This window comes from Sciurus carolinensis, chromosome 12, assembly GCF_902686445.1.
Source record: "Sciurus carolinensis chromosome 12, mSciCar1.2, whole genome shotgun sequence".
NCBI lineage: Eukaryota > Metazoa > Chordata > Mammalia > Rodentia > Sciuridae > Sciurus > Sciurus carolinensis.
In genome coordinates, this window is record NC_062224.1 from 12,976,063 (window position 1) to 13,098,865 (window position 122,803).

General features: G+C 40.4%; 3 protein-coding genes, 1 non-coding gene and 1 pseudogene across 8 annotated transcripts; 1 reads left to right on the forward strand and 4 right to left on the reverse strand.

The window, feature by feature from the left end:
- Positions 1-9,757: 9,757 nt before the first annotated feature.
- Positions 9,758-52,942, reverse strand: Il2ra (interleukin 2 receptor subunit alpha). 4 transcript variants are annotated; one of them, XR_007104372.1, is made up of 9 exons: positions 52,691-52,942; positions 22,058-22,240; positions 20,525-20,635; positions 18,178-18,393; positions 16,949-17,020; positions 16,578-16,649; positions 15,734-15,800; positions 12,294-12,386; positions 9,758-9,952 (listed from the first exon to the last, which is right to left on the reverse strand). XR_007104372.1 is itself a non-coding variant. In XM_047520974.1 (8 exons), the coding sequence occupies exons 1-8, from the start codon at positions 52,752-52,754 to the stop codon at positions 12,362-12,364; spliced, it is 810 nt and encodes a 269-aa protein (XP_047376930.1). In that variant the 5' UTR covers positions 52,755-52,942; the 3' UTR covers positions 9,758-12,361. The 4 variants fall into 4 exon arrangements, 2 of the variants coding, with proteins under 2 accessions (XP_047376930.1, XP_047376931.1); XR_007104371.1 differs by having other exon boundaries at positions 11,972-12,386; XM_047520974.1 differs by having other exon boundaries at positions 9,758-12,386.
- A 4,634-nt stretch (positions 52,943-57,576) lies between these two features.
- On the reverse strand, positions 57,577-57,650 carry Trnav-cac (transfer RNA valine (anticodon CAC)). Its single transcript has one exon. It is a non-coding gene; the product is annotated as a tRNA-Val (tRNA).
- Positions 57,651-60,268: 2,618 nt separating this feature from the next.
- On the reverse strand, positions 60,269-60,661 carry LOC124962367 (40S ribosomal protein S15a-like; annotated as a pseudogene).
- Positions 60,662-85,398: 24,737 nt separating this feature from the next.
- Positions 85,399-86,596, reverse strand: LOC124962053 (glutaredoxin-3-like). The gene has a single exon (XM_047521157.1). It carries the CDS (start codon positions 86,594-86,596, stop codon positions 85,592-85,594), a length of 1,005 nt encoding a protein of 334 aa, XP_047377113.1. The 3' UTR covers positions 85,399-85,591.
- A 2,874-nt stretch (positions 86,597-89,470) lies between these two features.
- Positions 89,471-113,282, forward strand: Rbm17 (RNA binding motif protein 17). Of its 2 annotated transcripts, none has more exons than XM_047521071.1 (12): positions 89,471-89,637; positions 95,218-95,355; positions 97,382-97,498; positions 101,721-101,887; positions 102,993-103,090; positions 106,171-106,227; positions 107,338-107,479; positions 110,159-110,322; positions 111,291-111,364; positions 111,831-111,929; positions 112,766-112,838; positions 112,991-113,282. In XM_047521071.1, exons 2-12 carry the CDS (start codon positions 95,233-95,235, stop codon positions 113,092-113,094), a joined length of 1,218 nt encoding a protein of 405 aa, XP_047377027.1. In that variant the 5' UTR covers positions 89,471-89,637; positions 95,218-95,232; the 3' UTR covers positions 113,095-113,282. The 2 variants fall into 2 exon arrangements, with proteins under 2 accessions (XP_047377027.1, XP_047377029.1); XM_047521073.1 differs by lacking the exon at positions 89,471-89,637 and adding an exon at positions 93,666-94,357.
- The last annotated feature ends 9,521 nt before the right edge of the window (positions 113,283-122,803 follow it).

Here is a 122,803-nt window from a genome sequence, read left to right on the forward strand (position 1 = left end):
GATTTTTTAAGGAGGAAGTGAGTATATGTTTATGTTTAATATCAGTAGGGATATGATTGTTAATTTTTTCCTAACAAGGGCAAAAAAATCACAGTGACCTCTGTAAGGAATCCCACGAAAACCACGCCAGACATGGGAAATCACATAAGGGAGTTTATTAAGCAAACAGAGTGTCTCCCTGCAGGGTAAGAGAGAAAATGAGAGGAAAAGAAAGGGAAAGAGAAAGGGCGTGCACTAGAGAGAGTGGAAAGCAAGGAGGAGAAAGAAAGTGAGTCAGAGGAGAGAAAAGCAAAAGAGAAAAGATGGCAGTGAAGCTATCTTTAAGAATCACCCCACCCCCCCAACAGGGGACCAATAATGGAGAAGGATACTTGCAAGCTGACTGATGAACCAATAGCTATAGTTGGGAGGCGGAGAAAATGGCTGCACCAGAAAGGGTGGGGAGAGCAGCTTTCAGACTGACAAGCTAGCAATGGAAAGGGCAGGGGAGCAGCTTTGTATTACAACCTCAATGGGAATGGGTGTGTATTTCTGGCATGGGTACAGTCCAGGTGTCCTCAGTCACAGCTTAGCACTTCCATGAAAACAGATGTCTGGGTTCCTTTGATTTTTTTTGTCCTTGTTGAATTTGGCAGGTGGCTTCTATGCTATGAGATATGGAAAATGACAAACCCCAGAAATAGACCTAGGAAAAGGGGAGTGAGAAAGAAAGCCCTATATTGAGAGTATTGATCCTTTCCCAGTACATTCTTTCCCAGTGATAAAACAAACCCTGGGGAGGAGGTGTCTATCAAACTTAGAAAGGCAGTCTGTCGGGAGAGACCAAAGCATTAATCCTTTCCTAAGCAAATCCCTTCCGGATACCAACCACTGGCCCCAGACTCTCCATGCAGTCCAGTAAGATTAATCCCAGAGATGAATTGCTGATCCCAAACTCCCTCCCATTTCTCCCAGTAAAATAGACCCCAAATTCCTGAGTGCCCAAGCTGACATGCTCATTAATTAAGTCACCTCTTAGTATAGCCTACATAAGCCCAGTCCCCTCCTCTGTTCAGTGACTCATTTTCCACCAGGAAAGTGGGTCCACCAGCATCATTCCATTCCTACATGAAACTTCATTCCTGAATAAACAACTGAGGTGATCCATGAAGTTTGCTTGTGGCCCCGTCTTTTTGTGCTAACATATGCCACTGGTGGTTCTACCAAGACCAAGGGCTTGACAGCGAGAAGAGATGACAAGGGGAAGGGCCTGCCTGTCCTCTTCCAGGGCACACCTGGACATTCCTTTTGTTCACCGTTCCTTGTCCAGAGCTTAGTCACACAGTCACACTTAGCTGCAAAGGAGCCAGCAGATGTTACTGGCAGCTGGGAGAGGGTTGGGTTCTCTAAATCGTAGGACTTTTATTAACAATGGAAGAAGGAAAGAATGGATTCAGGGAACCATAGCAATCTCTGTCACAATGATTTCTGTGCCACAGTTATTTAAATTCCTAATCGGATTGCACATCACCTCAGTTGTACCTGGGTCTAGTGGTGACACTTGCTTTGTCTCTTCGAACAGCGTTTCATCTTTTAGTATGCCTTGTAATTGTTCGTCGAAAGTTTTTCATGAGGTACTGGGTGAGAGGAACTGAGTTAAGCAAGCCATTGGTGTGAGGCTTTATGTTTGGCTGTCTAATAGTGTCTGCTGTTTGCTGCAGCCATAGAAGTTGGAAGCTAAAGCTTCCTCTAGTGTCCTTGTTTTTGTCTCCCGTTATTTCCCTGAGGCTACTTCTATTACCATACAAGAGTCCTATGGAGGATCTTGTGCTAAGGGGCGTGGTAAGGGGCGTGGCAAGGTGATGAGACAAGAGGGCGTGACAAGGGGTGTGGCAAGGGGCATAGCAAGGGGTGTGGCAAGGGGTGTGAACTCTTTTTTCTGGTGGGGAACTCTTTCTTTTCTGGTGGGGAACTCTTTCTTTTCTGGTGGGGAACTCTTTCTTTTCTGGTGGGGAACTCTTTTCTGGTGTCTGTTAGGTGGCAGTCTCTTAGTAACCCCCTGCCCCAGGTCTGTCCCCAGGAGCTTCTCTGCACCTCCTTCCTTAGGTGAGAAGAGAGGAGAGGGGCGGGAGTTGCATATTTTTCTTTTCCCACAGTTTAGTGTTGGATATTTCCCTTCCCCAGGTTTGAGAAGCTCTGGTAAAATCCATGGTGGGCAGAAAAATACTTATCCTCAAGGGCAGGACTTGTTAAGAGAATGGAGTGCCTAATCGCATACAAAAACACATTAAAAAGATAGTGCTCCACGATCAAGTGGGGTTTATCCCAGGGAAGCAAGGTTGGTTCACCTAACAGAAATCAATAAACGTAATTCATCACATCAATAGACTTAAAGACGAGAATCGCATGATTATCTCAATAGATGTAGAAAAAAAGCATTTGACAAAATACAGCATCTGTTCATGTTCAAAACACTAGAAAAACTGGGGATCATAGGAACATATCTCAACACCGTAAAGGCTATCTAAGTCCATGGTCAACATCATTCTAAATGTAGAAAAATTGAAAGCATTCCCTCTAAAAACTGGAACAAGACAGGGGTGCCCTCTTTCACCACTCTGTTCAACATAGTCCTTGAAACTCTAGCCAGAGCAATTAGAAGAAAGAAATTAAAAGTGTAAAAATAGGAAAAGAAGAATTCAAACTATCCCTATTTTCTGGCAACATAATTCGATATTTAGAAGACCCCAAAACTCCACCAGAAAACTTCTAGAACTCATAAATTAATTCAACAAAGTAGCAGGATATAAAATTAACACCCATAAAAATTGCATTCTTATAAATCACTGATGAATCAACTGAAAGAGAAATTAGAAAAACTATCCCATTCACAATAGCTTCAAAGAAAAGAAAATATTTGGGAATCAATCTCACAAAAGAGGTGAAAGACCTCTACAATGAGAACTATAGAACACTAAAGAAAGAAATTAAAGAAAACCTTAGAAGATAGAAAGATCTCCCATGTTCTTGGATAGGAAGAATTAATATTGTCAAAATGGCCATACTACCAAAAGCGCTATACAGATTCAATGCAATTCCAATTAAAATCCCAGTGACATACCTTACAGAAATAGAGCAAGCAATTATGAAATTCATCTGGAAGAATACAAAACCCAGAATAGCTAAAGCAATCCTTAGCAGAAAGAGTGAAGCAGGGGGTATCGCAATACCAGATCTTCAACTCTACTACAAAGCAATAGTAACAAAAACAGCATGGTATTGGTACCAAAATAGAAAGGTAGATCAATGGTACAGAATAGAGGACACGGACACAAACCCAAATAAATACAATTTTCTCAATTTTTCTTAGACAAAGGGGCCAAAAATATGCAATGGAGAAAAGATAGCCTCTTCAACAAATGGTGCTGGGAGAATTGGAAATCCATATGCAACAGAATCAAACTAAACCCATATCTCTCACCATGCACGAAACTAAACTCAAAATGGATTAAGGACCTCGGAATCAGACCAGAGACCCTGCAGATTATAGAAAAAAAAGTAGGTCCAGATCTTCAACATGTCGGCTTAGGACCAGACTTCCTCAACAGGACTCCCATAGCACAAGAAATAAAAACAAGAATCAATAACTGGGATAGATTCAAACTAAAAAGCTTTCTCTCAGCAAAGGAAACTATCAGCAATGCCTACAGAGTGGGAGAAAATCTTTGCCAATCATACTTCAGATAGAGCACTAATCTCCTGAATCTATAAAGAACTCAAAAAACTCTACACCAAGAATGCAAATAATCCAACCGACAAATGGGCTAAGGAAATGAATAGACACTTCACAAAAGAAGATCTACAAGCAATCAACAAACATATGGAAAAATGTTCAACATCTCTAGTAATAAGAGAAATGCAAATCAAAACCACCCTAAGATTCCATCTCACCCCAATTAGAATGGCGATTATCAAGAATACAAGCAACAACAGGTGTTGGCAAGGATGTGGGGAAAAAGGTACACTCATACATTGCTGGTGGGGCTGCAAATTAGTGCAGCCACTCTGGAAAGCAGTGTGGAGATTCCTTAGAAAACTTGGAATGGAACCACCATTTGACCCAGCTATCCCACTCCTTGGCCTATACCCAAAGGACTTAAAATCAGCATACTACAGAGATACAGCCACATCAATGTTCATAGCTGCTCAATTCACAATAGCCAGACTGTGGAACCAACCTAGATGTCCTTCAAATGATGAATGGATAAAGAAACTGTGGTATATATATGTACAATGGAATATTACTCCACCATAAAGAATGATAAAATTATGGCATTTGCAGTCAAATGGATGAAATTGGAGAATATCATGCTAAGTGAGATAAGCCAATCTCAAAAAACCAAAGGACGAATGATATCGCTGATAAGTGGATGATGACACATAATGGGGGGTGGGAGGGGTTAGTGTTAGGGTTAGAGTTAGGTTTAGGGAGGGGGGCAAGAATGGAGGAAGGAAGGACTGTATAGAGGGAAAAGAGGGGTGGGAGGGATGGGGGGAAGGGAAAAATAACAGAATGAATCAAACAACATTACCCTATGTAAATTTATGATTACACAAATGGTATGCTTTTACGCCATGTACAAACAGAGAAACAACATAAGCAACATGTATCCCATTTGTTTACAATAAAAAATAAATAAAAGCTATTTGACTAAGATGACTTGATATATTTTATAACTAAAAAATAAAAAAATAAAAAAATAAAATTAACACCCATAAAAATTGCATTCTTATAAATCACTGATGAATCAACTGAAAGAGAAATTAGAAAAACTATCCCATTCACAATAGCTTCAAAGAAAATAAAATATTTGGGAATCAATCTAATAAAAGAGGTAAAAGATCTCTACAATGAAAACTACAGAACACTAAGGAAAGAAATTGAAGAAGACCTCAGAAGATGGAAAGGTCTCCCATGTTCTTGGATAGGCAGAATTAGTATTGTCAAAATGGTCATACTTCCAAAGATGCTATCCAGACTTAATGCAATTACTATTAAGGTTCTGATGATGTTCTTCATAGAAATAGAAAAAGCAGTCATAAAATTCATTGGAAAAATAAGAGACCCAGAATAGCCAAAGTAATCCTCATCAAGAAAAGTGAAGCAGAATGCATCACAATACCAGACCTTAAATTATACTACAGAGCTATAGTAACAAAACCAGCATTGTATTGGCACCAAAACAGACATGAAGACCAATGGTACAGAATAGAAGACATAGGGACAAACCCCCATAAATACAGAACCTTTGTCATGCTAGACAAAGGTTCATAAACATACATTGGAGAAAAGATAGCTTCTTCAACAAATGGTGCTAGAAAAATGGGAAATCCATATATAATGGATTGAAATTAGACCTCTATCTCTCACTCTGCACAAAACTCAACTCTAAGGGGATCAAGAACCTTGGCATTAGACCAGATACCCTGCACCTACTAGAAGAAAAAGTAGGCCCAAATCTCCTACTAGAAGAAAAAGTAGGCCCAAATCTCCATCAAGTCATCTCAGGAGCTGAATTCCTCAACAAGACTCCTGAAGCACAAGAAGTAAAATCAAGAATCAACAAATGGGATAGATTCAAACTAAGAAGCTTCTTCTCAGATAAAAAAAAAAATTCAATAAGAGAGAGCCTACAGAATGGGAGAAAATCTTTGCCACCTGCACTTCAGATAGAGCATTAATCTCCAGGATATATAAAGAACTCAAAAAACTTAACACCAAAAATACAAATAACCCAATCAACAAATGGGTTAAGGAACTGGACAGACACTTCACAGAAGAAATATGAATGGTCAACAAATATATGAAAAATGTTCAACATCACTAGCAATTAGATAAATGCAAAGTAAAACTACACTGAGATTTCTCTCACTTCATTCAGAATGACAATTATCAAGATTACAAGTAACAATAACAGCAGGTAAGGATGTGGGGAAAAAGGTACACTCATACATTGCTGGTGGGACTGCAAACTGCTGCAACCACTCTGGAAAGCAGTATGGAGAACTATCATAAAACTTGGAATGGAACCACCATTTGACCCAGTTAGCCCACTCCTCGGCATATACCCAAAGGACTTAAAATCAGCATACTACAGTAATGTGACCACATCAATTTTCATAGCAACTCAATTCACAATAGTTAAGGTATGGAACCAACCTAGGTGCCCTTCAATAGATGAATGGATAAAGAAAATGTGGTACTTATACACAATGGAATATTACTCAGTCATAAAGAAGAATGAAATTGTGACATTTGTGGGTAAATGAATGGAACTGGAGGCTATCATGCTAAGTGAAATAAGCCAATCCCCAAGAACCAAAGTCTGAATGTTCTCTTTGATATGCAGATGCTGACTCACAACAGGGGTGGGGGAAGAGTGAAGTTTCACCAACTGGATAGGTGGGATGGAGATAATGGAGGGAGGACAGAAATGGGAAAGACAGTAGAATTAATGATATGTGAATGCTAACACACAATAAGGCAGGTGAGGGAAGAAAAGAAGTTCATTGGATTAGACAAAGGGGAATAAGAAAGACAGACAAATGAATCAGACATCACTTTCCTATGTTCATATGTGAATACATAACCAGTGAAACTCCACATCATGTACAACCATGAGAATGGGAAATTGTACTCCATGTATGTATGATATGTCAAAATATATCCCACTGTCATATATAAATAAATAGAGCAAATGAAAAAGAACTTAAAAGAAATGCAAAACCATTAAAAAAAAAGTTCATCGTGTATATATACCAGAGTTTCTTTATCCATTCATCTGTTGAAGGGCATCTAGGTTGGTTCCACAATCTGGCTATTGTGAATTGAGCAGCTATGAACATTGATGTGGCTGCATCTCTGTTGTATGCTAATTTTAAGTCCTTTAGGTATAAACCAAGGAGTGGAATAACTGGGTCAAAATGTGGGTCCATTCCAAGTTTTCTGAGGATTCTCCACACTGCTTTCCAGAGTGGCTGTACCAATTTGCAACTCCACCAGCAAAGTAAAACTGTGCCTTTTTCCCCATATCTACACTAACATCTATCATTGTTTGTGTTTTTGATAATAGCCATTCTAATTGGAGTAAGATGAAATCTTAGAGTTGTTTTAATTTGCATTTCTCTAATTACTAGAGATGTTGAACACTTTTTCATATATTTATTAATTGCCTGTATGTCTTCTGTAAAGTGTCTGTCCAGTTCCTTGGCCCATTTATTGATTGGGTTCCTTGTATTTTTGGTGTAAAGTTTTGTAAGTTCTTTATAAATTTTGGAGATAAGGGCTGTCTCTGAAGATATTATTCAGCCATAAAGAAGAATAATATTATAACATTTGCAAATAAATGGATGGAATTGGAGAATATCATGCTAAGTGAAATAAGCCAATCCCCCAAAACCAAAGGCCAATTGTTTTCCCTGATAAGTAGAGAATGATATATAATGGGGATGGGGGTGTAGGGAGTGAGAGAAGAATGGGGGAACTTTAGATTATGTAGAAGGAAATGAGGGGAGTATGAAAAAATGGTGGAATGAGACAGACATCATGACCCTATATACATTCATGATTACATGAATGGTATGAATCTACATCGGGCACAACCATAGAAACGAAAAGATGCACCCCATTTGTGTACAATGAATCAAAATGCAGTCTGTAAAAAATTAAAAGATAAATAAATAATTTAAAAAGATTTTAAAAAGTTCATTGAATGGCAAAATAAATAAATAAATAAATATAAAAATGAAAAGAGAGAGAGAGAGAGAGAGAGAGAGAGAGAGAGAGAGAGAGAGAGAGAGAGAGAGAGAGAATGGAGTGCCTATTTCAAAATGGTTCCTTCCTTCCTCCCCCTGTGGATTCCTCTGATCTTCATAGTGAGGAGCTCAAGTGCCTTGCAGTCAAAACTCATAAGAGACTGGGGTCCAGCGACCAAATTCCCCTGGGGCTCTCTTTGCAGAGGTGGCCATGCCCAGCCTCCAACAGTAACTTCTTAAATTACCATTTCCTAACACAGAAGGAGTTTGGGCCCGGGTTTGCTCTGAAAAGAGGTGACTCTCTCTAGCAGCCTGTCTGTCTCCAATCAGGGACGTGATTTGCCCTCGCTTCACATAGGGATCTAAGAAAATTTATTGATTTTCAGTTTATACAGTTTTCCAACTCATTGCAAATTCAGTTGTCTACGGGGAGTACATGTTGGGGCACCAATAATCACAGCCCCTATCTGAACGGGCTGACGGCATTTTATAATATAGCTGAGAGAACTCGAGCAATCAATAACCTAACTCAACATAGGTCTGGTAATGTATCAATAACTGCATGCTTCCGGGGAGCTATGCAAGTTTTATGTTCTCAGTGGAATAATGAATGAAGTCTTCAGTAAACTTTAGTGATCTATTTTAAAACTTTAGTAATAATTTTAGTTTTCAAAAACAAAACTTCAGGGTCTCCTAGTAACTCATCTAATAGAACATAAATGGGTCTCCATTAAAACTTCAGGAGGACCTTCCTGGTCCTGTACCATAGACTGAGGACCTTTCTTTGAGAATCATGAATGAGATCAGCATGATTCAAGTATTTTGGTCTCAGGGCCTCTTTTTCATTTTATTAAATGAGATGGAATTCACAAAGATAAATGAACTATTATAAAGTATGTAATCCAGTGACTTTCAGTGTGTTCACAAAGTTACATAATTTCTCTTTAGTTTCAAAACTTATTTTTATCATCCAATACTTTTTATCTCTCTATACCCGTCAAGTAACCCCCACCCCATCCACTGTCTTTACCCACTTGTCCATTATGGATATTTCATGTAGAGGGAATCATATGTGACTTTTGGTGTCTGGTTTCTTTCACGTAGCATAATGTTTTTGAGGATCATCCACACAGTAGCACATATCAATATTTCATTCCTTCCGATGGTTGATTAATATTCCATTGTACAGATATACCATGCAAAAAACATGCTCACCAGTTCAGAGCTAAAGAATGGTCTAAGAGACACAAAATACAGCAAAAACCGAGCCTTTAATGACAATCTTGTGAGATCAGGTGTCTTGGAGGATTGGATGTCTGAGGGGCAAGCACATCCGACAGGGTACAGTCAGTATTTTATCCCCTAGAGCACGAGGTCCTGTCCCCAGTTCCCCATTGTCTGAGTACTGTAGGGTGGACAGTCTTCAAAGGTCTCCTAGGATTTACTTCTCTTGTTGGGTTCTTTAAAGAAATATACCTTTAGTTGTCCCCACCCCTGTTCTTGTGTGGCTGGAAAGTTCCCTTGGATTGAGTGCCTTTTGGCAGGCACACAATATAAATAGTTGTGTACATGTTTTGCTTGGACATGTCTCTTTTGGGAACATGAGTAAGAGTGGAATTGAAGGGTCAGGGAAATTCTACATCTAGTGGTGTGAGGAACCCCCAGCCTGTTTTCCACAGCGGCTGGGCCATTTACTCTCTCCCAATCCTGAATGAGGGCTCTTCTGCTCTTTCTTTTGTTTACAGTCTCCTTGATGGTCGTGAAGGGATATCTCCTTGCAGTTTGAATTTACCTTTCCAAAATGCCTGTGTGATTGATGTGCTTGCTAGTCCTTTGTCAGGCCCTCTCTTTGTTATTAAAAAATGTTAAAGCTATTACAAACTAGGGAGGATCTCAAAGAGAACTTTTGTTTGTGTAGATTCATATCTGTTGATATTCACCATACTTAGAAACTAAAAACAAGAAAAATTTAAAACACTGTTTATTAATTCTTTCATAAACAACAGAAATGAACTCATGATAGGAACTCATCACATGGCATGTAGCTTCTGGAAAGTTCCACTACTTCTGAGCGTGAGCTGAAGAGTCCTCAAAGAGGCCATGTTTGTATTTAAGAGCTTCCAGATGGTTTAAATTTCACTCACTGGAGTGTTGTGACCTTGTGGAGAGATGAAATGTCGTAAATTAAGAGGCTTAAGCTGTATCGGACGATTTAATTGGGCTCCTTTTCCAGCTATTCGTCACTGGCCTCTGTACCCAACCTAGCATTTTTGTGACCACCAGATAAATGTCTGCTAAGCTTCATGGACCTCTGTTAAATTTTCAGACTGAGGATGAGATGGTACTTGGCTCCTATAGGAAATTCCCATGCTTTACTGAAAACTGGAAGATTTCCCTACCGTTTTATAGCTTGCCTGAGGGCCCCACCTACTTTATAGGCACTATAAAATACTTGTGTGATCTCTTTCCACGGGAGGGCCATGTCCTTGGTGAACCATATGCTTTGGGAACTCGCATCGTTAACATGAGTTTGTGTTCCCAGGGCTCGTGTTGGCTCAGGATAAACCATTTTCTTATTTCAAATTTGTTATTTCTATTGTCATGAGCGAGGGAGAGAAAAATAGGTAAATAACATCTTAGACGGATAAGAAAGAAACATTGATATCATAGCTCCCTCTTTCCCAAAACGAGTAAAGATAATACAAGTCAATTTTACTTGAGGAAGAATTTTAAAAAAAATTTTTTTTTAAAAAATTCTGGTCTGAGAGATGCCTCTCAAATTTAGTTTACCCAGAAAACACAAATTTGGGAAAGAAGGGAGGATGGACAAGAAAGTCTACTTTGTACTTGGCATGAATGAAGGAATGAATGAAGGAATGTACAGAAAGAATAGAAAGTAGTTCTTTAATCTGAATCTAGATCCTGCTGAAATCTGTCCATTCTTATTTTGTTATTGATTTATTTTTTGGTACTATGGATTGAACCCAGGGGTGCTTCACCACTGAACTCAGTTTATTTTTTATTTTTTATTTTGAGACAGGGCCTCACTAAGTTGCTGGGACTGGCCTCGAGCTTTCGATCCTCCTGCCTCAGCCTTCCCAGTTGCTGGGATTACCAACATGCACCACCATGTCCTGCCAAACCATATCATTCTTCTGCCTTCCAGAAATGAAAACTGGTTGATAGTTCAAACTTTTTGCAAATCCCATAAAGTCACATGGTGTTCAAACCAGCCAACTGGTTTGAAGACGTATCTCACATGAGGCTGAACAGGAACTTTCACTGAGGCCTTAGCACCTGAAGCTGATGTTTTCAGTAGCAGCTGAGGGTGGGGGTGGGGCACAGGGAGTACACAGTGGTTCTCAGAGTGTAGTCCTTGGACCAGCACCATTAGAATCACCTGGGAACTTGATAGAAATGTAAATCCCAGATCTACTGACAGCAACTCCAGAAGTCAACCCAGCAATCTATTTTAAGAGGGCCTCCAAGCCTTGTGATTTGCTGAGCTTTTTGGTAACATTTGAGGACCAGAGGGACACCTTATCCATAGTAAAATTTTATCAGTATCATCTCCCCCCTTCATTCCTTCTTCTTTCTTTCCTTCCTTCCATGAACATTGAATGTGCTGATCCTTTTCAGTGTTTTTATAATATGTATTAGGAAATATACACATTTGTACATTGTGTGTCTACCAGTAAACTTCAAATTAGTGTAGGCCAAGTTCTGAGTATAATTTATAGCAATCCCAAAGGAACTGACTCTTAAGCCCATTAGAAGGGTACAAGTGAAGCATTTTGGTAATTATAATCCATTATCTGGGACATAGTTTACCCTTCTGTTCCTGACACTGACATTCAATTTTTGAAATTCTCTCAAATCCTCTCCAATATTGAAGCTTCACAATTCCAAGGGTTTAGCTGCCCTGTTTTGTTATTATCCAAAAATTATTCTGCCATAGCTTTTGTTCTTTAGAGATTCAAATCCAAAGCCTCAGGAGAAGGGGTTCACCTTATAGGATTGAGCTAGGCTCATACAGTGTGCTAGTCAGCAGCCTAGAGTTCTTAAAGGCTGTTTAGTAAGCAAAGTGAACATAATGGGCTAGCCGACCCGAGGCTGGGAAAGGATCCACATGTTAAGATCCAGGCACACGGGGTGGCACAGGAGGGAGACTACTCACATTAGTGCTAAGGCTTCACCTGGGATTTCAAACTGGGAAGTTGGGATGAAGTTGACACAAAGTTACTTTGTATCATATGTGTATGGAGAACATTCCATACTGTTCTAGCTTTAATCAACCCATGTCCGGGAAAATAAGCCAGAGAGTTCCTTTTCCCTTTAAAGACTTTGGAAATTCTGGATAGAAGTGGGCAGGTCTCCCCCTTTGATGGTGTAGATTGGCTTGGTGATGCGACGGCAGCTGCCTGATGTTCTGTGATGTGAACCCAGAGCTTCCCAAAAGCCAAGGGGTGCGAGAGATGCCTGCCGAGTGAGCATTTAACCTCTCTGACTTTGCTTCTGCCTCATGACTTCCGTTGGCTGTTCTTGGCTTCTCGCCACTGAGGGTTTTCTAGATGGTTCTTCTACTCTTCTTCCTGTAATGATATAACCCAGTCACAGCCATGTGTAATACAGTGCCAAGGAAAATGTGGTCCTACCTTATACCGACGTGCAGAATATTCTACCTGAGTCCCAACTAAAAGTTAGACCTGCTAACTTTTGATTCTACACCAGGATACCATTACCTTCCTACTCGGTGGAACCTGACCTTGCCACCTTGTCACCCCTCTGGAGACCCAAACTGGCTGCCCAATCTTAGCCTCTGCTCCATGGTTCACTGTTCAATTCAGTGTTCAGCCGGGAGGTCCGAGGCAGAGTCCTGAAGCCCTCCCGTTTCCCCGTTACTCCAGAGGCAGAGGCTGAGTGGGTCTGAGGGAGTGAAGAACAGGAGGGGCTCTGCTTTGTGGCTAACCTCCAAGGGACATATTACCCAAGATCTTCACTTTACATTTCCTTCTAGGACACAGTGGCCTCAGGGTCCCACTATCACACACAACTGCAACCTGAGGGTCCTCTCTGACTCATTCCTGACTTCCCCCCAGCCAACAAATCCTCTAGCTGGTCCTCCTTTGTGCATTTATGGATAATCCCCCTTCCACCCTCACCCCCATCCCCATCTTTTAACATGGAGCCACTGACCTAGTCAAGCTTTTATCACCTCCCATGTGGATTTGTTCCCCTGGATTCTAATCAAGCTGCCACCTGAATTGCCCACTGTAAATGTGTCCTCTGCAGGGTGGTAGTGCCATTTAAAAGGCCAGGGTTACCACTCACCCCTGAAGTAAGGCATTGTGGGGGTCTCTTGCTCTCAGCCTAGCTCCATCTTCTGTGACCTGGTTGGCCCATCCCTTCTGCATGGCCCCCTTCTTGTCCCTGCCTCTTTCACTTGACACCAGTTGCTCAAGACCATGGCTTCTTCCAAAGCCATGATCCGTTATCAACCGTCTCATACCCCACGACCTTTCCTCCCACTCCCTCTGCCCACTCCCGCCTTTCTTTGCCCAGCTGTTGACATCTCAGGCACCCTCGGCACTAAAGGTGTCCCTTCCCTTTGCTCCTGCCACATCTCTGCCTTAGACTTAAAAATTTTATTTCAAGTTGGGTGTTTTCTTGTGTGTTTTGTTTTTTCCTCTCTTCCTGTCTCCACTGCTCCTAGGAGCAGGGCTGTGTTGTATTCATCTTTGGGTCCCTGGCACAGTGCCCAAAACCCAGGAGTAGTTCTCTAAAGGTTTTTGTATCTACCTGGAGGACAATGGTTGCCAAATATGATTAATAATACTAACCAACTGTGCTGAGTGATTTGCATGAATCTAAACTCCCAGTTTCTGATCAGCATTGTCCTACGGGATTTGCCGCAGTGTTGGAAATATTTTTCTTCTGTGTTGTCCAGTAAGGTAGCCATATGTGGCTAGTGAAGACTGGAAGGGTGGTTAATGTGACCAAGGAACTGACTTTATTTATTTATTTATTTTCTTAGTAGTAGAGTTGGAACCCAGGGCCTTATGTGAGGCACATGTACTACCACCGAGCTATATCCCTAACCTTTTTATTTTAATTTGAGGCCAAATCTCACTAAATTGCCCAGACTGGACTCAAACTTAAGATCTCCCTGCCTGAGCCTCTAAAGTAACTGGGATTACAGGCATGTGCCACCATGCCTGGCCCAAGGAATTGACTTTTTAATGGTATTTAAATTATTTAAGCTTAAACTTAAATATCTGTAGGTGTCTAGAGGCTGCCATATTGGACCGTACGGTTTTTTACTTTTCCCAGTCCTTACTGAGCTCACAAGAACATCTGGTTACTCCCTACCTTGCTTAGGGTTTCACAGGGCAAAGCTTTGAGCAGAGGTATGCTAGGAATGTCTAACGACAACCCTCTGAAAAACTTTGCCTGTTTCCATTGTATGGTATTCCCATCATGCTTAGCATCCAGCTGCCCATGTGACATCCCTGGACACAGAGGTAGGGACAGATGCACATAGCACACCATCCTGTGGTATTTCCATGATGCAGGTACAGTAGATGGGAACTGCCCTGAGAGCAAAAGATCACAGTGAAATGTAGTAAAATAATTAGGAAGTGATCAGTTTTATTTATTGCCCTTGTTTTTAATATAATTTATTTAATTGTTACCTTATACTCTTTCATGTTCAAGAACAGCTGTGCTTAAAAACTAGTTCATAGGGCTGGGGGTGTATGTAGCTCAGTGGTAATGAGCTTGCCTAGCGTGTTCAACGCCCTGGGTTTGGTCCCTATCACTGCTAAACAACAACAACAAAACAAACTGTCCAAAAAGAAAAATCTCTGAAAATTTAACCAGTGTGAGCCTGCTGTAACACATTGCTGGTTCCTGGTAATTTCTTTAAAACAATCAGAAATGAGCCTCAGCAACTTAATAAGATGCTGTCTTAAAATAAAAAAAAATAAAGGACTGGGGTCGTAGCTCAGCAGTAAAGTGCCCCTGGTCTCAATCTCTAGTACCACAAAAATAAATAAATAAAATTTCTGGCTGAGATGCCATGATCTTTCAGTAAATTAAATGTAGAATATCTTTTTAACCACAAGGGGGCACCATCAGATGAGCTTTAGATTCTAGGTAGTAGGATTTGGCGACAAGCTCTCTTGAGCTGGGGGGTCATTTTGAGATTTATGTTTGAATCTTTCCAGATACTGTAATCCTGGGAGGTCTTGTGGGAACTCAATTTCACGCAGTCCTTTACTTCACTACATAAACTCTGCACTGAGGGCTTTTGGTTTTTCAGTTACCAAATGGAAAGTTCCTTGCCAAGTACTCAGCTTGAGGAGGGAGAAGACCTAACAATATCTCAGACACTTGACATACTTCACCTCCTATAATCCTGAAATAATATCTTAGGGAAACAGGGTGGCTGCCAGGTCTGTGGATAATTCCTTATACGATAACCCTGAAGGGCTTCTCATTTGCATTGGGATAATTCATACTTTTTTAGTTCACATGAGGAGAGTTAAGAGTGTTTTGGGGGCAAATGACCTCTAAAAATTGGAGGGAACCTGCTTCAGTTAGGTGGGATAAGTAAAGAATCTAAGGGCTTTGGGTTTTGAGGGGTGGATCCATGTCTTCCCAGGTCTTACTTGGGAGTTTATGTCAGGGTGGGCCAGAGTGGACTCTGGCAGGTGGGGATGCCCTGGACCCTCGGAGAGCGACACAGTGGGTCTTACAGTCTAGTCTCTAAAGGGAGAGGGGTAGATAGACTTTTCTCAAAATGGTTTCTTCTTAATTCTTAACACTCTTGGTCTAGTCCACAGCCCTGGTCAGTGCTTATGCTGCTGTTCCAGGGACCAAACTTTGGGACGCTTTCCCTGCTCTAGGTGACAGCTTTCCTTAACAATGTTGGACTCACCATCTCCGCTGCCAGGTGAGTCCACTCAGAAAGAGGATGCTGATCAACAGGAAAACACAGCCGGCCACTGTCAACAGAGAGGGCATTCAGCAGGGTTGTGCTGGGGCAGGGTGTTGGGCCAGCAGAAGCTGGGTCCCCAAAACTGGGGAGAAGGTGCCCCAGTTGAGCAAGAGCCTCCTGAAGGCTGGGCACTGCAGTTTCTGCCCTCCCTTCTCAGAACACAGGTTCCACTCCTGCAGATTTCTTAGGAGGCTCAAGGTGGACAAGGGCCAGGTGGGCCTGGAAGGAGCGCCTCTAGGGAAAGGAACTGAGACTTCTCCTCTGGGGCAAACTGACAGACCAGCACTCAGAAGGGCTGAGATCAGGCCTCACCTAAGGAGGCTGCGAGTGAAGTCTGTGTCTGGTGAAAGAATCATTGAAACAGAAGATAAAGGAGAGGTTCATGGGTCACTCTTGAACCTGTTCATATTTTCCAGCTGCTGGTTTATGGAGGTTCTGGAGTTAGCCGTATTCAGTTGTCGAGGCAGAGGTAAACTCCAAAGCCTGTTTTTGCCTTCTACCAGGAACAACTGCAGTGTGTATGCAGCTGTTTTCTCTCCCTGGCCTCTCGCTGGCTCCTGGCATGGGGTTTTGCCCTTTCAGACCCCCTAAAGAGGAACAGGGTGGGCCTGGCTTGAGAATTAACTCACAGCCTACTATCCCTGATTCTTGGGTAATGTTAGTATCTGGATTTGCCTTTAACCTTATTAACATTACGTAGTGTGAGGAGAGGGTCATTTAAACCAGCCAATCAACCTGTCCATGTCTGGTGCATTTTGTCCACAAAGAAAATGACATGACCCACCTACTATCTGGTACTCCATTGTAAATATGAACGTCTCCATGGTTGTCGCTACTTCTGAGTGTTGTTGGAAATCTGTGAAAAAAGGGGTGGGGGAGACATTTGGTTGGTGGCAAGTAGAGCACTTCACCAGGCTGGGGAGCAGGGGGCGGATGCTTGGTCCCTCTGCCTGGAGACCTCGGCCCTGTGGTTCCTCTTTCTGACACCTGCTTTGGGGGTGTGCAGGTTGCTGAGGCGTGCCCCTGCTCTGGAGGAGAGGGGAGGAAGCCAGGGTTGGCTTCTCCTGACCCTGCCCATCTGCCAGAGAGGCTTGCATCAGGTGGACTGTCTGCCCTTTCCTGATCGGGCTTTAATGGCCAAGCGTCTCTGCATACCTGTTGTGGTGATGGTGTGGGAAGCCTCACTCTCAGGAAGAGCATCTGTGCTTGCTTGAGTGTCCACTTCACCTGAGAGAGAGAGAAAGTGTTGCCTGCAGGGCCCCAGGTGGGGAGGTGGGAGTTGCCGCTCCTGCACCTGCGCCCCACAGCTGACCCCAGATGTGCCTGCTGAGGCATGACTCCTGGTGTGGCCACATCTCTGGGGATGGCACACCACACAGTTTCACATCAGGGTCACTGGGAAGCAGGTAAGTGGCTGCAGCAGAGCAGGTGATGGACAGCAGATCCTGGCTATCCGTGGAACTGCGAGCAGCGACTTCTCCCCAGTCTCCCGGTTCAGCCTTGGCTTCCACCTTTGACTCGGAAATGGGTGATAATAACACAAGCACTGTGAACCATCGAATGGAGGGGAAATGCACACAGTGATAGCTTTCCTCTTTGACAGGTCCTCCTTTCCTTCCCAGTGTCATTGTTCCAGGTTGGGGTCAGTTATTCAGACCCTGCTGCAGGAAATAATGGGCATGCTCTGGCCGTCAGGGTGGCTCAAGGGAAGCAGGCCGTGGGAAAGAAAGAGCAACCCCAGAAAACCCCGGAGGAAGTCATGGGGCACGAGAAACCGTGGTGAGCAAAGAAACCAGGAACTCTCATGGGTGAATGTGGAAGGAGTCAGATTTCAGAACACATAGCTGAAGACCTCAGGTTAGGCAGGTGGAACGTGTGCAAGAGCGTGCATGCACATGCTCTCGCTTGAGCGCACCCCTTCTCTGCACATTTGCACTTTTATCAAAGCTCAGGTGGGGACTTACACAGGAAGGAGCCTGGTAACATGGAGCACTTGCCAAATGACAGATTTACATCATAAATCAGTGAAAGGAAAACGCACGTGGGCGGCAGGTTGAGGTTTGGGTAGCTTGGGGAAGTAGTGGACTTTCAGGATCAGCTAGACAAAGGGCAGCATTATTGCCCTGAGCCGCATCCCCCTGCTTCGGGACGCTTGAGAGAACTTCTTCTTCCATCTCTGACTGTTCATCCCCACCCTGGGCACAGGGCCACCCGAGGCAAAGGGGCCTTCAAGATCTCATTCTCTTTTTTAGAATGAGTAGAAACTGAGGCCCAGGGCTTCAAGGGGTTTACCCAAGGTCACGTGGCAGGTCAAGTCAGGAATCCCACCCTGGTCAGCCAGAGGGAGAGAGCAAGGGAGTGGACCCAAGAGAGGAGCCACCTACCTGAAAACGGATGGGGCTCGTTTTCATCCAGGCACGTGAGATGGGGTTGGGTCCACCTCGTCTTTCCACCGATCATTTTGCAGACGCTTTTGAAAGGGCCACTCCGTAGGGCCTTGTACCCCTGGATGCACTGGTAGTAAAGTGCCTGCCCCACCATGAAATGATAAGTTCTCTTTGTGTCTTCATGTTCCCACGCAGGGGGCTCTCTGCATTGACCTGGAAGAGAGACGGTTGGTTCTCAAGGCAAGTTGGGGAAAGCATTGCAAATACATCCAGGTGGCCTCTTGCTAGAGACTGGGACTTGGTGCTTTTTCTTTTGTTTGTTTGTTTCAATCAACCAGCAGGGATTGAAAATGTCCCTATGTCGGGAACCTTGCTAGGCACTGTGGGGTGGCCCAGAGACCCAGTCACTCCTGCAAGGGTTGGACAGTCCATAGGGTAAGAACTATGAAGGCAGAGGGTGGTAAGGACCGTAGACATGCAGCAGACTCTTGTTGGGGACACAGGGGAATGAGTCATTTATTCTGACTGATGCGAACCCAGATGAGGAAGTGTCTGAACCGGTTCCTGGAAGGTAGCGAGGACTTTGAGAAGTAGAAGGGATGGAAAGGACACACTTAGCTCAGAGGTCAGGGCAGGCTGAACCCAAGGTAGAGACACCTTGGATTTCTGCTGAAGAAGTAAGGAAATACATCCCTGAATGCCAGCTGGTGACCAGGGAAAAAGCCAAAGGCCAGGAGGAACGGAGAGAATCTCAAAAAAATGGAGCATAAACCCTGATCAAACCATGCTTGCAGCTTGACCCACATGAATCCTATTGAGACTTCTAAGATCCCCTACGCCCACTTTATATACACTGCTACAACCCAGGACTGGTTGGCCTTTGACCTCAGAGATCACATTCTGTTCTGATTTAATCTCAGAATTCCACATCCACTGTCCTCAGACTGATCATAAAGAACTGTGTGTACCTTCTAACCCAAGACTATGAAACTTCACATGTCATGAACTTCCAGATGCTCCATAAGCCTCAGTACCCCAAGTACCCTAGATAAGTCCTCCGATACTGCAAGAAGCCGAATGACCCTGTCCCCAGCTGACTTCTGACCTTGCAAATCTTGACTAAACTTGAGTTTTAATCTCAGAATAAAATGTTCCTTAAAGGACAATAAAATCCATCACTGTCTGAGCCTGTTTGAATTGTGTTTGCTTCTTTCAAATGAAAACATGCGAACTATGACATTCATGAAGCATCCCTCTGCCAGAGCCAGCTGGTTGTCTCTTGCGTAAGGACAACCCACACTGACTTCTGAAACCATTCAATAATTGTGCGGGCAACATGGGGGAAGTAGAACAAAGCACACATTCGATGTGTTTGGAAACCGCAGTGCAGCCCAAAGTCAGAGAGCAAAGGGAAAAACCACCATGGTGCATCAGTGTCCCTAGACTGGCCTCCCTTCCCCCATAATGGAAGCAATAAACAAATTCAGTCATTTAAAATAAGTAGTCAGTAGAAAGACCCCTCATCTAATCCAGGAGACCTGGGATCTTACTCCAGTCCTATTATGTGAGCACTTTTCACTTCTTGTTGCCTCCATTTCTTTAGTAAATTGAAGAAATACTTTCTGCTCTCTGACTCACCAGGCTGTGAGGCTCAGATGAGATTATACACAATATGGGAAGGTTCTTTGTAGGGCTATAAAATGAGCAGAGGACAAATGGGTCTTTGTGTGGCAAAGCTCAGGTGTTCCTAGTGGGCTCCATTTCCAGGCATCATGCCTTCATGGAAGCATATTCACTTGGCAGGCTGAGCTCACTCATCTCCTGCTCATTAGCGAGGAGAGGCTCCTCTGGAGCCTGTAAGCATCATCAGGATAGCACAGCACATTCTATAACTCCATCCTGTAAGAAACACCTGGACAAAAATTGTTTTGTTTGTAATTCATCATCTTGTACTTAAGAGAAAACCAGAGGATTTCCTGGAGGGCAGGAACTGTTGTCTCACTCATGTTTGGGCCTTCTGTTGGCAGTGCCTGGCACACAGTTAGTCCCAACACGTGCTTTTGAATTGGATTGAATTGAACCTAGTACAGTTCTATTTGGCCAGTTCCCAAATCACAGCCCAGGTTGGCTGCTGTAAGGGCGGCCTGAGATGCTGAGCACACAGCCTGCCAATGTTAAGTGAAGGTTCTTGTCCAAATGATGTCCTGAGAAGAGAAAGACATGCACACACTTATGGACAGTGGGTGGGACTTAATTCCCTCCTTTCGGGAAACATGTCATTCCCAGGCAAGAGAAGGTCAGCTCCCAAGAGTCGGCTAGACAGTTGCTCAGATGCATCGCTTACCTGGAAGGTTCACTTGGTCCACAGGCTGAAATTGGCTTTGCATTTCTGTGTTTTTCCCTTCTTTCTGTTCTTCAGGTTGAGGAGTAACTTGTTTCCCTGTGTTCCCAGGGTCTAGAAGATATGAGATGAGTACAGCAAACAGCTTCACAAATACTTAAAATAGAACCCACAGGCACCTCTCGGTGCCTGTGATGCGTTCAGCAATATCTTGGTGCTGGTGTTGCATAGATGAGCCAGGGCAAGCCCTCCCTTGGGTAGGCCGGGCTGTAGCTGGCCCTGCGGGAGCCTCTACATATTCATGTACGTAATGACAAGGCCTACAACATGTTCCTGGAACAAATCAAGGGTTTTCTGGTGGATAATCCTTTTTGTTCATGTGTGTCTCACTAAAAGGGATCCTTTCTTGCTATTGGGTCTGTCAACGTTGTACATAGGTGTTATGGTTTGGATGTGAGGTGTCCCCCAAAAGCTCATGTGTGAGACAACGTAAGAAGGTTCAGAGAAGAAATGATTGTGTTTTGAGAGTCTTAACCTAATCGGTGAATTAATCCCAGATGTGATCAATTGAAGTGGTAGGGTGTGGCTGGAGGAGGTGGGAATTGGGGTGTAGCTTTGGGGTAGATATTTTGTATCTGGAGAGTGGAGTCTCTCTCTGCTTCCTGATGATGTGAGCTCCTTCCCTCTGCCACACTCTTCCACCATGATGTTCTGCCTCACCTCGAACCCCAAGGAATGGAGCTGGCCTTCTATGGACTAAGACCTCTGAAACTGTGAGCCCTCAAATAAACTTGTTCTCCTTTAAAATTGTTCTGGTCTTGCATGGGAATGGCCACTCCGACATGCCATTGTGCATACCCTTGTAGTCACAGCAGTGAAATGGCTAAGACATTGGGTATGCGTGATGGTATGTGGGAGTGGCCTGACTCCACCACCCAGTGAACCCTTCATTCCCCTAGCGCAATTCAAATCCTTACGATTGGACAGGTGCAATCTTAAAGCAATGGCAAGAAGACTCCTCCTATAACACCCCTCCCTGTCGTGAAGAGTTTGGCAAAGGAGTTGCACAGGAGCACCCCAATGAGGTGGGGGTCAGGACTCCAGCTTAGAATGAGGCAGACATCTGCTGGGAAACCAGGAGGTGCTTCAACAGAGCAGCGATCTTCCGACTTCACAGTCGTTTCACTGACCCCCACAATCGCCGAACAAATCCACTACTTTCAGCACATTCTAATATCACAGGGTGGCTGTGAGGCCTAGTGCAAAATAGGGCTTTGTGAGAGAGCTTTTGGGATTCAAGGAGAAGGGCAACAGCAGAATGACAGATCGATCTAGGCTTAGAAAGCCCAGAAGAGTTCTTAGAACTGGTAGACACTTACTAAGCATTTGTTTAATGAGTGATCATTTCATAAACCTCTAGCGTGAGTGATCCCATAGATCAGGCTGGCCACTTCTTGTCAGCAAGACAAAAGCTGGATTCTGTCTCATTCTATCCTGCAGTTGTCTTTCCCTTGGTTTACAAAAGGAACTACTTACAAGAGCTTACACACTGGCACTTGTTTTCCCAGGAAGAGTTTCCTGTACAAAGCATGTAGGGAGACCCGTTTTGTATTCTGCGGAATCCTCTCTTGCATTCACAGGTTAACATGGTGCCATTCACGTAGGCCAAGGCTTTGAAGGTGGCAAAACGGATCTCTAGTGGTTCATTATCGCAAAACTCTGCAAAGAGAGAGAAGTGGGTCGTGACTTCAGGAGGCCCTGGCCAGACCTCACGTATTTGATCACGCAATGACTTAATCTCATATTCCTTCACTGCTTAAAGGATTTATATACACTCCACTTTTTCCTAGAAAGGAAGCAAGTCTGCCACAGCTGTTTAGAAATCTTTGTATGAGACATGGTTTAGGAGTTTTCACTCAAGTTACTCTCCAAAGTAAAATCAGTAAATACTAAAAGAGTAAAAAATTAATGAGGTTTTATTTTGAATTTGCCTCCTGTTTAGCAAATACACACAGGGAGAGGACTGTCAAGGAATGTGAGGAAAGGAGAGGAAAAAGACAAATTAGTTTAACTGAGGAACTAAATGTGTTAATGCAAGATGCTTTCCAGGAACTGAGAAACATCAGGTTTTGTATAGTTAATGATTCTGCACCATTTTTGGAAGAAATCAACATAAATGCTCCACTTAATGTCTGGCATGTGGGAGATGTAATTCTCACTTACCTGCCCACCATTGACTTACTGACTATCTTTTGGGTTAAGGCTCTCATAACCCAATCATTTCACCTCTAAACCTTCTTGCATTGTCTGACACATGAGCTTTTGGGGGATACCACCCACACCTGTCAATCTTCTCTGGAAATACCTCATAGACACCCAAAAGAGTGCTTCCATCAGTCCATTCCAGTTGATATCCAAAAATAACCCTCTTTTCATACCATGAAGACCTTATCCCTCAGTTCAAAAAATGGATACTGATGTCCCAGTAAGGACATGAGGAACAGTGGCCCAACACCCAACTACTGAGGGGGAATCTGGTCCTTGCCTAATCAGAAAAAATGATTCCCTTGCATACTTTGCAACAAGTTCTTCTGATTCAAGAGATTGGGTTATTATTAACATGCCACAGATTGAATAAAGGAAGCTGATGGAGGGATGGCAGGGACGTGAAGAGGCAGGGAAGCAGCAGTCTCTAGCATAGCAGGGTCTGTCCATTCGTGGGAACATTCGTGTTGGTGATCAGGCCTGGCTGCTCTAGTCCTGGCTGTTGGTTGGCCCATTGCTTAGTGTGAGGGTTATTTTTGGATATCAACTGGAATGGACTGATGGAAGCACTCTTTTGGGTGTCTATGAGGTGTTTCCAGAGAAGATTGGCAGGTGTGGGTGGTATCCCCCAAAAGCTCATGTGTCAGACAATGCAAGAAGGTTTAGAGGTGAAATGATTGGGTTATGAGAGCCTTAACCCAATCCATGAATTAATCCCCTGATAAGGGTTAACTTGGTGTAACTATAGGCAGGTAAGATGTGGCTGGAGGAAGTGGGTCACCGGGAATGTGCCTTTGGGATATATATTTTATCCCTGGTTAGCAGAGTCTCTCTATGCTTCCTGTATGATGTTTTGAACCTCTTGCTTCCACCACCTACTTCTGCCATGATGTTCAGTCTCACCTCCAGCCTAGAGGAATGGAGCTGGTTGTCTACGGACGGAGACCCCTGGAACTGTGAGCCACAAATAAACTCTTCCTTCTTCAGTTGCTCTTGTCTGGTCTTTTGGTTGCAGCAATGAAAAAGCTGATTAGAACAGTGGGTCAGAAGAGTGAGAGGGGACGAGTCACCCTTCCTGGGGCCAGCACTATGCCATTAGCTGGAACTCCAGATGGCACAGGAAGCAGAAGGGGGAAAGAGTTCCCTCTCCCTCTCCCTCTCCTCCTCTCCCTCTCTCTCTCTCTCTTTCTGGCACAGTGAACACATTTTCTGCTGTTGCTGCTCTTGAATATCAGACTCCAGGTTCTTTAGCCTTTGAACTCTGGGATCCGCACCAGAGGTCCTTCAGAGGTTTGTGGACCTTCAGCCTGAGAGTGGAGGCTGTGCTGTTGGTCTCCCTGATTCTAAGGCTCCTGCTTCTTGGACTGCTCCGTAGTGTGCAGATGGCCATCTTGCAACTATTCACCCTCTGTGATCCATATGAGCTAATTTCCTGATGCATTCACACACGTGTGCACACGCACACATACACACTTTTCTGTTGGTTCTGTTTCTTTAGCGAGTCCTCACTAATACCCTTTTTAATCACTCAGGCTAAAGTGAAGTTTTTCTGCCCTTATGATGTCCAGTATGTTGTCATTCGGAAGATCACACCATACAGTGGCGCAGGCCTCCTCTGATTCCCCTGAGAACTGAAGCTGGGGAGAACTTGGACAGGTTGGCCTATCTCTAACGAAGAATGTACTAAACAAAAGCAATTTAAATAGGCTCACAGGGCCAGCAATAATAGTGGAATAAATACGACAAACACTCAATAAATTCTGATCATCTTCATAACAAAGCAAGAAAAGTAGCGTAGTAGAAAGGGGAGAAAATTGGGTTTGTAAATTCAGGCAAATTGACCTCTTACCAGGTAATGAAGTAAGTCTCAAAAAATGTCAAAAAATAAGTATCATAGAGATTCATTTTCTAACCACAACGCAATGAAATCAGAAGTCAAGAACAAAAACCCACACATTTTAAAAAGAAAATTGAAAGTTTCTAAATTCTAGCTCTGCCAGCTTACTAGATTCATAGATTCATTGTTTTTACTTCTCTAAGACTCTGTTTCCTGTTCTGCGATTGGTGTGATGATAATTATTTTATTGACATAAAAATTACATGGATAACACACCAGGGTAACGGTTACTCTAAACAGTCAATAGAGACAGACCCTAAAAATTAAACTGTGAAGTTTAACTCCTGCGAAAAGGTATCTCTACTGTCTGTATAGTTGGTACTACTTGCTGGCACTTATCAAAATACAATCCAACATTTCAAAGTGCCAGAAGGCAAATCTTTTGCTAAGACAAGACATAGGTGATATCAGAAAAACCAGTAAGGATTGGCTCCCAGCCATGGCAGTGTAACTAGGACCAAACTTACCTTTCTGCTAAAAACACCTATACACCAAATGTGTGCAGCAGGGGTTTCAGGTATCAAGTGACAGGCAGTTCAGGGCTACATTATTTCAGAGAAGGCTAACACATGATGTGAACCCACAAGTGCATGAATTTCTTCCTGGGGCATTTTCCTCTCATGCAGCAGCAAAATGGAGTCCAGGCACTGTGGTGGCTTCTCTGACTTGGTATGACTGGGATCTGTGGGGTGGACCCTTGGAGAGGAAGACACTGAACAAAGGGGACCCAGAATGATGGGGGACAGGTTCTTAGCCAAGATCTGGTTTGCACATGAACAGGAAAGGATGCCTGAGACCACGCGCTGACTGTCTATTGGGAGATCTGAGAGAAAAGTAGTTACACCAAATTTTATTTATAAAAAAAAAAAATCTGACCTATGGGCTATAGTTTTCTGATCCTTCTCTAGAAGAAAAGAATTTCCTAGAATAAATTTCAAAGACCCACCTTTACAAAGACAAAACCAAGCCTGCCAGACAGGAGGACACACTATCCCTCTGACCAAAATTCAACACCTGTTAGAGTATTAATACCTGTTAGAGGGCAACATCGTCATCCACACTGTCTATGGTCTGACTCATAATACCTAGTAACCTAAAAAAAATATAGATATGCGAAGAAACAGAAAATGTGGCCCACTTTAAAAAAATAGAAACAAATCCTAAAATGATCCAGATTTTGGAATTTTAACAGATGAGGAGTTTAGAACAACTATTTAAAATATTTTCCATCAGTGAGCACATTTACTATAACTAAAGAAAAAGCAACCCTCATAGCTTCATAGCTATGACCTGAGTATTGGCTACCATTTATTTTCATAGAGTTTCAATGAACAAAGTCATGCTCACTTATTTACATCTTATCTATGGCTGCTTTACAACTGCAGTGGAAGAACCAAATAGTAGCAATAAGGATTGTATGACCAGTTGGCCTATTTATATTTTTACCCTTTAAAAAAATCATGAATTTGGAAAATGGTTAAATGATAAATGGTAAATGATATCTTAGCAGATAAATGAAAACTATATATATTAAAAAAATGAACTGAAAAGCAGAAATGAACTCAACCATAGATTGAGGGCAAATTAATAGAAATTTTCTGAACTGATGGGCACAAAATAAAAAATAGAGATGGGAATTGAACAGACCTTCAGTGGCCTTTGGAACAATATCAAATTGTCTTACATCCATTTAACTGAAGTCCCAAAGGGAGATAAAAGAAAGAATGGAGCACAAAAATTATTTGAGGAAATAATGGCCAGATATTTCTGAATTTGATGACAAACATTGATTTAAAAATCCAAGATGTTCATTACACCAAGCAGGATATACATAAAGATAAGCACATTTATGCACATCATAGCAAAACTGCTAAAAACCAAAGAAAATGAGAAAATATTAAAAGTGGTTTGAGAAAGAGGACACATGCATAGATGGGAAAGTAATGAGTAATGACTGACTTTTCAGAGAAACAATGGAAATAAGAAGAGAATAGGACAACATATTCAAAGTTTTAAAAGAAAAAAAGGCCTGTCGGCCTATAATTCTACTTAGAGAAAAAATTCTTCAAAAATGAGAGTGGGGGCTTAGTCGGTAGAGTGCTTGCCTCTCATGCACAAGGCCCTGGGTTCAATCCCCAGGACCAAAAAAAAAAAGAGAGAGAGAGTGAAGCTAATATATTTTCAGGTAAGAGAAAGTTTAGGGAATTGTTACAGCACCTCACAGTATTTTAAAAAGAAAGTGCTAAGGCAATTTTTTAAGCTACAGAGAAATTATCTAGAAATGTAAATTTACTGTAAATAATATTGAGCACTAGTAAATGTTTAGGTATATGAAAATACCATCTTTTTATTGAAAGACAAAGACAACTTTTAAAATAAAATAATAGACTGGGCTTCGTGGCTCACACCTGTAATTCCAGCAACTCAAGAGGTTGAAGCCAACCTCAGCACCTTAGTAAGACTCCCAGCAACTTAGTAAATATCTCTATCAAGATGAAAAATTTTAAAAAGAGGTAGGAAATTGACTCTTAATTCTGATATCATGCATGAAATGGTATAAGTAAATTATGATAATGAGAATAAATTCTGAATAGCCTGGAGAACCACCAAATAATAAAATAATACAAATAGTGTATCTTTAAAGGTAATAGAAGACATAGAGTAATTCTTATATATATATATGTATGCATATATATACACTCACAGTGTACATGTATATATGTATATTCACATTGTGTATGTATACACATATATGTATATACACAGATTTTTTTTAGGCAAAATAAGGAGAGAAAAGGAAGACTAGAGTAAAAAGACTACAAAAAGACTACAACTATGAAATAGTAATAAGACAGACTTAAAGTCAACTACATCAGTAATTGCATTAAATATAAATGAACAAAAATTAAAGGATAGAAACTAGAAAAAACAGCAGGACCCAACTATATGCTGTTTATAGGCGAACACACTTTGAATACAAGACAAAAATAAATTAATAAACAAAATAAACAAATAAAAATACTAAAATAAATAAATAAATAAATGGGCAAAGACTTGAACAGTTACTCCTCCAAAGAAGATATATGATTATCAGCAACCATTTGAAAGGGTGCTTGAGCACACAACAGATAACAAGAAAATGCAAATTGAAAACCATCATGAAATGCACCCATTATAATGGGAAGAATGGGCAAAAAGACTGGCAGCACCAAATGTTAAAGAGGAAGCAGAGCCACTGGGATATAAAGTACAATATTACTTTGGAAAACTGAAATTAAAAAAAATGAAGTTAAACATATGATCCAGCAATTAAGAGGAGTGAAAGAATATGTCTACAAAAACACTTTTACAAAATACTTATGGTGGCCTAATTAATAACCAACTTAGCAACTTACATATCCATCATTGGGTGAACAGACAAATGGCGTATGACATATTCATACAACCACTCAAACATCCGAAGAATGAACTGATATACACAACATTGACAAATCTCAAAAACATTATGTCGAACGAGAGAAGTTATGGACGACAAAATACATTCAGTTTGATCCCATTTATTTGAAGTTCAAGAGAAGACAGAACTTAAGTAGATAGAAATCAGAGCAGTCATTTCTTGTGGTAGGTGGGTCAACCAGAAGGAATTAGCAGTAGGGCGACCCACCTTTGTCAAAAATCATCAAATCGTGTGCTTCGAATCTGTGTATTTCTCTGCAAATAATTTCACCGCCACAAAAATCAATGAAAAGTACACTTAGCAACTCTTATAAATTATTCATTAGCACAAATAATCAAAGATCAACCTCAGATGTATTTAGAATCTGGCATCTCAACCACAAGCCAAGAAAGTTTCTAAACACGTAAATTTGAAAAGGGTCAGACCCATTATCTTTGAGGCCCTTAGAAGCTTTCATATGTAATGGTATCTTTTTCTAGATAAGGCCATCTGGAAACTTCCAGAGTCATCATAAATTAGCCTGAGTATCTGAGGAGGTCATGTGGGGACAAGAGAAAGTTCCAAAATTTCCTACTCTCACCACCCTTCTTTCATAAAATAATCTTTTCAGGAATTGAACACAAGAACTTCCAGATCTGTAGCAACCAGTAAAGAGTTGTCTGCAATAACCTGAATAACCTGCAATAACCTGCAATAACCTGAAAAGTCAGGTTAATCAGCTTTGGACACTGTGACCAAAATATCCCACAAGGACAACTTACAGGAGGAAGTTTGTTTTGGTTCACAGTCTCAGAGGTTTAGTCCGTGGTGGGCTAACTCTACAGCTCTGGGTCCAAGGTAAGGCACAGCATCATGGCCGAAAAGGTGTGGTGGAGGGAAGCTGCTCACCTCAAGGCAGCCAAGAAGCAGGTAGGGGAGGGGCTGCAGGGAAGGAGCACCCTTCCAGGAACATGCCAGGTGATCCACCTCCTCCTGCTGCACCCGACCTGCCTACAGTTACCACCAGTCCATTTAAACTAGAGAGAGACTAGACTGAGAAGGTCACAGTTCTCATTCTCCAATCATTGCATCTCTGAATATCCCTGCATCAACACAGGGACTTTGGGGACTCCCATATCCACTCCACAACAAAGGCCTTTCCAAGGGTCTTCCAGAGATCACGTGAAGCAAGTGGAATCTAGATGAATGTTGGGGAAGACAGCCCTGGAGGTTTGGTTTTTTAAAATTTAATTGGAATAAAACAGGTTATTTTTTTTTTAACCTCTTCTCAGTCTGGTGTCATTCAAGAAATAGCATGATAACATCCAAAAATGAATAAAAAATAACATGTAGCTGTCTTTCAGAAAGATAATGAAGGAGAATTCCACTTACTATGACTCAACAAAGGGTTTTTAAATATTCTTTATACTGATCATTATTTTCATAACACAGCCCTAATTCTCCAGAGTCACTAAAGACTCTGATAATTCCTTCTCCAAATTTGAACAGGGCTTTTCTTCACCGCAGCTTTGCTCTTATCTTCCCAGACCTGCTCCTTGCTTCTCCCAGAGGCTCTGAGTTGTTCACATAAATCATTCTATCCTCCCGACGCTTCCAGTTCTCTGCTCTCCCCATCTCCAGCTCCAACCACAATGGTCCTGGAAGCTCGTGAGACAAACAGAATTTTCTTGAGAAGGTGGGAAGGAGAATATTTTCCTCCCTTGACTTTTCAGTATTGGTACCACTTTGGATTTAGATGCCATTTTCTCTTCTGAGAGTAAAGCATTCAGTGCCTCAGGAGTGGAGGAGAACTTGAGATTACTAACTTGGGGGTAGGAGGTGGGGTGCTATGAGGTCTCCGAGCGTGGATTATGGGGCTCCTGGGAGGAGACCCTTGCCACAGGTTCCCAGGCACGTTGATGTGGCCTTGCCTCTAAGTTCTTACGCATTTCATGTGGCAGAGGGAAAAAGAGACAGCCAGCAGTTATTAACGCTGAGACTCCCAAGGGCCTCTGCTTGGGACATCCATTGAGAGCGCTAAACCTAACTCTTCTGATGTTGGACACGACACATCCTGCGTCAGGTGCTTGCTGTGGAAGATGGTTTGAAAGCCATAGGCAGCATCCTTCCCTGCCACACCTGCCTCCATCACATCCCTGAAATACCATCATGGATGTAACTGTCCTGGGGTATCTGTGGATTTGTGGCCTCTGGGAATTCCCTGCATAATTGCAAGGTAACACCTCATAGGAACTTCAGCTAACACTTTGGCAAAAACTAGCGATGGTGACAGAGCCACCTTCCTCTGGACTGTAGTGCAGAGCAGGTGGGGGAGAATGGTGGGTGAGGGTTGGGACCTTCGGGCACACTTCTCTTTCTGTTGTGGATACCCCCACAGATGAATTACTGGGACTCTGCTTCACTCTCCATGCCTGTGTGGTTAGGGAAAGAGCAGGCATGGTCCTCCAGTCACAGATGACCAGAACAGTGTAACCAAGAACAAACAGAGTCAGGAAATCAGACTGGCTTTTCTGACTCTCGGCATTGTCTCTCTCCTTTCAAGTTAGACCATATTGTCAGCCACCTGCCACTATTCCCAGAAGGACAAATGTGCGGTTTTTACTTTTTGGATTTCAAATAAGACAAAAAAAAAAAAAAAAAAAAAAAACCCAAAACCAAAAATAAAACCCTGATATCCTGATATGAGATCACCCTTGCCTTCTGTAAAATTCACTTCTCTTCCTGCAAAGGGACCCTGTCAGAAGATGAAGGTCAGTCGATGCAGATCTATGGTTCTTCATCTGATGTGGATTTGCTATGCCCTTTATTTGGTTTTGCCCCATGCCCTCAACTCCACTTCCCTGACCGAAAACTGCCCTTTAATTTTCAGGAAGGAACCAGATCTAAAATTAATGTTGCTTTGAGATGTTTTCGTGTCCCTTGAGTTATCCAGAAATACCAGCCCTTGAAGGCCACTTAGGGGACAGTCATTTGATTAGCAGGATGAAGCCGCTTCTGCAGAGTGACTTAGGAGCTGACTGCTCTCCAGCCAGCAGGACTGCCGCTGAGGTTGCTCATGGCAGTGCACACACAAGTCACCTGTGGGTCCTGTGCATCGGGATTCCCTGGGGGCGGGGGACAGGCGAGGGGGCTAAGACCATTTCTAACAAGCTGCACGCCTTGCAGGGCTGCCCATCGATGAGCCACACTTGACTAGCAAGGATCTAGAGAGAGCACCTGACTGGTGCTTCTCCTCATCTATCTGCCCCTTCCTAAGGACCCCAGGCCTCCGTGCACAACGAGCAAGGACCACAGCCCTGCTGAGTTCCCTAACAGAGCAGTTAGTACGCAAGTGCTTGACTCAGAACCCAACATGGTGATTGAGGAAAGGTGGGTGGGTGAGAAACATTTGTGGGCTGGGTGATGTTTTTAGTTGTTTTTTTTTCTCTGATGTTCAAAACCTGGAGAACTCATCTGGCCCTTGTGGCCCGGGGTGAGTGACATTAAAGAAAAAGAAAAGGAAGGGGCTTCCAGAGGATGTGGACTGAGTCTAAGATAAGATTCTTTGCTTCACAGGTGAATTAAGGTCAAGTTGTTTTGCCCATAGCCCAGTCAGCACTGAGAAAATGACTTTATCTTTGTGTCTCTCTTCTTTTCCATCCATATAATACGGACTGAGGGAGAAGTTGAGAATAATTCCTTGAGCACAGAAATGGCTAAGCCTTACAAGGAACACAGGAGTACATCAAGAGCTTGGGCCACCTGGTAAAGAAATGATCTGGTTTTTACCCCAAAGACCTTCTCTTCTGCATCAGATCCAAAAAGATAAAGTCAAAATCGTTTCCCACATTCTTGGGAAAACAAAATCAGTGGTTAGAACTTATAGAAAGTAAGTGTTTTGGGTGCAAAGTAAAATATCACAGAATAGGTTGAATATATATCTTTAATAGGACCAAAAGAATCTGAGAACTGGGAGAGACTTAGATAAGGAAAGTGAAGCTGTGGTCATTCCATGAATTTGTGGTAAACCTGAGATTACAGCCAAGTCCCTTGACTCCCAGTTCTGAGATTTCCCATTTCGGAGAACCTTAATCTCCAGTGTTCTTTACACACACACACACACACACACACACACACACACACACACACACCTGTTGAAGGTTCTATCTTACTGAGAGGTATCTCAACTATCTAAACTATCTGGGTACTGAGAGGTGTTTATGTAATCTTGTGGTTTAGTTTAGATCATTATCTTTGAAGAAGTCAGAGAGCTCAGACCCTCCTTTTGGGGTTATTTGTATAATATTAACCGTGATGCCTGGTCCCTGCCTGGGCTTGCTGCAGCTCTGAAAGATAAGCACTGCCATCGTCATTTTCCCTGGCAAGGGACTGAGGTCCAGAGACCCTGAGTTTCCCAAACCACCCGGCCCCAGGTGGTGGGGCAGGAGCCGTGTGAAAATCTCATTGTGCTGCCCTCATTTTTGCTTTTAAAAAATCTCACTCTTACTTTTAGGAAACTCTTCCCAATCCCATCATAATTATATCCAGGCGAGGCAATCAGGAAGAGGACAGAAGGGTAAACCCGTAATCATCTCGGAATTCAAAGTTGAACTCTCCTGCGTTTCTCTTCCTGTCTCTACTCCTAATGACCCTTATCCTCTGAGTCACTGGGGCTTGACTCTGAAGCATCCTCTTCCATTCCATTCTTGATCCCCACATCCAATCAACGCCCCAGAGTCATTATGTACCTCAACAACACTCGCTTTCTTCTCCACTGACTTTCAAGACCCATCTCAGCCCTCCTGACAGCCCATTGGCCAGCTGCCATGGCAACAGCATCCTACCATTTACTCTGCCTCTCTTCTCTCCACCTCTCCAATACCTCTTTAAAATACTGTCAAATCAAGCTGAGAGCAGTGGCACAGGCCTGCCACCCCAGCTACTCAGGAGGCTGAGGCAGGAGGATCTCAAATTCAAGGCCAGTCTGGGCAACTTAGCCAGACCCTGTCTCAAAATAGGAAAAAAAAAAAAAAAAAAAAAGGAAAGGAAAAATAACTTTGGCATCTAGCTTGGTGGTAGAGCACCAGGGGCTCAATCCCCAGTACCACCAAAAACCAAACCCAAACAAACCCCTCCTCCCTGCAAAAGCAAGCACCCTAAGCACAGAACTAACTGCACCAGAGGCCTCATAAATGGCCTAGTAATGAAGTCAAATGTGCTTCTCCACCTTTGTGATTTATTTATACCATAAACAGCAAAACTCCCTTCACTCTCTTTTGATCCAGGAAGTGTTTTTGTCTAACATATGCCTAGTTTTTGTCAAGAGGTGTTGACTATTTTGGGCACCAAGTCGCCAATCAAATAACAGGTGGTGTTGGTGCGGATGTGGGGTAAAAGGCACACTCATGCATTGCTGGTGAGGTTGCAAATTGGTGCAGCCACTCTGGAAAGCAGTATGGAGATTCCTCAGAAAACTTGGAATACTTGACCCAGCTATCCCATTCCTCGGTTTATACCCAAAGGACTTAAAATCAGCATACTACAGTGATGCAGCCACATCAATGTTCATAGCTGCTCAATTCACAATAGCTAGATTGTGGAACCGAATTAGATGCCCTTCAATTGATGAATGGATAAAGAAACTGTGATATATTATATATATATATATATAATATATATAATATATATATAATATATACACAATGGAATAATCCTCAGTCATAAAGAAGAATAAAATGATGGCATTTGCTGGTAAATGGATGGAGTTGGAGAATATCATGCCAAGTGAAATGAGGCAAGCCGAAAAACCCAAAGGCCAAATGTTTTCTCTGATAAGTGGATGATGATACATAATGGGGGGGGGTGTGGCAGGGGGCAAGGGAAGAATGGAGGAACTTTGGATGGTGTAGAGGAAAATGGGGTGGGAGCGGTTGGAGGAAGGAAAGAGTGGACATTATTACCCTACGTACATGTATGATTACATGAATGGTGTGAATCTACATCGTGTACAATCATAGAAATGAAAAGTTGTACCCCATTTGTGTACAATGAATCAAAATGCAGTCCATAAAAATAAAAAAATTTAAATAAAAATAAATTTCAACATTTTCTTTATATTGAGAATAACCAATCAGAAAATATAATGGAAAATGATCACATTTTTAAAATTTTTGATCCTTAGTTTCCAATAATGTAATAAGCTCTCAGCAGAGGATTCGAGAATTGGGAGAGACATTAATTACCAGTAGACTTGGAAAGTTAAGACTACTTTTGAGATCTTTAAAGGAGACCTAATTCTAAAAGTAGAATTAAAATGTGTAACTTGCAAACCAATAGAAGGAAAAGAGAAATCAAAAGGAAACTCCACTGATTCAATATAAGACAAGAAAAGATAAATACAACAAAAATGAAAAACAAAGGTTAATGAAATTCCAAAATAAGACAGCATGAGTAAATACCAAATATAGTGTAATAAAGGTAAACAGATTAAACTTATAAAATTCAGAGCTATTCAAATTGAAGGAAAAAGTCCCTCTACATCCCCCACCTAAAAAAAAAACCACTAAAGTACAGTTTTTGTTATTGCAAGAGCTTTTTAAAACATATGACCTGTGAAGTTTGAACTAAAGGGTTGAAAGATACATTCCATGTAAATATTTACCCAAAGAAAATTCTGAAGCTACATTAACATAAGAGAAACTGGACAGGGATGTGGGTACAGCTCAGTGGTAGCACTTGTGTTAAGCATTTGTGACACCCTAGGTCTGATCCCCAGCAAGCGGGGAAAGAGAGAGAGAAACAGGGCAAACACTATTTTCACAGGCAAAAATCATGGGAAGTTATAATCATCTTAAACCTGTATGTTATGTCTTGGTCCATTTTCTGTTACTGTAATAAAACAATAATGATCAAGAATAAAGATCCCAGCAGCTCAGGAGGCTGAGGCAGGAGGATGGCAAGTTCAAAGTCAGCCTCAGCAAAGTCAAGGGGCTGCTAAGCAACTCTGTGACACACTGTCTCTATTTTTTTTTTTTTTTTTTTTTTTTTTGGTGGTAGTGGATATTGAACCCAGGGCCTTGTGTTTGACAGACAAGCACCCTACCAACTGCGCTATATCCCCAACCCTGAGACCCTATCTCTAAATGAAATATAAAATAGGGCTGGGGATGTGGCTCGGAGATTGAGTGTCCCTGAGTTTAATCCCCAGTACCTGCCCCCCTCCCAAAAAAGAGAATAAAGAGAGCATGCACAAAGAAACAATATTATAAAGAAAAGGAAGAAATAGAAATTTAAAAGAAAATGAAAGACCACTGTGAATATATACTGCCAATAAATTTGAAAATAGATGACATGAGCATCTTCAAAATCATTCATAGGTAAATAGTTTCAATAAGAAAAACTTGATTCAAAAAGAAGTAGAATAATCAATAAAGAAACTAAATCAGTAATTAAAAATTATGAACACATACAAAGTAAGTTTTTCCTAAAATACCATATGTTTTATACATACTATTTCAAGAGAATAAAATTAAAGAGAGAAGTCTCTCCAGTTCTCTTTACAGGATTAGTTTAATCTTTCTATGAATTGGATTGGGCTGTAGACACAGGATACTATATTTGCTCCTGATTCTATCAACATATTAAGAAAAAATGATATTCTGATTCATTTGAATTTATCCCAGCAGTGATGAATGACTTAATGTAGAAAGTCTCTTGACGTAATTCACTACTTTTACTATTTAAAGGAGGAAAACCATGTAATAATTTTGATAAAAAGATCATCTAACGATTAAAAGAATATCCATTAATGATTAAAAGAAAAAATCTTAAGGTATTAGAAATAAAAGGGACGTTTCTTAAAGAACTTATGCGAAGGACTGGGAAATGACTCAGTGGTAGAGTACTTACCTAGCTAAGCCCGAGGCCCTGAGTTCAAGCCCCAGTATTGCAAAACAGAGTACTAAAGAGAAGACAGAGAAGACACTCTAAATTTACAGCAAACAATACATACAAGATACCTTAAAATCCATTTAATGCCAGAAATATGGGTGAAATATATAAAATGTCTACTTTTATTCAAGTGTGTTGCAAGGATTAGCTAATGCAATAAAAACAAGTAAAAAAATATAGTGAGTTGATAAACTGTTGTTTGTAAATAATAATGGTGTCAACTTAGAAGATTCAAAAATCTACATGCAATTACCCTGAGAATTAGTATCCAGAATACATAAAGAACTCTAACAAATCAATAAGTAAAAAGCAAACAACCCAGTAAAAAAGGGATAAAGACTTTTAAAAAGCAAATAATAAGAAATTTGCGACAGCATTCTATTTATCACTAAGAATCATGGAAATTTGAGATAATGAGACTTCATATCATTCTATCAGAATGGCAAAAATGTTAAGATTTCTCAGTGCTAATGATAGTGAGGATTATGTGAGGAAATCAGAAAATCTCATAAATTGCTAGTGGGGATGTAAATTAGCACAATTGTTTCGAAGAGAAATTTAAACTTAAAAATAGGTAGTAAGATTGAAGCTGTCCATGTTCCACAGTGAGCAATCTCCTTTCTAGGCAAAATTCCTAAAGAAATTTTTGCACATATGTACATCTTCTAGGCTATTCATTAGTGTATTGCTTATAATAGAGAAAAACCAAGAAGGTTTTAGATGAATAGAACAGTGGCATAATCAGACAATAGAATAATGATGCATAGGAGTTAAAATGCATAAACAAGCATTGTTAAGAACAAATTTCAAAAACAAGTTTAAATGAAAGAAACAAGTTTCAAAAGGAATTTACTATCTATGTATATTAAAAAAAAAAAAAAAACAGTAGTGTGCATTGCGTTAGGAGGTACAGTTCAAGCTTAGGAGCCACTACTGTGGTAAGAAAGAATGGGGTTGGGTTGGACACACAGGGAATGCCACTCTATCTGTAACACATATTGAAAATAGCAAAATGGACATGAAACAACCAAGGTCAACTGCAAACATTCATTGAATCCTGAGGATGGATATTTGATAGTGATATGAATCTTAGAGCTTTTCTGTATTGTTTGAAATTTTAATAATTTTAAATTATTTCTAGAACTAACGAGCTTTTCAGGCCAACCTGCATGGAAATCCTTGGATAGCTAATTCTTTTCAGCTAATTCTTTGCTAAAGCCTCTTTCTGAGGAAATGACAAACTCAGGGCCTTTTTATTCCTCTTGGGGACCTAACCATTTATTAGAGGAGGGAAATGGCTTTCCCCTAGTCCAGTGCCCTATACACAGCAGGAGAGTCTGACTCCCAATTTTATTTCTCAAATCAACTGTCTCCATCATTACTCTCAATCCTCAGTGGTTGAATTCAACAAGATGATTAAGGCTAAAACATCTTCCTGGAGGAAGTGGTAAAAGGACTTTGAGAATGGCAATATAAAAATTTGAAGGGGCTGGGGTTGTGGCTCAGTGATAGAGTGCTTGCCTAGCATATGTGAGGCACTGGGTTCGATTCTCAGCAACATATATAAATAAATTTTTTAAAAATTAAGGTCCATCAACAACTAAAAAAATTAAATTAAAAAATGTATATATGCATATGGACTAGAACAAAAAAATGGGGTAGTACGAAATATAAATGGTGGTTTGGGGACTGCAGATCCCACCTACTGCCCTCCCATTGTTTTTGGCCAGATGGGCACCCAAGAGCAGCACATAAGCCTTGTTTAGCTTCTTAGCTCGTTTGCAATGAACTGTGATACTGAGCAAATATTTGGGTGTTTCAGCATTGGTAGTGGTGATATTATCCATCAATTCATTTATTCAAACAAGTATCCACCTTTGACTTTTTGCTTTATCTTAATTTTTTCAGTGGTACTGGGGATGGAACCCAGGGCCCTGGGCATACTAAGCAAGTGCCCTATTGCTGAGCTACATCCTGGACCCAAGTATTCATCTTTGCTCTTTCATACTGGCAGTATAAATGCTGAGGAAACTGAGGCAGAAGTGAGGAACCATGTTATGAGGATAATTATTTTCTTGTAAGGGGATTTAAGAAAAGTTACTGTCATCAAAGAAAAGGTGCCCGATTCCCTGGGAGGAGAGGGGAGGTCATGTGTTCCGGGCAGGTGATCTCAAAGCAATCAGGCACGGGATTTTCTAGTAATTAGCCCTGGTCATCTGTGAGGTATTTGTGTTATCTGACCCATAGTTTCCGTGGTCTGGCTGCCCCTGGCTGGGTCAAATGGTCAGAGTCTCCACAAGCCGAGAATGAGTGACTCTTGGCTCAGACACTTTTGGAAAAAAATCAGCACTTGTTATAAAAACAAACAACAAAAAACCCCAAACTATGGGTTAGGGCATCTAGTTATTTCCTCTTGACTTTGAAAAGGATAATGGAAGCAGGGAACCCAAAGTGTCCCTCCACACAGCTGTCTCTGAGCTGTCAGCTTTGGGGGGTTCCAAATGCTTCACAAAGGAGCGCTTGGGGTCTGGTTGTTTTCTCACCCTGGAGTCTCTTCGGTGGATGACAAGCTTCCATGCCTGAGTTAACCACAGGCTTACCACTGAATGTCAACCTGATTAAAATTAAAGTGTCATCAGATAAGAATAACAATGTGGTGGGGGTGTGTGTGTGTGTGGAGAAATAACACTCTGTTCTTTCTCTGAAATCTGAAAGCAGTTTTCCCTCAAATCTTTGAAACCAATTTCTTGGGACAGAGTCATATTTTTAGTAGAAATACGCTAAATTGGTGAATCCCACCCACAGTCTTCTGCAAAGAGACAGTTTTCTGAGAAATTAGACCATATTGCTAAGGAGATTCTAAACTGGATATCAATGGGATTTCCCCTGAGATTTTAAAGAAAGACCATGTAAGTCAGTATAATGTGGGGTAGAGACTGCGAACCGGAAGGGAAACAGAAAGAAGGAAAAAAAAATAAAAGTCATGGGAAATGACAGGGACCCAAGGCAACGATGCCAACACTGCTCCTCAGAACTGTGTGTGGCCCAGGGGGACCGGTGTCAGAGGAGGGTGTGTCATGTTGACACGTCAGCAGGCCACATCCACATGCCACACTCAAGATGCCTGTTCTCAGTCACGCTTGTGCTCTGCCCTGCTCCTGAGATGGTGCCTCTTGAGTTCCTTTTCCTTCCCGCCATCAAGAATTCACACTCCATTGTGGGGAAAAAGGCACACTCATGCATTGCTGGTGGGGTTGCAATTGGTGCAACCACTCTGGAAAGCAGTACGGATTCCTCAAAAAAGTTGGAATGGACCCACCTTTTGACCCAACCATTCCACTCCTCAGTTTATACCCAAAGGACTTAAAATCAGCATACTACAATGATGCAGCCACATCAATATTCATAGCTACTCAATTCACAATAGCTAAATTGTGGAACCAACTTAGACACCCTTCAATTGATGAATGGATAAAGAAACTGTGCTATATATACACAATGGAATATTATTCAACCATAAAGAAGAATAAAATGATGGCATTTGCTGGTAAATGGATGGAGTTGGAGAATATCATGCCAAGTGAAATAAGTTGAGCCCCAAAAACCAAAGGTCAAATGTTTTCTCTGATAAATGGATGATGACACATAATGGGGGGGGGCGAGAGAAGAATGGAGGAACTTAGGATGGTGTAGAGGAAAATGGGATGGGAGTGATTGGAGGAAGGAAAGAGTGGACTGAGACATCATTACCCTATGTACTTGTATGATTACATGAATGGTGTGAGTCTACATCATGTACAACCATAGAAATGAAAAGTTGTACCCCATTTGTGTACAATGAATCAAAATGCAGTCTGTAAAAGTTAAAATTAAAAAAAAAAAAAAACAAATTCACACTCCATTTTATGCAAGACCCAGGTTGTTCACACTATGCATTTTGACAGGTTCAAACCCTTTCATGGAGAATGACAATCCAAACATGGAAGGGTAGCCACAAATCACAGTATGGGAGAAGCATTGATTGGGGTTCCAAGTCCTAGGTGTTTGGGAGGCTGCCCTGATCCACCCGTCCACTGTGGTTTTGCTTACCATGGGTTCCATACAGACCAATGGCACACGAACATACTCCACAAACCCACGCATCGACGAGTGCAATTCCATCAAGGAAGTGAAGCATGTTGACATTTCAGTTGTGGGTGGGCTGGATGCAGCTGGCAGCGTAGAGCTGGGGGAAGATTATGCTAAGACCACAGGTTAAATGGTCCCAAAAGCCCTTTCTTATGCTCCAAGGACTGGCCTCAGAAAACCAAATGCATCCTAAAGGTGTTTACTGAGGGGTCATGTATTTAGAGTGGGCTGGTGGAAATTCCACCCGCTACCTTGCCCCTGCTCCTCCTGTCGTGCTGAAAGGAGGTTCAGCCTTGCACTTCCCCATAGTTTCCTTTAGAGCTTTGGCTCTAAAATATTCCTGCCTTGCATAAGTTCTTAGTTAACATACAAAATCCAGGTCTCTGATGGTTTTAGTAAGTAGGTCCTATTTTTTTAACAGACACAGATAGTATGTGTGACTGCAGGATGCTACCATATGAAACCTTGGATCTGGAATGTTCCTCAAAGGCTTGCATATTGAAGACTTGATCCGAGATGGTGGTACTATTGGGAGGTGGTGGAAACTTTTTAAGAGGTGGGGCTTAGTTTCAGGAAATAGGTCACTGGAGGTGTGCCCTTGAAGGGTTTGCTTTTCCTCAGTCCCTTCCTTTCTCTCTGTCTGCCATGAGATAGGCAGTGCTGCCCTGCTACATGCTCTCTGCCATAATGTTCGTCTTTGCCAAAGGCCCAAAGTGATCATAGACTGAAAGCTCTGACAGTGAGCCAAAATAGAACTTTTCTCCTCTAAGCTAATTTTCTCAGGTATTTTGTCACAGCAATGGAAAGCTAACTATAACATACTGCAATGGGCATTAACAGTGGGCTGCTTCTGGAAGTGAAATCCAAGGTGACCACATTTTCCAAGTACATGGGAATTTAAGACACAGGGCAGGAGCCTGCTTTCCCATGAAATGGGGAAAGCTAAATGTCTTCCTCAGTGTGGTGTTGAGATAATACTTTTTACTCAGCAAGTATTTATTAAACCACAGAATGTTAGTACTACCGGGGGCTTAAAGACACTCTATAGCCATCTGCTTACTTGCATGGAGAAAGTGTGTGCTTTGTCTAAGGTCTCTTAAGTTCTTGGGTGCATTATGTGTTTCTCAGCACTGTGGTAACCCTGAGGGGTGCAAAGACACCTGGACTGGACCTCTTGTTGACTTGCAGAAGGGGCTGTGGGGCAGTGCATGAGTTCACTACCGCACTGACAGCATTCTATCCAATCTCATACGCTATACAGTGCCTGATTCAGAGCTGGGTAAGCCTAATGGAGACAAGAGGCTGGCAAGGGCAGGTGTATCACGCAGGGCTGTCAGATGCCTCAGCACCTGGGGAAAGCTCAGGAGCCAACCCTGCTCTGAAGCCTTTTGAGAACATTGATAATAACAATCACATGAGCTGAGACTCAGCACTTATTGCAGCCAGGCTCTGGGCTGGGCATTCCCTCGCCCAACTTCACAGCCCCTGAGGAAGGAGGTGTTGTTAATGTTAGTGACAATTAATACAATTCTGATTTAAGGTTATATTATGTATCACAACTAAAATATATTATAAATATTAAAATAAAATTAATGCAGTTTGCATTATATTACATATCCCCAAAATAGATATATAATAAATAATCAAGATATGTAAATTACTATGGTATAATAATATAATTGTTATTTTATATGATGATAAACTATAAACTAAATATAAAATACTTTGTATAAAATAGTATAATTAACATTATTGCATATTATAAGAAAATATAAATATATGATAATTAAAATATATCATAAGCTATCATAGTGAGACATTTATATAATTACATGTAATAATAATTAAGCTATGTGTTCTTCTTTCCTTTGTTTTACAGACAAAGTTACTTTCCCAGAACCACACAGCCCAGTGATAGTGAAACCAGGATTTGGATGATTTTGTGCCCTCTAGTTCTTCCATCGAGTGTTGGCTGCACCCTGTTCCTGTGGCCACTGTGGTCTCTGACCTTCTACTGCCCTTGTCATACATCTATCTCGAATTATGTGAAGCCTAGGACTTGGGGTGTTGATGGATGATCAGGAAGAGAGGTCATTGATGTTAAGAGATTTTAAAGGTTGGAATCTCCAGGATTTGGGGCGTGGTTGGCGGCAAGGAGGAGGGAAAGGGAAGAAACCGGATTTTGTCCAGGATTCCTAGGTGGATAGCATTCATTGACAAAGGAAATGAAGGAGACAGGGCAGCCCGGGGCGATGATTCTGTACGAGTTGGAGCAGCTGGTGAGCATCCACGTGGAGGGCTGAGGGCCTTTGGCTATGTGAGTAACAAGTCCAGTGAGTCGTGGGTACTGGGCCCCTGCCACACTCTGGTCACCATAGGCAGGCCACCCGGGAGAATCTGTACTCCTCCTGTTTAATACCAACAGAAACTGAGGCACCCATAGGCTAGGTACCTGCCCACCATCAAGCCCCACCTCGGTCACTCATGACCTTTGACTTGCCGCTCCAGCCTCCATCATGTCTGCCTTTCCCTCACGCTTCACGTGGAGCCTGGTGCTGTTTTTCTGAAGCATGAATCCCGCTGTCCCTCGCCTTGGCCTCCTCTGTGATATCTGCCCCTCTGCTGCCTTCTTACCCTCTTTCAGGGCCAGGCTCCACAGCAGCCCCCGCCCAGCCTCAACAGCCTCCTCTTCCCTTCACACACCTGAGCTCTTCAGTTTTGTGCTACTATGCAGCTCTTGGAACTCACTGTCTTTTTGTCTTTCCTTGGCCTTGTTCACTGCTTAGTCAGGGTTCTCCAGAGAAACAGAACCATAGATACGTGAGAGGAAATTTGTAATAGGAATTGGCTTATGTGCTTATGGAGGCTGAGAAGTCTGCCCAAGCTGGTAGAGTAGTTCAATCTGAGACAGAAGGTTGGAGAAGCAGGAGAGCCACTGTTTCTGAGGCCCTGGATTCCAAAGGCTGGAAAACCAGGACTGGCAATGCCTATGGCAGGAGAAGGTAGATGTCCCACCTGGAGCAAAGAATTCACCCTTCCTCTGCCATTTTGTTCTATTCAGGCCCTCAATGGATGGGATAATGCTCCCCTCAATGGTGTAAGAGATTTTCTTTGCTCTGTCTACCAGTTCAAGCTTCTCTTCCGTCTATTCAGCATCCCTGGCAGCACCCAGAAAAAAACATTTTGCCAGCTGTCTGGGATCCCTTGGCCCAATCAAATTGGCTTTTGAAACTAACCACTCACGCCGTGCTCACTGATTGGTTTCATCTTCTTACCTCCTGTTTGCCTGAAAGACTTCCCGGTAGGAGTCACCTTTCTCTTGGAAGCCTCCTGGACCCTCCCCAGCCTTGGCTTTGTGGCTTTCCTCTGCATTATCAGACAAGCCTACCATTTCTCTACAAGTACTTATCATAATGCATCATATCCCCACCATGCCTGCATGGAATGCATGCCAAGCTTTTCTTAAAGGAAAGCAGAATTTCACTAGTTCAGACCAGGATATGGATTCAAGTCTATCAGCCTCCCAATGTCATGAAACCTCCACTCTCCTGAGATGCTTTCTGGGCAGAAGCAATTCTAGTAGGTAGATGAGATGTGGAGAGCACTTCAGTACAGGCTGAGGTGCCCCAAGGAGCCAAGCTACGAAATCACAAGAGAGGAAGTTTAGTATGAAGGACAGGAGACCTGCTCGCTGGGTGTGCTATATGTGGAGGGCAGACACAGCCCAGGTTGGAAAGGACATTACATGCTGGGAGGAGAAAATGGAGATGTGTCCTGGAGGTGACAGAGAAGGACCACAGCTCTGTAAACAGGGGCAAGGAATCATGAGAGCTTCCATCAGGGAAGATTAATTTAGGTATACCTTTTTTTTTTTTTGCGGTGCCGAGGATTGAACTCAGGACCTTGAACTTGCAAGGCAAGCACTCTACCAACTGAGCTATCTCCCCAGCCCCCATAATTTAGGCATCAATTCAAGTGATAGGGAAGAGGTAGACATGAGATGTGGGCACATGGAAAATAAAGCTTTAATTCTACAGACTGAGTCTATGTGTTCTCAATGTGTTTTTATTTTTATTTATCTATGTTGGCCGTGGGGATTGAACCCGGGGTACTTACACAGTCACTGGGATTACAGGTGGGCACCACTGGTCCCAGCTTCACTTGTTTTTAAAGAAACTATACATCCTGGCACTACTCTGACTTAAGATAAGGCTGGTAACAAACAACATATTTTTCCCAGGACTAAAAAGGTTTTGCCCGAGGCTCTCCCCAAACACGAGAAGACAGAGAGTTCTGCCCTGAGACTGGAGAGCTGGAGAGCTCAGGGCCTGTGAAATCAAGTTCCAGATAAAATCAGCAGGCACAAGCCAGGATGACCAAAATTGCCTTTAGGTCCTTAACAGATTATTTAATCTTATTGTAACTATAAATCCCCCCCCCAGACACTCATGAATAAGACATATGCAATAGGGATGTAGAAGTCTGATATAATCCAACTGTCAGTCAAGAGCTAGGAGGTGGTGTTCTGGTGGGACCCTCTGGAAACCACCCTTCAACCCCAGTAAAAACTGAGGTCACAGAAAACTGAGTTGTTGTTCTCCTCTCTGATAAGACTCTCTCTCCCGTGGGGTTGCTTCCTCCACCCTTCCTCTTTAATAAACTTTGTTATACTTTTTCTATCCCTTAAAACGATAGACAGAGGGCTTGTCTAAGAAGCCTGTGCAATCAATGATGTCTGTCAATGTCTTGCTTCCTGCCTGCAGGGTGGGAGCGCCATTGTAGTCAGCAAGTGATTACTGACTCGCTGCCTCAGTTTTTTCATCTGTAAAATGGGAATGGTGATGATGGCCCCTGCTGTCTAGGTTTCTTGCACGGATTCCATGAGATAATGGAGGCAGAGCATGTGGCTCAGGACCTGGCTGGTCCAGGGAGGAGCTCAGTGACTGGGATCACATCCCACGAGGAGGAGACAAGGAGGACCACAGCTGGAGACCCCTGCTAGTTCCCTGACACTAGCTTTTGCAAATTGGGTCCGAGAAATGGAACCTGAGAAACTGGGAAAGGGAAAGTAAAAGTGATGATCTGGTGGGTGACAGGCAGTGAAAACCAGAAGTGATGAAAATGACCCAGGGGTGAACATCAGGGCTGATGAGCTGGCCCTGTGGTCTCCGGCTCCAGCTCTGAGCTAAAGGTACCAGCAGGCAGTCTGAGGAAACTGCCTGGTGTTCTAAAAAGCCTTAAAAAAAAAAAAAAAAAAAAAAAGAGAATGTTTTGTTTTGCTTTCCATTTAAAACAAGGAGTGTTCCCTTTACAAAGGTTCTTTTTGTTCTAAATCAGTCTCTGAATAGAGGTGTCACTACCACAAGTGCAGGAAGCAGATACCACACCTGTGCTCAGCTGGGTCACAGCTCGGGCCGGTTTCCTCAGCCGGGGAAGCCGCCGACAGCCTGCCCACAGCTGGCAAAGTGTCACGCAGCCTGCCGCCATGTCCCCAGCCCCAAAACTCCCAGGAAACTCTCAGGGTGCCCGGGCAGGAAGAGGCTGACGTCAGCCTAGGCTTCGGGGACTTCAAACGAAACTTTTAGAAATGAGTGCTTTGCCCTTTGCTGGGTAACTGGATAAACAGATCTTTCTCTGGGGGGTGAACAGATTCGCTTCAAGGGGCTCTTTTGATTAATACTTATATTACATATAGCTCTATAGTATATTTTTGTATTTATATATTATACATTGTTTATGTATCTTATAATTATGTAAGTGTATATTTTTATAGATATACGTATATATATATATTTTTTTTTTTTAAAGAAACACTTTTTTCTTTTTTGCTTTGAAAACCATCATAGGGGCTGGAGATCATAGGGGCTCAGTGGTAGAGTGCTTGCCTAGCATGCATGAAGACCTGGGTTCATTTCCTAGCATCATAAACAAAAAACAAAACCAGCCAAACAAAAAGGAACACCACCATAATAATGCAAACTGAACCAACAAGTTCCCTCCCTCCCTGGGAAAAGTCGTGGATGGTTAGTTTTGGAAAGGAATCACACGTACTCGGGCACATACTTGGTTGATTGGCACTGTCTATAAATGGTGCCTCTAAGATTCTTGGGGCTGTGGAAGCCCCAAGAATTAAACAGAATTTAAGTACTGCCACCTGAAATGTTTCTGAAAGGAATTCCTTCAGCAAAAGAAAACTGTCTATATTATGTCCTTTGTCCGTATTATTCTAAATTCAAAATTACAGGTATTTGAGTTTTGGTAACTAATGATGACAAAGCAGCTCCCACCCTCCTCTGTGTCCCACAGGTTGGTGCAAATGAGAGGCAGCCAGTGACTTCAGATGGCTTGCAGAGGTCAACAAGGATCTGGTCTGTGAGTTCCACCAGCTTTCTTGAAATTCATATCTCAGCACTTAGTGTGTGTCATAATGGTGGCTGTGTGTCTCTTTCCTGGTAGATGGTGAGCTCCGAGAGGCCAAGGACTGGGTCTTACTCATCTCTGTATCTCTAACCCTGTCTCTCATTTTATAGTACTTGCTCAATAAACGTTTACAGAATGAATGAGTAAACTAAAGAGTGGGCAAACAAATAAGCAGCGGTCCTGCCCCAAGCCATCGGCTCTCCCTAGGGGCCCTATTGCTTCCTCTTGCCATCTGTCTCATCAGCCTGACTGTTGTCCTCACTGGTACAGCCACGCTCCACTACATGCCTGGGAGGCACATACCTATTCTTGCCTTTGTTTTTTTTATTGCTGAGAGTATAGAAAGCAGCAGGCTTCTGAAGGAGGCATCTATTTTGGTCCCAAACAGAAAAGAGTGGGTGATTCTGTGGGCAGAGATGGCAATTCCTGAACACGGTATAGTGACTCATGCCTAGGGGTGTTCAGAATTTCCTCTGTTTTGCGGCCTGCCGGGGCAGCCGTGACTGTGAGGCTTCCTTTGAAGCCTACTCAGATGCAAGGAAGACACCTCAATCTCTTCTTTGAGGGTCAAAGGAGGACTGAGGGGAAAAGAAGGATCCAGAGAACCCAGACTCCATCGACCAGATGGAACATAAAGAGCTCCTAAAGAGGCTGGTCACACCAGTAGATTGAGGAGCTTCAAATTGTGACAGTAGTGGCCGGGTTCTGTAGGCACGGACAACCTTGATTTCTACAGGGCCACAAAGTAGCAGCAGGATGTAACCGATTGCATACTTATGTCAACTTTTTAAAAGCAAAAATCAGACATCTCTCCTAATTATCCAGGTAGCACATTGTTCTCCTATTCTGATCACTGATGACATTCATCAGCTTTGTTCTTTTTCCTGTGCAACATTTGATCAATCTTTGATCTCTTCCAGATTGGTTTTCCCATTTTAATCTCAAGCTCTGTGTGGGTAGAAGCAACACACGCTTCTGTCATGTCGTAGCCTGCTACTCAAATGGGGTCTGTGCACCAGCAACAGGGGTCTCATGTCGGAGCCTGTTTGAACCAGAATCTCAGGCACCAGGGTCAGACCTCCCGGAATCAGAATCTGCTTTACAAAATGATACTCAGGTAAATTGTACATACATTAAAGTTTGAGAAGTCCTGTTCTATTCTCAATGAATAGAAATAAAATAATGGAATTAGACCAACTGTGGGAAATGATCATTTTTGTCTCTCTAAAGTGGTAAGTTTCGATTTTAACAGCATCTTAAATAATTTAAGGAACTTAAAACAAATGTGATTGTCATGTTTGGTTCTTCTCCTCTGAGAGTCTGAGAGTCTAACTTTGGCAGTGTTCATCACTTTTTAAAGCATCCCAGATGCACATACTATGGGTAGCTGGTGTTCGGAACCATTGTTCCAGAGACAATTCCCAGTGGGACTTGCGTTCTCTAATTAAAGGAGGGATTTTAATTTTCTAATTAAAATCCCAGAGTAACCTTAAAATCAGCCAAAATAGACAAAAACTGAGTAATCTTAGAGTAGAACATGTATAAAAAGTCCTAGGGAATTTTGGGACTTATTTGACAACAATTAAGTTCTGGGATTTGGTGGTGAGAGGTGGACTCACTGGCAAACAGTGCTGGCTTTCCCTTGGCAGTCTTCAAGATGGGGACTGCTCAGCAGATGAGTCATCTCCATGGTTAAATCATAAGCAGTTTGAGAACAAGGACTGTAACCATTTCCTCCCTGTAATTCTAGTAATGGATAGACAAAGGGATATCACTGGGAATCGATATGCAGAGAATGTTGGGCTGAAACTTAAAAGTCAGGATCCTACTGTAATCTTTACTTGAACACATTTAGAGATGAAGGGCTTATAGGTTTTTGAAGCCATCAAATGAATCAAGCCCTTCTTTCTTTTCTGCAGTGAATGTCTCCATATAAAGAGAGGAGGGACAGTTTTCCACACATGTAAAACCTCTCCCATAAGAAACGAGGACATTAACTGAAGGCAGAAATTCCCTTCATGAGCCAACAGCCCAAGACCTCACCAACAGTTGGTGGTTTTGCCTTGACACCCACACTGCAGGGATACGGAAGCAGTGGGTCATGCTGCCCGGCAGGGCAGTGCCTCTTCAGAGCTGGAAATAACCTAGGAGGAGATACCAGGCTTTCGTCTATCGACACCTGAAGATCTCCAGCCTGACCCTGCTGGGTACGTTTTTGCTTGGAAATTTTTTCATTTCCGAAAGTACCTCCGCTTGAAAATGCCTTTTAAACAGTTTCTTTCCTTTTTTCAAAATTCTTGATAGAGTGATGGAACAGAAAGGGAGTTTCTCGAAAAAGTTTCATTGGTCAACCTGCTCCTTTCACAGGGAGAAACCTGTCAGGAATCATGACTGTCACATGTCTTCTCTTGAGTCCTCTAACCATGTCTCCGGGAGGCCCCTCACTCCACTTTCCATTTCCTGCAAAGTTCATTTTCCTCCTAATTCTAGTCCCTGCTGATTTCAGGTGACCACTCCTATTTTGTAACAGAATACTCTATTTGTAAGGTTTTTACTCCTCTCAGGAAATTAACCTGATTGGCCAGTGTACCGAGGGCTAGTCTGCTTTAAGGGTGCCTGTTGCTATCCTGGGAACGGCTTCCACGAGAGATTGCACAGAATTATCCAGAATACCCAAATGTCTAGCCAAAAGAAAAAGAGAAGAAATTGAAGACTTCTCGTGTTTGAACTGAGTGGAATGGAATGGCAGAACATACCAGCTGTTCTTCACAAGCATCTCTTTGGACACACCAGGGGTATCAACGGTTCTGCATAGAATTGGAAAGTGAATACTTTTCGATTCTCAGAGCTAAAATAGAGCATATACACAGGTGATATATCACACTGCCTATTTACGACACACTGTTTTAAAGAAAGTTAGTGGCCGTTTTCACGAGTTATTCCCAAAATGCTTGGCAAAGGCCCATCTCTCTAAGGTCTATCTTGAAGATGAAAAGGGTAACAAAACCATAACACTTTGGGATCCAGAGAAATGGAATGATTAAATACTCAGGCTTAAACATTTTGTGTTTTAACGACCAAGTTCAAGGTGGGAAATTCTAGTGTGGGCAGCAATTTTTACAAGAAGGGGAATTAGACTAATATATCCCCTTGATGGATTCCCACACTTTTTTTTTTCTTTCTTTCTTTTTTTTCCAGTCTAGGGGATGAAGATTGGATCACAGAATTCCTAGAATGAAAGAAAGATGATCAGGGGACACATAAGTCCTCAATGTTCCACAATTCTGAGAAAGGTACCTTCAATAACGTGCTGTGTTGACAGCATCGGGAGAATTCTCTTTTTAACCACATCCCAGGACCCAGTAATATAGAGATTAAAAACACCTAAGTTGACTAAAACATCCCCTGTACCTCATCACAATTTTAAATGGTGGCTTTGGAAATTTTCAGAATGAAAATCTGCCTTATGAATCAGCTAGAAATTACATCTGTTGACAGACCAATTTTGTTAAAGAACTCTTACTCCTGGGGAATAAAAAAGACTTCCTTATCCTAAGATTGAGTTCCTCTTGGAGGAAAAAGTCTGAGGTGAGATTGTTGATTTCCCTGGAGTGGTTCCTGTGTTGTCTCTTGATTCCAAAATCTCAATTCATTTAACTCTCTTTGGTCACTGGGTCCTCATTTGCCTCTTGGTTGGATTATTTTTAAGAGACCTGTGACCCATCTCCCTGCACCTGATCTTCCCCCACTCTATGCCAGAGTCACTTCTGACCTGTTTGAGGTGAACCAAAACAGCGCAAACCAGGAAGCTGGGTTGGAGCCCTGGCCTCTTATGGCCTGTGTGACACTGAGTTTTGGATTCTTCTTCATCTATGGGTTCATGGCATCCACAGTGCAAAGTAGTTATAAGGATTACAAATAAGATGCCTATGGCTGGCATAAAGAAGTCACTCTATACACGATCATTTAATGTCTTTTCTAAAAATTTTGCTTACCAAGCAAAATTCAAAGCTTTGACTTGCTCTCCAAGGCTTTGGATCACCCTTTTGACCCTATCCTACCTTTCCAGTCTTCATTCCCAACAGCCCGGCATCCCTGTCCTTGCTCTTCCTTAGTGCTCTGCTGTGTCTTTGCCCACATCTCCTTTCTGTATGGACTCTTATGGAAGTTCACCAGTCCCTCAGGGCCTGTTGGCACGCCATCTTCCTGAAGGCCTACTGCTGGCCCACACTGCCATGGGGCTCGCCATGGCCCAGCGTGGACGCTGCCACTCTGCCTGTCTCCTCCCAGTGAGGTTCTGTATCTCCCGAGGATCAGGACCACGTCCTGTTCGCTTTTGTATTGCCTACAGTGTTGAAAAGGGCGGAAGAGGTGTGAGATAGATTAGTGGAGAACCGAGTGAATGAGTCGGCTGGGCACTCTGATCACCCTGCTGCCACCAAGACCATTCTGACCCCCAGCTAAACCGTCAGGGACACCAGTTTACTTGAAATGTGATTCCCACAGGTAGGGTGCAATTGTGAAGATTTTGTTTTTCAGGGTGGGACTGACCTGGCAAGGGCCCTATTGAGGAACGAATCACACTGCTAACCTTCCTAAAATCATAATCCTTTAATTCCACAGTGGGGAGGTTCCTACCCATGGGTCAGTATGTTGCCCAACACAACATGGCCACTTCCCCAAAGCAAACACACTCCTTGTATGTAGCATCATTTTTCTTTTCTTAACTCATCCTTTCTGCAACCACTTAGGATTCTATTTCTGTAAGTAAAGGACATGAAATTATATATAATATATATAAACACACACACACACACACAAACACACACACATATGGTTTATGGGGTGCTGAGGATCAAACCCAGTGTCTCACACATGCTAGGTAAGCACTCTACTACTGAGCCACAATTCCAGCCCATGGCTGGACTATTTTTAAGAGACCTGTGAGATGTGTATATATATTTTTTTCTTTTTTTAAGAAATATATATATATGGGGGCTGGGGAGATAGCTTAGTCGGTAGAGTGCTTGCCCTGTAAGCACAAGGTCCTGGGTTCCATCCCCAGCACCCAAATAAAAAAAAAAAAAGAAAGAAATACACACACACACACACACACACACACACACACACACACACTTTCTTATTTATCTTATTTATCTTTCTGAGTTAACAAGGGAAGATGTTATTGGAAATTTCACATTCAATTAGAAAGGTTGGTTTGAGCAATAAGTTGTTGGATTTTTATTTCTTTAAAAATACTGAAAAAACTATGATGATGAAAATTGAAATACTTTCTTATATATATGCACACACACATATACACACACGTACATATACATTGTTTATACACAAATAGGAAACAGTAATGTTCTGAAAGTATGTTTATATTTTCTAAAATTTCTATGAAATTTCACTTAAAAGATGCTTCCTAGGTATTATTTCCTGAGGCAGTAGAATCAAAGAAGCTAAAAATTTTTCAGATCTTAAATTATTCTAGTGTTTCATATATGAGTTATTGGAGTCTCAGGCAAATTAACATGGATGAAGAGAGTTCTCTAATAGATTTTTTCTGGGGGGTGAGTACTGGGGATTGAACTCAGGGCTCTCAACCACTGAGCCACACCCCCAGGCCTTTTTGTATTTTATTTATTTATTTTGTATTTTATTTCATTGAGTTGCTTAGCGTCTTGCTGTTGCTATCTAATAGCTTTTTGATATTATGTTACAGTTGGAGTGGGTGATACAGTGGAAAACTAAATTCATTGGAGAATAAAGAAAAATGTCCTGAGAAATCTGCTCATGGGTATCCTGTGAACATCCAAATATCATACCACTCTTCTTTCCAGAACTGTCAAGAACCATGAGTGATTAGAGTCTTAGCATCCAAGCTTGCTTTATAGACCAGGGGCCACTGAGGCATAAAATGAGGTCCTACTAGGTTATACACAAGAGAAAGCAAAGGTCAGTCTCTTCTCATAACTTTCTACTTGAGTGTCCCCTCTGGTTCAGTGGCTGGGGAGAGGTGACATCTACAAGCCTTTTCAAGATTCCAAGGGCAACCATGGTCTCTTACCTGTCACGCTGCCGGGTACCATGATGAATATGAATAATCCCCACATCAGCAGGTTTGGTTCCATCTTCCTGGCACTTGGGACCAGCTTGGCCAGGAAAGAGAAGGTGATTCTCTGCAGTGTGCCGGGTTGCCTCTCAGCGACTTTCTCGCATGGTGCTGGGAGGGTGCCCGAGCCAAGAATCAATCCGCTCAGGCTGTCATCTTTGCTGGTCCAGCCAGTCTCTATGACAGCTAGGAGTTTCTCTCTTTAAGTATCAGACTGGTGTGTTCAGCCAGGAAATTGTGCTACCACTCTGTTCTCTGATCTCAAATATAGAAAGTGGTTTTTTTTTTTTTTTTTTTTTTTTTTTTTTTGATGACAACAGAGTTTGTGGTAATTGTCAAACCAGGGTTTTTTTTCAAGTTCAATTGCTGGGAGGTGTGGGCTGAGGTTGGTAAGAAGGATTAGGCTTCATTTATGAGTCTTTCTTCAGCTTCACCTATAAAAGGAAAGGGAGATTCCCCTGCTGTTAAAGGAGGGGTGAGCAAGCACTTCTTGGCAGTGGTCTCCTCTACCGGTTTGCCAACTGAGGTCCCCCACCCCCACTCTGCAGGCAGGTGCCCCAGGGGATGGAGGGGCAGCCATAGGCCAGTGTGGAATGGCAGCCTTGACCATAGGTGGGTATTTCCTAAAGTGGTCCAACACTGAGTCTCTTTCAAAAGTCTAGCAGACTTTGGGGCCAGGTCTCCAATATTCAGATCACAGAGAAGGAAGCAGCAAACTACTACTCAGAAGTCATGAGTAATCTCCTAAGGCACTTAATGGGCTATAATCATTTCACCAAGGTGTTCCAGGTACTTGAAAGTGCATTGTCGTTTTATAAGACATTTTGACTTCAGATTTGTCTTTCTCTTAAAAGATCCTACTAGAAGTGATCTTTGGTTCTAAATTGTGTCTTTTTTTTTTTTTTTTTTTTTTGTAAAATTCAGTATTGCTTCTCTATCAGAGCTCTCTTGAAGTTTTCATGATATGGTTGACTGTTGTGTGACTTGGGAATATGTTCCCCTTGCCTATCATCTAGTTACGGTAAAACGCAATTTTTAGAGTACTGGAAAGCAAGGAGAGAAGGCATTGATAAGAGGAAGACCACCTGGGAAACAAAGGAATTCATGATCAGTATCTCTGCCCTTAATATTCCCTCTGAAATGAGACTTGGCATGGGGAATGATTTGGGCCAAATCATATTTTATTGTGTGCATGTACAAATATAGAATGATAAATCCCACCATTATGTACAGCTCTAATGCACCAAAAATATGGAAAAGATAAATAAAAAGTACAAGGAGACTTGGCATTCAGAAAACGAACTGAGAGGTTTCCAAGCTAAGTACCAGAGTTTGCAAGTTTTTTTTTTTTTTTTTTTTTTTTTTTTTTTTTTTTTTTTTTTTTTTTTTTTTTTTTTGCGGTGCTGGGGATTGAACTCAGGGCCTTGTGCTTGCAAGGCAAGCACTCTACCAACTGAGCTATATCCCCAGCCCAGAGTTTTATAAAAATGTGACAAGATTCTTTTTTAAAAGATTTCAGAAGGAGCATAATTTCTAGGGGTATTTGCAACTGTGTAGGTGAATGTTTGGGGTGTAATTCCTACTATCTCCAGGGTCTGTCAGTTATTAAGATAAGATTTTTTGCTACCTATAATTACTATCATATGGTTTTGAAAAAATTACTGAAAAACTGGAAGGATAACACAAATAGCTTTCCACCTGGACTGCTTGAAAATAGCTGCGAATGTGTTTGTTATTCCATCATGCCCAAATACTTCAACGTGGGTCCCTACAAAAAAGGATATTTTCCAGGATCTAGACAACACAACTATCAAAATCAGGAAATAACATTGATGTGTTACTACATCCTTCAGTCCTCATAATCTAGTTTCTCTAGTGTCTCAATCATGTCCTTTGTAGCAAAAAGATTTGGTTCTGAATCACCGATTACATATAGCAGTCATGCATTTTTAACAGTTGCTTTGTGTTTTCTTGACTCTTATGACCTGACATTTTAAAGAATCATAGGCAAGTTATTGTGTAGGCTATCCCTCAATTTGGAACAGCTCATTATTTCTTCCTCATTTGATTCAGGTTGTGCATCTTCGGCAGGGATAACACTAAAGCTATGCTTGTTCTTATCCTTGCATACTTTTAGCCCATTACTAATAATGTTCACTTTGACCACTTGATTATTTGGTGTGTTCCAGGTTTAAAATTACTCTTTTCTCTTGTGTAATAAATAAGCATTTTGTGAAATGATGTAAACGTTCCATTATATGTCAGACTTTTAATTTGTTCATCATTTTTATATCAACATGGACTTATGCTCTTCTAATTGTATATGTCCCAACATGCACACACATGTTCACCTCCATGTCTATATTTATTTCTGTATTCATTGATATATATTGAAACTCAGGAATTCACACTGATACTTCCCAACACCCCAATTCCAATCTGACACCCTAGGGTTGGATTTTCCAGTTTTCCTTTTTCTCCCTGGAACATTTACAGGTATGCTCAATCCCTTCATGTTCCCAATTTTGTTTCTACCCCAGCTTCTCTCCTGTGTGAGTTCCCTCTTATCCCTGCTCAGGTTTTGACTCCCTGTTTTTGGTCAGCCCCCAGACTCCTCACCTGGTTAGGGCCTGATGTCCCTTGGCAGGCTAGCCACCCACCCTCAAGGGGATGTGCTTCTGACCCTGCTTGGGTGCTGAATCCCCTTGCTGGCCTGCTTCCCCGAGGATGACCTCCTCAGCTGGTTTGAGTTCTGACATCCTTACCTGCCGACCCTCATGCATTTATCTCACTCACCCCACTTGGCTCGGCCAGCCCGTCTCTGTGGACTTCCTCTCTCCCCCATCAGGTTCTGACCAACCCGGGAGGCCACTCCCTGTGGCTTACCCTCTTCGCTCTGCGTGGTGCCTGGCTGCACACCCTAGACCATCTCCCCATGGAGACACCTGCCTCCTCACCCTCTTCAGACTGTTGACTCCTACTCTGAGCTACTCCACCAGAATATCACAGATGTCTCCTGGCTTTATTCCTCTGAATTGTCAGAGGAGAAAGGCTAGTGACCACCATTCAAGAGGAAAGCAGTGAAAGGAAAATGAGGCCAAAATTAAAAATCCAGACAGGCTCAGAGAATTAGCACACATGTTCATTGCAATGAAGAAGCCAACCACACTATAGAGCCCAACAGCTGTTAATGTGTTTTAAATATTTTTTTACTTTAGAAGGTTTTAGAGATGAATATTTCTTATTGGAAAGTATTGCTCATCTAATACTTTCATTAATACCGTTTTAGTCTGCTGTTTTTGCTGCTGTGACTAAATGATCTGACCAGCACAATTATAGAGGAGGAGAAGTTTATTTGAGGGCTCACTGTTTTAGAGGTCTTAGTACATGGAAGGCCAGCTCCATTCCTCAGGGCTTGAGGTGAGAACATCAGGACGGGAGAGGGTGGTGGTGGGAAGCAGCTTATATCACAGTGATCAGGAAACAGAGAGAGACTCCACTCTCCAGATACAAAATATATACCCCATAGCCACACCCCAATACCCACCTCCTCCAGCCACACCTTACCACTTCAATTCATCCCATCAGGGATTAATTCAATGATTGGGTTCAGACTTTTACAATCCAATCATTTCTCCTCTGAACCTTCCTGCATTGTCTCACATGTGAGCTTTTGGGGGACACCTCACATCCCAACCATAACAAATACCTTTAAGATTGTTTTAAAACCAGTTTCTTTTTCTTCTATTATGTTTAAGTAAAATTAAATTCAGTGCTTTTATTTTAAAATGTTTTTGAGGATCAAAGAAATATTAATCAGCCCTTGTAAGTTATAATTTAATTAAAGTAGGTAACAAAAATTAACTTCAAAAACTTAAGTCATTGCTATATAAAATAATCAAGATGAATCATGATTTTTTTGCTTTTTGCCAGAACTTTTGTAAATACCTCCTCCTCATAATAAATGTTCATTTTACTTTATTAGAACAAAATAATAAAATAGGAAACTAGATTTAATATCTTCAGTTTTACATTTTTATTTAAAAATGACATACAAACCATTAAAATGAAAATAGTTATTTCCAGCATCTTTTGAACTAAATAATTCATTTTTGTGGGTAATTTTGCTGAGTTAGAACCTCAAATCAGAAGCCACAGTAGACAATCTTTACTTCCTATCCTACAAGGGTATGTAGAGGAAAAAAGAAAAACACAAAATTTGCATACTGCTCAAGAAAATTATCAGTCAATTTACTTTGAAATACACATTTCTCAATTTTAAAAAATTACATGTTGGATCTTTAAATTTTCACTTTGAAGTAATAGGACTTGTTACTTGATGAAGATAGTATCAACTGGAAAACCATGTGAAATTTCTTTAGCCACAGAGCCAAGTCAACTATGACTGCATGCTATAAATGTCAGATATTCATTAAACAGTAATTTCACAAGCAGATGATGAAATTGAAAGTCAAGTTACACAACGTGGACCAGAGACCAAAAAAATAAACAACCACAACACATCATTGAGTGCGATGTAGGCTGCCAGTAGTCCAGCAAAATTGTTCTTCCTCTCTTGTTGAACACATGAACAGGATTCACTTCCTGGCGTCCCATAGCTAAGTGTGGTCTTGAGATGAAATTCTTGCCGAGAGACATTAGTGGAAGTGATATTTAGTACATCACAGCAACCTAGACCTAGGAACATACCTCCTGTTATGTGAGACAGCTCTAAACTTGTTTTGCACATTAAGCTACATTGGTTTTGGGTTTTCTGTTATATGTCAATCTGCCTGACTAATACAGTTGGTCTCAAGGGACATCAAACTTCGTGTGTTCTTTTGCAGTGCTGGGGATTGAACCCAGGGCCTTGTGCTTGTGAGGCAAGCACTCTACCAACTGAGCTATATCCGCAGCCCACTCCATATGTTCTTGCATCAGCAATGTCCTGGTGGAATAGCAAGCATGCTTTGTGATGGTTCAACGCAACTCAAGTCACTTAAAAACAACCATAGTAATATAATAGCTTTGGTCCACTCTTTTTAAATTCATTTTGTGAGCTTCTAAACAAAAACTTTTACTTTTTCAAAACACAGAGGCCCTACTACTTGGTTTTAAACAATAAATCTAGTGAAATAGTTCAATTCTTTTTGGCTTATTGTCAACATATCTTGACATCTGAACCAAGATGTTGCTAAAGTTCAAGTAAGTAGGCAAGGAAGACCAGGTCCACTAGTAAAATAGTAGAAAAAAGATCCTTAAGTATTAAACTGATTGTAATCATTGAATACTAAATTAATCTTAAGGAAAAGATTTGTTTCAATCACAAGGGTCCCACAATTTTTCAGAAAAAAAAAAATAAGAGGACTAACTCCTGGAGCTGAGACAGACCACTGCAAAACAAATAATTCAGTTGACTTTTACAGTTTGCACTGCAGCTGAACACTCCTTCGTAGTTTATTGGCCTTGGGTTTTCTAGTTGATGTTCCACTGCACTCTGCAGAAACATAAGAGGGAGATAAAGGAGGAAAAGAAAGCAGATCCATTTTGCCATGTATCATACATCATCTCATATTGAAGCTACATGTCCAGTCAACACTCAGTATCCATGGGGGTTTGGTTCCAGGACCCCATGTGGATACCAAAATCTGCAGGTGCTCAAGTCCCTTAGGTAAAATGAAATAGCATCTACATGTAACATGCATATCCTTCCCCACACCTTAAGTCATCTATAAATGACTTATGCTACCTAATAAATAGTAAATGCTATGTAAATAGGTGTTGTGGTGCATTGTTTAGGGAATGATGGCAAGTGCACACACACACACACAAGTCTATGTTCAATCCAGATTTTTTTCAAATATTTTTGATCCACGATTGGTTCAATTCATGGGTGCAGAGTCCACAGACATGGAGGACCGACTTTGTATCAGAACTTCCGTCCTCAACAAGTTTGCAATTGAAGCAGGAAGACATTGGATTGTTGCTTCTTCCAGCAGGCCTTTTCTAACCCTTTGCTATCATAGCCCTTGACATACTGTCTTGTAATCCACTATTTAATTTTTTTCTTTCATTGCAGTTAATCTTTTGGGGGAGGATTTAGAACCTCTTTGAGAATATGATGAAATCTTTGGTTTCTTCCCTTTGAAAAAAACATGCATATTAGCACATACCCAGTAAGTCTGTAGAAGTTTCAGAGTGTCATGGGCACTTTGAACTTTGAGAGTCCCATGATCTTAGGCTAAAGGTGCCAAAGTGTTTGCCTTCTGGAGGACAGACCTATGCCCAGTCTATCTGTGAACTAACACAGTGAATAACACCTAACACAGTGAATTCACCTAACACAGTGAATAACACGGGGATGTCCAATACTATATGTTAAGATACATGCACATAAAATTATAACTAGCATATATTACAGCAATTTCAAATATTTTGTGAGCACATAGTCAAAGTTTTATTTCAAACCTGCTAGAAGGAAGCAATTTCCAATAAAATCAGTTCAAATATTTCTTTCCTAGTAGAGATTTTTTTTAAGAAGAAACGGTATCTAGATAACATTGATAGATTCGTTCATAAAAGAAATTTTTGGTTAAAGCTAATTAAGTCCCTCACAGGACAGACGGTCCACAGCACAAGGTGAGTCTCAGTTTATCAGGAAATTGCTCAATTCAATTATCAGAAATGCTTGGTATTTCCCAGAAGAAACAACTCATCACATCAGATACAAAATTTCTGACCTAGACTGACTTATGTCAGGTTAGAGGTGAGTGTCTTTGTAACAGTTCAATATGGTACTAAGGATCATGATAAAAAAAGCAATAGAATTTTAAGAAGGGAAAAGTTACTGAACTGATGTCTTTGGAAACACCTAAGTGCTGTCCTTGAGGGATGGATGTAGCCTTGGTAGGTGGATCCTGAGGTAGCAAACATGATCTACAGTCAACCGGAAGTAGAGTTAGGTAGAGAGCAGAAGCTAAAGCTAGAAATGTCAGTTTGATTCAGAGGTGGGTGGATCTGGAAGGATAGAATAAGTTTGGGTTTTATCCACCAAAGATGTCTGAACAGGGGTCAGACATAATCCAGGTGATGCCATAATTAGCCTGAGCTGGTGTGGTACATAGGGCAGAGGAATCATGCAGGGAAGATAGAGAGACAAAGATGCTAAGATGTGCTCCAGGCAAGAAATAAAAGCAGACAGATGAGGTGATGCAAATCTGTATGACTCGGAGACTTGCTGCCAGAATATCCTCCAAAGAGAAAATGCAGTTTTAATACCTGGACACAGGGACAAGAGGGAGAGAATGGAAGTTGTAAGCTTTGCTGGAAGTAAGTTTCACTGACCTGAATTAATCAAATGAATTGGTTAAATCCAGGCACAGGAGACTGACATGACGTGAGTGGCAGAAAGGTGATACTATTTATGGATAAGAGTTGGTTGTTCACGTAGTTCTTCTCTCATCCTCACTTTATGGAAAAGTTCACCCCCACAACCCCATCAAGGGATTTTATTTGTATGTATGTTTTACATCCCTAGAAAAAGAATCCCAGGAATTTTCCTCCTGTATCTTTTTGTCTTGCTTCTTCGTGGTCCACGATGCCAGCTGAGGTTGGCAATACAATGAAACCAAACTGATGGGAGGGAAGCAGATTATTCTGCCACTTGACGTGCATTTGAGCTGCACGTCAAATCTGGGGCTGATCACTCCATACTTGTTTAACCTGCCTGTGAGGTTCATGACAATTTTTCCAGCTCTGTGATCATCGATGATTTCAAATTTACTACTGAATCATGCATGCTTCATCATCACAGTTAGAAACTGGATGACTTTGGAGCACGGCCTCATAAAGACCTGGTGTTTGCCTGTCTTGTTGGCATTGCTGATGCTCTTGAGAGGCATCAGCCAGGATGTTCACACGCACCATTATGGCAGTACGGAAGGATGGCGGACAAAGGTGTGGAATAGATCTTGAAGAAGGAAGTCTTGTTTCTGGAGTTTATATCCAGACTACCCTAAATTTTGATTTCCCCAACTTTCCCCATGTCACACTACTAAATAATTCACTTGCCACAGAAACACCTTCTGCTTATGGGAGTCTAAATTGGGCAGGGGGATGGAAAGGAGCCACAGGGTAAAGGGAGGTGCCGAGCAATCAATTACTTTCTTTCCTTTCCCTTCACTGAACCTCATGGCTTGTCTTTTCAGCAATGCCTCCTACCCCAAATGTCTTACCCCATGAAAGGAAGATTAAAGAAGTGGGTCATGAAGGGTTAAATGCAGAAATTAAAACAGGAGGGAAAGGATAGGGTAAGGAAGAAAGAAAGAGAAGAACGGTGGGTTCTGCCTTGGTGATGGATACCAGAGTTTGCTTTCCCTGGGAGCTAGGGATAAGAGGGGATCCTGTTTAGTCTGGGACTCACAGGGTCTCTCCCCTTGCCTTATTACTGCTGCCACCTTGACAGTTTCATTGTTAACTAGCATCTTCACCAGGGAATCCAAGGAAAGAAAAAGCTGAAACTCAGATCAAAGAATTCCAATTCTCTTAAGTAGTCCATCAACAAATATTGACTGAACACCTGCAATTAAACAAAGCATTATGCTAGGATCTGGGGAGAATTCCAAGGGACTAAATCCTGGTCCACGCTCCGAGGATGCGCAGAATCTACTTAACAAGAAAAGGCAATGGACTTTGACAGGGAATGAACCACTCATTTCTCCAGGGTCCTCGACCTGGTCAGGCTGCCCTGTGTTACCCAACTGGCACAAGCTAGCAGCGGTACTCTCAGCTCACTCTCCTTTCTCTAGAAGGGCCACGTGCTGAGCTGTGGTCTCAGAGCCAAAACTGAAAGAGGAGAGAACCCTTTGCTTTCTTGAAGAGATGACATGGGTGGTTGTAGAGAGCCTGTTGTTTACATATTTGATGCTCTTGTTAGGTTTTATTAAAAGCGTGTTTTCCCAGCCTGTGTCCCAAGCCTTTCTGTCCTTTATCTCTTAGAAATGTCCCCATAATTTACTTTTCTCATAGTTCATGTGCTCTTGGTTGCATCCTTTAGTATTATTCAATTCAATAAACACTGATTGAGGATCTGGGAACAAGGTTCTCAGTCAGGGTGTGGGAGATGCAAAAACAAATGAAAAAGGATTCTTGCTCTCAAAAAGTTAACAATCTAACAGTGGGTTTGGGCTATAGGAAGAGAAAAGCCTCCTATTAACTTCAAGTGCAACTGTAAAGTTGATGATCCAAAGAGGAGCAAATAAAGACAAGTAATGCAAGAGGATTTGTAGCATGTGGGTCTTGGATTCTTATTTGCTGTGTGGCTGATGGATGGCTGGACAATTGTTGCCATGATTGCTACCTCCATTGTTGACAGGCGTGTGAGACCATGTCACGTTCTCCCTGGTTGGCACTATACAAACAGGTTTCTTTCTCTCAAACTGTGTTGAGAGAATACTGCTGCTAATTCTGTGAAATGTACAGGTGCATCCTGTTATTGTGGCACTGAGTTGAGTTTCTCACTTTGTAATTTCCACCAGATTTTACCAGACAGGGCGCCGGGGTCCTGTGGAAAACCAAAATCCACTATGAATCAAATAACCCTCCTCCTCTCAAATGTCTGGTTCCCAAGGAGGACTTGTGAATTGCTCCACCAATAAAACACTAGGCAAGAACAGTTGGTATTTATGAATCATAAACGGAATCCTCTGTCCCTAACAATTGAAAGTTAACTTTGCTGTCATTTTGTAGCTATGGTAACCTGTCAGATTCCTGTTCCCCCTTTCTATTTGAGTACAACATGTGTGTGCTGCATGAATGTCAGCAAATTCTCCCTCACCTCATCTGTCAGGATCTCCATCAGGGATGGATAATAACAAAGTTTATTTCTCAAGCCAGCACTGGTCAATTACCAGTGGCTACTTGATGAAGACGCTGAGGCTCTGTACCAGCTGAGTGGGTTGTGGGTATCCAGAGGAAGGCACAGTTGTGTTTGGGTCACTCTTTGTCCAGATGTCTGTTAGCTTTCAAACCAGCTTCAATGACTCAAATGAACCTCCTTATTTTCCTTCATTCTTACCCATTACTTCCAGTTTAATCTTCTTGAAGAATACTCTATTCTCCCATTCTTTTTCCAAAACTTAAGAGTCTTAGGAATGTCCATAATGACTTTGACATTAAACCCAAATTCCTAAACCTGATATTTAAGTTTCTTCATAATCTTCCTTAGCTTCTCCTTTTAACATTAGGTCTTCATTTTCCTCCTTTTTGCTTTCTTTGCTAGAAAACAAAATTCAACTCTTCATGATTCCCTCAACATACATGACCTCCTCTTTCCCTGTTTCTGTGGAATCCACAAGCTCACAACTCAATCTCTCTTAAGATCCAGCTCAAATGCTACCTCTGAAAAAGGTCTCACCTTATCCTTCGTCTGAAGGTGCTCTTCTCTGAGCTATTCCCTTATCTGTATCTCATAAATGCTGAAAATAGTCACTAGCTTTGATAAAGCACTTGCTTTGTGGCAGGCACCATGCCCAGCAGTGTGATCTCTTGCTGGCTTCTCACATCAGTCCCATAAGGAAGGTGTGCTATCACAATTTCCATTTTACAAATGAAGATTCTGTGTCTCCTGGTGGTTGCCAGTGCCCACACTCATGAAATTCATTAGGAGTGGTGTCATGTCTAAGTGCCCAGGTCTGTTGAATCCTCAAACATGCTACTGTACCATCACTCTCATGGCATCTACCAATGTATGACCTCATTGTAGATCTCTGGAGACACATCTGATCCCTCCAACTAGATTCCATGTATCTTTCAAAAAATGATATGTCTCTAAGTCACATTTTTATTCCCAGTGCTGTTGTAGGATCTGGCACATGATAGATACTTGGTAAGTATCCTTTGAATAAATGATCGCACGAAGAAACTTCAGGAACTCTAGTGTGGGGAGACATGAGTAAGTGGAAATCAGCTTTAATGGTTTCTACTTTATGGTGAAATGTCATATGTGACTCTAGAGTCCACAATTGCACTGTGGGTTGCAAAAGATATGACTGAAATCTTCAGTGTCGGTGGATAGGACAGCCAGAGGCTTAGCTGTGAATCCAAGGTATCGGATGCCATTGGCCTGCTGAGGTAAATTCTTGATTTTGAGAGCACGGTGGGTTCTTTTTGACTCTGGACCTTCCTCCCCTTAAGAACAGATGGGTCTCCAGGAACAGAACTGAGTAGCTACGTCCCCTGAGCAGGTAGGACAAGGGAGGTGGGTAATGCAACAACTTGGCTATTCTGAGCAACTTTGATCCCCCATAAAAACTCAGTTTCCCCTTTGGTTTTTCCATGTCTAATGTCAGAGCTTTATAAAATAAAATAAGCAAAATAGAGACTTTCTAGGTAGTGAGGTCAGAGGATGGTCTCATAACAGATAAGCTTTTATCATATGACACCTGAAGAGTTACATAGAACAGGGGGGCCAACCTCCTGTCAGAAAGTTTGAAGAACCCAGAAGTGACATTAGAAGGTGGTTCAATTCATGGAATCCAAATATCTGATCATCAGCCTGGCCAGATGAGGTATTCATTTTTTCTGAGAAATTGAAAATGTTTTGGTTGAGTAACTTCAATTTTTCACTCCCCAACCCTCTGTGAAATGTTCTGTTTTTTTGCTTGATAGATGAAGAGATTGAGTTCTGTCGAGCCTATGTTATTTTCATGGGGTGGAGACAGGACAAATTTCTAACTGTCCCCTCTAAGTGTCTCTTTAAAAAAAACCAAAAAACAAAAAACAGAAAACCTCTGTCTCTCTCATGACCCACCTTTCCCCACATTGGTTACAGGTCTGCTTGTACAGGGATTCCTCATTTTCCACTGAACTCTCTGGTGCCCTGTGATCTCTACTGTTTATTGAGTGCCTACTATGTGCCAGGCACATAATAAGCACCATCATTCTAGTGAGAACAATATAGACAAAATCCTCGCTGTTATTAAGGCACTTCAGCTGGGGTAAGGCAGACAGAAAATAAACAAATAAGCAAAAAAAAAAATAGTGTAATATTTCACCGTGGTAAGTGTTACAAAGAAAAGTAATGCAGGTAAATAAAGCTTGCTGGGGAAAGGGATGGAAAGAATACCCTTTTAGGAGGAGAAGTCTGGAAAAGCCCCTCTGAGGGAATGACATTGGGTGGAGACCTGGAGGAAATGAGGGAGCAAACCAGGTCACTCTTTGGGGCAAGAGCTTCCCTGAGCCAGGAGTGCATTGATGTCCCAGGAACAGCAAGCAGAGTGGTGTGACTGGATGAGACTGGGACACAGGTAAGAGATGCAGCCTGGAAAAGGAGGTAGAGGCTGGATCATTTAAGGATTTGTCAGCCGGGTCAGAGGTTTGGTTTTTTTTTTTTTTTTTTTTTTTTTTTTTTTTGTGGTGCTGGGGATTGAACCCAGGGCCTTATGCTTGCAAAGCAAGCACTCTACCAACTGAGCTATATCCCAGCCCCAGTTTGGGGTTTTATTCTGCATTGGTGAGAAGCTACCAGAAGGTCGAGGGCAAAGGAGTAAAGCACTCAGGTTACTATACTTGTCTAGCAAGGCGACAGTGGCCACAGCAGGGGAGAAGGTAAGCAGAGGTCACTTTTAGTCTCTGTTTTAAAAGTAGAGCCCACAGAACTTGCTTCATTGATGCTTGTGAGGAGTGGTGTAAGGAAAATAGAAGAATGAAGTCCCACTCAAACGTTTGATGTTGGGATGTTGGTAGTTACTGAGCTGAAGATGAGTAGAATCTGGTTCCAGTTGATGAGGAAGAGGTGGAACCAAGAGTTCTCTTCTGGCTGTGGTAATTGGCATCTAAGTGGAGATATTGTGAAGGTATTAGAACACAATATTTAAAAGTTGTACTCAAAAGCAAAGCAGAGAAAATAAGCAGGAACTGAAACAAGTTATGGGAGACTAGTGAGGTTTTTAAAAAATAGACCATTTGGGGTTGGGATTGTGGTTCAGTTGTATAGCGCTTGCCTAGCATTGAGGCACTGGGTTTGATTTTCAGCACTGCATACAAATAAATAATAAAGGCTAATCAACTAATAAAAATATTTAAAAATATACTATTTTTTTAGAGCAACCTTAGGTGCATAGAAAACTTGAGCAGAAGGTACAGAGACTTCCCATATATTTCTTGCCTTCACATGTGCTCAGCCTCCCCCATGAATGGCATATATATTTTGATTGATGAACTTACACTGACACATAATTATGTTTCTTAAAGTTGAAAATGTTGGTAGGAAAGGTTTACGGTGAGAAGAAGATGTTCCATACACTAGGTACATCTGGAGAATATGAGGTTATTGCTACATGGCTACTTTCTAGAATTCCCTGGGCAACATTAGCATCACTTTTATGTCAAGGCTGTGCACCTGGAGTTTCAGACTCAGTCTATGTGGCTTGTGGCATCAGCAGGTTTTAAAACATTCTCAGGTAATTTTAAATTGTAGTCTTGGTTGAGAAGCATGGCTTGAAAGGTAACTGAGATGTGAGATTAAGAGTGTAAGGGGAGAGGTATATGGTTTAATTTTTCAGAGTAACCATCTCAAAGATTAAGTAAACCATCTCAAAGAGTGTCTCAAGGAATGCTCAGTTGGATTTGACAGAAATCCACTCCAAGGAGAGAGAAAGAGCACCTTTATGGAAGTACATCACAGAATCCAAGGAAGGACTGAAGGCTTGGGCACAACTCATGGGCCAAGGGGGTTTGGAGGACTTTGCAGGAAGGTATAGGCTGTCGATTTAATGAACCAGCATTAAATGACTCTGCCCATGACTCTCAGCCTTCTTCTCAGTTCACATCTCAGTGAACAAGTGACTGACCATACGCAACCAACGAACTGAATTTCCATTCCTGACACAGTCTGCTGTGTCGGGGCCTTGGTCACAGATGTACTGTGGCTATAGGAGTCCAATGTGTGCATGGCTGGGCAGCAGTTCTCAAAGAGAGCGAGTCAGGATTGAGCAGGCATGCGAAAGAGAGTAAGACTAACCCAAAAGTGTAAAATGAAGAATATGGATTGAAAGAATGAAAAGACTAGAATATGTAGCATTTCCAATGCCTCTTCATTCTGCATACAGTGAAATGTTTACAGCAATTTCATGATCTCATTAAGTACACTTCTTTAAAACTGCCTTCCTTGCAGTCAGTTATTTCAAATAGAGAAAACCCAAACAATGTGGGACAATCAAAACTCCTGAAAAATTAATAGATGAATACATACATCCAAACCCCATCAGCCACCATGATTTAGTTGATTCCTGTCTTGCAATACTTGCTCCTGTTCATTCACACATTTCTTCACTCCAGGCCACCACTGTGAGATATGAGGACCTTATACTTTTGAAGAAATGAGACATTCACACACATAACCTGTTAAGCACTGTGACATTGGTGTAAAGGAAGTTTATAAGAAAAGAAGGGGACTGATCCAATCCCACCTGGTGGAGAGCAAAGGCAAATCACAGGATTGGAACTTATTCTTCTGTTAATGTTTATTGGGATAAATTGAAGTTACTTAGTTCTTTGGACAATGGAGTGGGAAGCAGAGAGTCAAGAATGGAGCTGGTATTACCCAATTTTCTTGTGACGTTTTCTATGTAATGCTGTAGGTCTTAATAAAGATCATGTCTAGTTAATACCATTGATACGAGTACCTTCCGATTGACAATGATGGTGATGACCAGGCAAGTGTCACTCTGGATATCCTGTCCCATCTTTAGGCCAATCCGAAGCCTTCCTAGATAGACATGTATGCCAATTTCTTAATCTAGCTGGTTTCAAACATATTTTAAAGCAAGATATCTTCCCTCCTCCTCTTTTTCAATCATGGCTGGTTCCGTGGGTGAAGAATGCAGAAACAGCTGCATGAAGATGAACTGATAAACACTTAAAATTAGAATATAGTATTGAGAGGGAAAGTCCAATTCGAAGAATCAGGCTTGTCAGGACAGGAGAAGGCATAATGACAGCAAGTCTAGAAGATTTGCATGTGCATGAACACTTACCACCCTAAGAATAGGAGCAGCCAGAGAATATTTGGCTAAAAGATAAAAACCATGTTCTTAACTTGAAGTGCAGAATATAGAGGCTAATCCATTCTGGGTGAAGAATATCTTTCAGAAATTTCATTATTAAAAATGTTTAATGAACTAAATAGTGCAATCCTCTACACTTACCCTTTGAAGTTTAATTCTCAGACTTCAGCGTGCGTCAGAATCATCAAGAGAGCTTGTTAAAACACTCATGAATAGTCTCCATTCCCAGGGTCTCTGGTTTCCTAGGTCTGATATTTGTTAGACCAGAGAATTTTGCACTTCTAATGAGTTCCCAGGTAATGCCGATGAGGCTGCCAGTCTACAGAACTACACTTTGAGAACTTTGCTTTATGTAATTCTAACTGAGAAGAAAAAACTGGGTGAAGATAAAGTATCAGGAACTTAGGGAATATGTAGCCATCTATTATTTAAGAACTTCCATAATGTATATTCTAAGAATTTCTTATAATCATGGAGAGTCTAGAGGCTGTCAAACACATACATTTAGTTTTAGAAAGGAATATTGCAAACACTCACACAAAGGCCATCAAAATTAGGTAGCAAAGATGTCATGAGGAAGCTGGGAAGCAAAGACATTTAATTTCCGATGGTGTAGTTCCAAGCAATAATGCCCATGAGGAGGAAACCAGAATGACTGACTGGAGAATTCTAGAGAACTTGGACTTCAGAAGTCCAAGATACAAGAAGAAAAGCCAACAAGGGTGATTATAAGATGCAGTATAGGTCTGTAGAGTGGTGGAATAATGCCAATGTCCACATTGAACGGATTTGAAGGAAACAGAGAAGCACAATCAAAATAGCATTGTAATGAATAGTTAATAGTAAGGAAAGTACACGAGCCTAATACCCTCTTGCCTTGGTTCTTGTTTTTACCAAGCTGAAAGGTTCTTGTATATTTTAGAGGAAGAGATGGTTAGATAGCATCTAATATCTCTTTGTGAAATAAATCTCTCCTGGGATACAGCAAGAACTAGTAAATAAGATTTCAAACATTGTCACAAATCTTTAATAAATTATAGCTGTTTCTCTACCAATAGAGTATCATCTTATCTGTAGATGAGAACAGCTGTTCCTTAATTTCAAGATATATGCCATTTATTTCCTTTTCTTGTCTTATTGTTTAGCCAGAATTCTCCCCAAAAATATTTAATGATAGTGACAAGAGTGGGCATTCTTATTTAAGTCATGAATTTTAGTGAGAAACCTATTGCTTCATCATTTTATGTAACATTTCCTTACTTTTAGTAAGTTCTATTTATCATATTTAGATTTTTCTCTGTTTCTATTTTAATTTAGAAAATGTTTTGGTACTTTTAAAAATCCCTTGTAAGTGAATGTGATTTTTTTTTTCTTTTTCTTTCTTTTTTCAGTACTGTGGATTAAACCCAGGGGCGCTTTACCCCTGAGTTACATCCCCAGATCTTTTTACTTTTTATTTTGAGTCAGGATCTTGCTAAGTTGCTGAGACTGGCCTCAAACTTGCAATTCACCTGCCTCAGTCTCCCTAGTCACTGGGAGTACAGGCTTGTACCACTGTGCCTGGTAAATCTGATATTTTTAACATAGCAAGTATAACAATTTCTAATATTCAGACACAGATTGTGAATGAACCTCAAACTGCTCACTTGAACACTAAAGATGGGCTGTGACAGCTGTTAAAAGTACATCTAAGGGGCTGGGGAGATAGCTGAGTTGGTAGAGTGCTTGCCTTGCAAGCACAAGGCCCTGGGTTCAGTCCCCAGCATTGAAGGGAAAAAAAAAGTCCATCTAAGAGTTTTAAAAACAGCTGTTATGTAGGAGAGAAATTAATCTCATTCTAAAAAGCTCCCATAACAGAAAGACAATGGATAGAAATTGCAGCAATAGTTCTACATAGGAATTTTCTAGAATTCACAACTTTCCAAGTACAGATGACTCCTAGATGAGTTTCTAGCTGCTGAAACTATTGGGTTAACATATTTACCTTCTCTTTTCTCGATGGTTTTTCTCTAAGAAGGAAACATGATTGGTGGGATGATGTTATCATTTGGATCTAAATATGTTCCCCCAAAGCTCATGTTTCAAAAGCGTGATCCCCAGTGCAACAAGGTTCAGAGGGGAGACTTTCAGACTGATTAGTGCTCTGACATCACAAAATGGATTAATGCACTGATAGCTGAATGGACTCCTGGGTGGTAACTGTAGGTAGATAGGGTGTCACTGGAGGAAGTACACTGGGGGCATGTCCTTGGGGACTACACCTTGTCCTTGGTCCCTCTCTTCCTCCTTCCAGGTTGCCACGAGCTGAGCAGCTTCCCTCTGCCTTGCCTTTCCGCCACAGTGTTCTGCCTCACCTCAGGCCCAGAGGTATGGAGTCAGCTCAACCATGGACTGAGACCTCTGAAACCATAAGCTCAAAATAAACTTTTCCTCCTCTAATTTGTTCTTTTCAGGTATTTCGGTTACAGCAACAAAGAACTGACTAGCACGGATGACAAGTCTAGTGGCATTGGTCTACATTTCTGAACTCAACAGGATGAGTGTGTGAAGGGTTGTCTGCAGTCTTTACACTCTGAAAGGGTTCAAGGTAGGTCACTCCCTCCATAGGGCAGATGGGCAAGGGTCTCTTCTGTATACCCAACTCTCCTTACATAGGTCACAAGCCTAGACTTGGATTTAAGCTTCAAATTCACCATAAATTCCAAAATATATTTACCACCACTAGTAAAGCTAATACTTCAATCCCCCATGTTGTTCCTTCTTTTATTTCTTGATAGGTTTAGAGCTAAGAAGGGAAAGAGATGAAATTGCTTATTACCCTGCCTTAGTTCATTTTCTGTTGCTATAACAAAATGCCTGAGAATGGATGCTTTATAAGAGAGAAATTTACTTTGGCTCATGGTTCTAGAAGCTGGAAATTCCAAGAACCATGGCACCAGCATGTGCTTAGCTTCTTGTGAGGGCCTCATTCTTCTTCAACTCATGGCAGAAAGTAGAAAGGCAAGCAGATGGATGTGGACAAGACAAAGTAGGAAGGGCAGACTTGTTGTAAACAACCCACTGTCATGAAAACAGATTCACTCCCAGGAGAAAGGCATGGATCCCTCTTAACTCTCTAATCACCTCCTAACACCACCACCATGGTAATCAAGTTTCCACATGAATTTCAGAGGGCACAAGCCATAAACCACAGCATATAAATCCTACAATTGTGGGTGTAATAGGAAAGATTTAAGTATTGAAGATGATGGGGCAACCCGAAGATTACATGATTCTGTAATGCTTGTCCAGTTCCGTGGTCTCTTTGACTCCAGAAAGAAGGGAGGCACACCGATGAGTCACTTCATGGCCTCTGACAGGAATACAGCCCCAACCAGGGCATGAAAAGGGTGTTTCAGATTTGCTTCCCTTTCTGGAATAATGTTCTGTTTCCAAAAAACAAAATATCTTCCTTTGGAGCGGGGAAAACCAACAATGCCAGAAGATACAAACAAATTAAATTCTGACTTTTGGTATTTTCGTAATGGAAAGAAATGGTATTTAGTTTTGCTCAAGGGAGAAGTTGTAGATAAAGAGGAAATGACTGAAATGAAGGAAGGGAAGAAAGGGAGAAAAAATACCAGTGGAGGAGGGGACATCAAGAAATTCAGTAGCACTTCTTTTTCTGTTTGTTTGAAGGTCACAGTTATAGATGTCTTGATAAGGACATCCTCTCTGTGCACGTGGTCTTTTGCAGGAGGGGGTAGACAGAGCTGGTGCTCTGAGACTCAGAGCTGCTGTCTTACCTTGAAATGCTGTGGCACGTGGAGGTGGAGGAAGCAGAGTAAAGTCTTTTTATTTTCCCTGAGGTCATCTTTATCGTTTCCCTAATCACACATTTATCTGGACTCAACACTTTTCATCTTGCTTCTCACATCCCCTGTTAGGGAACAATCTTCTGGTTTTAAGACTCTGTGTCTTGAACTATGAGAGCAGACTGCAGGGAATGATTATTTGGAATTATGAGACTGAAAAAAAAATAACTAAAATTATATCCCACATTCAAATGAGATCATAAAAGATCTTAAATAGGGCAAGAATCCACAATTAAATTTATAATTAAATAGATGAGAAATAACAGGACAGTTTTTTATTGAAAACACTTTCTGTAGGGCACAGTCACCCATATTTGTAATCCCAGCTACTTGGGAGGCTGAGGCAGGAGGATCTCAAGTTTGAGGCCAGCCTGGGTAACTTAGCAAGACTCTGTCTCACAATAAAATTTTAATAATAAAATGTAACTCAGAGGTGAATACTCTTTGGTTCCAGCCCCAAAGTCACAAAGAATCAAAAGAAACAAACAACAAAAAAGCATTATATTTTAGAGCAAGATTCTAAATAGTATGCGTGTAATCAGTACACAAAATCTTAACACTTGGAACAAAATTAGTTTCTAAAATGAAAATTAAAAGTGGAACATAAGCTCCCAAAGAGGCAAAATTAGAAATGATTGCCATGAATGTCTGAGAAAATCTTAGATGCACGTTCAATGAGCATAATGTGTGTGTTAGAGGGGAATGGAGATGGAACGTGGATGTCTTTTTTTTCAACTTAAATCTGACGAATGTTGGGTAGCCTGTTGAAAGAAAGAAGAACATCCCTGCAGAGTTTCTGAAAGAGGCCAGAGAGTAAGAACCCAGAGGCAGAGTGTGCTCACCCACCCAACATGAGTTCTTCCTTGTTTTGTCACTGGGTAACACAGAAGGTGGGGAATGGGTCAGCCATGGATAACTTGGCTTCTGACTACCCTTGCCCAATCCTCCTAGGTTCAAAATGGTGCTCTGAACCCTCTTCTTGTTTCCCGTTCCTTACAAGGGTGGAGCCTGGAAGTAGAAAGGGTCTTGTGGAATCACCAAGATTCAAAATGGTGAATCCTGACACTTTGGTGGGTGTTCACCAGTGTTAAGAAATTTCGAGACAAGTAATTAGACACAGTATTTGCCAGTTTTGTAAATTAAGGTAGACTACAGTTATCCTTTTATCTTCATTCCAAATCATCTGGGTGTGGCTATTCTTTTGACAAAAAGGAGTCGAAATTGCAGTGTGACGGGTTGACATATTTGACTCCATGGAAATGTTATAGGCTAGGCTATATGGGCAATGACTAAACAGACTCCATTTTACCTTGAGACTCCACATTATGCAGGAAATGCTTCTCCCCAGGGGAACACCCCACCTCTGTACCGTTAACAGTTACTTAGTATGACTTGTTTGGTAATACAAAATGACGAAATGGCAATTCTGGTATAATAAAAAGTTGTTCTCTTTTTGATTCCAAACACTGTATTGTGTTAACGGTGATGTCAACAGTGATTGTTTAGATGTTAGTAACTAATCTTTAGTCTGTACCTAAGTAAGGTCATTGTGACCCACTTACCCCTCTGCTAATGATTTCAGATCCCACGATGTTAGTTTATAATTTTTAATCATAGCAACAGACACTTATGATTAATGTACTGAATTATGGTATAAGAACCCCTGCAACCCTATGGTTGGGGCTATTCTCCCAATAGTCATTTTTGGGGCATTGTGTGAGGCAGTCAGCTGGTTGGCTTAATAAAGACTCTCAAATTTGGACTTCTCAGTGGTGATGGGTCTGTTCTTAAGTTGTGCCCCATAACAGCAGCAAGTAAACTTTCCTGAAAATAAGCATGGGGTATCTTTTTTTTTTTTTTTTTTTGGTGTACATCCGTGTGTGGTGGCAAGTCCATTTCAATCACCTATTGATGCACTTGAGGTTCCTTTACCCCCACAGACCACTTTGTGTGCCTTGACCCCATTCATAAGCTTCCTCTCTCTATTTAGCTCAGAGCTGGGTCATCTATATAGCACGAATATATGACTACTGAGGATGCTAAAATACAGGGAAGGTGTAGTGGGCACACCACCTTAAGATGGCAATAGTAGTGTAGACCATTTTTGTAGCCCCAGAAGCAACGTAAAGAGACACTGACTGCCGACCAGCATGGTGCAAAGGCCAGAGCCCTCAGTTCTCTCCTATTAGTTTCTAAATATTTCCAACATCTTTACCTTTGGAGTTTTCTTTTTTTATTTTGAAATTAATCGTTTTCTTTTACAAATAAAAAAATTTAAAAAAATAGTCTTGGTTACCTTTTTTTTGGGGGGGGTGCTGGGGATCAAACCCAGGGACTTGTGCTTACAAGGCAAGCACGCTACTGACTGAGTTATCTCCCCAGCCCCTTGGTTACCTTTTAATCAAGGTTGTGTCATGCATGCATACCTTAATATGACTTTGTTTTGGAATATCTCCCACAATTACTCCATTATAAGTGTTAAATAAACAGAAGTTCAGTAAATTAATTGGTGAATGATAATCAGAGTCTGGACACTGGAAGAAGAATCTAAGGGAGATCTGGACTTGGAGCCATGAGGGAAAAGCAAGAGATAATATGGTAGAATGTTCTGGAAGCTAGAGGCAAGTATATGTTAACAGTAGAGAGTAAGAACTGAAAGGAGAAATTAAAAGACCTGAAGGATAAACTTCATGGATTCCAAATATTCCAAATCACCACATAAAAACTTATTTGCTTTGCTCTTTCTTTTCCACTTTATTCCCCTCCTTCTTGACTGTTTTTCCATCTTGAATTCATTTTTCTGCTTCTTAGTATATTCCACAAACAAGAGCACATACTAATATTCTTTAGAGCATTTTTTTATTTTTAAAATTTTTTTTTTTTTTGTATTGTAAACAAATGGGATACATGTTGTTTCTCTGCCTGTACATGGCGTAAAGGCATACCATTTGTGTAATCATAAATTTACATAGAGTAATGTTTGATTCATTCTGCCATTTTTTTCCCTTCTCCCCCATTCCTCCCACCCCTCCCCTCCCTCTATACAGTCCTTCCTTCCTCCATTCCTGCCCCCCTCCCTAAACCCAACTCCAACCCCAACACTAACCCCTCCCACCCCCCATTATGTGTCATCATCCACTTATTAGCGATATCATTCTACCTTTGGTTTTTTGAGATTGGCTTATCTCACTTAGCATGATATTCTCGTTTCATCCATTTGCCTGCAAATGCCATAATTTTATCGTTCTTTATGGCTGAGTAATATTCCATTGTATATATATACCACAGTTTCTTTATCCATTCATCAATTGAAGGACATCTAGGTTGGTTCCACAATCAGGCTATTGTGAACTGAGCAGCTATGAACATTGATGTGGCTGTATCTCTGTAATATGCTGATTTTAAGTCCTTTGGGTATAGGCCAAGGAGTGGGATAGCTGGGTCAAATGGTGGTTCCATTCCAAGTTTTCTAAGGAGTCTCCACACTGCTTTCCAGAGTGGCTGCACTAATTTGCAGCCCCACCAGCAATGTATGAGTGTACCTTTCTCCCCACATCCTCGCCAACACCTGTTGTTGCTTGTATTCTTGATAATCGCCATTCTAATTGGGGTGAGATGGAATCTTAGGGTGGTTTTGATTTGCATTTCTCTTATTACTAGAGATGTTGAACATTTTTCCATATGTTTGTTGATTGCTCGTAGATCTTCTTCTGTGAAGTGTCTATTCATTTCCTTAGCCCATTTGTCGATTGGATTATTTGCATTCTTGGTGTAGAGTTTTTTGAGTTCTTTATAGATTCTGGAGATTAGTGCTCTATCTGAAGTATGATTGGCAAAGATTTTCTCCCACTCTGTAGGCTCTTTCTTCGCATTGCTGATAGTTTCCTTTGCTGAGAGAAAGCTTTTTAGTTTGAATCTATCCCAGTTACTAATTCTTGCTTTTATTTGTTGTGCTATGGGAGTCCTGTTGAGGAAGTCTGGTCCTAAGCCGACATGTTGAAGCTCTGGACCTACTTTTTCTTCTATAAGATGCAAGGTCTCTGGTCTGATTCCGAGATCCTTAATCCATTTTGAGTTTAGTTTCGTGCATGGTGAGAGATATGGGTTTAGTTTCATTCTGTTGCATATGGATTTCCAATTCTCCCAGCACCATTTGTTGAAGAGGCTATCTTTTCTCCATTGCATATTTTTGGCCCCTTTGTCTAGTATGAGAAAATTGTATTTATTTGGGTTTGTGTCCGTGTCCTCTATTCTGTACCATTGATCCACCTTTCTATTTTGGTACCAATACCATGCTGTTTTTGTTACTATTGCTTTGTAGTAGAGTTGAAGATCTGGTATTACGATACCCCCTGCTTCACTCTTTCTGCCAAGGATTGCTTTAGCTATGCTGGGTTTTTTATTCTTCCAGATGAATTTCATAATTGCTTGCTCTATTTCTGTAAGGTACATCATTGGGATTTTAATTGGAATTGCATTGAATCTGTATAGCACTTTTGGTAGTATGGCCATTTTGACAATATTAATTCTTCCTATCCAAGAACATGGGAGATCTTTCCATCTTCTAAGGTTTTCTTGAATTTCTTTCTTTAGTGTTCTGTAGTTCTCATTGTAGAGGTCTTTCACCTCTTTTGTGAGATTGATTACCAAGTATTTTATTTTTTTCGATGCTATTGTGAATGGGGTAGTTTTCCTAATTTCTCTTTCTGAAGATTCATCGCTTATGTATAAAAATACCTTAGATTTATGTGCATTGATCTTATATCCCGCTACTTTACTGAATTCACTTATGAGATCTGAAAGTTTTCTGGTGGAATTTCCTGGTTCCTCTAAGTATACAATGATGTCATCAGCAAATAGGGATAGTTTGAGTTCTTCTTTTCCTATTCGTATCCCTTTAATTTCTTTGGTCTGTCTAATTGCTCTGGCTAGAGTTTCAAGGACGATATTGAATAGAAGTGGTGAAAGAGGGCATCCCTGCCTTGTTCCAGTTTTTAGAGGGAATGCTTTCAGTTTTTCACCATTTAGAATGATATTAGCCATGGGCTTAGCATAGATGGCCTTTACAATGTTAAGGAATGTTCCCACTATCCCTATTTTTTCTAGTGTTTTGAGCATGAAGGGGTGCTGTATTTTATCAAATGCTTTTTCTGCATCTATAGAAATAATCATATGATTCTTGACTTTAAGTCTATTGATAAGGTGAATGACATTTATTGATTTCCTGATGTTGAACCAACCTTGCATCCCTGGGATGAAACCCACTTGATCATGGTGCACTATCTTTTTAATATGTTTTTGTATGCAATTTGCTAAAATTTTGTTGAGAATTTTTGCGTTGATGTTCATTAAGGATATTGGTCTGAAATTTTCTTTCCTCGATGTGTCTCTGTCTGGCTTAGGTATCAGGGTAATATTGGCTTCATAGAATGAGTTTGGGAGGGTTCCCTCCTCTTCTATTTTATGGAATACTTTGAGAAGTATTGGAATGAGCTCTTCTTTAAAGGTTTTGTAGAACTCGGCTGAGAACCCATCTGGTCCTGGACTTTTCTTTGTTGGTAGGCTTTTGATGACTTCTTCTATTTCATTACTTGAAATTCGTCTATTTAAATTGTGTATGTCCTCCTCATTTAGTTTAGGCAATTCATATGTCTCTAGAAACCTGTTGATGTCTTCGAAATTTTCTATTTTGTTGGAGTATAGGTTTTCAAAATAGCTTCTAATTATGTTTTGTATTTCAGTCGTTTCTGTTTTGATATTTCCTTGTTCATTCCGAATTTTAGTAATTTGGGTTTTCTCTCGTCTTCTCTTTGTTAGTGTGGCTAAAGGTTTATCAATTTTGTTTATTTTTTCGAAGAACCAACTATTTATTTTGTCAATTTTTTGTATTGTTTCTTTTGTTTCAATTTCGTTGATTTCAGCTCTCAGTTTAACTATTTCCTGTCTTCTACTACTTTTGGTGTTGGTCTGTTCTTATTTTTCTAGAGCTTTGAGCTGTAGTGTTAGGTCATTTATTTTTTGAGTTTTACTTCTTTTATTAAATGCGCTCCATGAAATAAATCTTCCTCTAAGTACTGCTTTCATAGTGTCCCAGAGATTTTGATATGATGCTTCTTTGTTCTCGTTTACCTCTAAGAATTTTTTAATTTCCTTCCTAATATCTTCTGTTATCCATTCATCATACAGTAGCATATTGTTTAATCTCCAGGTGTTGGAGTAGTTTCTGTTTTTTACTCTTTCATTTATTTCTAACTTCAATCAATTATGATCTGATAGAATACAAGGTAGTGTCTCTATCTTCTTGTATTTGCTGACATTAGCTTTGTGGCATAATATGTGGTCTATTTTAGAGAAGGATCCATGTGCTGCTGAGAAAAAAGTGTATTCACTCTTGGTTGGATGGTATATTCTATAAATGTCTGTTAAGTCTAAATTATTGATTGTGTTATTGAGATCTATGGTTTCTTCGTTCAATTTTTGTTTGGAAGATCTGTCCAATGGCGAGAGAGGCGTGTTAAAATCACCTAGTATTATTGTGTTATGGTCTATTTGGTTTCTACAATTGAGAAGGATTTGTTTAACATACATGGATGAGCCACTGTTTGGGGCATAGATGTTTATGATTGTTATATCTTGCTGATTTATGCTTCCCTTAAGCAGTATGAAATGTCCTTCTTTATCCCTTCTGACTAACATTGGCTTGAAGTCCACATTATCTGAAATGAGGATGGATACTCCAGCTTTTTTGCTGAGTCCATGTGCATGGTATGTTTTTCCCCATCCTTTCACCTTTAGTCTATGGGTATCTCTTTCTATGAGGTGAGTCTCTTGCAGGCAACATATTGTTGGATCTTTCTTTTTAATCCAATCTGCCAGTCTATGTCTTTTGATTGATGAATTCAGGCCATTAACATTGAGGGTTATTATTGAGATATGATTTGTATTCCCAGTCATTTGGTTCATATTTAAAATTTTTGACACATCTTGGTTCCTCCTTTATTTGACAGTTCCTTTAGGATAATTCCTCCCTTTGCTGATTTGCTTCTTTGTTTTTTATCTCTTCCTCATGAAATATTTTGCTGAGAATGTTCTGTAATGCTGGCTTTCTTTTTGTAAATTCTTTTAGTTTTTGTTTATCATGGAATGATTTTATTTCATCGTCAAATTTGAAGGTAAGTTTTGCTGGGTATAAGATTCTTGGTTGGCATCTATTTTCTTTCAGAGCTTGAAAAATGTTGTTCCAGGCCCTTCTAACTTTTAGGGTCTGGATTGAAAAATCTGCTGATATCCGTATTGGTTTCCCCCTGAATGTAATTTGGTTCTTTTCTCTCACAGCCTTTAAAATTCTGTCTTTATTTTGTATGTTAGGTATTTTCATTATAATGTGCCTTGGTGTGGGTCTGTTGTAATTTTGTGTATTTGGAGTCCTATAAGCCTCTTGGACTTGATTTTCCATTTCATTCTTCAGATTTGGGAAATCTTCTGATATTATTTCATTGAATAGATTGTTCATTCCTTTGGTTTGTTTCTCTAAGCCTTCCTCAATTCCAATAATTCTCAAATTTGGCCTTTTCATGATATCCCATAGTTCTTGGAGATTCTGTTCATGATTTCTTACCATCTTCTCTGTTTGTTCAACTTTGTTTTCGAGGTTAAATATTTTGTCTTCAATATCTGAGGTTCTGTCTTCCAGGTGTTCTATCCTATTGGTTATGCTTTCTATGGAGTTCTTAATTTGGTTTATTGTTTCCTTCATTTCAAGGATTTCTGTTTGTTTTTTTTTCAATATCTCTAACTCTTTATTGAAATGATCTTTTGCTTCCTGAATTTGCTCTGTTAACTGTCGATTGGTGCGATCATTCAATGCCTGCATTTGCTCTTTCATCTCATCATTCAATGCCTGCATTTGCTCTTTCATCTCATCGTTTGCTTCCCTAATCATTTTAATTATGTACATTCTGAACTCCCTTTCTGTCATTTCTTCTGCCATGCTGTCGTTGGATTTTATTGATGTAACATCTAGATTTGTTTGGGGCATTTTCTTCCCTTGTTTTCTCATATTGTTCAGGAATCAGTGGGTCATTAAGATATTGCAGATTTCCTCTATCGACTTATAATGTCCCTGAAGATTGCTAGTATATCCCCTCTTATCCTTCAGTAGCCTGAAGTCTTGGAGGAAGTTGATAATGCAGAGCTCCACGAAGAAGCTGCCTCTCTAGGGGTGGTGACCCTCAGGTGGTGTATATTCCCTGCTAGTGGGCAGAGGTGCCTCCACTTGTTGACCAATGGTCATCCAATGGGGAACTAGGCTGTGGGCTGAGGCAAGTCCTGTTTGTGCCTGTGTCTCTGGTTTTACCATCCCTGTGGGAAAACCTCCCCCGGCAGGGAAGACTCACTCGGTGGGGACGTCTTTCTGGTCAGTTGCCCTCCTAGAGGTTCCCCTCAATCTACAACTACCGTCTGGGCTGGGCTGTCTTCCTCTGCCACGTTCCCAGGGGCCCGGACCTACCTCCTGGGCCTGGGAGCCTCACCCTTTGCAGGCGAGTCTCCTTAGGCTGCCTCTCCCAGAGAATCTGCCCGCAGTCCTGGGAACTTCGCTCCGTCCCTAGGCGTGTCTCTGTGCAGCTCTTCCAGCAAGAAGCCACCTAGCTCCTGGGACCCTGCTCTGCACCTAATTGCCTGGCTATGCAGCTTCTCCTCTGAGCCACCACCTGGAGCCCCATACAATAGCTCCGATACCCAGAGTCCTGCCCCACACCTCCTCCTCCGGACAGCGGCCCGGTTTCCGACGCAGTCACTAGGAGTTCAAGCAACTCACTTCGCGTCTCCTCCTCCCGCCAACCACCCGTAGCCCTAGGCAGTCACTCCGAGTCCAAGTGACCCGCCCTGTTCCTCCTCCTCCTCCTTGGGGTAGCCCCCCGGGTGTTCAGGAGCGGTGGCTCCCAGACCAAGCGACCCACTGCGCTCCTCCTCCAGGCAGGTCACCGGCGTTCAGGAGCGGTCGCTTTGAGTGCAATCAACTCACCACTGGCCTCCTCCTCTGGCAACCGCCTGTGGCTCTGATGCAGTCACTCCTAGACCAAGCGACCCGCCATGCTCCTTCTCTTCCTCCAGGCAACCTCCCGGTGTTCAGGAGCACTCGCTCTGAGTTCAAACAGCTCGCCACGCAGCTCCTCCTCAGGCAGCTGCCTGTGGCTCTGATGCTGTCACTCCTAGACCAAGCGACCTGCCGCGCTCCTCCTCTTTCTCCGGGCAGCCCCCCGGTGTTCAGAAACGGTCGTTCTGAGTCTAAACAGCTCGCCACGCAGCTCCTCCTCAGGCAGCTGCCCAGAGCCCCAGTGGTTGCTCCGAGTCCAAGCGCTGTGTTGAGCCGCCTCCTCTACGATGATCCCAGTTGTCCATGTTTACCGCTCCAGTGGGGGGAGGGGCGTCTCGCCGAGCAACTCTACTTCACAAAGTTCCCTGCGTTCCGGGGCTACCGCCCCATCCGGGACGCCTCCCCAATGGGAGAGGCTCACCCGGGGGCTTTGAGTTGGTCCCAAGCCTCTCACTATCTCCTCTTTTGAATCCTGTGTCCTGGAGCAACCTGAAATGCAGCCGCCCTCTAGTCCGCCATCTTGAAAACCCTCCTAAAATTTGTTTTTGAATTGATATTGCATGTTCATTGTATGAAAGTTCAAAAGACAGATTTGGGATTGTGGGATTTTAATTGGGGTCAACATCTGTAAACCGAAAGGGAAATACCCAGGATTAGGCAGGTGGAGAAGAGGCCAAGCAGGCATGACAAAGTCTTAGCAAGCCTCACAGGGATTTCTAGAGCACAGATGGCACATCAAAGTTGTCCTGAGGTGGGCCAGCCCAGCTGGTGTTGTATATCCGACCCTGACCAGTGAGTTTGGACCCCCTTCAGAAGGATATCTTCTTGGGTGAGCTACTGCTTTACAACCAAGGCGAACCAGGAAAAGCTGCCCACTAGAGTACCTGCTGATGGCTCCCAGCTGCTGGGTCATGCCCTTCCTTGAAGGGCTGACCAGGGCGCTTGTGTGTTCACTTCCGTCCATCTCAGCACTAGTTGGATATACTTCTCCCAACAGGTTCTTCAGCCTTCTGTTGTACCCTTCCTCTGGGAAAATCTGAAGAGGAAGGCTACAAAAAGGAACCATACCTCCTGCTGCCATAACTTGTCCCAAGGTCATAACTTACATTCCTGATCTCCCACCTGCATTCTCCATTCTAGATTCCCCCATATTCTACTACCATTTTGGTGGCTACCATGATGGGAATATTAGCCCTCAACCCTAGGGACTCTGTTTTCCTGGTCACCAGGTCCTTCTTAGTGGCTTCACTTATCCAGGAAGCACCACGAGATGCTCAATTAGATCACCCTGGGGGCACACAAATGTCTTCCTGCACTGTAACAGGTGACTGTAAGAGCACCCTACCTCTTCCTGCTGACCAGGATCACATACCCCTGCAAGTTGGTGACTGCTCTCCCTTCTTCCTGTTTGCTGGACACGAGGAGCTCAGAGTGCCTATGTGGTAGCTATAACATTATCCAATAGGACTCTTGGTATGTCCCCTAGAAAAAGTGTGATCTTTTGGGCATCAGGACCTCCAGCCCTGCTGAGCCCAAGTTTACAGGAATAGGAAACACAAAGTCCCTCAATGAGTTTTTGGAGTGATGATAAGTTCACTTCTTCTTCCACCCCTTGGTTTCCTTGGTTCTTCCTTTTGGGGGTCAGTTCTGTGTAAAAGGTTTTGATTTGAAGTGTATACTGCAGTTTGAAGAAAGTTCCCCCATCATAAATATCGCCTCTGAGTTGACATTTTAATGACATCATTAGCAAATTATTCCAATGCTCTTAAGTCAGCTGGGTGGTACAGGATGAGATACAATCAGAAACAGTGCAGCTGGGCTTCTGGGTCACCTGAATCTCTTCTACTCTGGTCATTTCATTCACGTGCCTAGCATGGACTGGTGACTATGGTCAATCTATGTCAACTGGCAATGTCATTCTGTCTTCTTGATTGTTTTAGTGCCTCCTTCATGATGGACACTTCCTGGGGCCAAACATGAATACAAAGATCATCATGCTTTATAGCCACTACTATCTGCCAATTCTTCTGCTTATACTTAGACCGTCTCATCCCCAGTCTTCCACTCTTTTTCCTTTTGGATTTCTAACCAGCCAGCCAGGTCTTCTCAAGTACGCACAAATAGGAGTCTCTTCTAACCTCAGGCCACATCTCCCACAAATACAAAGAGGATGACAAGAGCACCTCTGGATGCTCTCCTCATGTGCAGGATTTTCTTTCCTCAAAATCCTTCAAGATGATTCCTGAGAGAAGCTGTAATGCATCTGCAATCTGTTTCATCTTGTTCCATATAATGAACTTGTCTATCTACATCAAGCTCAGGTATCATCTCCTCCTCTGTGTGTATGTAAGGAATCCTTCACATACCTAGAGGTGAGAGCTGAGTGTCCCTAGTGCACCAGTCTCAGATGGCATGTTACAGGCTGCCTGCTCATCCAACTTGTTGTGTGCTCTGGTCCTGCTTGTGCCTGAGCCCAGAGGACCCCTACCTGTAACTAAGGTGAGTAGTGCCTCAGTTACAGCCTGCTTCCTGCAAAAGTGTGATTCCACATCCACCTACCTCTTCTACTTCTCCTGTGTTTCAAATGCAACCAGGAGACAAACCCCATTTCTATTGTTCAGGCGAGGGACTGGCTTTGCTTGTGGGTGTGAGCCCCTTACTCTGCAGAGCTGTGTTCTTTAGGTGTCTGAAGTATTCTGCTACAGGGAGCTTCATCCTGTCTTCTTTCTTTTCCCTGCATATGGTAGTACTTCCCCATGCCCCAGAGCCCATTGTCCAGATGTATTCTGGATAGAGCTAAAATTTGCACTTCTGTTTCTTACCCTCTCTGTGTATTCAGATACAAGCCAGTGTCAACTCTACTTTTTCATTTAAAACTGGAGAATTTGCTAAGCCCTCGTTGTGTTAGTCAACATCAAATCGAGTTCTTATTCTCCAAAGTATAATACTGAGCTAGGATGAGTTTTTAAGATATTGAATTCTGAAATCCCAAGATCAAATTCAATAAAATCTAAGGAATCATCTTAATTTTTAAAGACATACTGGAATATTGTCAGAAACAAAAATATGATCTTGCACATTTCACTGCATTTCACAGTGAGTTTGGTCTTTGCCCATGTTTTCCTGGAGGAATAAGGAGTACAGCTTAGGAGGATGGGCTTGAGAATCTAGGAGCTCTGGGTTCAGGTAAAAACTCGGGCAAAAACTTCTCTGAGTTTCCCGTCCTTCATTTGCAAATGGGAATGTGGAAGCTAGCACACAGAGACCACAGGAGGAATGAATTAGATAAAATATGTAAATCTCTTATCCTAATGTCTGGTGCATAGGAAGTGCTTGATAAACAGTATTATTTCTCAGTAGGAATAATGGTGAGTTTACTGGTACTGTGGAGTCTAAACTGTCCAGTGCCAGAAATATGCCCAGTGGGGGCATTGCCATCCTGCTTCTTAATTAAAGTGCCTTCCCATGAGACAGATTACTAAAAACAGACCAACCCCAGACAGACAGACCTGGGTTCTCATCAAAGTTCAGTCATTTATTAACTGTGTTTCTCCAGGAAATTTCCTAACCCCTCTGAGCCTCAATTTTCTGTTCTGAAGAAAAAAATGGGCATAATAACAGCGGTCTCACCGAGTCATTGCTGTTAAGATCCTGACACACCATTGGCAGTAGTTTTCCCCTACTGTCCAAGAGTGCTCTACCTCTGATCTGTGTCACGGCTCACTTTGCAGAGGGAGAGACTAACTTGAAAGAGTTACTAATCCCTCGAAACCCTCAGATCACAGATAAACTCATTTCCCGATCGTGCCACGTAAGCCAATGATCTGGCTTTGATGACCTGATCACACACTGGGGACCACATGAAGGTTGCCACTCAAAGCTGTACTTGTGATCGAAGTGCTGGAACAAGACTTGCTTCTGCTCACGCACACTGGGGATGCACTAAAGGACACAATGGAAAAGACAGCAGTTCCCAGAGAGACCTCACACATCCAGTGCTTGGTGCTTTGCTTGAAAAGTGGGAACCTCACAGCTAAAAAGGCTAAAGGCATCATTTTACTGACCATTTTAGATATATACCTACATAAACTCGCCTTTTAAAAGGTATCCACATGAAAGCCATAAAGCATGCACGGAAATTGTGTTTTACTGTTTTGTTTTTGGCAGTGCGGGTGAGAGAACCCAGGGCCTGGTGTATGCTAAGCAAACACTCTACCACAGAGTTTCGCCCCAGTTCAGGAATTATGTTTTCTTTTTCTTTTTCTTTTTATGGACTGCATTTTGATTCATTCTACACAAATGGGGCACAACTTTTCATTTCTATGGTTGTACACAATGTAGATTCACATCATTCATGTAATCATACATGTACATAGGGTAACAATGCCTGTCTCAGTCCACTATCTTTCCTTCCCCCACTCCCTCCCACCCCATTTCCCTCTACACAATCCAAAGTTGCTCCATTCTTTTCTTACCTCCTCCTGCCCCCACCCCCAATTATGTATCATCATCCACTTATCAGAGAAAAAAATTCAGCCTTTGGTTTTTTGGGCTTGGCTTACTTCACTTAGCACGATATTCTCCAACCATCCATTTACCAGGAAATGCCAGGAATTATGTTTTCTAAAAAGTAAATTTCTTTTTTTTTTTAATTGAAGATGTTTATTGCATTCTATTTTTGGTGGAAAAAATGTAACATTTATTCAGCACAACCTTGTGAAATGCACAAAGCATAACTGAGTAAGAAGCATTTTTTATTCTTAGTCCATTTCTGAGGACTAAATCATGAACTGCTCCACTGTAATTAAATATTTCTTACTATAGTTGGGCACCACGTTTATTAATTTTCTCCTCTCAGTATAGGCAGCAATTCACCATTTTCTTTCAGTTCCTTAACAATATCCAATCCTCCAACAAGTTCCCCTTTCACATACAGCTGCGGGTATGTTGGCCAATTGGAGTACGCTTTCAATCCTTGCCGGACTTCTTCATCTTCCAATATAGCAAATGTTTCATAATCAACACCAGTACTATTCAGTATTTCCAGAATTTGTTTGCTGAATCCACATTTTGCTTCCTGTTTGTTTCCTTTCATAAAGAGCATCACAGAAGCTTTATTTGTCAGCACTTTAAGCCTTTCCTCTAATTTGGGAGCTTTGGGGCAAATTGTATCTAGTTCTTCAGATGCTTCTAGCTCCTTAATTATATCAAGGCCTCCTATGAGCTCTCCAGAAACATAGAGTTGAGGATAGGTGGGCCAATTGGAGTAAGTTTTGAGCCCCTGCCGAACTTCTTCATCTGAGAAGATATCAAAACTGCTAAACTGAATATTATGTTTCTGAAGAATTTCCACCATCTGCTTGCTGAAACCGCAGCGTGGCTCTTGAGGGGTTCCTTTCATGAACAACATGCAGGGGGCAGCATGAGTTAATTTCTTCAGGCGAAGGTTAAGATCTTCTTTAAGATGCTCATTAGCACTGGGTGGGAAGGAGCCACTAGATGCCTGTCGTTGCACTTTTTTGGTCAACTCTGGAGCATGTGCACTATCTAATCGGTCAATTTTCTGAGAATTCTTGAAAAACAGAAAGGTGGGAGCAGAACTAATTTCATATTTTTCAGATACTTCAGGAACAGCTTCAGCTTCCAACTTCACGAATGAAACCTCACGATGTTCTTTAGCCAACTCTGTCATTACATCGTTCATCTGTGCACACCTTGGAGCCCATGGCGCCCAGAAATGGACCACAAGGAGGGACTTGGCTTTGAGGCGCAGCAGCTCTTCAAACTGCCGGTCCGAGCCGACCTCCACCACAGCCGCCGCCGCCCCCGCCGCCCCCGCCGCCATGCTGTAGCTTTAAAAAGTAAATTTCTTATTGAAAATATTAGTTTTCCATCAACCAATGCAATTTTGAAATTTTGAAAATCTGGCCAAACCAAGCAGCACAGACATCACTTGGAAGACGAATTAAAACTTTTATAAAGCTTCAGAAAATTCTACATATTTTTTAAAAAACTAACCACTTATTTCATTATTTTCATTATAAAGGTAATGCAAACATACTACAGGGAAATTAAAAAATACACAGGCAAAAATGTTTTAACAAGGGTCCCTATAATTCCATCTACCTAGAGAAAACCACATTGGTATGTATCTCTTAAATACGTTCTTGGTATCTATCTATAAATTATTTAATGTCTTCCAAGATAACTGGATTTCATAAAAGTCTTTATTGTTGGCTATTTGATTTGTTTCTAAACTTTTGTTATTATAAACATTAAAGAGCAGGAATAACTACAAAAAATGACTTAGAAAAAAACATAATGAAAAAAACTTGAAAAATTATCTGAAAAATGTACAAAACTGATTAAAGATGTACAAGAGGAAACATGAATTTTCCCCATGGCTTGCCAAAAGTATCACTGCACATCGAAGGCTAGAAAACACTCAACTCTGATCAAATTATACTTTTGATCAAATTGTCCTCTTAACCAATGTGCTTTCCTTCCAGGTCACCCACCCTTCCCCCCCACCCCCACCTCACAGCCTCTGGGACCCCTCCAGGTTCTGCCCATCATGCAAGATGGCATTTCCCCCAGATGTTCTTCTGCCAGCCCAAACACCACCATCTTCTCTCCTTCTGGAACATCTGCCCTGCTAATTTCCAGTTCTTGTTGAATCCTACCATTTGCTTCCTGCCTTACTCTCTGAAGGAGCACTGCTTGGGGAAATTAAAGGAATAGTCTATGTAGGGGTTGCTCTGTATGTTTGCCCAGCCGCTCAACTGGACTCCCAGTGCCTCTTGTCCCTCTTCCCCATCTCCACGGTTTTATTTATGCTGCCTACCTAGTTGCATGTCCTGTATTATTCTCCTCTATCATGGTAAGTCTTGGATTCTCAATTTATAAAAGTAATATTTATTACCGTTGACAGGAAATAGAAGCAAAATGAATATGCATATGTACTGGGAGATGAGGGAGTTAAGATTTTCTTCTTGGATTTAAACTCAAAAATTCCCAAACAATGGACAAAACTGTACCTGTGGTCTGTGAACCAATACGTTGTCTATGGATGAATGATTTAAGAACAAATGCACAAAACTCTAAACTATGAAGGAAGGAAGAGGTAAACAATCTACAAAGTGGAGATGTCAAGTGGCTTAGGGAGAGTTGGTAGACAGTAGGTTCAAATTGGAGGGAGTCACTAGGGTCTGGGTCTCAGAACAAGGGCTTTCATACCACCTCCACTGGTATCAGGGTGTGGGGAGATACCCAGTCCCAGATACCTTCTATCTTTGCTCCTTATCCTTATTCTGTTTACACACCATTATTTTCTACTTTTTTCTCTACTGGTGACTTCCTTATACTTTTCAGATTTTTATTGTTTTATTTTTATTTATTTATTTTTTTGGCATGGGCACTTAGTTTATTTAATTTATTCCAACTTTTTAATTAATACCAAAATTTAAATTCTTAGATTTTCCTCATAGTACTGTTTTAGCTAAGTCCCCTGGATTCTGATTCATCATTTAGACTTTCTAGGCATTATACTATTTTGGTTTTGTTTTTCTTCAAACATTGTTTAGGCATGTAATAGTTCCCAAGGAGTAGGAAGGCTTTACTTTCTCTTTTGTCATTAATTTCTAGTTCAATCGAATTTTGATCAGATAATATAATCCACATGATTCTACTTACTGGAAGACATTAAAATTTTTTCCTGTATTTTCAAATTTTCAGGATCATTTTCTTTGAGCACTGTCTTATAGATGACATAGAGTCATGTTATGGTTTGTGCTCCAATCTGAGGTGTACTGTATTTTTTTAGCAGGTAAACTTAGGTCCCTTACATTTATCCATGTGAGATGTTTCCTTAGCTTTGTCATTTGTTTCGCTACGCGTTCTCTTTTGTAACTTCTCCAGACGTTTCACTATGTCATTTTGTTTTACTGCTTGTTTCAAGCTTTGATCATCTGAAAGGCTTGTATTTTTGTTCTGGGTTACCATTATTACACCATTATGAGATGCCCTTAATCCTCTATTTCTTTAGATCGTCTATTACCTTCTGACTTTTCTTTCTTTTCCTACTTTCCCTCCCTTTTCTTAATTACCAAGTTTTAGTTGATTATATTATCTTGTGTCCCTTTGTATTGAGACACCTACCTAAATCTCTAAAATTTTATCTATCAGCTTGAAATATTTTCTACATTTAAAGATGCGAAAATCATATGTACAGAAGTCCCTTTCTACCCACCCCGCTACTTTTTGTAATTTACATAAAACTGCGAGTCTTTGTAACATGTACGTTCTTTTCTGTAATGCTAACCTCTGCACGTTTCCAAGGCCTCACACTTAATTCAGTGCCCACGGCTATTCCTTTGCAGTATCTCACCTACCGAGATCTACTTTCAGCTTGGTCTATAAACCAAGGGTTCTGAATGAACCAGAACGATGAGCTAGAAGGGACCCTGCCTCCCCTGTCAGTAAGTGCAACGCGCGACCTTTTCTCCTGCTCACCATCTGGGGTCACTGTCACGTTCAACAAACAGAACAGAATTTCGAAACCTTGCCCCACAGCGACACCTCTTGGTAGAAGAGGAGGCCGGCAGAGGAGAGCGTGCGCTACGATCCTCCAACCGGCAGGGGGAGGTGTGACGAGACCAGTGCGGCGAGGCAGCGCGGCGAGGCGCCCACGGCGCAGGCGCAGGCGCAGGCGCAGTCGCGCTCTCCTGAGGCCCGCGCTCCTTCACCCTGCGCCGCGGACCGCCCCGCGGACTCGGCGGAGGTTGGGATTCGCGGTGGGCTCCTGCGTCTGCGGGTGTCCGCGGGGTGCGGCCGGGCTCCGCTCTGCCGCCGCCGTGGCCCATGGGCAGAGTCGGCCAGGCAGGCCGGGTAAGTCGCTCCGACGGCTGGGCGGGCGGCCTGGCGGAGAGCGGGGCCCCCGGACCCGGGGCGGGTGCGCCTTTCCCCGGCGGCGCGGGACGCGAGGCCGCGGCTTCAGGCCTCGGCGCCAGGGGTCGAGGTATTTTTGGCCGGTCGGCTGGAGCCGCTGGCGGCCCCTCGCTGCCTCCGGGCGAGTCCCTGGCTTCCTGCGCGCCGCGCCCCAGCCCCCGGCTCCTTAGCCCGCCGCCACCTCCACTGGTTCGGATTCCTCGCCCTCGCCCTCTGCTCCTGTCTGTCTAGGTCTCCTCAGGACTGACGGACGCGTCTTCTCTTGGCGGGCCACGTCCTGACGAAGCTGCCGGGTCCCTGGACCCCCGTGACCCGGCCCGCCCCCTGTGTGGCCTCGCCCAAGCAGTGGAGGGAGCAGAGCCGCTTCTTTCTCAGGGGAGGCGGGTGTTGGCGTTTCCCAAGGCCCGGCGGCTCCCCTGGACGCGGGAAGGCGGTCGTGGTCCCGTGATGCTGTGGTCTGTGTTTGAAAGCGGTCCCTTCGGTCCTCAAACGTCTCTTGAGCACCTCTAGTCCCCGGGATGTGCTTCCAGAGGCCGCGGGTCGAACGAGGTTCTGTTCCCGCTCTCGCCTTTGGTCCCTTAAGAATCCAGGCTTGAAAACTCAGGCCTGGGTTGATTTGAGGAACTGGAGTGGGGTCTGGAAAGGCTTCAGGGAGGAGGTGTTTTGTGAAAAGTGCGAAATGGCCTGGGGTCGTGGCTCCGTGGTGGAGCCTTTGCCTGGCCTGTATAAATAGATAAATACAATAAAGGTCCACGGACAACTAAAATATATTTTAAAAGAAGAAGTGGAAAAGGTTCCCTGCAGAGGAAATAAGTACAGACGTATAGCACCGCGGGGCATTCTGGAAACTTCAGGTAAGGCAGCGTGAAGGTTTAAGGTGGCCATGTCAGATCGTGGAGAACCTTTGAGAGATCGGGAGGGGAGGGCCATTAGACATATGGATGGAAAATAGGATTTCCCAGACAAGAGCAAGATTCTGCATATACTCAAGTGGTGGCTGGATGAGGACTGTGTCTTCCTGCAACAGGTGGAGGATGAAACCCAGTTACACGTTTTTTACTGGATAAAGATTGCAGGCATTTTGAGTGGAATAACTAGTTTTAGGGAATAGGAGGCAACATATGAGTAACCTAAACCAATAACATTTTATTTTTAGAGTTTAATAAGCAGCAAACTGCATGGTGCATGGTTTAGGACAGAGAATAGGTTGTGAGATAGAAAAAAATAAAACAAGATGTGAAAGAAACATGAACAGAGAAGAGCAGCTTTGTAGGGTTCTGTGAAACCAAAGAGCTTTTGTAGAGAATGTTGAGAGACTTGTTGTACACTCCTAAATGTAGCTTTATATAAATTGGATTTCTTTTCATTTGACTTGTTTTACTTACCTTTCAACTTCTCCCTACACATGATTTTTTCAGACCTTTTTTCAGCAATAACCCCTCAAACCTTGCACAGCAGTAAATAGAGAAGACTTAAGTTTCAAGTGACTCTAGTAGACACTCAGGGATATGGTATTTTGGTAGTAGCAGAGCATCGGAGTGATAGGAAATACTAAATTGTGACAAGTGTAGCAGAGGAGGTGGTATAGGAAAACTTTTTTAATTCTTTAAAAAGTTGTAAACCCTATACAAGAGACAGATGCATTATATAGTTACATGTTTATTCTTACCAAGACTATTTCTTTAGGTGTTCAGAACTCAGACCTGCACTCATTGTTTAATTGTATGGTGGTGGTAGTTTTCTCTCTCTAATTTCTGTGTACAATTTGTTTTACTACACTTATATCAAATTCCACTTATCATATGCCTTTAGAAGGCAGAGCTGCAGATCCTACTGTTTCATGATAACCTCTTTTAAATAGATGCATTGGCATATTCTATCCATTCTTTGAAACACTTATAAAATGTTTATAGAGTTCTTTCAATATTCCAAGCATGGTGTTGAGCTGGAGATATAAATATGAAGTTAAAGAATCTCTACCTTTTGGGGGTTCATGATATAGGAAGAGACAGATGTGTAAACCATTAAGCAGCAAAACATGTAAAAGTTGCTGTGTTGTGAATATCCAGTTATGTTCAAGGATAGTTAATTTTATGTGGGGATAGTAGTCATTAAAGACTTATAAGATGCACTTGAAACTAATCAAGGATAGTTAATTTTATGTGGGGGTAGTAGTCACTAAAGACTTCTAAGATGCACTTGAAGAAATAAGTAGGTGGGATGCTTCTGAGAAGATTTCTTCCATGTTCTATTTTCCTGCCAGTTGGACATGTTTTAAAAAATACTTTGCAACTTAAGTAGAATCTTAAAAAGTCACTTTGTTTAATAATGGTAGGACCATGTTTATTTTTTTCTCCTTTAAAAAAGAGACATATTTGAAAGATGAATTGATCAAAACTTGGTGCTGCCATAAACGTGAACTAAATAGATATTTTAAATTTAAAGCAGCTGGTAAAAACCAGCTGCTTGCATTTACTTAAATCATATCTTGGCCTCTTACAGTATATTCAAATGTTAAGAATCTTCTGCTTTTTAATCCTTAGCACTGGACTTCATGAAATGAATGTGCTATGTCATCTAAGTATTATCACTTTAATAAGATTAAGTTTGGGTCTTGTCAGAGTCTTGTTTACAAACTTATATTTCAGTGGTTACAATGGGGAAAATTAATGAATAAATTATGGTATATTAAGTGCTTAAAACAGCTAAAAAGTATACACGCATCTTAAGGAATAGATGGATTCAACCTATGTAAAATTATGTAAAAAAGAAAAGGTAAATACTGAGAACAGGATTCAAGGAAAAATCACATAAAAAACCATATAGGGAGCTATATGATTGAGGGTGGTTTATTGTCCAGAGGTGTTTCTTTTGAAGAAATAATGAGAGAGGTACATATCTGAAGTAGAATTTAGTTTGGGTTGCAAATTTTTTGTGATAACTTTATATTTGTGACTTCCCAGAAAGCATTACTGTTTATATTTATTTCTCAGAATGTATTTGTTTTCCCTTGCCATTACAAGAATAAAAAGGAACATATGAGACCATAGGTGAAAGATGAAGTCATTTTTTGATATATTTTTTTTAGGGGAAGTACAGTGTTAAGTTGGGCATTCAGCATTGTTTTTCTTTGCTCTTCATCTGTTTGGGTTTTTCCAGGTTAAAGTTCAAGGATATATATCTAAATACAAACAATGAGTTTTGAAATCTAGGTGAACCAGAAGAAAAGAGCACAAGAGCCCAGAAGCCATTTGGTTCAGTGATCTTCCTTTTGGCCAAAGTAATTGTTGACCAGAAATTTCTAAAGAGATGATTGGGAGGGCTTTGCAAGTAGGTTGTGCATTTGGCCTTATTACCTCTTCAGCACTGGGTCAGACATTGATCTTGGTCTGGGAATAGATCAGTGAACAGGACAAACTAGATTTTGGTTTTCATGAAGTTACAGTTGGGTGGTTTAAAATAGATTTAGATCCTGGGGGGATTCTCTTTAAATCTTTGAGAGCATGGTTGTATTTCAGCAATAGTTGCCAAGAGATGAGTTCGTTACTTTTTCTTGATTTGGCCTCACTGCCTTAAGCCTAAGGTCACAAAGTATGACCAAACTTTTGACTTTGGCCTTGAAGGCAGTGAACCTGCCTGTTGGGGATATTGCTGTCATCTGAACTGGTGAGTAGAGGAGAATCTGTGGGCTTGCCTCCATTTGTAACCCACATACTCTGCTTTAATAAAGCCCGCTTCTCCACTGCTTTAGAGACTTGTTTAAAAATTAAAGTAGAGGCCGATCCCCAGCCAGTCACGAGACTGAGGCAGGAGGATCGTGAGTTCAAAGCCAGCCTCAGCAAAAGTGAGGCTCTAAGCAATTCAGTGAGACCTTGTCTCTAAATAAAATACAGAATAGGACTTGGGGTGTGACAGTGGTCAAGTACCTCTGAATTCAGTCCCTAGTCCCCCACCACCAAAAATTAAAATGGAGAAAGTTTGAGTAATCTCAGGGTTCACACACGAATGAAGAAATGAAAGAACCCTGTAAAAAAAGCAATTGTTAGAACATTGACTTCATTTAGGGAGTTACTGTACCTAGACCAGAAAAGCATTCTGAGCTAGTAAAAGTTCGTGTACTTCCTGTTTCCTACCTAATGCATTGTGGAACTAAGGTCAGAGAAGTCATTGGGGTAGCAGACTCTTAGAATATCTATAATGGGAGGGCTTAGAAGAATGCACCAAAAGGAAATGTTTGCCCTGAGTCAAACCTGACAGGTGTGTGTGTGTGGTAGGGGGGTGTTGACTATTTTTCTTCTTTTCTGTGTGATCTTATGTTCCTCTGAGTAATAGCATACAGGCAAATAGGATTTTGTATGATGGTTTCTGTGGGGAAGTGCTTTCAGGGCTCTTGGAGACTGACAGAATTTTGGAATGTACCCATAAATTGGGGACTACTATAAACATTTATTTGTAATTGACAGATATTAATTAAAATTGTTCTATGAGAAAAAGATTGATTTCTTATTTTAAGAAATGGAGCTGGGTATGGTGGTGCATGCCTGTAATCCTAGTGACTCAGGAAGCTAAAGCAGGAGGATCACAAGTTCGAGGCCAGACTGGGCAACTCAGCAAGACCCTGTCTCAAAAACTATAAAGCACTTGGAGATGTACCTTACTGGTAAAGTACACCTGGGTTCAATCCCCCATACCACCACACACACAAAAATAAAAGAAGAAGAAGGTTTCAGAAAGTTGAGGTGCTTTAAAGATGGCAGTTGGGATTTGCTAGCAAGGGCTCTGAAGTTAGCTTGATGTGACCTCAGGCACATCAGTCCCCTCTACCCTACTTTATGCATCTGTAAAGTGCTGGTTTTAATGGTACCTATTACTGATACTACACTTAACGTGCCTGTTCTGGCATGTTATTTGACCCTTACCATTTGTTGTTATTACTACGAATTTATTTTGCAAGGATATTGTGTATTGCACATTCACCTGTAGATTATTGATTATCTTTGGTTGTGAGGAAATCAGAGTAAGATAAATGCATCTACTCCCTCAGCAATCATAATGTACAAAATTACAGCATTTGTGAGATAATTTGTCATCTTTTCCAGCAATGTGTTTTAATTTTTTTCTTTATTTTGGCAAACTAACTTGATCTTTTAGTTTCTGGTTTTTGCCATTGAGTTAAATGAAACTTTTAAAATATCAAATATATACTTAATAATGCCATGAATCTAGAACTTCCATCTTACCTCATTATATTCTGTGGATCTGAAGAATTTTACTCATGAATCGCTTGACTATGTGATCTAATAGATAGAAAAATTAATTCATGTAAAATATTACATGAGCATAGCTTCATGTATTAGGAACCCACCCTTGATGATATCAGGGGTCTTGGCTACTCTCTTTGAAGGGCCCTGAACCTTTTACCTCTAAAATTCCATGGCATTAAGTTATTATAACATGAAAAGGTTCTAAATCTTTACTGTGTTTTTTGTTTTTTTAATCTCCATACTGCTTCCCTTTCAGCATTAGACTAAAAAGATGTCCCTGTATGATGACCTGGGAGTGGAGACCAGTGACTCAAAAACAGAAGGCTGGTCCAAAAACTTCAAACTTCTGCAGTCTCAGCTTCAAGTGAAGAAAGCAGCTCTCACTCAAGCAAAGGTAAAAACAAGCCCAGAGAGGGAGAGCAGAAGGCTGCAGAGTGTGTTCCTCATTAGGGTTAAAATAGTTTGATTTAAAGTGTTCTTCTGCCTTTTTATTGGATAAATAATATGAGATAGTCATGGGACAGAGGTATGATGAGTTTTAAGATCACTTTGTTTGGGAATAGAACTATTTCCTGGAATAAGAAAGAAAAACAGTACTTTCAACTTTTCCTTTTTTTTTTTTAATTTTTCTTTTTAGTTGTAGATGGACACAATACCTTTATTTTAGTTATTTTTATGTGGTGCTGAGGGTTGAACCCAGTGTCTCATGCATGCTAGGCGAGTGCTCTATCACTGAGCTACAACCCCAGCCCTCAACTTTTCAACAGTGATACTTGTTTTCAAACAAGTATCTGAGTATCTGAGTGTATCTGAGATTGAGAATTTTTTTTTTTTTAAATGCTGATTTTATAGCTACGGTCCTGATATTTTGGTACATTCTGGTTCTAGCCTGGGACCTCAGGAGTGTGAATTCTCTTAAGTAGCATCCTTTTAGTTTGTTTTAGGTGGTTTAGAAAAAATTCTACAGAATAAGCTATTGTGTATGCATCACTGGAGTTCACATGGTTATGAATGCATCAGGCATATGTAGTCTTGGTGGGAATTGCTTTAGTTCCCATTGTGTATGTGTTGCACATTGGCAATATCCTTGAAATAATTCAACATGTAAAACATTGAGAAAACAGCTGTTGACTGGAATTACAGTGTTATTGTTGAAAATTTTAGGAATGAAAATGGTATTAATGCTTTGCTTATTGTTTTAAGGGTACGCAGCCGTAATATAGACTATATTCCCTTTAGTGGAGCTAACGTTGGTCTTTAAGGGTTGAAAAAAATCTTGTTCTCTTGTTCTTTGTATTTGTGTATAAAACAGATATAAATATTATGCATAAACAGATAATGTAGTGTATCTTTAATGTTAAAATTTCATGGAGCAGAGGGGAATTCTGGACTAAAAGCTTTACCCTGAACCAAATCAAATTTCATATCCAGTTTTCAGGAATTACATGGTGAAGAGGAATAAGTTAAATTAGATCCAGATTATGCAACGTTTTAAAAGACAGTGTCAGGGGTAAAAAGGAAGGAGAGGAGTGGTGATGGTACCAACAGAAAAACTTTGGTCGAATCCTGATTTAAAAAAAAAAAAAAAAAAAAAGGTGTGTGTGTGTGTGTATATATAAAAAATACATTTGGGAAACAGCTTGGGAAGTCTGAATATGAATTGGATAGGAAATGATACAGGGGCATTATGTGGTAAAAGTATTGTGGTTATGTGGGAGAATTTCCATAATTTGGGGAGTTCAGGGGTTTGTAGTCGTGCTTTTTAATAAATAATTAAAAAAATACAGGTATAGACTAAAGAAAACATGACAAAACGTTAACAGTTGCTGAATGTATAATAATGTTCATTGTTTTCTTTTTAAAATTTTTTTTCTGTAAGTTCATAGTAAAAGAGGTAGGGAAGTATTATATATCCTAGTGGGAGGGAAAAATGCACTAATCCCCAACTATCTTTTGCCCATTATATCAAAATATACCCATTCCTTGTGAAAGAGCCACAAAAGTTAAGGTGTAATGTGCTACAGATTTTTCATCCTGTGGTTGAAGGAGCTTTTGTCGCATTTTTCAGGTGTAAATTTAAATCAGTGTGACTAAGTTTACTGCAAATCTTTCAGAAACTCTGGAGGAAATCTGAAGTTTCCTAAAAGACTGAAGAAAATAGTGTATGATTCCTGGGTGCAGCTGAAGCAGGAGGATTTCAAGTTTGAGGCCACCCAGCATGACTTGGCTAGACCCTGTCTCAAAATAAAATTGAAAAGAAGAAAGAAAAAGTTTATGATTGTAGTAATGATTGAATAAAAAGCCCGTTTTAAGATTATGATTTTCACGCTTCAAAAAGTTTTTTACCGAGACCAGAAAAACATGTTGCAAATAGTATGAATTTTATTTTAAATCTTCTTTCTTGTTTGTGATGATTTTAGAGCCAAAGGACAAAACAAAGTACAGTCCTTGCCCCAGTCATTGATCTAAAGCGAGGTGGCTCCTCAGATGACCGGCAGATTGTGGATACACCACCACATGTAGCAGCTGGCCTGAAGGTAAGCCCTTGTACACCTACATACAATTTTGTTTTACATGTGTGTCATTCTTGATAGATTGTCTATTCAGTAGGCCTTTAAATAGTATTATTTCAACTTAGTTTTTACTTTTGTTTTCTCAATTTAAAATATTTATTTAAAATAGTTTTAGAACAATTAGAAACTAGAGATGTGCAAAAAAGAAAAACAACTTTTAAGTTCTACCCTCCAGAAAAAATCGTACCTCAATAATAACCCTGAATATTAATGGCTTAAACTCAATCAAAAGACATAGACTGACAGATTGGATTAAATTAAAAAAAAAAAAAAAAGTTCTGTCTTTCAAGAGACCTCCGAGGAAAAGACACCCACAGACTGAAGGCGAAAGGTTGGGAAAAAACATCACATGCATGAACTGTGTAAACAAGCAGGGATTTCCATCCTCATATTGGACAAAGTAGACTTTAAACCAAAGTTAACCAGAAGGGATAAAGAAAGACACTTCATACTGCTTAAGAGAATTATATATCAACAAGACGTAACAATCATAAATATTTATGCCCTAAACAATGGAGCATCTATGTACATCAAACAAACCCTTCTCAATTTCAAGAATCAAATAGACCACAACACAATAATACTAGCACACCTCTGTCACCACTAGATAGATCTTCCAAACAAAAACTAAATGAAGAAACTATAGAATTAAATGATGTGATCAATGATTTAGACTTAACGGACACATATAGAGTATTTCTTCCATTGTCCAGTGAATACACTTTCTTTTCAGCAGTACACGGATCCTTCTTTAAAATAGACCATACATTATGCCACAAAGGAACTCTGAGCAAATACAAAGAAATAGAAATACTACTCTGCATTCTATCAGTTCATAATGGAATGAAACTAGAAATCAATGATAAAATAAAAAATAGAAGCTACTCCAACACCTGGAGACTAAATAGCATGCTATTGGATGACAAATGGATAAAAAGAATAAAGTAGGAAATAGAAATACTTAAGAGGTAAAAGAGAACACTGATACAACATATCAAAATCTCTGGGACCCTATGGAAGTAGTGCTAAGAGGAAAGTTCGTTGTGTTGAGCTCATACATTAAAAGAATAAAAAGTCAACAAATAAATGACCTAACATTACACATCTCAAAGTCATAGGGAAAGAAGCACAGATCAACACAAAAGCAGCAGAGGACAGAAAATAATTAAAATCAGAGCTGAAATCAATGAATAAGCAAAAGAAACAATTGAAAAAATTGACAAAACAAAAAGTTGATTCTTTGAAAAAAATAATAAATAAAATTGATGAACCTTTAGCCACACTAACAAAGAGAGAGAAAAAACAACTAAAATTTGTGATGAAAAAGGAAGTATCATGACACACTCTATTGAAATACAAAAAAAATTAGAAACTATTTTGAAAATTTATATTTCAATAAAATAGAAAAACTTGAAGACATTGACAAATTTATAGAGACATATGATCTACCCAAACCAATGCAGGAAGACATGCACAATTTAAACAGATCAATTTCAAGCAATGAAATAGAAGACACCATCAAAAACCTACCAACCAGGAAAAGCCTAGGACCAGACGGTTTCTCAGCCAAGTTCTACAAGACCTTCAAAGAAGAATTAACACCAATACTCCTCAAATTATTTCATGAAAGAGAAAAGGAGGAAACCCTTCCAGACTCATTCTGTAAGGCTAGTATTACCCTGTTACCAAAACCAGACAAAGACATGTAAAGGAAAGAAAACTTCAGACCAGTATCCCTGATGAACATAGACACAAAAATCCTCAATAAAATTCTGGCAAATTGCATACAAAAACATATTAAAATATAGCACACTATGATCAAGTGGGGTTTATTCCAGGGATGCAAGGTTGGTTCAACATATGTAAGTCAATAAATGTAATACAGCATATCAGTGGACTTAAAGACAAGAATCATGATTATCTCAGTAGATGCAGAAAAAGCCTTTGGCAAAATACAGCACCTCTTCATGTTCAAACACTGGAAAATCTAGGGATAGTAGGAACATACCTCAACATTGTAAAGGCTATCTGTGCTAAGCCCAAGGCCAACATCATTCTAAATGGAGAAAAATTGAAAACATTCCCTTTAAAAACTGGAACAAAACAGGGATGCTCTTTCACCACTTCTATTCAAGATCACCCTTGAAACTCTAGCTAGAGCAATCAGACAGATAAAAGAAATTAAAGGGATACCAAAAGGAAAAGAAGAACTCAAACTATAATTCTATATTTAGAAGATCCAAAAAAATTCACCAGAATACTTCTAGAACTCAAATGAATTCAGCAAAGTAGCAGGATATAAAATCAATACTCGTGAATCAAATGCATTCCTATACATAAGCGACAAATCCACTGCAAGAGAAATTAGGAAAACTGCCCCATTCATAATAGCCTCAAAAAAATATAAAATACCTGGTAATCAGTCTAACGAGATGAAAGACCTACAATGAAAGCTACAAGAACACTAAGGAAAGAAATTGAAGATCTTAAAAGATGTAAAAGATCTCCTGTGTTCTTGAATAGGCAGAATTAATATTGTCAAAACAACCATACTACCAAAAGTGTTATACAAATTCAATGCAATTCCTAGTAAAATCCCAAAAGGCGTTCTTTGTAGAAAAAGGAAAAGCAATCAGAATAGCCAAGGCAATCCTTAACAAGAAGAGTGGAGCAGGAGGCATCATAGTACCAGACTTTAAACAATACCACTGAGCAATAGTAACAAAAATGGCATGGTATTGGCACCAAAATAGACATGTAGAGCAATGGTACAGAATACTGTTATCTCATACTAAAAAATCTAATACATGTCAAAAATATACATTGTAGAAAAGATAACCTCTTCAACAAGTGGTGCTGGGAAATCTAGAAATCCATATTTAACAAAATGAAACCAGTCCTCTATCTCACCCTGCACAAAAATCAACTCATAGTGCATCAAAGACTTAGGCACTAGAACAGAGACCCTGCGCCTAATAGAAGAAAAAGTAGGCCCAAATCATCGTGTTGGCTTAGGACCAGACTTCCTTAACAAGACTCCTAAAGTGCAAGAAGTAAAAGTAAGAGTAAATGGGAGGGATTCAAACTAAAAAACTTCTTCTCAGCAAAGGAAACAATAACATGAAGAGAGAACCTGCAGAATGGAAAAAAAAATCTTTACCACGTGTACCTCAGATAGAGCACTTAATCTCCAGGATATATAAAGAACTCAAAAACACCCCCCAAAAAAACCTAATTAATAAATGGGCTAAGGAACTGAATAGACACTTCATAGAATAAGAAATACAATTGATCAACAAACATGAAAAAAATGTTCATCTCTTGCAATTAGAGAAATGCAATCAAAACTACTCTAAGATTTCATCTCCTGTCAGAATAGCAATTATCAAGAATACAAGCAATAGTAAATGCTGGCGAGGATGTGGGGAAAAAAGGTACACTCATATATTGTTAGTGGGACTGCAGATTGGTACAGTCATGATGGAAAGCAGTATGGAGATTCCTAAGAAAACTTGGAATGGAACCACCATTTGACCCAGCTATCCCACTCCTCAGTTTATATCCAAAAGAGTTAAAACCAGCATACTACAGTGATACAGCCACATCAGTGTTTATAGCAGCTCAATTCACAATAGCTAAACTATGAAACCAACCTAAATACCCTTCAACAGATGAAGGGATTAATAAAATGTGGCACATATATACAATGGAATATTAATCAGCCTTAAAGAAGAATGAAACTATGGCATTTGCAGGTAAATGGGTGGAACTAGAAAATGTCATGCTAAGTAAAATAAGCCAATCCCAAAAAAAACCAAAGGCTGAATATTTTCTCTCATAAGTGGATGCTGATCCATAGTAGGGGGTGGGTAGGGAAGAATGAAGGAACTTTGGATTAGGCAGAGGGGAGTGAGGGGAGGGGTGGGAAGGTAAATGAGACAATTACTCTATATACATGTATGAAAAAAATAAAAAAATAAATATTTTTAAAAAGGTGGCATTCTTTGTCAAGATTCTACAGCCATCTAGCTAGGTGTGTGGCATTCTTAGGCATTTTTTTTCTCATCTGTGTAATGTTATTTGGGGGGCGGTCTGAGTCTCTTTTGTGTCATTCTTTGACTTTAATTCTTTGAGTTAACTTGAGATATGAAGATGATATTTACTTTGATGTTTTTACCTTCCTCAGGACCCTGTACCCAGTGGGTTTTCTGCAGGGGAAGTTCTGATTCCCTTAGCTGATGAATATGATCCTATGTTTCCTAATGATTACGAGAAAGTAGTGAAGCGCCAAAGAGAGGAACGACAGAGGCAGCGGGAGCTGGAAAGACAGAAAGAAATAGAAGAAAGGGAAAAGTAAGATTTCACTTGGATTTGGATATTTTGCTGTTGGATTGAGAACCATGAAAGCAAACTCCAGCAATTCCTTTGGTGGTGGGGGAGGGGTACAGTGCTGGGGTTTGAACCCAGGGCCTTGAGCTGAGCTCTCTACCACTGAGCTACGTCTCCATCCCAGCCCTTCCAGCAGTTCTTTATAGATTCTGAAAATCTAATGTGTAAATTTTGGATAACTTACAAAAACAGATACCTGATTTTGAAGGATTTTTTGTCCCTGTATTATACTACTAAAATTATACTCTTTAAAATACTTAAATGTTATTCTTAACTTTCTAGTTTTGAACCATGTGGAACTTTTCCCCAGGACTTTGTGCGTGGGAAGCAAACAGTCTACCACTAACCTATATTCCCAGCCCCGCAGATGGAACTTTTTTACACTTATGTGTCTTTTATTTATGTTTTTGAAAAGTATGGGTAATGAATTTATTTGTATTTTTAAATTTTTTTAATAATCAAATTATTAATATATTAAATACTAATGTTTTGTTTCCCATTTATTGAATCATGAACATATGCATATCCTAGAGAATTGAAATTAATTAAGCTATTACTATATTCATATACTTTAAAATCAAAACTCAAATGTCAAGAAAACTTTCTTGCAAGTTATGTACCTATTTTTTCTTTGTTTTTTTGGTTTGTTTTTGTTTTGTTTTGGTATCAGTGATGCCTAACCCTTGAGCAACATCCCCAGCCCTTTTTATTTTTTATTTTGAGACAGGGTCTCAGTAAGTTGCTTAGAGACTCACTTAAAAAGTTGCTGAAGCTGGCCTTGAACTTGCAATCCTCCTGCCTCTGCTACCCCAGCCGCTGGGGTTACAGATGTGTGCCTCGGCACTCGTTAAGTTTTATTCACTTTATCTTTTGAATTTTTCTCACTTTTCATACTTTTGCTACTTTAATCTTAAGCAGTTGTTGTCCAGCCCACTTCACAAATTAATAATTTATTGTGAAAGAGGTTTCAGATATTTTTTAGCCAAGAGGAAGTCAAGGTGACATTCCAGCTTCATATCTCAAATTTGATTTCATCCATGATAAGTATTGGTTTCCTTTGTTATCACAGGAGGCGTAAAGACAGACATGAAGCTAGTGGGTTTTCAAGGCGACCAGATCCAGATTCTGATGAGGATGAAGATTATGAGCGAGAGAGGAGGAAAAGAAGTAAGGCATGAACGTAAATGATGTTTTAAACATGGAACAGTCCCTCTGTTTGCACACTTAAAATGGTGAATGTTCATTTGACATTGTTTTGGGTAATTTTTCTTTGGAATCCCAGCAGTTCACATTTACGTAACAGTTTCAGCTTATATTGTTTTCTCATATGTTATCTTTTGAGCTTCACAAACGTTCTAACATTTACTTATTACTTTAAAATAGCATAAAATCTATTCCTGCATTTTTCTGCAGTGCAGTGTTTTTTTTTTTTTTTTTTTTTTTTTTTGCCTCTTTTCTAAAGTCCAGCTGCACTTCTTGTCAGCACTGGATCAAGACATCCATCCCCAGAGTCTGTTAGTAACAAACCAACGGATTTGAGGAAAACACTTGGTTTTTTGCATTGTTGTTTTCTTTTACTTCTCACCAGGGAGGCAAGAATTAGCACTTGATGCTTTGTAAGGCCCCTTCTATCACTACAATTTTGTGAGCAGAATTGTAGTTGTTTTTAAGATATGTTTTTTTAAAAAATATTTTTAGTTGTAGATGGACACAGTACATTTATTTATTTGGTGCTGAGAATTAAACCCAGTGCCTCAGACATGCTAGGTGAGCACTCTAGCACTGAGCCACAACCCCAGTCCAAGATACATTCTTAACAACTACTAGCAGTATATAATGGGATTGAGAGAGTGGAGTGCTTCTTATTTTAACTTCATGGTGTTTTGATTGCTGAGGTTTCCTTGATTTAGTTGACTAGTTTGATTGACAGATTTAAATTTAAATGAGGAATTAAAAATCTTCTGTTTGTATACTAGATAGGAGCACTGTTCTAAATACTTTTATAATCTCCTTTAACTCTCACAACTTGCCATCTCTTTTACCTCTCCCCATTTTAAGGGTGAGAGACCTGAGACACAGAGACAGGTCCACATTTTGTCTTGTCCAAGATCTTTCTTTGCCTGAAACCCCTGTTTTAATATGGTACCTTTAACACAAAACCTGTAATGTCATGAAACTTGTCATATTGCTACATATGTAATTCAGTTTTATGAGGAGCAGTTTAGCTGAGCATGGTCTTCCCAAGTGTACAGAAAAGGCTGTTTCAGGCTGTATTTTAAATTTTAAAAATAACCTGTTGAGTTAAACAAGTTTATGGTTTAAACTCAAATCTTTAAATGCAAATTGTGAATTAAATGCATTTATGGAATACTTATTGTATGCTGAACCTTAGTAGCCACTTTAATTTTTTTTTAAATGAGGAGTAATGTTAACATCTATTGAATGCATTTGTGTGTTACACATTTTATATCCATTAATCTTAGTTTATGAACAACTTTTTAATTAACATGTTTTATAGGTTGAATATTCGCAGATATCGTTTTTTTCCAGCCTAAAAGTTGATTGTTCTTTCTTGGAAGGAGATGTGCTTTCTATATTAAGGATATTTTTTAAAATTTATTAAACAGCAAAAATTATAGTTTCTAAGGAAAGATTTTGTATTTGACTGGCCTTGTAGCTAACATTAGGGAAGTAGCAGCATTATATTCATGATGTACACAATAGTCCCACCTTACCACCCTTTCATTTCCTTAGTTCATTTTCTTAGTTGTTGTCAACTAAGATCTGAAAATTACTGTATAGTACAATAAGACATTCTGAGAGAGAGATCATATCACATAACTTTCATTAGAATACATTGAATGTCTTAGAACATACCCCTGCAGACAGTGGGGAATTACTGTACTGCCATAATAGTTGATGTTTATATTTTAACCTGATAGCAAATTTTCAGTAATCACTGAGTTTTTTATACTGCAGTTAAAGTAACTAGCACTAATTTGCTTGCCAGAGTCCATCGGTAATCACTTTAGGTCCTAATGACAAGATTGAAAAGGAAATATAAGGAGGTTTTTTTTCAGGTTCATATTTCTCCTTAAATAATGGTTGTCATTCAGCCCTGTTAAGTTATTATGCATCTCTGTTGCCCTTAGAGTAATTTCTGTTGTGAAACATTTTATGCTCATGCAGAATACTTTTTTAGCCAATTTTAATTTATATTTTTAAAAATTATTTCATTAATGGTTAAGCTGTAATACATTATGTATGGTTTATCCCTAATGAAAAATTTCTTATAATCTCCATTCATGTTCTTCTGATTGGCAAGTGGAAACAGTCTCTTATTTTTTGGTTCTTTGTATCCACATTTTCCATCCAGGAAAAACAAGCAGGAATAGTGACAGTATCTATCAGGTTTTTCAGGAACCAGGATCCACACTTCCAAATAGATGCTCAGATGCAGTGGTTTACGCTCTGGCAGAAGGAGGATGTTGTGTGTTTGGAATGGCTTTGGTATCACGGGGAGCTGGGCTTACTGTGTTTCTGCTGATTCACTCTGATCATTTTCCCATCTGTAAACTGAAACAAATACCTGTTTCCAAGGGTTATGAAACCTAGATGAGCTCATGTATATGCTAGGCATGTATATGTATCTTGTTACACGCATGAGTGATAAGTTATGTTACTTTGAGTTTTATTACTCCGTTTAAGTAACTACTGTTTCTCTAGATGTGCCGTTTTGCCTAAAATTCACTTGATAATTGTGTTCTGGGACTCTTGAATGCCTTTTATGAAAAAAGCAAAACAGTTTTGTCTGTCTGGGTGTTGCCATTTTTCTGCATTTTTGTGGGGGTGGGGAGGTACTAGGGATTGAAATCAGGGCACTTGACCACTGAGCCACATCCCCAGCCCTCTTTTTGTATTTTATTAGAGAGGGGGTCTCACTGAGTTGCTTAGCACCTCACTTTTGCTGAGGCTGGCTTTGAACTCGTGGTCCTCCTGCCTCAGCCTCCCGAGCCACTGGGATTACAGGTGCTCCACTGCACCCAGTGGTTTTCTGCATTTTTAATCTTACCATTAGGTATTTAATCTAAAGGTAGATATTAGAACAAGGGATGAAGTAACTCTTTTCTGCTTCTGGGAGTATGGAATGGATGGATAATATGACAGTTAAATTGTGTCTCAGTTCTTGGGAGTCTGGCATCTGAAATGTTTTCCCTCTTTTAATCACTATATTTATGTTTTTGCAGGTATGGGAGGAGCTGCCATCGCGCCACCCACTTCTCTTGTAGAGAAAGACAAAGAGCGTATGTAGATCCTTTTCTTCCCTGCCCCAATACAAATTTTAACCCAGCTGTGGGAAATCTAAAGCTTAAATCCCTCAATTTCCTGAGTTGAGAGCAGAACAACCTGGACACCACTCTCCTACCTCTGACCCTTGGAGGCTGCAGTGGTTTGGGGCTGCTGCTCCCTTTATCCCTGGTACTTGAGCCTTTTTAATACCAGGCTCTGGGACTTAAATTTTTTAGATAGAATTCATTTTTCCCCCACTGCTAAGATTCATGTTTGTTAGGTTCATTTGCAGTTAAAGTATATTCATGACCTTCCACAAGGGGGCAGTGCCTTCCATGGTTAATTTTTTCCCATTGTTTCAGAACAGGTGTATGTCCATTTAAATACTTTGCCAAAATATGCCCGCCTACCCCTTCTTCTCCCACTGAGCTATCCAGAATTTGGAGGTTGGTAGTGGGCTTTGAAATATCATGTTGATCATTTCCCCTTGCTCTGGGTTGGGCCATACCTAAGCTATCATAAGAAAATGTAATTATCTATGGTATTATTTATTATCTATTATACAACTAAATATCATTAAATATTTATTATGTGAAAATAACTGACATACAGTAAAACCCAGTTGAAAACAATTTCTGGGAATGAGGCCAGGCATCTGGGTAGTTTTAAAGCTTCCTATTAATTCAAATGTGTAACTAGGGTTGAAAACCACTGCTCCAGTATATGGTCCCTGACCTCAAAGATCTTTATGATCTGTGAGACTAATGAGATAATAAGTTGGAGTCTTAAGACAGGTACACAGATGCCATGAGAATCAGATCAACATAAAGGAAATATTAAGGATTCAGTCAAGAATGGTCATTTAAATGAGGATTTTTAAAGGATATGTAACATTTTAGTAGAATGTCAAAGGAAATTTAATGGGTATATGAACAAGTAGAAGTTAGAAGATATTTTTCTGGTTTAAAAAAAGACAGAGGCTATAAAATTGGTTGTTTTTTTTTTCTTGTGATAAACAAAAAATGTAGGCTAATCAGTTCAAAATAATTAACTGATACATTAAGTACAGTTTCACATAGTTTGGGTAGTATTTTTGTGAACCTACTTTATTTTTCCCCCAACAGTACCCCGAGATTTTCCTTATGAAGAGGACTCAAGACCTCGATCACAGTCTTCCAAAGCTGCTATTCCTCCTCCAGTATATGAGGAACAGGATAGACCGAGATCTCCAACTGGGCCTAGCAACTCTTTCCTTGCTAACATGGGGTATTGGTTTAAGTGTTCTTATTTAAGAAGGTGTAAAAATGGTTTGAGAAACTGTAAAATGTTGCTCTTTCAGTGGATGCAGCTCATTTAAAAGTTAAGACATTCTGGTTTATAGGAGACTCTTAGTGTGTTCAGTCACATAGTGCTTTGCTCAAGGATTAGTGTTCAAGTTATATAAGTACATTCCAAGATGGTACAGTTCTGTCCAAAACAGCTGTCTAATGCAAGTTTTGACTGATTTAGATGTTAAACATTATCTAGATAGGAACAGTTTATGGTAATTACTTATACTCATTTTTATAAGATCCCCCCACCCCAAAAAAAAAAAAAGTAAGCTTATGTGATTTAGAGCTTTCTTCAGTTATCTATAAAGGGTGAGTGTCTAACATCTTTTTCCTGATAAAATAGGTCATTTGTGGTAAGGTCATGGTTCTGTACTTTTGCTTTAAAACCTTGGTCCAGGGTGTAGATATAACTCAGTGGTATGACACTTGCCTGGAATGCATGAGGTCCTGGATTTGGCAGGGCGGGGGGGGGGGGGGCAGACAAAAATTGGACATTTGTTTGCCAGGGTCTAAAAATCAATTTAAGGTTGACATTCAGGTGAGATTTATGAGGGTTTGTTTTTTGGTTATTTTTTTGTTTGTTTGTTTGTTTTTTAACCCTTTTGGACTTGGCATTTCAGATAAGAGAATGCTTTATATTGTTAACTCTGTCTGATACAGTGAAGGAGCTATCTAGTGGAAGCAGTGTCACTAAGGTCTTTGTCCTGTGTTGTTTGACAGGATGCTCCCTGTAGTGGAAATGCTGCTAGTGAGATAGTCAAGTAGGATAATCACAGTGAGCTACAGTATCTGTTTGCATCGGCTTTGGTTCTCTAAACCTTCAGGGAGGTGACTTTTGAGCTGAAGTAGATGACTGGCATTTGTGCACATTAGGAACCTTCTGAGTTCCTGAGTTTCTTTGTGTCCCATGTCCTAGACCTATGTGGTCGCTACTAGCCATAAGTGGCTATCAAATTAATTTGAAAAAAAAAAAAAAAGAAAAAAAAAAACACTTAAATTTTAGTTCTTCAGTCACACTAGTCTCATTTCAAGTGCTCAGTAACCACATGTGGTTAGTGGTGACTGTATTTGACAGTGTACATGCAGACTGCTTAAGTGTTATTGGACAGTGCTGGCCTATGATAAAAAACATACCTTTTCCTTAATTTCCATTTAAACAGGAATTAGATATTTAACTTGTGCTTAAGAAACATGTAGTGTGGCCAGGAGCAATGGATGTACCTATTATAACTCCAGCAACTTGGGAAGCTGAGGCAGAAGGATTGCAAGTTCAAGGCCAACCTGAGCAATTCAATGAGACTGTCTCAAAATAACAACAAAGACTGGGGATGTAACTCAGTAGTAGAGCATCCATGGGTTTAATTGCAATACCAGAAAGAAAGAGAGTGAGTGAGTGAGAGCGAGAGAGAGAGGGAGAGAAAGAAGAAAAGAAGGAAGATACATATATACATACATACATACATACGTACATTGATGGATGCAGGGTGGACTGGGCACAATGGTGCATGGGCACCCACTTACTTGGGAGTCTAAGGCAGGAAATTCCAAGTTCCGGCCAACCTAGGCAACTTAGTAAGAACCCATCTCAGAAATAAAAAGGACTATGGATATAGCTCAGTGGTAGAGTGCCCCCCCCCCCCGCCATGTGTGAAGCCTCAGATCCATTCCCCGCTACTACCCCCCAAAAAGGTAGGAAAAGTTGCAGTATGGCATAGTTCAGCCATTTTCAGTTGTCCTCCCTTACCCCCCACCCCCGCCAAAATAGCTTGTTCAAAAGACAATCTGAAAAGAATTAAATACATGAAAAGGGAGGTATAGTTCTAGTAGAAGCAGGGTTTTGTGATTCAAACCTAAGCAGCAATATTTGCTGGGAAGTACCTTTGAAACCCATCAGGCACCTCATGGTGGAAGGTGAAAGCTATTATGCTATTCAGCCCTTTTTGTTTTTTATTTTGAGACAGGGTCTTGCTAAGTTGCTAAGGCTGGTTTCAAACCCCAATTCTATACCTGTGTCCCAAGCCAGTGGGATTATAGATATGCACCACCGTAACCTACCATAGAAATAATTTCTGAATGTACCATTTGCTTTACTTCTAGTTAGTCTTAAGCTGGTCCTAATCTTGGCCTTGGTTACTTTATTTCTCATAAGTACAGTAGATGATTGTGTAAGGGTTCTTTCATTTATAAAAGTCTTTCATTGGAAATATTACTACGTTATCTAGAAAAGTACAGTCATCTTCATTATCTGAAACTTCATGCTTATATTTTTACAGACCACTGTTTTAAGTAAGTCTGGTTATAAGCTATGTCGCAGTACAGACCTGGCAACACATGAGAAGTCTAGTGTTTTCTAACAGGGGTACTAGAGAAACTAGCATTTCCCTCAGAGCTAACCACATGATATCCTGGATTTCTGTTATATGCTTTTTATATTTCTTTCATCTGAATATCTCCACAGCTTCCATCTAAAGACCCTCTGTTAATTATGTGTGACCTCATTAGGACTCTTTTGGAATTTACACTCTCTCTCTCCAGAAGATTATTGTGGTGTCCAACTTGTGCTATAGTTGATGATATCTACTGCAAGGATCCTTTTCCATTCTCCCCCTCCTAGTGGCACAGTAGCACATAAGATCATGCAGAAGTATGGCTTCCGGGAAGGCCAGGGTCTGGGGAAGCACGAGCAGGGGCTGAGCACCGCATTGTCGGTGGAGAAGACCAGCAAGCGGGGCGGCAAGATCATTGTGGGTGATGCCACGGAGAAGGGTGAGTCTCAGGGTAAGTTCACAGAGAAGCGTCGACCTTCATCCCAGAGGGAGAGGCCAGCCCTCCCTTCTGGCAAAATACGGTAATTTCTGATTATGTTGCATTTCTACTTCTGTTCTGTGAGGCCAAGAATCATCTTTATTTTTCAGGATAGGAGTAGAGAAAGTAAGTTCATACTTTGACTAGACTAAGAATCTTTTTAACTTGATAAAATACTTGTTTTCATAGCATATAGATCAGAGCCATGTCCATTCTGTCAGTGGTTATATCTGCTCTATTTCCATCACCTTCAGTAACTCTTCTCTATTTTTTCCTACCTTTTCATTATTGATGTAGTTTCTCATTTTCTTAGAGATTGCTTGCTCTATAAGATCTTATGTTACTTGGTAGTCTGTTCTAACTGGTGTTTTATTTTCATTTGTTTTTTATAATCAGTTCTATTCTGGGAATGTATAGAAATGAGACAAACATGGCATTTTAAGTAGAAAAATTGAGTTGATTTGGAGTTAACTTAGCTGAATTCCCTTACCTACAATAGGAAAAGACTCTCTGGTAGCCCTATTGCATAGCTTATGTAGGAAGCAACCAGTCAGTCTAAATGTTAGTACCAAAAGCCAACAGTTATCCCAATATGTGGTAATAATCTGAAATCAGTGAGTGAGTGGCTGATTAACTGCTTATTATCCTAGGCTAGTGAACTTGGACTTTTCAAGAATAAAACTTACCAGTAAGGGTCATAATCCATATTCTCTGTCAGCTCTTTTAGAAGTAAAATGAGCACAAAATTGCAGGTAATGGTAGAAGCCAGAAACTTCCAGAAAATATTGTGAAAACATACCAAAGCAAAGCAGATGTTTTGTAGCAGAGACTGATTGCATAGATGCTTGTATGACTCAAGGACACAAATGATGGAGATTGCTGTTGTAATCAGTCATTATAATAGTCAGCTATGTAACATGTCTAATGATGTTTTGATACAGATGCATCCAAGAAGTCGGATTCAAATCCATTAACTGAAATACTTAAGTGTCCTACTAAAGTGGTTCTGCTGAGGGTAAGAAGCAAAAGAAAGGAACCGTTTGTCTACTTGATTTTCGTGTCACCCCATCCTACTCTGTTTTTTACTCCCACCAATATCATGAAAGTTAAAGAAAACTGAAAGTAATACTTTTGCGAATAATGCCTTTGGATAAATTCCATATAAGACTGAATTTTAGATTCTTTTCTTAGCAAATAAGTTTCTTAGCTAAATACAGTGTTTGAGATTTCAGTGACTAATATATTTGAAATTGCTAGAACTTCAACTTTGTTCATACATTTTGGTGCTTGCATATATGCTTTTTTGTAACTTTTCAAAGCTTAACGTATGTTTAAAAGAATACCAGTTTTTGGGTACTTAGGGACAGAATTTTTATTGTGTCATTTGGGATTAAGAACAGTTGACACTGAAAGATAGTTTTGTTTATAAAATGTTACATATTTGTAAATTATACTTGATATTTGAATTTTTTTGTTTATAGAATATGGTTGGTGCAGGAGAGGTAGATGAAGACTTGGAAGTTGAAACCAAGGAAGAATGTGAAAAATATGGCAAAGTTGGAAAATGTGTGATATTTGAAGTAAGAGGATTTTTTGTTGTTTATTAGTTGAAATGAATAGATTTCTAAAACATTTTCTACATATGGTTTCATATGAAACAGTTTTAAACATAAAAGCAAGAATGATTTCAAATTTTATGATTGTTGAGAATTAGTACAGTGATTAAAGACCTTGATTAATTGTGCTCAGTAGTTTACTTGGACATGTCTTTTCATTTCATTTATTTGGCAATTATTTATTTACTGACTGTGTTGAGAGCATTTAGGATATAGGAAACATGTTCTGTGCTCTCAGATTTGTTCATTTGAAGAAACAATCACATGTAGAGAATATTCAGTTGATGGACATGATAATGTTGACTATAAAAGTAAAGGAGTTGAGAAAAGGATTAGGTCAGAAAAATAGAGAAGGCTTTGTGAAGAATATCAGGTAGCTGAGCTTTGAAATGACAGGTAGGATGCATTTTGTTGGGGTGAGAGAGGAAAAGGTATTGAGATTGGGGTAATAAGACACTGAGGAGGACTATCAAAAGGGCATGTGAGGGATTAATAGGAGATGTGCTTATGTAAATGAGGTGGAGTTATAGAGGACTTTGAAAACTAGACAAAACTAGTCAAAATATAAGTCTATTGTGAAAACAGAATACAAATCTTTTTATTTTAGATTTCTTTTCCTGTTTCTGTTTCTTTTTCTTTTTCATAGTGCAGATTGTTGACTGCAAAGTTACTTGTTTGCATGTCGACTGGCATAGGATAATTGACTACTACTTACATATATTATGATAAAAGTATTTACTCCAGCACAAGTGATATCTCAAGTGATAACTTTACTCATTTTACTTTCATTTCTTTTCCAGATTCCTGGTGCCCCTGATGATGAAGCAGTACGAATATTTTTAGAATTTGAGAGAGTCGAATCAGCAATTAAAGGTAAACTGTACAGCTAAATATTGAAAAATTTTAAAAAGTTGAATTTGTGACCCTAATCATTATAATTGAAGTTATTTATTTTAAAGTCATTTAAAGTTAAATGTTTTATAGGATACCTGTATTAACTGATTGTCTTTTTGTTTGCCTTTTAGCTGTTGTTGATCTGAATGGGAGGTATTTTGGTGGCAGGGTGGTAAAAGCATGTTTCTACAATTTGGATAAATTCAGGGTCTTGGATTTGGCGGAACAAGTTTGATTTTAAGAACTAAAGTCATCTCTGATGATCCTTAAATGATCTACAGACTGAGCAAAGACAGAAAAAGGCAATGGCCTCTGACTGTTGAATACTGAGACTCTTGGAAGGACTTCTAAGATATATGTTGATTGATTTCTTTTTTATTTTGTGATTTTTTTAATATAGTATAAAAAGCCTTTTAAAAATTCTGTGTGCTTCTCTGGTTGTTTTTTTATTGCTAACTTCTGGGTTGATTCTATTTTTGGTTGGGATTTCATGGTAATTCTCAAGTGCTTCAGTGATACTGGGACTTGGGGTTTGTATTAAATTATCCCTCCCTTTTCTCTTTTCCCCAACCTCTTTCTCTCTCTCTCTTTCTCTTTTAATAAAGCCTGCAAATTACTAAAGTGTAGCTTCATAAATTCTATTATGAAGTATCATCCTGGCAACCTGCCAAAGGTAAAACCTCTGCTTTTTCTAACAATTTCTTATTGACTCTAAGAAAAACTCTTTACAACCTGAACTGAGGTTGAAGAATAGTTCAGATCCTACCATGACATGTTTGGATGAATCATTTGTTGTTAAGCTAAGTCAGACTGTAGTGTTCGAGATGGGTTTGTGAAGTATGTTGGTATGGAATCTCCTGCAGCAGGAGTGTGTACCCAAGAGGGGTTGTTGCTTACGTCCTAGTCTAGGGATTTATATTAGCACTTGAGTCAACACTACTGGTCCAATTTATGCTAATCAGCGTTTGGGAAGGTACCAGGTGCCGTTGGTACTTCTGAACCTGGACTTACATTCAGGTCTGCCCCACTACATTTTCCAGTGCTCCCCGGGAGTGGAAAGTTGAGGTTTTCAGATCATGAATGCTTGAGGTTCCGAGCTTTGGCTCTTTGTGAAGCAGGCTTCTGTAGCAGGCATCTGCTCTGGCCTGCATCTGGATTGTCTTGGCGTGACAGGTTATCATCTCTGGCTCACCTCAAGCCTGCCACAGCCTTTGCCTGTGCTTACCACCCGTGTTCAACTGTTCCACTACTATTTCTGAGTGGGGATTATTGGCTGGCTGTGTGGCTGGACCACCAGGGAGCCATGTCATTAGTAGTACTTTGCCCAACAATGTTTTGGAAATGGTTCTTTTTCACTGGAAAGATTTACAATAATGTAAATTCTATTGTATGTAATTTCAAAATTTATAAAATTCAACCTTTTCAGCTATGTAAGTGTACTGCCAACCAAATATAATTCTGGAATTGTGGAAAATTATGCCGTTGAAGTACAGTTATCTGGTGGCTTAAAAATTTAGCAGGACCACTAAAAAGGAAACAGATAAAAGTATTCCTTACTGAGGTTCATTGCCAGGGCAAGAAGTATTTCAAGAAAACACTTCTCCCTATGCTCTGTACCTTGCATTCCCATGTATTGCATGCAACTTTCTTAAGTGGCAACTAAAGGACATGAGCCTGTGTTGTCTCTGGGTTATTATGATGTGAAAAGGGGTATTGCCACCCTTAGGGCAAAATTTACATCCATGGATGTGGTTTGGAGACATAATGAATATTCTGACCCTGAAAATTTTCTCTTGTTTTTATTTAACATAAATAAAAGTAACATTTTATCTTCTTTTGAGTTTACACTGAATATTATGATGGCTGGTACTCTGATGTGCTTCAAGTATAAGTTCCAAACTCTGCTTTTAATGCTCTTTTTTTTTTTTTTTTTTTTTTTTTTTTTTTAATAACATTCCTTATTTGCCTGAGGTAGCTTTCCCTGACTTGATCAACAACTGGAAAAAGGCAGATGACTTCATACCACTTTGATTTTATATTACTGTGGGACAACTTAGTGAATATCTTTCTGCTCAGTCTCTTTAATTGCTCTTTTCTAGATAATCCATAACTGCATTCATCATTTAGTGTGTTCTTAATCTTCTGCAAGTTTGTGCTTGAGAAATTTGAAATTACTTCTCAGTATTAACTAAAATCCAAATTGACTTAAATATAGCAATTAAGTTCAACATAATAGACATTAGTCACTCTTGATGGCCCGTCTCTGATCTTTTAAAATTAATTCCTGTGTTTGGGGAATTTCTTTCATTCCCCCTAAGATAAAGACTATTGGCTTTCCATTCTGTCTTGTAAGTCAGGTTAGGGTTGTGCACTTGAAATCTTCTTTCGGCCCTCTAAATTACTCTGTTAAAGATCAATGCAACTGGCATCCAAAGGAATTTATTTGGTTATTCTTGAACTTCTAAAGGCATTTTACACAGCCACTCCCTTCTTGAGAACTGTGACCTCTGTACTTGTACCTTTTTCCCTTTTATCATTCACCTCCTTTCTAGGTGATTTCATCTATTATCCTTTTTGTTTATTCTATGTGAATAACATCTTAATGTCACCAGTCTTCATCACAGGACTTCAGAACTATGTCCAGCTGCCTATTGATCATCACATGGTTGTCTCCTCAAATACATGTCCCAAACAACTCATTTTCCCTTTTCAAAGCCCCTCCTGCAAATGCTCTAATCTGGAGAAAAGCATCTTCAGTAAAAAATCAGAAATTTAGGGATCTCCCTAGATTTAATTTCCTTTTTACCTGGTCCAGTTGGTAATTGAGATCTGTTGGTTCTGTTTCTTTTCCATCTTTCATATTAACCCAGTGTAGTTCCTTGATTTCAAATCCTCTTCATCTCTTGCCTAGAATAGGCCAGTGGGCTCTAACTGGTTTCCTTTCTCTAGTATTGCACTCCTCTAATCTTGACAACAGTGTCTCAGCTGTTAACACTCCCATCTATAAAAATATTTCAGTCGTTCTCCATAGCCAATTCTATACTTTTGGGAGTTCTCACTCCTCTTGTGCTTATTCTTATCCAACACACCTTCACCTTGATTTTCAGCAGGTAGAATCTTTTACAGTTATTTTTGCTTATCTTCCCTCTACCTAGAGAATTGTTCCTTTTCTCCATTATTCCAGTTATCTTGTACCTAGTGAGTTGCTACGTACTCATGCAATGCTATTGGTACCATAAGCCTTGTAATAATAAATGAAAAGTCCTCCATTCTGTACTTCCCCTGTGGTAACTTAACTTTTTTAGCTGAATTTCTTCTGGTCTCTGCCTCCATGTTTCTAAATACATCCTTGTAAGCCTTCTGCCTCTTCCTAAGCAGATGTCTCAGAATAGTCTCTACTCAGTCTCCACCTCCTTAATTTCCATTGAGTCTTCAGCCCACTACAATTCAAGGAGTAAATCCGGAAGAAGATGGCATTGACTCAAGAAGCAGTAAACCCTGTGCAGGGGAGAGGAAAAGCAATTCCCAAGATGATGAAAGGAAGTCTTAGTCTAATAGAACCCTTAGTGCAAATAACCCTTAGTTCATATGGGAGCAGAAAAATTAAGGACTCAGAAGTCTCCTCAGAGGGAAAGGTGGAATAAATTACATGCTGTCTCCATTCTAGGAAAAACATGCTCATAACAGTAATAAAAAGCAAGGTACACAAATGACTTAACTAAGAATGACATCCCAAACTTCATAACCCAGAGACAGATTACAGGTTTGTTTTTTGATGTTGCTTTATCTCTAACTTGAAAGCATGAATACAAAGTAGGAGGACAGTCTTGGCAAAACTTCCATTTTCCAAGAAGTCAGTGAATTGTCAGAATTCTCTTTCCCATGCTGAATCTGTGGTGTTGGATCCTTTGTCTTCGTTTTTTTGGTTTCCTTTCTCCATTTGTTTCCTGAGAAGTTACTCCAGGATATATTGGAAATATATTTTTTGAAGTCTTGCGTGTCTGAAAATATCTTGATTCTGTCATCATTCTTGATAATTTAAATGTGAAATTGATTAGAAACCATTTTCCCTCAGAAATTTGAAGGCAATATTAGATCATTGTTTTTCTTTTTGCCCTTATCCTTATTTGGAACTGTTTTTTCCTTCTTCAGAAGGTTTTTTTTTTTTTTTTTTTTTATAAACAAACGGGGTAAAACTTGTTTCTATGTTTGTACATGAAGTAGAGGCATACCATTTGTGTAATCATACATTTACATAGGGTAATGGTGTTTGATTCAATCTGTTATTTTTTTCCTTCCCCCCACCCCTCCCACCCTCTTTTCCCTCTATACAGTCCCTTCTTCCTCCATTATTTCCTCCCTCCCACCCCCATTATGTATCATCATCCGCTTATTAGTGAGATCATTCGTCATTTGGTTTTCTGAGATTGGCTTATCTTTCTTAGCATGATGTTCTCCAATTTCATCCATTTGCCTGCAAATGCCATAATTTTATTATTCTTTATGGCTGAGTAATATTTCATTGTGTATATGTACCACAGTTTCTTTATCCATTCATCAATAGAGGGGCATCCACAATCTGGTTATTGTGAATTGAGCAGCTATGAACATTGATGTGGCTGCATCACTGTAGTATGCTGATTTTTGAAATCTGTTCTGAAGTTTCATGATTATGTTGGCCTGGATTTCTTCTCGTTCATCATGTTGGGTGTTTAGTATGAACTCTTTTGTAGAAATTCATATCTTTTGATTCTGGAAAATTTTCTCATTATAATTTCCTTGATAATGTCTTCCCCTTCCTTCATTGTGTTTCTTTTTCTGGAACTTTTATTAGCCAGTTTATTTCTGGGTTGATTTTCTTTTTTAATTTTTTATTGATTGACCCCTTAAGGTACTAAGGTATGAAAGTGATTGAGCCCTGGACCATAGTCTTTAGAGTCTAGATGTATCTCAGTGATGGAGCTACACATTTATTTTTCAAAGTAGGATATTTTTAAGGTCTTTTGAAGAACCATAAACTTAATAATATTGGCATTTTATGTAAACACATGAGGAAACTATCAATTTCCTTCTTACTATATTCCTCTTAGTACTCAATTATTACAATAGAGATGTTATTTGCTAAATGAAGAGTAACACATAGACCCTCTGCTGTGAAATGCTGGTTAGGTTCCCTTTGTTTTGGTTATCATTAGACATTTACAAAATAGTTTTGTAAAGTAATCTAAAACTTATTTTTTCCAAGTGCAAAAAAGGGAAGGATTATAGAAATACTATATTTTATTGGCGGTACTGGGATTGGACTTTTTATTTTGAAACAGTTTTGAAGGTTGACCTCAAACTTGAAAGCTACTTCAACCTTGGAGTCGCTGAGATTACACGTTTGTGCCACTGCTCCCAGCTAGAGAAATATTTTATATGTAGAATGCCGTGGGTTCATACAGTATAATAACAGAGGAAGATATTGGTGTTACGTTAGTGTCTCTTTAAAAGATACATGATCTGCTGATATTTTTAAATAGGGTTTTAGGGTACCAGCAATTTCCGGATTTGGTAACAGCTGGGTTTTTGTTTAGCAACCACCTTTTTTTCCCCTTCCTCTGTATTCTTACATAGTATTAAAAATACTTCTTATTACATTTCTGTTATCCTCTTTTCCTGTTGTTTTTCTCCCACACATTAAGTCTAAGCAGTGGACACATGAAGTTTTCAAAGTTTCTGAAAAGTTACTGCCTACCCATTGATAGGTGTGTAACAAACCCACATGGGTTTGCTAAAACCAGAACTTTCATAAGGGGGAAGAAATGCACTGATGAGAATGTAGTTGCTAAGGGAATTTTACTGATAATTCTAAGAAAAATGGAGTAAATGGAATCAAAGTCTCAAAATTTGGCAAAAAAGAAATGACACTAGCAAAGACACTTTGCAATAATTTTGCAATAATCTAAGGATCAGAATTGAGACTAAGAAACAATCATGTGACTATTGAATCGTTTTAGAAGTAATTGATAGCAACTCAGTGAACCATCCTATATGATTATGTACATGGGAATTTTATGAAGGTCCAACTGCTTTAAGTTGTTGCAAACTGAGTCTTGCATAATTACTACCAAAATATGGGTTGAAAGGTAAGTTCAGGGTTATTGTTATACCTATTTTTAATTAATTTTGATCTTTTTAAAAATATATCTACATATTATAAAATCAACTGAGTACTTGAGCAAATTAGAACAGATCCCTGCCCCCACCATTCCTCTTTACCGAAAGAAAACACATTCAATTCATTTAACTTTTTTTTGTGGCAGTGTTTTCCTATTTGTAACTCATTTGCTTATAATGCCGTTTATTAATGTATTATCTTTAGGCATTTTTTCTCATCATTTTCTATTATTGAAAAGGAGGATTTAACTCTTTTAACCCAACTCATAGCCCATTTCTTCTTTCCCCTTTCTACTAGTATATTTACATCAAATTTTTTTTTTTTTTTTTTTTTTTTTTGTTAAAGCCATGGTTGCTGCTGATTCACTGTTATATAAACATTATCCACTTATAATCTAGGTAACATTTTCTTATATAATTTCTGGTTTTGCTAAAGATAATAATTGCCCAGTTTTTAACAATCATTTAGTTTATATAGCTGAAAGTTTTTTCTAATTCTTTTACCATGTTTTATTTTTTCCTTTTCTTTTTGGCAGTACTGGGGAGTCTTCTTACATACTAGACAAGTACTCTACCATTGAGCTAAATTCCCAGCCCTTTTAAAATTTTGAGACAGAATCTCTCTAAGTTGTCCAGATTGACCTTGAACTTCGATCCTCCTGCTTCAGTCTCTCAAGTGAGATTCCATGTGGGCATCCTTGTGCCCAGCACTTTGTTTTTTTTTTTTTTTTTTTTTATGTACCATTCAGTGCTCTTTTCCTAAAAGGTCAGGTTTAGTAATTTGTCTTATCAGTTTTGTATTTTTCCCAAAGACCCAGCATTTTGCCTGATCCAGTTTGGTCACTCCCTTGTTGCCTTTTTCCAACTTGAGACTTCCCTTTGCTATGTTTCTGGATCTTTTGTTTATAGAGTTTCTTTTTGTCCCTAGTCTTGGCCCATTTTCTTCTTAAACAGAATAATCCCTTCCAGGACCTTCATTAAGATGATTTTAGTTTTTTTCATGTCTGGAAATGTTTTTATTCTACCCCCATTCTTGATTTTTACTCTTAGTATGTGTGGCTGGGTTTTAAGTTGTATTCCTTCAGACTTCTGAGCTATTATTCCATTTTATTTTAGTTCCTGCAGATGATGTTGAAAAAGTCTAGTGTTGGGGCTGGGGTTGTAGTTCAGTGGTAGAATGCTTCTTTTATATCTGTATAAAAGAAGTCTAGTGCTATCAATTTTTACTTTAAATGTGACATGTCTTTTCCTCTCTGGAAACATTTAAGATCTTTTCTTTGTTCCCAGGGTTCACAAATGTTGAGATGTGGTTGGCTCTTTTAATCTAGAGCCTTGTTACTTTGAGATTGTGAAATGAATCTTGTGTATTATGATGATCATCATTATACAGTCTTATGTTTTCTTTCTAGAACTCCCTTTAGTCATGTAGTGGATCTTTGGAATTGACTTTTTATATCTTCATCTTTGCCTTTCTTTTTTTCATTTCTTAGTTTCTTGTCTTTAAATTCTTGTTGAAATGTTATTTCTAGTATATTCTTTCTTTCTTCCATTTTTTTTTTTTTAACTTGGTGTCTTGGTCTTTTTTCCCCCCTATACTTTATATCTTTGAGGAAATAAGGGTTTTAAAATTATTTTCTGCAAATAAGTATTCAGCATCTACTTTGTAATGAACAGTGATCTAAGCATCTGAGATGTACAGGTAGACAAGGTAAACCAGATAGGCCTCCCTGGCTCTGAATGTTTACCAGGTGCCCACCCTCATACATTCACTCCTTTCCTTACAAATAGATCTTCAAGTTTTAACTTGACACAAATAGTCTGAAAAAAGCTATATTCCCCAGCTATTATTCTGGAAGATAAGCTGGGATTTCCTCCATTTAATTCAGCAAACATTTTCTTTGCAACTTCTTGATTTCAGCTTGAGGTACACCTCCACCTTCCAATGAGTCTGATGTTCTCAAGCCCAGGGCTGCTCCTCCATATGTACTACAAAGCCCTGTCCGATCTGATTTTTTGTTTACTTCTCCATCCTCATCTCCGACCACTCAAGAACTTTCACCTTTATATTTGGTGGAAGCATTTTATAACTTCTCTTTGGCATATCTCTGTTGCCACCATCACTACTCCTATGTTTTGGAGCCATTATTCAGTAAAATAAGGATTACTTGAATACTAGAACTGTGATACTTGGCAGTCTTTCTGATAACAAAAATGGCTGCTAAATAATGAACTGTCAGGTAGTGTATATAATGTGTATACACAGGACAAATGAATGATTGACAGCCAAGTGGGACAGAGCAGGGTGGTGGTGTGAGATTTCATAACACTATTCAAAACACTGCACAATTCAAAACTTATGAATTGCTTATTTCTGAAATTTTCCACAATTTTGGACCACAGTTGGCTGCAGATAACTGCAGAAGGTAACACTGGATAAAAGGGACTACTATATTAGTTACTGTTGTTTCTCTTAGTATACCTAATTTATAAATTAACCTTTATTGTAAGTATGTCTGTATAGGAAAAAGCACAGTATATGGAATTTTGTACTGCACCTGGTAAAGGGCATCCCTCTGTCAGGGCTGGGAACACATCTCCTGCAGATAGGTGTCGCCAAGTTGCCCAGCCTGACCTCCAACTGATCTTCCTGCCTCAGCTTCCCGAGTTGTTGGGATTCTAGGATTGTACCACCACCCCCAGCAAGAACTGAATTTTTAAAAAATGAAATTCTGCCTTAGAAGCTCAAGAGAAGTTCTGACACTTAACTTCTCTTTTCCAGTTGAGGTGCGTAACTAAGTCCCCTCTCCCATACGTATCCTGTTGCAAGATGCCCTCAGGTCTCGGCATCAGTGCTCCCACCTACCTGCATGAGGTGGTGGAAGCTTCCTGTGCTGCTACTCTTGTAAATGCACTCTTTCCTGGCCCCTTCTGTAAGACAGGTGTTAAACCTCCAAAGCTGAGGAAAAAATTAGGATTTCTGAAATATAAGTTGAAGTTGACAGAAAAAAGGGAAAGCCTCTTTTTGGTGAAGACATATTTGCTAAAAGCACCCTTTAGTCCTTAGGCATATAAAGGAGACAGGGACGAGGATGGAGAAGGAAGATTTTCTCACTTTTCCATCATGTCACATCCCCTGGCCAGTGAGTCAGCATCTTTCACATTGATTCTCATTCTCTGACACACTGCCCACTTCTTTGTTGAACTGTTAATGCATCTGCCAAGGTGAGTGTCCTAACTACAAAGATCACATTCCTCTCAAGTTCTTCACATTCACATTTCTGTTTCCTCTGTAACCTTAGCATTAAGCACAGTTGTCACATCCTAGCTAGGCTTAATGGATTTCAGCACTGCTGGTTGAGGAGACAACCCAGTAGGAAAGTTTCAAATTTCTCAGCTCAGGTTGAAGACTCAGGGTTGTGGAGGTGGGTCCAGGGTCAGAACTGGATGAATAAACAGTGCAGTGGACAAGCAGTGCACTATGACTCCTGCTCCTTGGCCCGAGGTAATTCTTAGGCATCTTCCCACATGGTCTCACCTTAGAGTTTAAAACACTGAATGGCAGGGCATAGCAAGATGGTGTGTTGCTTGAGGTGACTTGTAACCAAAGAACCCCATCCTTGTCCTTGAGAAAATACCTGAGGAGCCAAGCTCAGGGACACATACCTATAATCCTAGTGACCTGGGAGGCTGATAAGTTAGAGGCCAGCCTTAGCAAGACCCTAAGCAACTTAGCAAGATCCTGTCACAAAATAAAAAAGAGGACTAGTGATGTGGCTCAGTGGTAA

Bases quoted from the DNA above. Each gene is read 5' to 3' on its own strand.
- Il2ra (XM_047520974.1), bottom strand. From the start codon at position 52,754: ATGGAACCAAACCTGCTGATGTGGGGATTATTCATATTCATCATGGTA. The intron at 20,636-22,057 runs GTAAGTAGTTCC...CATATCTTCTAG, and splicing joins GTGCCAGTGTGTAAGCTCTT to ACCCTGGGAACACAGGGAAA. The intron at 12,387-15,733 runs GTGAGTCCAACA...ATATCATTACAG, and splicing joins CTCACCTGGCAGCGGAGATG to GAAGAAGAGTAGAAGAACCA.
- LOC124962053 (XM_047521157.1), bottom strand. From the start codon at position 86,596: ATGGCGGCGGGGGCGGCGGGGGCGGCGGCGGCTGTGGTGGAGGTCGGC.
- Rbm17 (XM_047521071.1), top strand. From the start codon at position 95,233: ATGTCCCTGTATGATGACCTGGGAGTGGAGACCAGTGACTCAAAAACA. The intron at 101,888-102,992 runs GTAAGATTTCAC...TTGTTATCACAG, and splicing joins GAAATAGAAGAAAGGGAAAA to GAGGCGTAAAGACAGACATG. The intron at 110,323-111,290 runs GTAAGTTCACAG...GTTTTGATACAG, and splicing joins GGAGAAGGGTGAGTCTCAGG to ATGCATCCAAGAAGTCGGAT.